Below are 144,179 nucleotides of genomic sequence, written 5' to 3' on the forward strand. Positions count from 1 at the left end.
AACAGTGAGATATTCTATTTCAAGTATTTTAAATGTAATCTATATACCTGGCCTAAACAAAATTTAATTTATTTTAAAATTATATACACAAACTAAGTATTTTGGTTTAAAGAAGATACTTTTAAAACAGCTCTCACAGGTCTCAAAAAGTTTAGAAAGCATTAGTTATATTTGTATTCTTACCTGCACATCTTCATTTGTGTACTTCTAATCTCAGAATCTGCCACCCCATTATGCAATATTATCTTGACGGCACAGAGTTTCTGTAAATCTGGAAGTGTGATGAAGAACAGAGACTGCGGCCTAGAATCATTCATATTTTCTTGTTGGCTAAATGCCTCAGCAATCAGGCCTTTTAAATCAAACAAACAGGAATAAAAAGGTAATAAACTATACCAATGCAAGAGAATTATTTGATAGTGTATTGAAATCTGTATAATCTATAGAATAAAAGCATAATATGCTAATTAGACCAGATAGCTGAATAGCAAAATGACTGTCTATACGAAGCCAGGGCTGCAAAGGCCTAGCCCCTTGCATGAATTTCGTGCATTAGGTCTCTAGTAAGATAATAAAAACAAATAAAAAAATTTTAGCAGTTAAATGTCACTGACATTTTACCTTTAATATTCTCTAATGATAATCTAGAATTGTTTGGTATATGTTTGTTGTTTTTAAATACATATTAATTTCAAAGAGGAAGGAAGAGAGAAACATCAAATACTTCTAAGATTGAGAGGTCAGAAATAAGACACTTGGGATGTCATCCATTTTTCTCTTATTCACAAAACTTTTCTTCTCCCCATTGTTTATGAAAGAATAATGAAAAAGAATCATTAATTGGCTGCCTCCTACATGCCCCCTACTAGAGATTGAGCCTAAAACCCAGGTATGTTCCCTGATTGGGAATAGAACCCTAATCTCCTGGTTCATATGTTGATGCTCAGCCACTGAGTCATATCCACTAGGCTGGTTCATGTTTTAAGATATAATTCATCAAATAATACAATTCACTCACTTAAAAGTGTACAATTCAATGTTTTTTACTCTATTCACTTGTTATGCAACTATCACAGTTTAGAACATATTTGTCATCCCAGAAAGATAATTCAGAATTTCAAACCTACAATTTTTACCACAAATAGAATAATTTAAATATAAATAATAAAAAAATACTGTTTATTATATGCCTATTCTGCTCTAGGTACTGGATACATTCCCACCATATTGCCTTTATTTTAAAAATTCTCAATTCCTGGCTATTCTTAACTTTCATTTTGATCTTTCCTATGAAAATAATAATTTAAAAAATCAAAATATATAGCAAAGTTTCCTGTTGTTTTAGATTATCTCTGTAATGTACTTCAAAGAATATATTTTCATTATTTTATATGAGAAACATGTTTACTGAATGTCTAAATTATCTAGTTTCCTTTTCCATTAATTATCTGGCTGTAAATGTCTATTTTGGACACATTTCACAGTTCATAATTCACAGAGTTTACCTTTGAAGTCTATCTTATGTGTTAAAGAAAAACTGAAATTTAAGTTCAACTCTAATGTGCACAAATACATCAGGGGGGAAAAACTGATATTGTAGTACTTCAAACTTTTTTGACATCAACATATTTTCTCTCTTTAATAAGAACAGTGACACATACAGACTGGGAATCTGAAAGTGTGACTAACCTTAAGTCCAGTCTCCATCACCAATACCTGTATGGTGGCATTTGAGCAAGACTTCAGGTTGTTTTTCTTCATTTAAAAACCAGTGTGTTTAAAGTTTTCATCATTAGAAATTATTTGGTTCTTTAAAAAGTGAAAGTACTTAGATCCCTTAACAAATTCATACAAGGTGTTCATGACCAATGATTTCTGATATTGAAAATAAAAAAAAAATTATGCCCTTCTGCTTTTCTCTCTTCTATGTAAATGCTTATTGTTGTGAAAAGTTAATACAACATGAAGTACAAATGACTGTTAGCAAACACAACCTACTTCATAATTTTGCCTGAATGTTTTAGTAAAGGCATCAATAATGAACGAGGTACAGCAGAGATCACAGAACTGATTATGACTTGGGTCCAGAGGTACAGAATTGTGTATTTTAAAGAAAATGAGTCACATCGTTGTGGGTGAAAATCTGCAATGTCGCTTTCATTTCTAAAACACATTTCCCACTGTAATTACGTACTTTCTATTCATTTCCCAATAAATACTTTGTAGCAGAGTTAGTAGGGAATTCCTTTGGGGGATCCTCTCCTTGTCAATCCTCAAGGACTGATCAGAAAACTGTATGTAAACAACTCTGATCTGTTCAGAAATAGGCCACAATTTATTTATTTTTTTCATTTAGTATCACCTTAACATTTTCCTGGATGGTATTAAGCACTTGGTGAGGCTCAAAACCTGGGCCGTAGCCTGATAAACACGTGGATGAAACGTTGACGCCCGGCTCCGGGAACAGCTGCTCACCAAGTTCTACCCGAGAACTTAGAACCCAGACAGAACCTAACTTTTTGCAGTCACAGAACTTAAGTCTAAGCAACTTCCGTTCCCCTGGCGCCTGGAGCCTCATTTACTTCCGCTTCCTCGGGGGAAAACAGGGACAGGAAATCCCTCAGGCTAGTTTCTTTCTGCTCTGCACCTCACGTTTTCACCTAACAGAAAAGGAGTTGGGCGGGAACATCTCCAAGGTCTTTTTCAGCTTAAGAAGACTGTTTACAGGGTGACTCTGTGAATTACTAATAAATACGAAGCCCTGAAGGTTGGAACCTGAGGGCCTGCGGGAAGACATGTTTCTCCTGCCCCTCAGTTACACCTGGCGTTTCCACACCGTTTCCACACCTCACACGGCGGGCGTCCTGCCCCTTGGCCGCACCCCTTCCCTACTGGACTGCTCCCTAACAGCAGTCCACCAAGCCCGCCAAAAGCTTCCGAAAAGTAAAAGCAATGCCCTCCAAGATGACGCCTGCTGAGGCTGAGGCGTGGGCCTTGGCGGGGAAGAAGCCGCGGGGTGTGCGGCAGGACCTACAATGGCCTCCCGTGCTCCTTCTCCATCTCCCTCGGCAACTGTCCCCCGTCTGTCCCTGCCTCTGTGGGGCCACCGTCTGTCCTCACCTCTGAGGGGCCACCGCGTGCAGTGCGCCTGCTGCCTCTCAGCGCTCTGGGCTCCACTCCCAGCATGCCCTGCGCACCAACATTCCAGAAAGCCCGCAATCCCAGCATGCCCTGAGCACCGCCACGCCAGACTGCCCCGAAATCCCAGCATTCCCATCGCTCCAGGCAAGCCCCGCCCACCACGTGCTCGTGGCCTGCTCTGTATTCACCACACCCTGAACGCTTCCACAGTCACCCACGCGCCCTTGCTGTCCTCGCCAACACCTGCCAGGCTGCCCAGTGGTTCCCTGGGAGAAGAGCTGGGGTCGGCGCCAGTGGGTCTGCCCAGGAGGCCGTTGCCGTCCTCGTCCTCGAGGGAGAGGAGAGCTGCAGCCTTGCAGTAGGGCCACTGGGAGCCGCAGGCACGAAGCCCCACGCTGACCACGCTGGAGGGAGTGCGGCCTTGGATACACAAGTCCACGCTTCGCGTCTCCCTGAAGGACCTGCGGCGGCTGAACTTTCCATGACCAGGACATGCTGCGGCGCAGAGTAAAGGGGAAACCTGGGGCAAGTGCGGCACAGATATTTACCAAGTGCCTCCTGTGTCCCGAGAACTCTTCTAGGAGTTAGTGATGGAGCATTAAGCCAGCAGCATTCCCTGCCCTCATGGGGCTAACATTGTATTCGGGGGTCGGGGGACAAATAAGATAAATAAGCAAAATATCAACATGGTAGGACGGTGCTGATGGGAGAGGGAGCTGGGGAGTGTTGGCAGAGGCCGTTACAGAAGTCAAAAGGCCTCATGGACAAGGTGGCATGTAAGACGTGAAAGAGGGGGGAGGGGAAGACCATGCAGGTATCAGGGAAAAATATTGCAAGAGAGGTATAGCAAGGACAAAAGCCCAAGGGAGTCGGCTGCAGTAGAGCTGGAAAGAGAAGTAGTGACTTGATGAGGCCAGAAAAGTTAAAACCGACAAACAGTATCAGGCCTGGTAAGACTCGTTACATTGGCTGCTGTGCTGAGCACAGACTGAAGGGTACAGGACAGGAAGGAGAGCAGTTAGGAGGTAGTAGCATTTATCCAGGAGGGAGATGATGTGGTTTGATCAGGATATTGGCATGGAGGTGGTGAGATGGCACGGGATAAAAAGATACTTTGAAGTTACATCTAATAGGCCTTGGATATGGTTTAATGTGGGGTCTGAGAGAGAGGAGTCAAGCATGACTCCAAGGTATTTGTACTAAGGACTTGAAAGAATGGGGTTGCCATTAAGAGGAGGATTGGGGGCGCGGTGTGTGTGTGTGTGTGTGTGTGTGTGTGTGTGTAGAAGACAAGTAACAGGAGTGTGTAGCAGGCCTACTGGGTTGTTTGGCTGTTTGGACCCTACATGACTATAAATACAGTACCTATAATAAGTGTTGTTATATTTTATGGCATTGCCTGCTTCAGTTTTTGGTCTCAAGATACCTTGTTCAGGTGGCCATTACACCTCTGCCCCACGAAGAACCTGTTGGAAGTTATTGTAAGCAGGTAGGCAGGTAAGCATGAAAAGCAGGTCTGGGGTAGTGGAGGTGGGGATAAACAGGAAAGCACTGGTTAGAGAGGTGTTTAGGAGGAAAAACCTATAGGATTTGGTGATGGATTGTTCTCAAGTTTCCAATTTGGGTGACACCATCAACATAATTTTATAGAACTGACTGGAACCTGAACCCTTTATAAAGTTAAATATGATATCTGGAATTTTTCTTATCTACACCATTTTACTCTTGTTCTCTTGTGCTAGAGACAAGATATTTTTAAAAATATAGTATGGCAACAGTGTCCTACAATCAAACATTTCCTTTCCCTTAATTACCTGCGCCTACTTAAAAATGAATATAGAAGGAAAATGTGCCTAAGGAAGCATTTACAATAAGATTTCCTGCATATAATTAACTTACTATCTGATGTTAACTGAGGGAAATTGCCTTACTTCAGCAATGAATTTAAGACATTTGTATTGGCTTTGTGATCAGATAATATCCATTGCTCTCTGCTCCTCATTTCTGCCTCTGATCAGAGATTCTCAACTGACGTCTGGTGTGTTATAAATATATATGAGTAAAAGCAACTTCAAGTCATACATGATCAATTTTAAAATGAATAAAATTTTAATAATTGAGAACATTTTGGGAATTATTATTAATAGAAGGGGCATTGTTTAGAAATCAACCAAGCTATATATACTAGAGATATATAGAGTGTCACCAAAAATGTACACTCTAACAGTTGATGGATCAATTTAAAAAATAAAATGTATATTAATAAATATTGCCTTTATAATTTAAAGTGTGTGCATACATTTTTGGGATACCTTATAGATATTTGGAGGAGGATAGAATAACCTGTGGTATCATGAGTTTTAAAATACATGGATATAATGCAAATTATCCATGTAGACATTTGAATTAGAATCCATCTTTGTAGAAGTACCCAATTGTTGAGAGAAGCAGCTATTGTAATTATACAATAACAAATGTAACTATTTACCTAAGTGGGCAGGAAAGAGCTGCTTATGTAAGTCTTGTGCACAAGTTGCAGAAGGAATTGGAAAATAAATTTTAAAATCTAATAATGTTTGCTTATTTTTGTCTTACAGTGAAAGAGAAGGCTGAGTGCTTTCTACAGTATATTTTTACCTGAAGAATTTTAGGAGTAGAACTGGTTTTCTAAATGTTTATAAAAATTCATTTGCTGGAGGGGAAGTCAGGAGTCTTTAAGTACTTGTGTTCCTTTACCGGGTGTGTTTGTTTCTAAATTTGCCTAGGTTTACTTCACCTTGGAGCACCTGCCAGGTAGAATGTTTCCTCATGCTTGCATTTTAGAATAAGGAAATTTTGTTGAATGATAATAATAACACTAGTCAATTCTGTTTTTTGCTTTCTGTGCCAGCCCTATGCATGTTATAAGCAGTGTGCTATGCATGTTATAAGCAGTGGTTTAGAACAATTAGCCATCTGGCTAACGGTTATGCATCTGATAAATCACACCTGATAAGATCCAGGTCACTGACACCAATGTTTTGTTTTTCATCACTGCTAGAGTTATTTGAAAGTGGGACTGAAATCCGAAACAGCCTTGACATTGGATTTAGAGGTAGCCATCCACTCAAGAGATGCATTGCTCTGTCTTGGGGAGATTTAGTAGTCCTGACAACTGTTAAGGAAATAGTATAATTTTTGTTTACTATTTTAAAAACATATAGGAAATTTTAACATTAAATGCAAACATTAGAAAAAAGACTCAAATCAATAAACTTCCACCTCAAGAAACTAGAAAAAAAAGCAATAAATAAACGCAAGGCAAGCAGGAAGATATAATAAAGACAAAAATCAATGACACTAAAAAAAAAAAAAAAAAAAAAAGAAAAAAAATCAAAGAGCAGAAAAGCTGGCTCTTTGGAAAGATCAGTAAAATTGACAAATCTCTAGCATGGATGACAACAAAAAATGGAATACTAATATCAGGCTATCACACAGACCCTTCAGACATCAATGGATAGTAAGGGACTATCATGAATAACTATATATACATAGATTTAACAATTTAGATGAAATGAACCAGTTCCTCAAAAAGCACAAACTACCACATATCACTCAGAATGAAACATAAAATTTGAATAGCTCCATAACTATTAATGGGCATTAAACTCATAGTTTAAGACCTCCTAAAAAAGAAATCTGGCCCATATGGTCTCACTGGATACTTTTATCAAACTTTTAAAGAATAACAATTGTACATAGTCTCTTCCAGAAAAATAGAAAAGGGAATACTTCTCAACTCATTTTATGAAGCAGTATTACTCTGGTATCCAAACCAGACAAATGTAATGCATAAACAGAAATCTGCACACTATCTCATAAATATAGATGCTAAAACTCAACATATAACTCATCCTATATAATAAAAAGCTAATATGCAAATCAACCAAAAGGTGGAACTCAGTGCGGGAGCTGCCCCTTGGTGGTCAGTGCACTCTCACAGGGGAGCACCACTCACTCAGAAGCTGGGCTCATGGCTGGCGAGCACAGCGGTGGTGGTGGGAGCCTCTCCACCTCTGTGGGTGTTAAGGATGTCTGACTGCCAGCTTAGGCAAGCTATCAGTTGGACGTCCCCCAAGTACTCCTGGACTTCTAGAGGGCTCAGGCCAGGCTGAGGACCCCCCCCCCCCACACACACACACACACAGTGCACAGATTTCATGCACCTGGGTCTCTAGTTAATAAATAAAATTATTATATACCATAAACAAGGGAGGTTTATTTCTGAGATGCAGGGTCAGTTCAGTATTTGAAAAGCAATGTATTCTATTTTATAAAATGGCTAAAAAACGGCTTGAGATACTTGGGAAAATATTTTCTTCTTGATGGCCATGCATTCCGTTAGGGGCAGGGAAAAGTGGGGACTGACATTCACCCAGGACCTAAAAATGGAAAAGCTGTGTTCAGCCCCAGGCAGGATGAACTACACGTGCACCCTGTTGTACAGTTCTTTTGGAATTTACTATTTCTGAAAAGGGCCTTAATATCAGATGGCTTTTTAATATGATGGAATTCTTCTGCTTTGTTTTTCTCAATCATTTGTAAATCTTCAGATGTACCTCCCAAAAGGCTGCTGGGAGGTATTCTCCCAGACTATTCCAAGTGCTATCCATCATTTAGGACTCACCTTAGCAATATACTATTGAGACAAGACAAAGATGCCAATACCAGAACTCGCCTAGCCAGTGGTCAACAACGGAGAAGTACTTAGAGAATACAAAAATAATCAGGACATTTTTAAAGTAAGTAAAATATATATATATAAAATTGATTTCAGAGAGAGTAAAGGAGAAACATTGATGGCTGCCACCTGCACACCCCCTACTGGAGATCCAGCCTGACCGGGATTGGAACCTTGAGCTCCTGTTCAAAGTCTGAGCTCAACCACTGAGCCACCTGGGCGGGGCCAGTATGTCTTTGCTTTGCTTTTTATGAACAGTTCCCCTGGGTTTGTTTTTCCTGTGAGAACTGGACAATTTGAAGGTGGAGTGAGCAAAGGGGTTGGTCAAGCGAAATTAGAGTGAGTTTGTTCCGGGCAGTACCCTTGTTTCACCCAGGTTAATGACCGCACCGTGTGTTCTAACGTCCACTAGGCTCGTTTATCTCTCACGTAACGCTAACAAATTACCCAATGAGACTCGCAGTGGAGAGACTGTTAGAAATTAACGTGCCGGTCTGGCCCATCTGACTTGATTGGGAAACAGCGGCGATTTTGACGTGCGGTTGCTGCCCCGCACCGAATGGACTCTGCGCTGGCCCCTATGGACCACCCCGCCGGGCCCGCCTCTCCCACGCACATGAACCTTCCTGTCACCCGGGTCACCCCCAGGCCCCTGAGCTTCCCTCCCCCCCCCCCCTTCTGCGCAGGCGCAAGGAAAGCTCCGCATCGCCCAACCCTGCGCGCAATAGGGCACCTTCAGCCAATCAACACCCGCTGTGGGCGGGGTGCGCCGGGGCTGGGGGTGGGTGTCAGTCGAGGGTGGGCCCCTTGAGAGACACGGATTCTGACCAATCACCGGAGGCCATCAGCCGGCCGCCCTCTCGGAGGTGCCGCTCGCCCGCCCCAGGCGCCCTCGGGGACCCGGGGGAATGTCCCGGCACTGCTGGCTTGTAGAGACGCGCTTCGCTCCGCCCGGAGTGGCTCCCGTCTGCAGGCCCTGAAGCTCGCCGTCTTCCGAAATGGCCGAGCCGTCGGACAAGGCCGTCAAATACTACACCCTGGAGGAGATCCAGAAGCACAACCACAGCAAGAGCACCTGGCTGATCCTGCACCACAAGGTGTACGATGTGACCAAATTTTTGGAGGAGGTGAGTTGGTGGAACGCGCGGCGGACCGGGGGTTTGGAGGTTCCCTGCTGGGACCCGCGGTTCGCAGCGCGGCGGGGCTGCGGTACGAGGGTGTGCGTGTGCCCCTGAGCCTGCCCGACCCAGTTCTGCACACGCGGCTGCACGCCTCTGAGTACACACCTGTCTCTGTGCACACAGGGTCCGCCCCCGCTTCTGCGCCCTCTGAGCTTGCGTGCGGGTGGGTGTATGCACTCTTGGAAGCGCCCACTTGGGTGCGGCCGGAGGCGCCTAGGCCCGCGCAGTGGCGGGGGGAGCCCTGGCGGGGCAGGCGTTGCCTTGGGAGCCCGTGCGCGGGCGGGTAGGACCGCGGCACCACCCAGCACTTAGTGGGAAACAAAGTCGCGGCTGGATCGGTTTCTGTGGCAGACGGCGCAGCTATGCGGGAGGATGTTGAAAGATCCCTGTTTTTCCTGAGTTTACATAAACGGGATCTTCGAATGAACGGGGTGGTCCACTTCTGGTAGTCCCCGAGTGGATTCCTAAAAGAAACAGGTTGGATGCTCCCGCCCGTGAGCTCTGGGGTTCCCTCCAGAGGGGACTCTGAGGTCCGGGGTGGGTGGGCTGGACCTCAGGGTCCGGTGATTGTGAACTCGCCTGATGAGGACTTTGCTACGAGGTACAGAGCTGGACTTTGGGACTTGTGTGTGGCTGGCTTTGGAGAAGGAAGGAAGAGGGACAGAGCAGTATAAACGCTGCCAGTGGGACTTGACCCTAAAGCAACTTCGGACAATTGTAAAACAACTCCGCTTACGTAAAGGAAAACATTCTTTTGTTAAGATTCTTTGTGTTACGTTATCATTTTTTGCAATAAATTCTTAGGGGCTTTTCTTTGCTATCTTTGGAAGTATTTTATCATTGTGGGGGAGTCTAAGTCATAAATCTTAACAGTTAATTTCCTTCATCCCGCAGACAATAAAAAAGAACGTTTAGTGATGGGAATTCTTTACATAGTATGAGGGAATAACTGAGATGGAGGCCTGGGCATAGCTGGGTTACAGTTTACATAAAGGGACTTGTTTTGCAGAGAATTTTAAAAAACTGTTTAAAAAAAGATTGGAGTTGATGTTTATCAGTAAGATATTTTTACCACGAACTTGTCAATTGGTGGAGTGCCAGAAGATAAACTAGTGTCCCATTTTTAGTTAGGAGTGGTTTGTTGTTGGAGTCACATCTAATTTTTCCTGCCCCTTATGCTGAACTACCTAGTTTGCCATTAGAACTAGAGTTTCTTGAGCACCAGGCATAATTGACACTAAATGTCTACTTGGAATTGCTTCTCCTCTTTCTATGGTATAAGTAATTCTGTAGTTTTAAGATCCAGTGTGTGCTTTCTTCATTCCTGTCTATTAAAAAGGATAGCATCTATAAAAGATTAGTTGGCTGTTTTATGTTATGAAGCATTTATTATTTCTTTCTTTTTCTGTGGGTTCTGACCTGCACATTATGTTGTACAGGAGCCTCCCTCGCCTACCCCCACCAGATGTCAATCAGTAGCACCCCTCCCCCAGTTGTGCCAACCAAAAATGTTCCCAGTTATTGACAAATGTCCCCTTGGGGAGAAAAATCATTCCTAGTTTGGAAGGAGTTCCTGCTCTGAAATGTGTTTTGCGTAACTTTTTGCGTACATTTCTCAGAAGGAGATAATAAGAGAAGATTATTAAACTTTACTCCAAACCATTTACTGTTACATTTCATTGTTTTGGGGCAGGAAGAGGGAATTATATAATGTTGTGTGTTTTTGTGGTTTTTTTTTTTTTTAAGTAAAACTGGAGTAACTCCCAAGTAAAATTTGGGGAAATTAGTTTTTATCACTAATATTTGGTAATGAATACTTATAGTGAGATAACAAGAAACTGCTGTTTATAGTGATTTAAATAAATCCCAGTTCACAGCAGTCCCTATACACTGTACTTTTCTCGATTGGTACTGGTACCCTGCCCCCTGTAGTAGCATCCCTGAGACTTGATTTTCGGTCCCACTGTTCTTTTTGGGACCTTCCTTCTGATCAGTCAACGTGATATTTGCTGAGTGAGCTCTTTTAGCCTTCATGTCTGTCAGGTCACGGAGCCCCAGAGGAAGCAGGAATACGGAAAACCATGTTGTGGACAGGAACAATGACATAGCTGTATTCAGCCATTGGCAGTATCCCTGGGAACCTCACACATGGGCTCTAGTAAATAGGGTCTCAAGTCAGTGGACTGGAGTGGAAAGGGCCTGATCAGCTCACAGCGGGGCTGGATTTAGGTAGAAGAGGGAGGTAGCTGTTCCTTCGGAAGTAGACCTACTAGTAGGAGCGCAGCACGCTAGCCTGTTGTAGCTGGAATCCCCAGCACTAGTTTTCCCAGGACATCCAATTCCACTTTTGGGGGAATGTCTTCCATTTGCCATCTTTACTCTTTGTTGTTACTCTCTGTGACATCTCTGCTTAAGGCAGGGTCCTAGTCTTTGGCTTCCCATCCCAGCTGGACCATCCTGGGATCCCTGCCCTTGGCTTCCTGCATCTTAAACACACACCTTCTCCTTCACAGGATTGAGGATGCTCTGACAGGGGTTCTTTCTTCTTCTTCAGTCCTCTTGTCCCATTACTTTATGAGGCCATTGATGAGTATCTCATTCCTACTTTTGAAACAAAGAAGCCCAGAAGATGTCTTTCCTCATTCCCCTTCCCCTTTCTTCTATCATTTAAAAGCTCCAGAAATTCACGAAGACTTTGCATCCTATCAAAAGAATATTCTGTTTTCACTAACTTACCTAAATAGGCAAGGTTTATTGGGGGTGGGTGGGTGGGTGGGAAAGGCTTCCTACCTCTACAGTGAACTTTTAATTATGGACAAGATCCTTAGCCTATGAATTCACCCATTCATGTGGACAGCATGGTTTCCATGGCATCCTTCAGAATCCCATAGATTATATGCATGTCTATGTTTATGTTGAGAAAATGCATAGCTGATGGGTGGAAGAAGGGCCTGGTCTGCTGCCTATACTCTCTGCACCTCAGATGCCTTACTTAAAGTAAAATGGGAAGGTGAAAATAGTGCCAACTTTATGGGGTGATTATAAGAATTCAACAAAATAATGCTGGTAAACGCATAACACGGTCACAGGCACACGATCCGTGCAGTAATGCAGACTGCTACATCAGCCGGGTCAGGGTGGGGGGTGCTGGCTTGCTTTCTGCAGCATCGGATGTAGCTGAGTGCTAATATGAGATTTTAAGGAAAGGTGTATATCTGGCAGGTGCTATTGAAACAGGAGAGTGCTATTAAAAAACTATATTCTCCCAGCTAAGAACATAGGTGAAGTTTCTTAGTTGCACAACAGGCTCTGTCTCCTGAAACAATGGCCTTAGAAGCTGTTTTCATGTTCGAAAGGACGGTGGACACCCGAGAGGGCTCAGTGTTAGTGGCCAGCTAAGTAGCAGCAGGTGTTGAGTTACTATCGAATACCAGCCTGCAAGATTATAAACTCAGTTGCCTAAGTATTTGAACTAGTTTTTTTTTTTTTAATCTTTCAATTCTAATTTTTTAATTTACACTGATGAAGTTGGGTCAGTTCATATGAGTATAGTATGAGTAAGGTTGATGAGTATAGAACATTGAAGGGATGTTATTGAAATGAAAATGTAGGCACTTGCAGCCAGGAAAAAAAAAAAAGGATGGCTTACTTTTCTCTTTCTGTGATTTGGGCGGCAGCATTGACTTAGCTTTTGAAAGAGCTGTGAAGGGAGAGAAGGCATTGCGTAATCGATGACAGCCAGGAGACATTTAATTTGTGAAATAGGCATCTTCCTGAAAAATATTATGAGCACAATGCTGTTGTGTCCAGGTGCCCCTCCTTTACATGATGCAGATGGAAATTGGTTTCTCTAGACCAGTGTTTCCTATACAATTTTACCTATATGTTCCCCAAAATTCTAGTTTAGCACTTCTTAGTTGGGATTCAGGAATCTGTAGTTTAACAACTCTACCAGGTGATTCTCATCATGAGAGAAGTTTGGGAAACACTGCTCTAGGCCATTTCTGGGGTCCCTGGGGTTATGATGCTTTCCATCTGTGTCTTGGCTGATCCTTAGCATCATCTGCCTCATAAGGCTCCTGGCTCCAGACTCTCTTTTGCTTTCATCATTTTAGGCAGTGACTTTACAGCAGCTTTTGTGGTAAGGACTTACTTTTTGTTACTGTCCATTGAACATGGATGCCTACTTTGCAGACACCAGTGGTTCTGAGCCTGGGGGACCTCGGTGCTCCTGGGATCCAAGAAGAGACTGTGGGTGCCTGAAACTCAGTGTCCTTAATTTTGAAAACCCATTTATCTTTACCCTTGATAGGGCTGTGGTATACAGGGCTAAAATCCGAAATGCCTTTGCTTTTCTCAAGGACGTTTGATAATATTCTAAATCTCATACTACTAAAAAGCTGCGGTTGCCAATTATTTAACCTACCCTGTTTCCCCGAAAATAAGGCAGTGTCTTATATTAATTTTTTCTCCCAAAGTTGCGCTAGGTCTTATTTTCAGGGGATGTCTTATCTTTCCATGCGCTAGGTCTTATTTTCGGAGGATGTCTTATTTTCGGGGAAACACGGCATGTAGTTTGGTAAATAAAACTAGAAGTTATGAAATCTGTAGAAAGAGAATATAAAGAGACTCTGGTTTTCAGTGGCTCAGGCACCACGGGTGAACAGTGGCAGTCTCACAGGCCATGGGAAATGTAAGCCTATGGGCAGGGCTACTTTTGTAGGTTTTACATATTTTTTTTTTTCTTTTGGTAATTTTTTGCTACTTCTGAGAAGAGGTTTTTGTTTTGTTGTTCTTGTTGCCTTTATATTGTTTCAAAGCAAACACTCAAGATTGCCAACTTTTGTTTTTATATATCTTTAAGGAAATACTAAATTAAAGGGAGCACAGTGCAGGCCATTGTGGGTGGATAACTCAAGGAGTAAATAATGCTCATTTCTCCTTTAGAATAACAGCTATCTGTTATTCTAAAAGTTCTCCAAACCACAGAAGATAACCAATAAGTACCTTTTACATTTTTAAAATTTAATTTATTGAGGTGACATTAGTTAATAAAATTTTACAGATTTCACGTATACAATTCTATAATACATCATCTGTATAATGTAGTATGTTCACCACCGCAAGTCAAGTCTCCTTCCATCACCATTTATCTCCCCTAGACCTTCTGCTACCTCCCTCCACCTCCCCTTTCCCTATGATAAAATCACCATACTATTTTTTGTGTCTGTGAGTTGTGTTTTGATGTTTGTTTGTTTTTTTTGCTTAATCCTTTCCCCTTTTCCACTTAAGCTCCCAATCCTCTCCCCTCTGACAGCTATCCCTCTGTTCTCTGTATCTAATGGAGTTGAACAGCCTCTGTCCCACTAGTCAGTTGTGGGACAGTGTTGGACGGGGTGCAGAAAGCTGGATCTAAATCTTAGATCTATTGTTGAGGTGATTGGAGCAAGTCAGATAAATTCTCTAAATCATGTTCTTCTTCCTTAAGCAGGGAGCATTCTGCCACCTGAATCTACCTTAGACTTGTGAACACTGGCAGGAATAATATATGTGAAAACACTTGGGAAAGTTTGGAAATCTTTTACTTATAAGTTAACCTTTACTTATAAATTAAGTGTTTATAATTTTGTCCCCGAGGTACCCCACATCAGTCACACCAGTGACCACAAGGCCCACGAGGTAGCCAGCTCTGTCCTCCCAGGTTCAGTTCTCTGAAAGTGAGTTGAGTTGAACCTGAGAGGCTTGGTTGATTTCCCACTTCTTCTCCTGAATTATTGTCAGAAGGGGAAATGCCTGGAAACATTTTTTCTAGCCCCTTTAACATGTAAATTCTCTTAAAAGTAAAACTACAGTGAGTAATGCCTTGTTTATGCTAACACTAGAGGCCCAGTGCACGAAATTCGTGCAGAGGGGAAGGGGGATCCCTCAGCTTGGCCTGCGCCCTCTCACTGTCTGGCAGTTAGACATCCTTAGCACTGCTGAGGAGGTGGGAGAGGCTCCCACCACCAGCTCTGCACTTGCCAGCTGTGAGCCCACTGACCACCAGGGGGTAGCTCCTGTGTTGAGCACCTGCCCCCTGATGGTCAGTGAGCATCATACAATAGCAACTGGTCACTTGCCATTTGGTCGATTTGCATAGTTGCCTTTTATTATATAGGATGAGCCACAGTTGTCAGCAGCAGTTCATGTCCAGGTGCTCAGAACTGTGGCCAGAGGTAGCAGACTCAAGGGGGGATTTAAACGACAGCAGCTCAGAGGTGTTCTCCACTTCTTTGAATTTTTTTTCTTGGAAACATCCCGTTAAGTGTATTTATTAACTGGCTCCCTGTGTCTTTTATCAAGTTCCACGTGGGACAGGAAAGTGAGTTGAAGACGTGGGTGGGAGAAGTCAGGCCAAGTCAGTAGTATTTGACCCATGCAGGCTTGTGGTAAGTGACCTTTGGTTAGGGAGAGCTGACGTCTCATGGACAATGGCAAAAAGTCATGTCCTTCCATGCCCAGAATTGTGTTCTGGTCTGCCCATGAGGACGGCATGTCCAGAGCAGTGACATTGAACCAGCATTGATGGTGGGGAGGGAGGCAGGCGGCGTTTACCTCCCCTAGGGCCCACGTCAGCGGTTTTCTGTGTCTGGCTCGCAGGGCGGGCAGCCTCTGTCTCTTCTCTTCAGTGACGGCCTGCATGTGCCTGTTTCTACCTGCGACTTCCCACGCCTGCTGTTTTCTCAGTGGCAGAGCTGAACAAAAACGGGCCAGGACACAAAATATATCCAGCCTGCTCCTCCGCCTCCCACCTTCTGCAGAAAGTATTATCATCACTGACATTCACACTCCCTCCCTAGTAGAAATCCCTGGTGGGCTAATATTACTTGTGATAGCAATGACACTCACTGAGCATTGATGGCCATCCCGTGTGTGCTAGATGGTGTGCTAAAATGCATAAAACCGCCGGGACCGGTTTGGCTCAGTGGATAGAGCGTCGGCTTGCGGACTGAAAGGTCCCGGATTCGATTCCCGTCAAGGGCATGTACCTTGGTTGCGGGCGCATCCCCAGTAGGGGGTGTGCAAGAGGCAGCTGATCGATGATTCTCTCTGATCGATGTTTCTAACTCTCTATCCCTCTCTCTTCCTCTCTGTGAAAAATCAATAAAATATATTTAATAAAATAAAATGCATAAAACCCCCTTTGCATTTGTACTGTTAATTCTGAAAATAAGTCTCTTGGGTGGGTAGTGGTGGTGCTGGTGCCTTTTTTAGGTAAGAAAAACATGGTTTAGGAGTCTCCATTAATTGCTCAAATGACACAGCAGGTGAGGATTGAAAGCCAGGTTTTCAATCCAGGTCGTGGGACTCCCCAGTCCGAGTTCCTCTGCTGACTCTGTGACACAGGCGTGAGACCGCAGGCGTTTTTGAGATTACTAGCAAAACTGTAAAAGAAAAAGCCACCCTACCTGTACATAGATGCCATCATTTGCTTTAAGATTTTTCTCCCCGTACCCAGAGTTGTCTGTAGGAACCAGAAAGAAAGCAAAGGGAAGCTGTGAATAGAAAGATGTGAACTTGAAGAGAACCCTTAGAAGGTAAAGAGGGCTAACAGTGCCTTTCTTCCCATCTGCTGTCATTTCCCGGGTTTCCTTCTAAAAGGTGAAGGAAATAGCCACCGCCGCTCTTCACAGGGGGGTCTAGAAGGAAAGAAAGACCTGGAGGTCTTCAAGGCCTCCGTTCCGTTCCTAACACAGGGCATCTGGGTGGTGCTGGGAGTCAGTGTTGTGCTATTTCAGAGAGAGCTTGTTTGCATGTGTGCTGGGCGTGTGTGAGGAGGGCCCATGCTTTCAGGAGCCTGTTACATGGCACAGGCTGCTCTGAGTGGAGGTCTGATGAGGCCCCTGCTCTTCTGATGAAGTCCGTCCGTCTGTGGGCTCAGCTAGTGCTGGCCTGCCCCTGCCCACCTCTTCACTGTATTGTGGGTCCTTGTCCTCTGTGGGGGTCGGTCTCTCCCTCTCTCTCTCTCTCTCTCTCTCTCTCTCTCTCTCTCTCTCTCTCTCTCCTGCCCCATTCTATTTCAGTATTGCCCCCAAGCCCTGCAGAGAAAGTCTGTCCTCTGAGCTTCCTCACCATGCCCTCTATCTTCGAGTCCCTGCCATACATGTCAAGGACTTCTCTCCCATGTCAGAGCATGTGTCCTGACAGAGCCTTCATGATCCCACCGCTTCCATCATGCTGATGGTTGCTCAAGTTTTCATGTTGAGTGACATGTTATTATGACATTAAAGAATGTAATTTCTGGAAGAAAATCAAAACAGCTTTATCTTGTGGAAACAGTTTATCATTTCTCTACTTAGATCCTTCCCTCTGCCTGCTGTATATTCCCTTGGTCACCCCTCCTTCAGGCTACAGCTTAGTGTCGCTTCCCAGAAAGGGGAATTTTCTGTTACATCATCGTCCTATTTCACTTCTCTTCTAGCACTTTAGGCGATGTTTGCATGTTTCTTGTTTGCTGGCTGCCATTCTCCACCAGACAGCAGCCTCAAACTTCCTCCTCACTGCCCTGTGTCCTGGCACATAGTAGCTGCTCAGTAAACATCTCTTCAGCTGGGAGGGGACAGTCTGGTGGAGGAACACAAAGCAACCTGTCCTCTGTTACCATCTTATTTCCTTTTTCCTCCCTGTTTCCTACACAACTGGCACATGCTTATGTTATTATGACGTGACCTTTTCTAAAAATAACCAAGAATTTTGCTTCTCTTTTTCAAGGAGAATTGTAATAGTATTCTGCAGAACTGCCAGATCTCCAGCTCACAGCTGCATTATCTCTCTGTCCTCATCCTAGTGGCCTCTAAAGATGACCCCCTGTAGAAAATGTCATTGTCCTTATGATACCTATTTCTGTGGACTCTCTTCCTTTGGTTCTGTGCCTCAGTAGAATCAGGCCAGTTGATTTAATCCACAGAAAAGCACTTGGAGATGAAGGTGGGTGGGGGTGGGACGAAGAGGATGTTGCTGGATGTAGCCTTCAGCATTTCGGGTCAGGAACTGTATCAGGTCTGTGCAGGTTCTTTGTGTCAGTATCAGGCAGGGGTGGGGAAGAAAGGGAACTCTATATTACTCAAATGGCTATTATAGACTAGGCATCCTACTAATTATATCACCTACCCTTCTGTGCAGTTTAGGAGGAGAGAGTTCTAGATGCTGGGGAAATGGACACTTAGAAGGATCAGTAACTTCCTGGGTCAATCTTTGAAGACATGGCAGAGCTGCACCTTGAGTTCCTGGTCCAATCCCTTCCAGCCTGCGCTTTTTCCATAGCATGGGGCCGGCTGGACACAGAAGCAATGCCTACCGGAGAACAACCCATCACTCCTCCTAGAGCAAGACATGGGATCCGGGGAGTGTAGGAAGGTGGGAGCCCATGAGGGGTCAGGCAGGTGTCACAAAGGGGAAAATGCTTGCCATGAGGTTGGGCCAATATGTGACTAAGTAGGGGTTTCATGTAGCTTTAGATAAGTGATGTGAAAGTGTGATTTATAAAGTAGTTGGGAGGTGATATGTACTTTATTCTCCTTTCTAATTACCTCTCCCTAATCCAATAACAACAAATGAAACAAACAAATTGTTGTCCACTGAAAAATAATACTGACTAGGTATTTTGTCATCAAAAAGGGTTTATTTGGGAAAAAGAAAGGGTTGCAACCCAGAGCACACATCTGGCCTGCGTGCCAGGCGGGAGAAGGAGGTTAAGGGAGGGGAGGTTAGGACCCCAGAGCTTCACTGTAAACATTGTTCTGCCTGTAGGGTTCCTGTGATTGGTGGGGTATGAGAACTTCTTAAGCCGAGCTCCTCCCTCAGACCCTCCACACTCAATGTGTTTGCTTCAAGTTCCAAATGGTCTTCATCATGCATTTTTCCCTGTGAAGTGGGTTATGCACAGCACCTGCAGTTTTCCAGGGTGCCACTGTGTTACTGCTTCTGGGTCTTTGCAATGTCCTTTCCTTTGTTAAAATGTCCTCACCTGCTCACCTAGTGAACAACTGAATCTTTCCCACCTGAGCCTCTCCCTGACCCCCTCTCAGCCTCCTGCTCCAGGGCGAGTGGATCCCTTCACCTACTGTGAAGTGAGACAGGGTGCTGATATCCCCAGCTTGGTCCTGAGCTTTGATGATTCAGTTCGAGGGGCATGCACAGCCCCAGGCAGCGCCATGCAGAGGTGCCCCTCTATGGACAGAGTCCATGTGGGAGCCACGAGCAAAAGTCTGGAGAACCCAGCCAGCTTCGAGGCCTTCATTCTTTGCCTCCTTGGAAAAACAGCATCTGGAAATGATAGAAAACATTCGGTTAGGCTACTTATTTTGTTCCTAATCTTTTTAAATCGTTCACTTTCCACACTCCTTTGAGTTGTTCTCATCTTTGGCTTCATTATTGCAGATAATCTCTGCGCACACATTGTTCTGCCTAGTCATTGTTTACCGCACCTGTTTTGGCAGGGCTAAGTGTTTGGATTGAAAGGTACTCCAGAGTTGGTGGACTTTAGGCTATATAACAGTACAACTAAGTGGAAAGGTTTTTTTTTTTTTTTTTTTTTTTTTTTTTTTATTGGTTTTATATATAAAACAGTACAGCTAATTGGAAAGGTTTGTTTTTGCTTAGTTTAAGCAAGCTCTGGGAGTGGAAGGATGGACTTAAATTACATGATGACACCGAGTGGACTTCAGCACACCCTTCTGCATTTTTCAGAGATAACCTGGTAGTCATCTGCATTAGGGGAGAGGAGAGGGGAGGGGAGGAGAAGAAAGACACCTTTGAATCTTAGTGATAAGGCTCAGGAAGGCAGCACAAAGTTTCTTGGGGTCTGTAAGAAGTGAGACAGATTTCCCTCTAAATTTCCAAAAGGGAAATGTATGAAGAAACTTTATTTCTAAGGCATCCTATCTAAAGTCACTTTGTTCAGAAGCATAAAAATGGTCATTTAGTACGCATGTTCCAAAAAGAAGGGGGGGGGGGGGGAGGCTGAACGAGGCCAGAAACTGGGTTCTGGGCCTGTTTCCTTCATGAACTGTCAGCTTGACTCTGGGGTTATTTTCTCTGGGTCCCTCTTTCTCCATCTGTGAGTTTAAGAATGTTGAGTCTTGAGGTTCTTTTAAACTCTGAACCTCTGGGATTTTAGCCTTCGCCTGCCTCAGGCCTGCCCCTTTGAGCGAGATCTCCAGCTGAGTGTCATGCTTTTGTGCCCTCCCACAGAGGAGGTGGAGGCTGTTGAACTTTCCTGAAGGCGGAGGGGGTGGGGATGCAGAGGCCCTGTGCTGCCCCCACTGGTCAGATGTCTGTCTGCACTTGGAGTCTGTTCCAGCAGCGATCCTGTGATGTTTGTTGAGTCACACTGCTGTTCTGAACTCCTTATTGTCCGCCCTTTCCCACGGACTCTCACAGCCCTTCCTCATTTGGTTCATTCTAATCATCCAGCTGTGTTAGTCAGGGTCCTCCAGAGAAACAGAAGACAGGACACACACACGATCCAGAGAGTGTAAGGGATTTATTATGAGGAAGGTCAAGAAGTCCCAAGTAGTGCTATCTGCAAGCTGGAGACTCTGGAGAGCCACTCCGTTCAAGTCTCCAGGCTGAGAGCCAGGGGATCCAATGGGACAAATCCCAGTTCAAGGGCAGAAGAAGGTGAGATGACATATCCCAGCCCTATCAACAAGGCAGGAAAAGAGGGACAGATTCTCCCTTTCTCCACCTTGCCTTTTGTTCTATTCAAGCTCTCCTGGATTTGAGCAAGCCCACCTAAAGGGGAGGTCACTTTGTTTACTAAGTCCTCCGATGCAAATGCTAATCTCACCCAGAAATAACCTCCCCCACACACCCGGAAATAACTTTGAGCATCCCCTGGACAGTCAAGCTGGCTCACAAAAAGAGCCCTGGCACAGCTTCACGATTTTTCTTTATTCAGATGTTCCTCTTCACTCACCTAGCTCATGAGCACATTTCAGCCCTTCAGCCTCATCCCTGCTCAGGTTCCTCTTGAGATTTCTCATCTGTATCTATTCTGTTCGTCCAATTTCTAACCTAAAGGGGCCCAGACTATTTTTAAAGATATCTATGAAGATAACCCAATTATTAAATATTGGATATGTTAAGATAGGCCCCTTAATATTTCTCCAGTTAAGATAGATATAGTGACAGTAAAGCAACAAGCAGACTGTCAAATTACAGCGGGGAGATTAGGGAGATCTGGGGGAGATAAGAGATCAACCGAAGGACTTATATACATGCATATAAGTACAACCAATGGACACAAAACTCTGGGGAGGGAGGGCATGTATGGGAGGGGGGGCAATGGTATATATACAAAGATAATAATTTAATAAAATTAAAAAAATATTTCTCCAGTTGCTTAATGTATGTGAAGATCATTGTCCTAATTTGTTTTTTCAAGTTTCTCAACACTTGGGAATATGTTTATTTGCATCTTTTAGGTGCTTCAGGACTTTAGTGTTTGGCACATGGTATTTGACAAATGATGGATTAGATTTAAGCTCTGAAGAACCACAAACAACTGTGCTTAAACAAGATAGAAGTTTGTTCACCTGTCGTGAGGAACAAGCTTTCCAGGTGTCATGTGCCAGCTGTGCAACATCAAGTCCTCAGGGCCACACTTCTAGCCCACTTCCCGACCATTTCTGGGGTCTGGCTCTCATCCCAAGATCAGAGGCAGCCTCTGCATTCCAGACAGCAGAATGAAAAAAAGGGGTGAAGAGAAATGATAAAGGGGGCACACCACTCTAGAAGGGAAGTCTTCTAGAAGGTTCTCCAGACTCTTATACCTATGTTCCATTAGCTAGGATTTAATCACATGGCATACCCAACTGCAAGGGAGTCTGGGGGAAAAAAATCTCTATTCTAGTAGTAAGTAGCTATTTCTCAGCTATAAGTTTAACTGTTTGGGGAGGGAGAAGCAGACGGAGCAAAGAGCAGCCTTGCCCCCGCTGATGTGGTTTTGCACCTGGGTACCCCCTGGGCTATGCAGATGTTGAAGCTCTTTGTGAGAAATTCAGGAGAACTTCTGTTTGCCTGCAGAAATCCACCACTGTAAATTTTTGAGTAGGCACATGAAGTGGTCAGAATGGTATTTGAGGACGAATATTCTAGCACATGTAGAAGGTGGTTAAAAACTGTGAGGGTTGAAGAAAGGAAGACCTGTCTCATCCATGGCTGGAGCTGTGAACTTGAGGGGTAGTGCCCTCCTCCCCCACCCTCGGCTCTATTTATAAGCACCAAGGCTTTCTTACTATATAAACAAGATCTTCCAACCCTTGGCTTTGAAATTTTAACACTTGTTGTTTTTTTTTCAAAGACACTAAAATTCGAGATTCTAGGAATTAAGATCAAAGAGTAAGTAAAAATAGTATTCTGTATCAAACCTAAGATTACCTCACTGTTGGGGCAGAAAACTAACTTTCTTCCACTTCAAGGTCCTTCTGACTGCTCTAATAATCAAATTCACATGAGACATTAGCAGAAAGAAGGCAGATTCAAGCTTAATTATGATAAGAGACCCCTGGAGCAATAACTCGTCAAAATGATGGAAGCCAGCACCTTAAATACCACTTTCAGCTGAAGATAGAGAAGGTGTTGGAGGTGGAGAGTCAGTTATGGGAAATGACAAGGAAGAGCACAATAGACAAGAGTAAGATTATTATGTAGATGTAAGACCTGCCTTCTGCACTGACTGTGAACAGCAGGCCTGGTGTACTGTGAGGGAGACACCCTTACAGATGGAGGCTTCCCTTAAAAGTGTAAAAATTGTTTCATAGCTGTAACTTCTACTTGCTTTTCAGAGCTTCTCCCACATCTGTTGCTTACAATTAACCAGTGTAAAATGATCAATATCCCAAAAAGGCATATTTTAGGGTGGTAAACTTTGCTTACCTCTTTTGTATTAAAGGGGAACATGACTAGCAAAGGTGATAGCAAAATTATAATTTAAACTCATCTTTATATTTTGAGTAGCGAATCTAAGGAACTGTAAAATGGCTGTAGAAAAAAACAGTCGGGATATGAAGAGTGGACCAGGAAAGTGTTTTCACTCAGTAATTAGTTTCTGAATTAATGTAGTTGCAGACTGTGTATTTGAGTGTGGAATGACTGATTTTATTCACATTTTCTGTCTCCTTAAGATTATTGCCTATATATCAAGAATTTGTTGAAATCATCTGCTCAGGAGTAGTATCTAAGTTTATTTTATCTTGCCAGTTTTCATAGATCATTTTTAGTGTATACCTTTAAATATGAAATAGAATTTTCTTGCAATTTAATAAATCTTGGATATGGTGAATCTCTAGCAATGCAGTTATTACTTTACTTATTTATTTTTTGGCCTCATTCGAAACAGGATTTGAGGCACCACTCACAGTGTGTTGACTCTATAAATCTTTGCCTCTTCATACAGAAGTAATGTAACCTAAGACCATGATCCATCAATTGTGCTTTCTCTGTATCTGAACCTGATCTGATTGTGCTGGTTTGCTCTGGTGAAGCATCTGCTGCTATTTTAGTCTGATAGTCTTTTTTTTTCTTTTTTTTTCTGTACATGAAAAATTGGACTCTTATTTTTATTTGAAAAATGTTGCATGTTGCATGTGTTATTTCTCTCTCTATTAGTTATACCGAAGTAGGTTAGGAGATGGGGAGCTGGCAACAGCCCTTTGGGGTCTGGCCTTCCTCACTTGAACAGTTCAGGTGTGACCTCAATAGGTCTGGCTCAGTGGATAGAGCGTCAGCCTGCGGACTGAAAGGTACCAGGTTTGATTCCGGTCAAGGGCATGTACCTTGGTTGCGGGCACATCCCCAGTAGGGGGTGTGCAAGAGGCAGCTGATCGATGATTCTCTCTCATCGATGTTTCTAACTCTCTATCCCTCTCTCTTCCTCTCTTTAAAAAATCAAAACATATTTTTTTAAAAAATAGGACATGGGAGGATTGTCCATTGGGTTTGGTTCATGTTTTTTTTGTAATGACTTTTAGGGTATAAACCATTGAGTTCCGTAGTGTTAAATGTAGGGCACCATCTTCTCAGTGAGATTCTTGGAACTTTGGTTATGAATAAAGCTTATCATATGGTCTCTGAGGCGAGGCTGTGAGTGTGGGGCCAACACAGATAACCTTGTTCTCTCTCCCGCAGGAAGCGGGAGAGCACCACCTGCACTCAATATTTATCCTATTAAAGCAAATTCTTACCACTGCAATATATTTTGAAAGAGGAAGGGTAGATGGGATCATGGCTCTGTTCACTTCACAGGTGAAGAGGGACATGTTGGCCATTAGTTTTAAATAAGTGGACTTTGCACAGCAGGTAACTCAACAGTGTTTACCTGGAAATACTTTGGCGCTGCTAATTAAATATGAAAGGAGAAGCTGAGCTTGTTCTGTTCATTAGCATTGTCCAAAGGACTGTCAGTATTGCTTCATCATTATAGGTATTTGGTGCCCAGTGAAAAAAATTTACCAAGTTTATAATATGTTCTTCCTTTTTGGCTTCTTAGTTTTGTGTGTGTTTTTGTTTTTAGAAAACAGGGGATACACCTTTTAGATCATTGAGCCCCGCACAGGCTCAGCAAGTGCCATTAATTGGAATGACCAATCGAGAGGGAAGGGGTGACCTGCCCTCCCATCTGTCAGGCATTGGGCATATTGAGACTACAGTGAAGTGCTCAGGCCTTCCTTTGTTGCCTGTCCTCCCACTGGAAGGACCTATCCTTTTCTTGGCTTTATTAATACTCATTTACTACTTTTTGTTTTCTGCCTTATTTGCATTTTTCTCATTTTTGTATGTGTCTGGCAGACACGTAACTTCTATACATTCTTAAATTCACAAGCACAGTAACAACTATATATCTCACATTACGTAAAGTGTAACTGAAAAAGATTTTAAGAGACTACTTCAGAACTTTAGTGATTGTAAAAGGACTAAAACCATGAAATTATTAATTTATGTTAAATTAATATAAATAAATAAACTGAAACCAACTGCATCACGAAAGGCTTTATTGCACTGTCATTATGCAGACAAGAACTTCTTCTTCTGACCCTTTAACACCCCATGGTTGGCAAAATCATAATACTGGTGAGACTCGATCCTGAGACCTGCCACACAGAAGAGTCATCTGGTCCTTGGCCAGCTTCAGCTTTGATGTTGGCCACTCCTTCTTGGATAAGTCAGTTGACAAACTTGACAAGGGGTGTTGTGGTGCTTCCTGTCTGTCCCTCACCATCCACCTCCTCACCTCCCACTGCCTCCAGCCTGCCTGAGGCTCTCATCACCCTCTGCCACCCACCTCTAGGTAAGCTCACTGCAGCCTCCCAAATCCTCTCCTGCTCTGATAGCTGCTGTCCACGCTGAAGACAGGGTTTTAGTTTTTAAATGACACCTGATTTTGTCACCTCCCCTTCTTAGAGCTTCTCAATGACTTCTCGTTGCCTGAAGGATAAAGATGAGAATTTCTGAAGAGGCCTGAGCTGTGTGTGCCCGCCCTGCACTCTCCACCTGCCCTTTCTCCTTTGGTCCTGGACTCACCTGCTCCCTCCTCTCTGGGAAGTTCAGACACATGGTCCTGCCCCTCACTCAGCCTCTTGGTGGCTGTACACCAAGTATGTCAAACTTGTGGCTTGTGGGCCACAGCCTCATTTATTTGGCCTATGTTAACCTTTGAGTTTGACATGCTTCTTAGAGCACTGGTTTTCACTTGAGTTGTAATCCTGGAGAGTTTCTTCTAAGCGATTGTTTCTTCTAAGCGATTGTCAGGAGCCCTGACATGGGCTCAAGGTGAAGCCTGGCATATTTGTTCTGTAGTACATGGCAATGTGTGGTGTGTGTTAAGTACATAATAATGCAAATGGCACATTATTTTCCCAAGTTCACATAGGGGGAGTAATCACTAGGCATATTGTCTCTGTATCATGTATCATCATCTGTTTTTTGTCTAACAAAGCTGTGTGCATAAGGTCACAATCACCATTTTCTTTTTTAAACTATTCACACATATGCATATATATTTCTCTGGATGGCAAGATTATGGGTGATTTAGGTGATTTTTATTTTCTTTTTGTGCTTTACGATTTTTCTATAATGTAGATGGATAACTTTTATAAATAGTAGAGGGGAAAAAAGTAAATTTGTTTAGCACTAGATATGTTTATATAATACAAAAGGGAGAGAAACAGGTTTCAAAACAGAATAATTGTCAACATTTCTAAAGTGTTATTTGCATTTACGTCTTCCATTATTGGGAGGAATTAAAACAGGACTGCAGTCAGTTGTGCAAGAGAGAATTGTTTTCTTTGGCTATTGGATACTTAGCTCAAGGGCAGGTGAATTTGATCTGAGGAAATAATGAAACTCAATTTAAGAAAGTTTTTACCCCTGAAAAAGTATTTAGGATGATATAACCAAGTACTTTCTTTTTATTTGGCTGAGAACTCCTTCCCTTGCCTTCACCCATATCCATGACTGGGCCCATGTGTCAGTCTCCCCTTCCTGCATCATGACCATCCTTGGGTCTTACCAATTAAAGCAGCTAAGAGCACTGAAATGCTTTGATTACACAACTGGCTCTTTCCAACCCTTCCCTGTGTGAACTCCTTCCTCTTTGCTTCTGCTTCCTATCAGTGACATGTCCCTATGGCAGCATCTTGAGCAAGTCACTGTGATACCTGCTTGCTTCACTTTTCCTTTTGACCAAAAGGTAAGTTCTGCAAGAGGCAGTGGACTCACTTACCTGCCCATCATGCTGTCCCCTCTCTGTACTTGGCAGGTATATAGTGTACTTTTCAGAGATGAATTACATCTAAGGTAATGGTGTAGGTTCACACTTAGACCTACAAGGTCAAAGAGACGGGACTCAAGAAAAATAGATTAAAGACTGAGAAGAGCAATTTTGAGAGCTTTAGGGAAAAGAGGACATTTGCCAAAGGATTGAAAATATCTGCCTAATGCTGTTATTGCCATTTGAATAACCTGGAGAAATGAACACCATTGGAGAAGGGTTCTACCATACTTTCAACAATGCATTTAAATACAAAGGAGTATATTGTTTTCATCCACATTATGGATGAGTTATACTCACGTGTTGTCATCTGTGACTTCTGGAATAACCTATTTATTTAACCAAATAAACTGGCCATTTCCTTGATCTCATTTGCTTGGAAAAATATTTACTTATTTTTATGTCTTTCTTTTGAACAGCATCCTGGTGGGGAAGAAGTCTTACGGGAACAAGCCGGAGGCGATGCTACTGAGAACTTTGAGGATGTTGGGCACTCGACAGATGCTAGAGAATTATCCAAAACGTACATCATCGGGGAGCTGCATCCAGTATGTGCTTTTTGAGGGCCTTTACTTCTTTCTCCTTAAGGCTATGGTTGACATTACCCAAATCTGTAGACTTGCAGATGTATTTATTTATTTATTTCATGTTTTTAAATTAAGGTATTATATGTGTACATATCTAACCATGGCCCCCCCCAGACTTGCAGATTTAAAAAGGAGTAAAGTAGAACAATTCCTCCTGATTTTACAACACCATTTTTGTCAGAAACAAATTGCCTAGAAGTTTCTTTGCATTTCCCTGGTTGTGTTTTCCATTGACATTTAGACTCAGAATCCTCTAACCCTGAGGCCATGCCCTAGGGACAGGGATCAAACTTAATGTTTAGCAGCCTAGATAGATGAACCTGAAAGGGTAATTACTGAACAGTAACATTTTTTTAGAAATCGAAGTAAAATGAGCACTTTGGAAATGGCACATTTGTAGTTCGTTTCCATTCTGTAATGTGTCTTGTGTTTTATTGCAGGATGACCGACCAAAGATAACCAAGCCCCCGGTAAGTGTTACCATCTTGATATCTCGGTGGCCATAGTTATTGCCACTGTGTCTCATCCCTGAAAACTGGAGGGCAAAGGTCTCTTACTGACCTGACTGAGGCCAGCACAGGCGTGTTTCTAGGTTAAATGAATAATCTGTTGGGTTGGCTCAACAGACTTTTGTATTTGTATAGACCAGTCATTATGTTTCATTAGGAGAGGCGTGTATTCTCATCATAAACTCTCAATACCCAAGAGAATTTTCCCATCATGATTATCAGTGGATACCTTTGGATGAGCTAGCTCCTTTTGATAACTCACACTGTGCCTTTGGAGTGAAAGATTTGACTCAGCCTTATTTTCAGAGAACTTAAAATCTGATTGAGCTGAGGTCTTAATGCTTAAACCTTTGAGGACACTTCCCAGGTCTTCATCTCCACATCTCTGGGGCATAGTAGATGATAAATTCAATATCATTTAAATGAAAATGATAACTTTTGGTGCATTTTTTCCTTAGGAAATGAAAATAATTCTAGTGATACTAATTTTGTCCAGGCTCTATAGCCCTTCTCTCTGAGGTGGTCATCTCACTTGTACATGAAGATAAATCCAGAGTCAGAATTGTGACAACCGCCAAAGCCCCTGAAAGAACAAGTGGGAAAAATAGTCCTGGGCCTGTAACTAAAGGACTCTGGGGGAAGTTTGCTTGAAACAAATGACAGAAAGTACACTTTTTTGGTTCATGTTCTTGGTTTTATTAGAGAGAGCACAACAGCAAGACTGCACAGGGCTCGTGTTAGGATCTGGTGAACTCATTTACCAGCTGCTACTGACAAGACATTGTCTAAATTTAATCCACAAGAGAATCAAGCGGTTAATCCAGCAGAGCATAGAGGGCCACATTTACCTTGGTACCCCAGATAATACAGTGAAAGTCTGTGTGATACCAGTTTTCATTTATATTCTCTCCTTTCCCTATTCAAGGAAGGCTTAAGTTCAATGTTTTTATCTTTGGGAAGATAAAAAATGGACTTCAGACTTTGACTAGCTTCTGTAACAATTGCTTAGAATCCTTGCTGTTGGTTAATATGGCTTTAGCACCTTATGAAGTTTTTGCTTTTTTTCCAAAGCTTGTCAGGGAAAAAGTATAGTAATTTATCCTGTTAGGTGCTTTGTGTTGAGTAATCTTGGTGTGAATTATTTGGCTATAATCAAACAAGGATTTGCTAAGGCTCAGTATGTGAGCTTAGATCTAATGCAGGTCCAAACATTTCCTGGACCAGAATGCCTACGAGCAGATAGCACCAATTAGGACTAAGGTCTCCCATTGTCACTGCTTTACTTTTGAAAGACAGACTCTTTTCTCCTGTCTGCTTTTAGAACAGACGTGGCCTTGCTTACATTAGAACAGAACAAGAGGACTATGGTACAAGAACGGGCTCTTTTTCTTAGAGGCCGAAAGCAAATTTAGTGAGAGGAAATATGGGACCACTGTTCCAGACTTCCCTTTCATGTGGTCTGGTTTGCTAGAAGAAGAGAGTGTCCTCAGATGGTTCTTTTTTTGTGAGTCTCTGTATAACCATCCATCTACAATACCTCCAGACTGATAAATGTATTCTGTGGTCTGAATTTTTGAAATGTTGCCTGCTGAACATATCTAGTTGAGTTGTAAAATAAGATGAACCAAAGATTATTGGCTTGATTCTGCCCAAAGGAAAGTATAATGTTAAATTGCCAAAAATAAGGTCTTTGCAGACTAGAAATGATGCATTTTAAATGAATAAAACTGTATCCAATTTGCTTACATGGAGGATATGAGTTGCAGTGCCTTTTCTTGGTTGTAGTTTTCAAAGTATTGCTGTATGTATGATTTTATTTGGTTCTCAGACACCCCTGAGAAGATGAAGATTCAGGATGCAGGGAAGGTGACACTCGGACCTTGTCCCAAGTTTGATCTTGCTCAAGGTCGCACTGCAGCACCAGGGCCAGCACCCATTTTAGGTTTGACAGTTGCAGACTTTTAAAGCTTATGTAGGCTCTCGACTTTGCATGAAAACCATTAGTCTGACAATAGTATTTTTAGGAAAGAGTTCCAATTAAGGAATGGCCTAAGTTAGAACCTATAAATTAGATGACTTTGATTTGCAAAAGCTTGATGGCCTTTGCATATCTTTATATAGAGCTTATTATGTACTGTGTTTAGAAGTTGCTGGGAGGTAGCTTGTTAACTTGCTTGACATTGAATCCCTCAAGGTCACAGAGTGAACAGGTGGCAGAGCCTGTAACAAAAACCATGGTCTTTTCTCCCTGTTTGTGGTTGACTTATTGGTTAGTTACATACCAAAGCCCAGCTTAGCCCCTTGAGAGCATTGGGCAGGAAAGACCGTTTCCTTTTTCATCAATGGGCTAATTGGTAATTCAAACTTGCTTTATTCTCAAGCATCCTGGGGGTAAGAGCCTAACAGTTCACAACCAATCAAAAATCACATATGATCTCTTAAAGGTCAGCTCTGTACAATTTCACTGTTGCTGCTGGTGGTAAGGAAGTTCCAGTGGTGTTTGAGTATCAGTGCTCAGGCCGAGTGGGCGGAGGGAGGCCAGGCCAGCTGTGTCCACAGAGTTGCCAGCATGTTTGGTCAAGTGCATGTGCATGTGCTCCGTGTAACAAAGTAATGGATGCGTGTTTGCCTGCTGTTTACTATTTCAGGCCTAACTTCCTGGTGTGACAATAATATTTTTGCCTTCAATGAACTGTTGTGTTTCAGAGTTGATTATGTCTTCTAATAGCCAACTAATATTTTTGCATATTCCACTTCTAAGAATCTTTGTTAACTTTATGATATATAAAATTTGAAAAATCACCTTGCAGTAGTTTGTGAATATTCGTTGTAGTCTCCAGGATTGAACAATGCTCAAAAAGATAAAAAAAAAATGTAAAGTTTTCTTTTTTTAATGATTTATTCCTCCCTCTCCCCTTCCCGTGTCAGGAATCTTAACGGCCATGTTCCCAGGTTGGTGGGTCTCTGAACTGCTTTGCTTGCTCATCCCTAACAGGTGTCCGCCCTTCGGCGGCAGCTTCAACGCGCCTGCTGTGTGGAGCTTCGCCTCAATGCAGACCTCACACCGCTGCTTGCGTTGCTAACGGTTTTTTGTTCTGCGCTTTGAGACCCTGCAGAGATGAAATGCTGCTGCCGCCTTATTTATGGCTCCCTTCCTCTGCGGTTCTAATGCTTTTGCTGGTGTGGATTTCAAAAGAATGCTTTTAAACACATTTGCAAGCCTGGAAAAGTTTCTGAGTCACAAGGCCTTAGTCATTCAGCTGTTTGGGGAAGTGTGCATTTTCCAGAGCCATCTCAGTGCACTTTCCCTGACAAGAACTCTCGGAAGCTGCTGGGAGTTAGACTGGCTGGAACCTGTCTACCAGCACACAGGGCGTCCTGTTCTGAAGGTTCTGGGGTGACAGTTTGAGGTCAGTCCCCAAGGCCTCCACAATCTTTCTAGAATTGTCTTGTCAGAGCTAAAGAAAGGTTGCCCAGTGTATTACAATTTAAATGGTTTTTAATTTTTTCTTTTCTTTTTGGTTGACACGTCCTTTTAATATAATTTTGGGACACTTTTACTTCATATAAGATTTGAATAAAAGAAATGTATTTATTGAACATTTCATTCATGATTTTGAAGAATTAAACTTTCTTCCTAAAGGTAATAATGGGGTTGTGTGTGTGTAATCATAGCTGTTGTCCTTTTTTATGTTAAACTATTCAGATATCTGTTGTGTACAGGATCTTTTTGTAGCCTTAGTTTTTAACATTTTCTTTCAAATTCTCTAGGTTATGTTATAATAAGTAATTTAAATTTAGATCATTCTTAAAATTCTTTAGAAAAAAAATGTTGAAATTAGGCATTTTAGTGAAATGATGTAATTTCCCCTTTCAATATCTTTTTGAAGAATGCAGTAGATGAATGCGATCTTATTATAAAACAGGTTTTTCAGTCCGTTGTTCCCCTTAACTTATTTTACTTTTTCTCTTGTGTTTCAGGAAACGCTCATTACTACGGTTGACTCAAATTCTAGGTATGTGTTAGTTTCCTTTTAAAATTATTGTGATCAGCCAAAACTGGTTTGGCTCGGTGGGACAGAGCATCAGCCTTCAGACTGAAAGGTCCCAGGTTTGATTTCGGTCAAGGGTCCGTACCTTGGTTGCGGGCACATCCCCAGGAGGCTGCTGATTGATGTTTCTCTCTCATTGATGTTTCTAACTCTCTATCTCTCTCCCTTTCTCTCTGTTAAAAAAAATCAATAAAATATATATTAAAAAAATAAAATTATTGTGATCAGAAAGCTCCTAGAATCAGAGTTGGACTAGAGACCCATCCCTGACTTCAGGGCCTCTCTGATGCTTGGGCTCTCATGGAGCCCCCCTCAGTGGACATCCAGGGGTCACCTCCACTCAGCACCCAGACTGCTCGGGGCATTCTCTTCTAAACTGCTCACAGCTCAGGTCACAAATCTCGCCCTCCAGCTGCACCTTCCTGAAGGGACAGAAGGAGCAAACCAGTCTCCTTTCCCCACAGGGCAGTTCAAGGGCTGCACAACCTTTTAATCTCCAGGCAATCATTGTATCTCCTTCCTCATTTGATATGTGGTCAGTTCCTTAAACTGCAGTGATTCTATCTGTCTAAGCATGACTCATTTTCCCGTGGCCCTGAAATTGAACCCTGTCATCCAGGTGTGGCCCGAATCTGTGGACTAGATTTCTTCATCTTAGTCCAGGATCATGGGAACATTTTTGGCAGGCCTGTTGTATTGACTTGTATAATTTCCACCATATAAATATATATTTTGGACCCTAGCCCCAAACCACAGATTTATGCCAATTTTATTTCATCCTGTGAAAGTTAATTGCCTGGGCTGTTGGTGTTCTGGTCCCTTCCTTGCCTCTGGGCTGTACCCTACCTTGCTCTTCACTGCATTGTTCCTTCCAAAAGGGAAACTGAAACCCAACAGATACGAAAATAACACTTGTGATCTTCTGCAATTGAAATCTTTATACTGACTTGGTCTTTGAATGGGTTGATGTGTGCAGAGGATTGAAGGGTGGAAAATGTATGGCAAAAAAATGGATGTATACATAGGTGTTGTCTGGCTTTATTCAGGTTCTAAAACCTATGTGTTAATTTCTGTTTCCTAAGAAATGATATGTTCACATCTAAATTAAAGACCTCCCTAGCTCTGCTCCTGATTTGATCTGTAGGTCCAAAATCCTCTGCCTCAGGACTGATCACTAGGTCAATTAGTCATTTTTGTGAACTTCCAACTGTGGGCCACATGTGGTTTCTTAAATATAAATATTTTATTGATTTTGTACAGAGAGGAAGGGAGAGAGATAGAGAGTTAGAAACATCGATGAGAGAGAGTCATCGATCAGCTGCTTCTTGCACACGCCCTACTGGGGATATGCCCTCAACCAAGGTACATGCCCTTGACCGGAATCGAACCCAGGACCCTTCAGTCCCCAAGCCGACGCTCTATCCATTGAGCCAAACCGGTCTCGGGCACATGTGGTTTCTTAACACGCTAAGTCTACTACATGCGTGTAAAGATTAAATTTTTCCAAACAGAATACAAGCAGTAGAGCTGTGGTACTGGTCAATCTTAATCACCCTATGGTTCAAAGTCCTTACCTTTCCTTCCAAGCTCAGGGTGCCAGATTTGCCCTTGGCCATAGTGCTTGCACAAGGCTCTCCCAAAAGGGGAACCTTGTCCTTCTGGTTCTCAACCTAATGTGTTTTAAGTACTTAATGAATGTCTGAAACTAGAATACAGTCTGTAAGGACTCTTTCCTTTGTGAGCTTGTGACTTGTAGTAACCCAGAGTTGATGTCCTTTAGGTAAGTCACCAGTCCTAAATTGTAACATCTTTTGGGGGGAGTAATTCATAGCTGTTTCTATACGTTTATAGAAGGAGATATAAGTGGAGCTGGGGGATAGGAGAGGAGGTCATTAGTTTTCTTATAAAGCTAGAACTATAGTGGAACTGGCCCGAATGCCAGTTCACATCACTTTTAGCAACTCAGAGTGGTCTTTCATGGAGAGGTGAGAGACGATTTCCATGGTAACTGGAAGGTGCAGAGACTGTGCCACCTGCATCAAACACCATGAAGCATCACTGCTGTTCCTTTCCAGCTGGTGGACCAACTGGGTGATCCCAGCCATCTCTGCACTGGTCGTGGCCCTGATGTACCACCTCTACATGGCGGAAGACTAAACACCTCCACAGAAGCCGATGGAAGAAAAGGCTGCCTTGGATCAGGAAGAAAGAAGCCAGTGTTAGCTGCTTCGATGAACAGAAACCTTCACCTGAAAAGTAATTTTAATACACCTGTTTTCCTCTCCTCCTACGTTAGAAACAAGCCAAGCCAAAAGAACTGTTTTGTTCTGTCTACCCTTGAACTTTCAAATTGTGCCTTCTTCCTCTTCAACATCTTTTCAATGTCCCACGACTACGTGATTTACTCACTGTAGGCATGATCTTTCAAAAATGCACCTGGCTTTTCAAATATACCACCCTGTGTGCCTGTCGATGTGGGATGTAATTGTCTTTAATATTTCAAATCTCTGATTGTCTAGTGGAGTCATTTAATGTATTAATTAAATGAAGGTTGTATGACGTGAAGGTTTGTATGATGTGAGGAAGGAAATATCTAGTTGAAAACTTGGTATTGCATGTTTCTCATTTAATTTCTCAAGGAAATTAAGAAAGGCCCTGGATATGATAGCCTAAGGATTTCTAAAAATTATTCTACCTGAAATAGATTATCAAAAGAGAAAGTGGAGACTTCTTCTCTGTTTTGATTAAAAAATACCAGCAACAAGAAACAAACTTGAGACCCATGAGAGGATGTTACAGCTGTCCCTTCTCTCAGCTCCAAAAGATCAGTCCAAAGTTTTCGGTTATATAGGTTTTCAAGGCAAAAACTGTTTATGTATTCTTGTAAGGAAATACTGATTTTCTAGTCCATAAACACACACATTTGAAAGAGATTGTGGGACATCTAGAATCTGATGTCTAAAGGCATTGAGCTGTTGGGGAGGAGCCTTGGGGGATCTAGCAGGGCTCCAAGGACTGAGTGGCTCATCTTTGATTATTTTCTCTGCCCCATGCCTTTTGTCTTTCTAAGTGGAAGCTGGGGGATGAATCTGTAGACACTCAGTACTCCAGTTAGCTGTGACTATGCAAGTTTACATGGGCATGCTAGCTGACTACAGAGGTGGGGGTTCTTCAGAAACCACTGACACATTGAAAGGAATTTTTTTTTTTACTACAGAGCATAAATTTTTATAACCATTGACATGTATGACCCTTTGCCTCTTCTGTCACTGAAAGTTAAAGTTGGAGCAAATCTGGGAGGTGGGGAAGGATGCTGTATCATGTGGGAATCCTTTACTCAGATTTCAATAAATGCATGCCTGGAACAAAATCACGCCTCCTGTGATGGCCTTGTGGTGCTGACATTGCCTCTGAGTTCTGGGACATCATTGACATCAGAGTCCGTGGACTCTGGTCCACACGTGCTGCCTTGGCTTAATCATAGGTAGCTAAGGAGTGAACTAGAATGACTGTAGGACCTGCATTCCTCTTTTTGACACTCATACAGCTAGGATTCCCATGTCCGGTTCCTTGTTTTTTCTTATAGGAGCAGAGAGAGGTTGGTTAACAGCTCAAGATGTGTTTTTCAGAATCATCATTGTGGGTATGTCTGCAAAAGGAGTAGTAAAACTAAAGGGATTAAAACAAGAAATGTGTGCTCATCACCAGGGCTTTCTGTAATCTCAGAACACACTCCTAAGGAACTGTTGCTAATGGAGACCACACAGCATCGCCATTGGGGAGAGGAAAGCTGGTGCGAGGCATAAAAACCTTTTCTTGAGTATGTTCAAATTTTAAAGTTATGCCAGGTGAGGTATTTCTTCTTTCACACACACACACACACACACACACACACACACATATATATATATATATATATATATATATATATATGAAATACATATATATACACATATATATGTATGTATATGTATATGTATATATATATTTTTTAAGTTTAGTTATGACTTTGCTTTAGTTCTCTAAAGGATATACTCAAGAACTTCATTAATACTAGAGTCATAATGGTAATTTTATTGTTCATCTTGTATTATTACTGTGTTAATGAAAATTTAGGTGAATACAATTTCACGTAATTATGGTTTATAGAGTTATGTGTTTATATGTAATATTACTGCCGTTTTTCTTTTGAGCACTTCCTGGATGCCAGACACTGCCCTGAGAAATTGACATGAATCACATCCTTTGTCTTTGTAATTTCTGCCAAATCTTGTTTTGCAATAGCACAGCTAGGATTGCAACCTAAGTCTGTGAGACTCCAAATACATTTCCTTTGACTACAAGACTTGTTGCAGGTTTACATGCATATTGAAAGACTTCTACCAGGGTGGCTCCATGCTATGCACTATGAAGGATGCACAGGAATTGGATGCTAGGAGCTTCTATCTCGTCACGGAGATAAACGTATGCACAAACCACTGTGACAGGAGGTGTACCAAGAGACTATAGAGCAAGTTCTAGGATGCTGCAACCCTAGAGGTATTCCATTGTGTAAATGTATTTTGCTTTTTTATTCACTCATACTGATGGGCACTTGCGCTCTTGGGCTGTTTCCAGATCTTGGCTATTGTACCTAATGCTACAGTGAACATAAGGCCGAATATTATTTTGAATCAATTTTTCAGGTTTCTTAGAATATAGAAGTGGAATTGCTGGGTCATAAGGCAGTTCCATGTTTAATTTTTTGAGGATTAAACTGCATACTGCTTTCCACAGTGGCTGCATTCTGCATTCCCACCAACAGTGCACAAGAGTTCCCCTTTTTCCACACCCTCACCAGCACCTGCTGTTTGTTAACTTATTAATGATAGCCATTCTGACAGGTGTGAGGTGATACCTTATCATGGTTTTAATTTGCATCTCTGATGATTTGTATCAAGCAAAGTTTGGTTGGAAATACTAGGTCTATGAAGCCTTTCATCGAGATACTTCTCTAAGGTAGGGCTCTATGCTTACTCTTCTGATGTGTATCTGTGGTGAGGGTATTTGGGCCTGTTGTGAGTTCAGATATAACATGTAATCGGTAGTGGAGGTAATAAATTAAATTTAATGATATCTCTTCACTATCTTGAAAAATGCCTCCCTTTGGAGAAATGGTCTGGGAAGACTACTGTCAGACAGGTCATAGTATGAATTTCTTTCTTTTTGAGTGTGTATGATATGGGTCCACATGAAATCCAAATAAAAGGTTTTAATCTTACTGGTAGGTATATATTTCTGTTATAGAGAAGTATGATAGGGTGACAAAGACTTTGAGCCATAACTATCTTTTCTTTGGATAACATTCTGGAGAAAAAAAAGTGGAAACATGAGGTCAAGGAGAAAGAGGGACTTTGTGAAATTTCTGTTGGTGAAGGACGTGTGGCAGAGCCTATTTTACCAGAAGAAGAATGATGATGGCAAATTGCTCTGAGATTTAAATTGTACTGAGCACATTTAAGTGATGTTTCAGCTTTCTTTTAAAATGGCAATATTTAAAATATACCAACATTATGCCCTTTACAGATATTTAAATTCATGATGAAGAATTATAAAGGACAAGTGAACATTTTGTTTTAGTTCTCTTAAGGTATAATCTACACAGGTGTGTGAAGATTGTGGTCTGCTACCCTGTTTCCCCGAAAATAAGACAGTGTCTTATATTAATTTTTCTCCCAAAGTTGCGCTAGGTCTTATTTTCAGGGGATGTCTTATTTTCGGGAAAACACAGTATGTGCTCGTCCACTGTTCTGCCACAATAGGAATTCAAAACATGATTTTAAAATAGGGATGGTATATGTTGAGCAATGTTCATGCTGCATGCTTAATTTTATTTATTTATCCTCACCTGAGGATATTTTTTCCATTAATTTTTAGAGAGAGGGGAATAGAGGGAAGGAGAGAGGGGGAGAGAGAAATATCTATGTGAGAGAGAGATATCAATTGGTTGCATTGATATGTCCCCCACCAGGGCTGGGGATAGAACCTGCAACGCAGGTACATGCCCTTGATCAGGAATCAAACCCTCAACCCTTTGGTGCTAGTGCTCATGCTCTAACAACTGAGCACACTGGCCAGGACTGCTTGTGAAATTTTAACATCAGGCTGCCTAATTTTTCTTATTTCTTTCAAAATATTCAATTGGATTGTGTCAGTAACAGGTATTGCTTTAGTTCTCTAAACTAAATAGCCTGGTTCAAAGAAAGCATTTGAGGACTTGAATTGAAACTACATTGTGAGTTGTATTGAATTTTCCATGGCTTACAAGTCTTTAAAACCCTTCCCCTGAACTGGGGACTGCTTCATTGGAAACACTACATCTAACAATATTGTTTTTAGGTGAAGGTAAGTGGGCATCTCTGAGGGTCTACAATGGAAACCACCCACTCTTTCAGGAAGGCATCTGCCCTACTAAATCCAGGTCAAGATCCAGGAGAGGAAGTCTTGGCCTAAGAATTCAGGTGGAAACCAGTTGCCTGATTTGGAGTATGTTCCTATCCTCCCCCCACTTCCCCACCCCTTAACCCAAATCTTACTTTCCAAGTTCATCATTTGTGAGCAGTGCTGCTCTTTCCCTCAATAGGAGGAGCCTCACCCATGTCAGAGGGTCCCACTCTGACCCCTGCCTGTGCCCCTCCCTGTGGGACCAGGCACTTTCCAAGCTACTCTTGTTGCCCTGACCTCAGGGTACCTGCACTATGGACCCAGCCTGCGCATAGACCTGTGTGAGTCTCTTCTCCCAGTCCATCCTCCCAAGGACCAACCAGGATTTTGCCCACATCTTGGCCTGAAGGGTAGCCAAGGGGTTATGGTTTCCAGGGAGCTTGGACAACTCAAGTTAACAGTCTGGGAGGCCACAGGTGGTGGTGTCCTGCATGTGCTGGGGCTCCTTGGCAATGTGGGTATAGTGGCATCCGAAAGGAAGGTTGGATGAACTGGTTCTCCAGGCACCACTTCGCCACAGAACTGAGAGGAATCTGAAAATCCCAAATTCAAGCCTAGCCTTTAAGGCATTTATCAAGATAGGAGGAGATACATTTTCCTGGGCAGACTTGTTAGCAGACTTATAGCATTAAATTCTCAGACCTGCTGTGTACGCTCCTCCATCCGTCCCTGCCCAGCAGATGTGAGGGGCTAGAGGCTCTCAGGGTTACCATGGAGACCAAAGTGACTGGCAGACCTGCCCCCTCTGCCTGGCCACATGCATGAATGTTTGTACTCTCCCAACTGGGTTTCTTAGACCCGAGCTTCTCTAAAGCAGGACAAGGTCTGTGGTGTCTCAAATTTAAACAAAACGAATTGTAATTGTGTTATTTACAGTTTATAGCCATGTCATGTCCGGGTATAGGAGTCTGAGGCTGGGCCACCCAGTCTTCAAACTCCCATGTCTGCTCTTCTCTGACTATGTGTGTGTCTTCTCTCTGTCACCTTATCTGGAGGCGCCACTGGGTTTGGCTCCCTATCAGGGTGGGGAGCTCTGGTCCTTGGGATAGTAGAGTCGCCCTTGAGAAATGAGGTTGACTCCTGGCTATCAGCATCAGCTTTTCTGTGGGTGAAGAGGGATGGATGGTCCCTGCCCTTGGCCTGGTCTCTGCTCTCTGTGTCTCTGGGAGGGGGACCATGTGAGTGAAAACGAATGACATCCATGGGGCTGGACTTCCGTATGTCCAGCTGTTCAGAGGCAGGGGCAGACTGTGGGAGGAGCAGCAGGACAGGAGGATGTTTTATGTCAATCTCAGAAACTATGGAAAAGGGCACAGGTGTTTCCATGGCAATGGGGGTGGTGGTGAGAGAGTGCTATCAGAAGATATACTTGGCGGTCAACCAACAAATTGAGTGTCTGAAAGAGATCACGAAATCCTTATGTCAATTCTGAAACATAAATCACAGTCTTATTTCTTTTGGGTTGTCCAATGTGAAAATTACTTGTCAAGAGGGAAAGCAAGTCCCAAGTTACAGGCGGGACACTCTCTCAGGGGAAGTGTCCTAGAAAATGGAGAAATATGGTGCTGCCCTGCTTCCCTCTGCTCTTGTCTCAGGCCTGGGTGTCTTCCTGATCCCCTCTTCTTACTGAGGCTGATGACAAAGACCCACTGAGTCAGGAAAGTCAGTGTGAACCATAGGACTTCTGAGGCAAAAGGCAGTTATGTTAAGGGGAAAGACCTTCCTGATGCCACAGGCGGTTTGGTTCCTGGCAGCTGCTGGTATTTGGTATCCCGAGAACCAGGCTGAAGCTGTCTCAGGGGTTGGCCTAGAAACCATTATACATCCAGGGTGGGGCTGTGGGGCTCTCTGGTATCCCCTTTAAAGAAGCAACTGAAACCAGTTGGCTGTGTCTGTGCCTTAGGTGCCCCAGAAAACCAAGGCAGAACGCACAAAGGCAGGCATTTCACCTCCAGTCCGAGTCATTTTTGGTAAGAAAGTTTGCTGGTGTGTTTTAATATCCTTGGAGCCATGAGGGAACTCTGGAAATAACATTGCTTAAAGCCTTGTCCAATTCCTGGGACATAGCAGGTGCTGGCTGACTGAATAACTGAATAAACGAATCAATGACCCAAGTCCCTTAGCTGCTTTCCCACCTCCCATCATCATCCCATTATTTTTTACTAAAACACCACTTTTCACACGAGCCACCAAGTCCACGGCAGTGCCCCAGGGGCTCAGCAAACTGCTGCTCAGCCTTTAAGGACAGTGAGTTTGAACAGCTGCAGGCAGGAGGCTGACTCTGACTTCCTTATGTGGGAGCCCACGTGCCTTTAGACTCCAGTGCTTTTTCAGCCCGGTGGTGGGAGGCTGACAAAGATGTTATCTGACAGAGCTCTGGTAGTCTCTGTGTGACAGATGCTGTTGGCTGGTGAAGCCCTGTGGAGGCTCTGTGAGTGCCTCCATCTGGGAGCCCGGCCAGAAGAGCGAGGGCCAGGGAGGGCACGGGGTTATCAGTAGCAAACAGATGGAGGGCAGGGCGGGCAGCGTGCCGAAAGGTCAGGGAAGTTCTGTGAGTTTGATTAATTTCTGCTAAATTATTCTTTATCTCTGCCAAGCCGCAGTATCTTGTGACTTCAGCAAATATGCCTCAGACCTAGGTCTGGAGACTCTTAACAAGCTGCTAATTTTACGTGGCAGTAAGCCCTGTACCTAAAAGCCTTCCCTTTGAACTAAAACCCGTTGATTGGGGGGGGGGGGGTGGGGTGGGGGGGTGCTCCAAGTGACACTTTCCTCCTGGGAAAATAGTGTTTATTTCAGCATTCTAGACTCGCTACAAAGGCCTAGTGATCACTAGAGACAGTGTCTCTCTCTTATTGTGAGCTCCATCACCAATTTACCTGAGGGATGTGCAGAATTTCTGGAAGATACGATTTAGAGCAACTCAGTGTTTCTGGTTGAAATTTCCATGTTACAGAAAGCAATGCTTGTTGGGAAATCATGGAGCAGATTTAATTTTCACAATCATTGCTATGGAGCCGTATGCCCTTTCTTGGGTGGTTTCCTGTATTTTTCAAGTTTATGTGGATCCCAAAACTTTTGTTTCCCTCCCTGTGAAGGTCTCCTCACGGAGGTAAGTTCTAGTCAAGCGTCTCTTCACCTGTGTGGCCCGGTTTCCAGGACTCTCCTTCCGGACACAGGGGAGTCCTTCACCAGCAAGCCCTGCGGAGTCTCGCAGTCGGAAGATGGGAGTGTGATGCGTGACCTCTTTATAAAAGCTCATTCCAAATGCTCACAGAACTTCCCTCCTTTCCTTTATGATTTCAGGCAGCTGTCTCCTCTCCCTATTTCAGATGTTTGGATGATCAGAGTCCGGGAAAGTCATCAATTTATTTTCACTTATTTTAAGTCATTCAAGTGTTCATTTGTCAAGAGCTTTTCTCTGAGTGCGGACCCACTGGTTGCATCACTAAGGCGCCATTTTAAATTTCCCTTACTTCAAAGTAGAATGAGAAACTGAGAGAAGCTTCTGGCATCCCTAGAGTTTCAGAATTTCCTACCTGGTCTGTTCCCACCCACTTAACAGCTCCTTTAGTAGAGCTTTTAAAAGCATCCAACTTAGCCTTTGCCATCTGTATGGGAACATCTTTTGCACAAACATTTTTTTCAAGTTGTGTCATACTTAATAAAATAGTGTAATTGCAAATATAGATGTCGGTAAACTAAGCAGCCTGGGAACCAGTACAAGTGATAACCATACCCTCACCAAGTTGGAGTAGGGCTGTGGGCACTCAAAGAGGCAGAGTCTTGGTGGCCGTGGGCCTTGGGTCTTGTGTGTGTCAGAGGACAGGAGACAGGCGAGTCACTGGTGACATGATTAGGCAGAGCTGGGTTGACAAAATGCCTAGTAGAGATGGTTCTGCTGAAGCTAAACTATTGTTTCATTCTTGCTCATCTCAAGCTCAACTTGTGCATTTCCATTTGCAGTTTGTGTGGGCGTCTTATAAACAGGTGTCATTGTATGAGAGAGTCACCTGCCCCTCAGGGAGAGAAACCCAAAAGAAAGACCTTTCTGGTCACTTCTGGCCCAGCTGAAGTGGGACCCAGATCAGCCAGTGGAGGTGAGTTACCGCTCAGAAATCCCTCTTCCTGTGGGGACATCCATAGCTCTGGGGGGTGTAAAGATGGAAACCTGTGGGGAGTGGTTGCCCCTGACATGGATGGTCCCTCATCCTACCATCAGCATGAGAGGAATGTGTGCCTTCACACACGTGTTGAGAATAGATGAAGAGGATGCAAGCTCACACAGGTATTTGAATTTTTCCCCTTTAAGTGACTATTTGGGAATAGCCAGAAGGGATTTGGGTGAGGCCAGGTAAGCCAGCAATACCTGTGTTTCAGGCTGAAAGAAGGCTTTCCAGATTAGGCTATGAATGGTTTATACTGTTGGTTTTTCCTGCTCATCTTGCTCCATAAGCTGCAGAGTAAACGTGAAGCCGTAGCTACTTAGAATAACCCATCAACTTTCACCACCTACCAATTATGTGCTTCTTTGGGGGAAAAGAAATCGTAAATCAGTTTGCATATGTGCCATTCCTATGCCAAAGATGCCCATTTCCTTGTTTTTTCCCAACTGCTCTCCTATCCTGGCAGAGGTGCTACAATACAGGGGCAGGAGCCAGCAGGGCCTCGTGAATGTTTACCCATCTTCTACCCTGGCCTTGCTGGGATGAGAGCTTGTCCCCAGCAGGAACAACTGCTTCATAAGCCAAAGAAAGCAAAACCTGGGCTTTGCATAGTCCCATGAAGGTCAGCAGAGGCCTCTCGTGCTTCTTGGTTTCCCCATCATCAAACAGTAATTTGGCCTGGCTGTCATAGCTCAGTGGTTGAGCATTGACCTATGAACCAGGAGATTACAGTTCAATTCCAATTGGGGTACATGTCTGGTTTGCAGGCTCGATCCCCAGTAAGAGGTGTGCAGGAGGCAGCCGATCACTGATTCTGTCTCATCATTGATGTTTCTATCTCTCTCTCCCTCTGAAATCAATAAAAATGTATTTTTTTAAAAAACCCAAAAAATAAACAAAACCCAGTAACTTGGACATGACATTATGGTGAAACCTGATGCTGACCAAAGTTCCGAGCTAAACCTTTCAAATCAAAGTGCTCGCTCTCAGGGCGGGGAGATGAAATGATGCTGTTTATTAGTAAAACGTGGTCACCTTTCTGTCACTCCTACTGACCGATTTGCCTGTTTTTAAACTCTGTCTCTAGGAAAAGTCACAAGCTCCTTATGAGCCCAAACTTACACAGGACACCTTAATTTTTTATACGTACCCAGTTAGGTAATCACTCTCATTGCCAGGGCCAGAGTTCAAATGGCCCTAAAGTCCATGTGCATTCATTCTAAAGGGCTGCACAATGAAGAATTACTTACGGTTTTAATATAGTGAGAGTCAGGTGTGGAGAAACTCTTAGCGTTTGCTTTTCTGATGTGGGCTTTGCTGCCTCACGGCTGTGTGGGGTTTGATATTCAGATGAGAAAGTTACGCTCATTGGCACGGCTTACCCTTAGAGCAGTGGTCGGCAAACTCATTAGTCAACAGAATGGCAAACCGCGGCTCGAAAGCTGCATGTGGCTCTCGAGCCGCAGTTTGCCGACCACTGCCTTAAAGACTAAAGGCCTGAGCCATCACCTGGCCTCACTCTTTTTTTTTTTTTAATTTTTTTTTTATTGTTTGAAGGATTACAAATAGTAGTACATATGTCTCCTTCTTTTCCCCCCTTGACCTTCCCAACTTCCCCTACTCTCCCTCCATATGCCTTTACCTCCCCCAATCCCCCCCCCATGTCTTGTATCCATTGGTTATGCTTACATGCATACGTACAAGTCCTCTGGTTGATCTCTTACAGCCCCCCACCCCCATCCTCCCTTGCCTTCCTGCTATAGTTGGACAGTCTGTTCAATGGTTCTTTATCTCTATAACTATTTTTCCCCATTTTTTTTTTCCTTTGAAAAATCTTGCAGCTGCAGACCAGAAATAATCAATTAAAAACCTCTCACCTGCTTGGCACTTCCCATGCAGGTGACTTAGCATCTAGCTGGGAGCAGAGCTTTGCCCAAAGGTGCTGTCAGGCTAGGCCTGCCCCAGGCACCTTGTCTGTGGCTGGTATTCTCCTCAACCACTGAGGTCACTAGAAGTCAACTGAACTCAGATTTCCAGTCTCGAATGGGAAGAGCGGTATTTGAAATGGATGCAGTGTTGTGTATTTTTGCCTAAAGCTCTGTATTGAGTTTGTGACTGAAATGATTAAAAGTGACAGCTCCTGTCAGCTAGTGCTCACTTACCCATGAACATCCCTTCTCAAGCCAGCAATGGAGTGGGCCTTCTGTTAACTTAAAAAAAGAACCTCATCCTGGCTGGGGGGCACAATTGTTTGGAGTGTCGTCCCATACACCAGAAAGGTCGAGGGTTTGATTGCTAGTAGGTGTGCATTTAGGAGATAGCCGACCAATATTTCTCTCTCACATTAATGTTTCTCTCTTCCTCTCTAAAAAAATAAAAAATAAAAAATAAAAAATAAAAATCATAACCACAGGTAAGGATTAAAAAAAGAATCTCATCAAAACTTCCTTTTTCTGCAAAATGTTGACCATGTGATTTTCAGGCACAGAATTGAGTCAGGACATTACAGAGAAAAGGTAGGAGTGAGTATGGCAGCTGGCTCAGGAGTGCAAGAGGACTGCGCCAGCTCCAGGGACGAGGGACTTCCTGTTTCTGGTAGCCTCATTTCTCAGTAGGTGTTTTGCTTTTTCCTCTCCTCTTTGCATTGCGTGGTACAGATGCTGGCAGAAGCTAGCTTCTTGGACTTGGCTACCTACTGGCTGGAGCCTTCTGCAGCTGCTATTCCCCTTTAGGAGGGCTCGAGGGTACCTGAGTTCCCAAGCCTCATTGGGGCAGGAGATACTGTCTGTACCCCACCTGTGTCCTTGCAGCCTGCTATTGATCTAATTTGGGTCAGTTCTGGTGGGAGCTCTTGGATTGCTGCATCTCTGCCTGACAGCGTTCTCTTGACTCTGCCTGGGATTGTGGCTGACCTTCCAATGGGTAGGGAGGTCATATACTACTAAATAAATCACTCTTATTAACATATTAAGTTAAAAATAAGATATCAAAGGGCATTTTAACATACTTAAGACAATTTCTGAGTTAAAAGCAAGAAATACATTAGCACTCCAATAGCATAGATATAATGTTATATAATAATAGCAAACTATCTGTTAATATTCTTCCAACAGGTATTTTAAGCATCCTACTTGTCAGCTTTTAGTTTATTAGAAATCTATACTAAGGACTATTGATCTAATTTTGTTACTGATTAACATATACTGCCTGCTTGGTGAAATAGATCAGCAAAACATGTCACTGTCATGTCATCTTACAACTAGAGAACTGTCACGCTCTAGAATGTGCAATGATTACTCATTACATTTGATCATTTATGCTTCTTTTTACTGAGAAAATATTTATCAACTATGACCATGCATTGGAGACAGTTTTTACTCGGAACACAGACCTGCATGCACCCCGTGCAGCCGGAGGCACAAGCATAAAGGAACCCTAACCCTAACCCTAACCCTAACCCAAACCCTAACCCTAACCCTAATCCAGAGGTGGGCCCAGCACAGTCCAGGAGAGCCCAGAGTGAGAGGCAGACCAGAGATAAACTAAATGTACTTGACACATAGAATCTGAAATATAACATGCTTTCCCTACCCAAAAAGAGCTGGGGTTGTCCAAAGCCTGGCCTCCAATCAAACAAAATTTTCATTCGGAGTCCGGCATGTTGCAATTCCAATAGACATTTCAAACCATCTTGCAACACAGGCTGGATGGCTCTGCGGGACTGACTGCCCTCAGGGGACACTGGGAGGCCTGTGCTATTGCCTCACTGTCATCTCCCAAACCATCCATCAGTGAGAACACGCCTGAAGCCTTTGGCATGCATCGTGGGATGAAACAGAAAGGGTGTTTGATTAGGAGCTGAGAAAAGTGGGCTTTTAAATTGGATTTGGCCTGTACATGACTGTGACCTTGGTCAAATAAGTGGTACAACTTCTTTGGGTCCAAGTTTCTCCAATCATGGGTTAGTGGAACAGTGATGGGCATATTTTGTTGCACAAGAGGCAGTTTGAGGAAAGCATGGTCGCCATAGATTCTGACCATGTTAACCAATACTGGGTGAGGAGATGGGGGCACCGAGGGAAGAGGAAGCTTGGCGTGTGCAAGGTGGGGACAAGTTGATGAAGCTGCAGGCTCTGGAATGCTGGTCTATCCTGGACGCAGTGTTCCCAGAATTACAGTAAGTCCTGCAAAGTAACCCAGAGCTGTGTACTTCAGGGTGGCAGCTATACCTTCGACAGGTAAAGGGTCCAGAATGGGTGGTCCTGCTGCCTGTAAGGCCAGCTGTCTTGGGTTGAACAATAGCTGTGTGTCTTGCTGAGGCACAAAAAGTTCTAGGGGAAAGGTCGTTGGGTACACGTGTGCACCTAATGAACATTCTCCTGCCCTGAATGCTCACTTCTGGAATAATAAAAAAATGGTATATTTTAAAAGTGATTTTCAAATTAGTAATAAGTAAAATCTTAAAGTATGAGTATTTGGGAGGGAGTTTTTTTTTTCACTTTAAAATATTTTTTAATTTGATTTTAATTTTTTAAAACGTTTCTTTTTTTATTGATTTGAAAGAGTGTGAAGAAGGTAGAGGGGGAGAGAGAGAAAAAGAGAAACATTGATGAGAGAGAAATATTAATTAGCTGCCTCCTGCATGCTTCCTACTGGGAATGGAGCCCGAAACCTGGGCATGTGCCCTGACCAGAAATTGGAACAGCCACTTTTCTGTGCATGGATTGACACTAAACCAATTGAGCCACACTGGCCAGGACAAAAAAGATTTTTAATTGTGGTAAAATACACAACAAAATTTGCCATCTTAACCAATTATAAGTGTATAGTTCAGTGCATTATTGTGCAAGCAATCTTCAGAATTTTTTTCACAAACTCTATACCCATTAAACAACTCTTTTTCCCTTTTCCCCAGTGCCTGGCTGCCACCATTTTACTTTGTTTCTGTAAAGTACGGCTGTATTGAGCTGAGCGGCATGTCCATTATGTAATTTGGTTTTAACATGCAAACACGTAGCCAAAAGACTCAAATAGCTCCCAAGGCTGTAAAAAGTGAGTTTTGTCATTCTTAGCCTCCAGTCCTTCTGTTAGGTTCTGGTATTTTTCCAAAGTTATTCTGTGCATTTGTGAATGTATTTCGTATATTGCCCTAAACACACACATACACATATCACATTTAAAAAATAATAAATTTATTGGGGTGACATTGTTTAATAAGATTATGTGAGCTTCAAGTATACTATTATGTTTTACATCCTCTGTATATTGCACTGCACGCGCCACTTTTTAATATAAGTTTTTAAAAATAATAATTTATTGATTTTTAGAAAAAGAGGGAGAAGAGAGAAACATCAATGGGAGAGCACAAACCTACAGGCCATCTTACATTAAGATGTTCGAAATATTTTGTTAATCCTCACCTGAGGGTATTTTTCTATTGATTTTTAGAGAATGGAAAAGAGGGGGTGAGATACAAAGAAAGAAAGAAAGATTGATGTGAGAGAGAGACCTCGATTGGTTGCCTCCTGTATGCACCCTGACAAGGGCCAGGAATTGAGCCTGTAACCAGATTTTGCCATTGACTAGAATTGAACCCAGGAGGACCCTTCAGTCCGAATACTGATCCACCAATATTGACTAGGACAAAGTTGTTTTTTAATAGGCAAGTATTCACCTAGTATTTTTGTGCTTTGGGATTTTCTTTGGCTGTTAGATTTTTCACCCACCTTAGGATGAAATACTATTTTGCACATAAGAGGTGAGTTAGGAAGCCCACTTTGCTTTGGTCTGGGTGGTGGCTGTACAGTTGTCTCAGCACCACTGACTGATAGTGACCTTTCCTTTCCGTTAGGAATCCCACCTCTATTATATCCTGAATTCTTGAATGTACAGGGGTCTGGTTCTTGATGTTTGGATTCTGTTACTTTGGTCTGTCTCTTCATGTACCAGTATCAAACTATTTTAAATACTCTAGTTTCATAATATGTTTTAATGTCTGGGAAGGCTAGTTCTTGCTTCAGTTAGTAGGTTCTTTTTTCAGAATTTTCCTGGTTATTCTTGGATATTTATTTTTCCAAATGAACTTTAGAGTAGCTTGTATCATCTCTCTTTTTTTTTTTTTTTTTTACATTATTTTCTTTTTTTAAATAGTTAAACAAATGATCACCTTTATTCTGATTTTCAGATTCCAGAGAATTTAGGTAAATTGTAGTTTGGTTTATCTACAATAGGAAGTTTTAGCCATCTATCTACCAAGGAATTTAGGGCTTTTCTTTCTTTTTCTTTCCCTCCCTCCCTCTCTTCCTCCCTCCCTCCCTCCTTCCTTCCTTCTCTCCCTTCCATCCTGCACTGAGTCTCAACCCCTCTAGTTCTGATGCTTTGGAGCTGGAGGAGTTCCTTAGTAGCACAGACCCAGGGTTAAGAGGAAGCTGCCTTTGCCTTCCTTTCTGCAATGCCTGAGACTGAAGGAGGAGGATGTGCTTTATCCTACTGGGAATCCATCCTGCTGGACCAGAGCAGAGGCACAGAGATAAGGCTTTTTAAGCTGTAACTGGAACATGAGATAGTTATAAAACTTTAAATATGGGTAGGTTCTGAATGATATTGAGCAATTACTGTTAATTTTCTTAGTTGTAATAGTGACATTGCTATGTAAAGGTTAAACATGCATATTTATAAGTGAAATTATATGACCTCTGAAGTTTTCTTTCGAATAATCACTCAAAATTTTTATAATTGTTGAATTGGTAAGTAAACATAGGAGCTTATACTATTTTCTATGTTTTTGAATATATTTGAAAATTCCATAATAAAAAATTTAAACCGGAATAAAAGAAAGATCTGGTTGATCAGTTTCCTTTACAAAATGAGAGATGGCAACTCTTTAAATCAGGAGTTGTAATACTCTATCTGCCTTTGAATGCAATATTTGCGATTTCATTCTCTGGGAATTATAAAGTGTGTGTTGATGGCAGCAGCTAATGAGCAAAGTTTGCCTTGGACCTCTTGCAGCCTTGGAAGTCCCCAGGCCGCTGCTCTGCCCCAGATTGCAGCTAGGGTTGAATGACATCTTGAAATCCTTGATTTGTCTTGAAAATGATATGAAAGGGTTGCAAAAGAGGCTTGATATGTGCTTACCTTTGTCCAGTTCTGAATCCACTAGTGAGCTGGGTGTTGTCTTGGGGATCAGGGTACACATGAGGGGGAAGAGCTAGCCTGCTGACCCATCCAACTCTACTCAGAGCCAGTCCATGGTCCCCAACATTGAGGTTTATTGTGGCCAGTACATCACATGAGGATTGATGAACATCTTATTTGTTTGTTTGTTTGTTTGTTTAAGTATTACATATATCTCTTTTTCCCCCGATTGACCGCCCCCACTACTATTCCCTCCCCCAGGATAAGCCCCCTCCTCCCCAGTGTTCATGTCCATTGGTTATGCTAATATGCATGCATACAAGTCCTTTGGTTGATCTCTTACCCTCCTCTCTGCCCCTCCCCACCCCGCCTTCTCTCTGAACAATGAAGTGCCTCTAGTCTGTGAGATACATTCACTTCCTGATGTGGAAAAGTGGTTTCTGAGTATTTCATTTCCTCACATTCTCTACTCCAGGGGCAAGGCCACTTTTGCCCCCACCCACATGCCATAGCAGTAACTTATCCAGGCTGTCCCACCACCTGGTGGCCAGTTTAGGAAACAGCTCCAGGCAGCTGCCTCCCCTGGAAGCCCAGTTCATTGGACTGCACCATCTTTCTGCTGCTGGAATACAAATACTCCTTCTTCCATCCCTTCCTTCCCTATCCTAGCAGGAAAACTTTTCCCTTGCCCTAGAATTTCATCCCTTGTTTCTTTGAAGGTCAAAAGTATCATGGTTGTGAGCTATTAGAGTTTTGATGGTAAGTTGGTGGCACATATTCTTTGCTGGAATTTTAGCATTTTTAGACTGATGATACCTAAATAATGAGCCATACTTTTAAAAAATATATATTTTTATTGATTTCAGAGAGGAAGGAAGAGGGAGAAAGATAGAAACATCAATGATGAGAGAGAGAGTCATTGATTGGCTGCCTCCTGCGTGACCCCACTGGGGATCGAGCCCACAACCCGGGCATGTGCCCTTGACTGGAATAGAACCTGGGATCCTTCAGTCCGCAGACTGATGCTCTATTCACTGAGCCAAACCAGGTAGGGCATGAGCCATAATTTAAGGCACAGTCCTTGAAGGTATAGCTGTTTTATCTGCAATTGTATATGCCCTATTTTTTTTAAAACATTTTTATTGAGATATATTTCATACACCAATACATGCTCTATTTTGAGAGTGGAAATATTCTAAATCTGGAATTCTGGCCTAGATTGAAATAATAAGACCATGGGCATGCAAATCTAAAAATAGAATTTTCTTTGTACATCATCTCCCACAGTTAGCATTATGTCTTGTTATTTCAATATATACTGGTACTTGCATTTTCCAAAGTAATTGTGTTACACAGTAAGCACAAGCTCCAATTAAACATTTTGTAATAGTTCTTTTACTTTGACTTATATCTCTCCAAGGAAGATCTTTAATTCTGAGTGCATGCAGCATAATAAAAGTCTTTCATCTCACTGATCAGTGTTTATGAGGAACTGGTGGAAAAAAATTAAATGTGTGTATTTATTTTCTTAAGCTGCCTTTGCTCCCAGCACTGAGTTGAACTGAGCAGGATAAACAGAAACAATTTCTCTGTCCACTGTTTACTGCACAAAACACTGATGGGCCTTGCACTTCCTGGGATTTTTAATTTCTACTATTAGCATGACATGGTTATATGTATCATGGGCTTAGAAATAATATTCCCATGTTATTATACTTTTCCTGGTATAGTTTTCCTGGTTGAACACCATTTCTCCTTCTTCCATACTGATTATTTTTTTGGTTGACAATACTCAGGATCCTAAAACATTTGCTCTTTAGAAGAGAAAAATGAAATGTCGCATAACCTGACCTGTGCTACTTTAGTTCTGGCATCCATGTGAACACAAAAAGCTACTGTGCTGCCTCCCCCTCTCCCCCAATCACGGCTGCCTTTATGCTGCTGATTTTTCTAGAGGGGATTCCTGGGTGCTCAGTCATAGCTCATGACAGGCAAAATTCCTCCTAATCTCATAGATCTGAGATAAAGTGAGCTACTCACGCCTGCCCAAGCAGGTACAGGAGCTTTTAATTTCCAGGAAGTTCAAAAGTGCTCTTTAAATCCGAAGATCATGACCAATTACTTCTTAGTAAATTTTGACTGAAAAATAACATGTCAACGAGCTCAAAGTCTGCCCCTTTGAACCTCACGTAGAGTTTCTTATACTCAAGTGACATTATTCACATTAGGAAATTTGGAAATATTTTTTTTAATGTAAAAACTCCTCTCCTTTCTTTAACTTAATTTCCAAAGATTTAATTGTTTTCCTCCTGTTATTATTGTATTACTATAAGTTTCTATTCAGAATAAATGAGGCATGATATTTTTGGTTAATGATCAACTTATTTCATGAGATAACTAAAACTGTCCCAAATGGTCAGTTAATTTCAAATTATTATAATAATTTATAATAGTTACTTGAAGCCCTGTGCACAAAATTTGTGCACTCGGGGGGGGGTTGTTCCTCAGCCCAGCCTGCACCTTCATCGGGCCTAACCCAGCAGTTGGACATCCCTCTCAATATCCGGGACTGCTGGCTTCCAACTACTCAACTACTAGTCTGCCTGCCTGCCTGATCACCCCTTAACCACTCCCCTGCCAGCCTGATGCCTAACTGCTCCCCTGCTGCCCGATTGCCCCTAACTGCCTGCCTTTGCAGGCCCAGTTGCCCCCAACTGTCCTCTCCTACTGGCCCAGTCACATCTAACTGCCCTCCCCTGTCGGCCTGTTGGCCCCTAACTGCCCTCCCCTGCCGGCCTGATCACCCACAACTACCCTCCCCTACTGGCCACCTTGTGGTGGCCATCATTGACCACGTGGGGTGAGGGTCAATTTGCATATTACTGCTTTTATTATATAGGGTTATTACAAATTTATTATTGCGGAAAACAGAAGGTAAACAATATTTGCCATAATTGGATCTCCAAAATTAAATATCAGAATAATACATGTTTAACATAAAAAAGTTAATAGAACATACCCAAGCCTGGATGGTTTAGCACATGTGTCAAACACAAGGCCCGCGGGCCAAATCCGTCCCACCAGGCCTTGCAATGTGGCCCGCACCGCACTGTCATCACTGCACTCCGCTGCGTTTCCATCACAATGACAGTTTATGACTGTTCAGTAAACCATTCGGCCCGCGATTTAGGCTGGATTTTAGATTTTGGCCCCTTCTCTGATTGAGTTCGACACCCCTAGTTTAGAGAGTGATGGGAACCAGGTTATATGTCTCTTTAATTCAGGGGGAACGGTGAGTGTTAATGATCTCAATTATTCTGATGAAGACTCTATGGACTTAAAAGGCTAACTCACCCAGTGACTTAGTCAGTTTAGAAGGCCCCCTAAGCGGGACAGGTCTTTCTGATCACAAGGTCCTCAGTACTTAATACCTGAAATGTGCCTTCAATACCTGTTGAGAATCATGTTTCTCAATAGCAGTCTCAGCATTGAGACTCTGGAATAAAAACATAGAGGAAACTGAATTACGTATGTTCTAACCTCAGTAAACTGTCATAAAAAATATAAGCACTCCTAAATCGTTTGCTTATCATTTGGACATTGAATAAAAAATGATTCTCAAACAGGATTCTATTTGGGTCATCACTTATCAGGCAAGACTCAAAGCTCTTCAGAAAGAATTTGTGATAAAGAGTCCCTGACCATTTTATCCTTAACTGGGGTCCGAATTTTCAGTACTTAAGACGTGTGACTTCACTGATAGGCCTCTGGGGAGGTGAGCAGACCTTGCTGAGTGTCTCCCGCCACCTGCACCCTGTGATGCATGTCTAATCTACAGGTTGCTTGGTGACAGCTATCACCCCTCCTCTATAACCCCACCCCACCTGCCACTTCTTTGGGGGATGGGTCTTTGTGGCGTGGGTGGAATTGTTGGGCTCTCTCCAAGAACACAGTTGTGGAGTGTGGAGGATGGTTATCTCCCAGGACTTCCTGGAGGAGGAGCCAGGCCCTGAGGCCAGAGCGGCCAGCTGGCTCCAGGCAGTGAAGGGGGCCAGCTGCTGAGAGCAAAAAGTTCAGAGAGGAGATTCCTGCTGGTGTCAAGGCCCAGCCCCAGATGTCCTTGCAGCCAGCTACAGCTGTGACTTTCCTAGTATCTGGCTCTTTGATTCCAGAGGCTGTTAAATTTCTTTTATGCCTAAACTTGCTTGAGCTGGTTTCTGATACTTGAAGCAACAAAAACCTGACTTATACAAATTAATTTATTAGATACAATGTCAGTTTATTCCCAAATAGCATACAGACGTACACATCTGCTGTGGTTGACCCGAGAAACAACTCAGAGGAGAAGGCGTGCAGGTGTCAAGGAGAAGGGAGCTGGGTGCTCTGAGGGGGTATCTTCTAATAACTGTGGTACTCACACTGCCATTGAAGCCAGAGATGGAAGGGAACTTGGAGATTCCCTGGCCTTTGTCTCATCTTATAGACCTATCATGGAAGCCTGTGAGGGGACTGGCCACTGGCCACACAGGTCCTCTGCCATCACTAATGAGGACAATCAGCTCAGCAGCTCCTTTCTGCTCATCATCAAACTTCCCACACCAAGGTAGCTGGGATTTGGGTCAATGGAAACCTCCAGTCACTATTATAGCTCAGACCAAGAATCTGTCCCATGGGACAAGATGTCGAGAGGGGCAGGCCAATGCTGTGTGTCATTTGGCTGCTTGTTTTAAGTCAGATTCATCAATGCCCAGGAGCTCTCACCTTTGAGTTCTCAGATAACAAGCCCTTCCTGGATTTATTGGCATTCCCAGACCTTGGGGAAGAGGAAAGAAAAGAGACCATATCTAACACTTAATCAGCCTTCACTTACATAATCTCATTTAATCCTCATAAGCAGCCAGTGAACAAGGTCTTTTACTGTATGAGTTTCTTGGGTTGCAGAACAAAATACCCGGACTGGGCAGCTTAAAGTGATAGAGCTTTATTTGCTCACAGTTCTGGAGGCCAGAAGTCCAAGAGCAAGGTGTTGGCAGGACCACCTTCAGGGGGAGGGTTTCCAAGCTTTGCCTCCATCTCTCCTGTTGTCTCTGTGACTTTTCTCCTCTTATAAGGGGAAGGTCATTGGATTTAAGGCCCACCTGAATCCAGTAAGACCTACCTTAATTCACATAGCAAGGCTCTTATTTCTAAACTAGAGGCCCGATGCAATAAAATTCATGCACTGGAGGGGTTTGTGTGTGTGTGTGTGGGGGGGGGGGTCCCTCAGCCCGGCCTGCCCCCTCTCACAGTCTGGGAGCCCTCAGGGGCGGGAGGTGACCCGGCAATCGGGAAGGTGACACCCCATCACACCTGCAGCTGCCATTGCCAGCTATGTAAACCTCAGCCAGCCCTGGATACCTAAGCCCATCCAAGGTTTGCCTGGTTACCTGGACAGCTGCCACCTTAGGCTTGCCTGTGCCTCAGGCCACCCCTGGGTGGCGGGGACTGAGGGAACTGGGGGATTCCAGGGGCAGTCTTGTGGAGCAGCCAGATTTGCCTAAGGGAAGGCCCAGTCATGCCTTGCACCTGCACCCCAGCAGGGGACTGGGTGCTGCCATCTTGTGGCTGTGGGAGCTGCCATCTTTGAGGGCGAGGCAGTCAATTAGCATGTTCCCTCCTTGGCTGTGGGCGCCACCATCTTTTGCGATGGCATGAGGTCAATTAGCATATTCCCTCTTTATTAGATAGGATAAGGCCACATCTAACCCCCACCAATTACCATCATTTTTCAGGTGAGTGAGCTAAAGTTGAGAGCAGTGAAGTCACTTCTTAGGTTTTAGTTTGTAAGAGGTGCAGAGCCAGGATTCAAAGCTGCTTCTGTTCAGGGTAGAGCCAGGGCCCCTCTTGCTGGCCAGGGGGGAAAAAAAAATCCCTTTTGCACCTGCAGCATGTGCCTAAATGTTCCTATAACCCACCCAGGTAGTATCATAGCAATTTGCTCTAAAAAAGGTGCTGATACCAAGTGTCAACGCAAGTCAGTGGAAGCAGCCTCGCCAGGGTGCTAGGATACCCAGGTGCCGGCTGCCCTGTAGAGACCAAGGTCAAGATGCTGCAGCCTCTTCTAGGGACTTAACTGTACCAAAATGGAGAAGGAATAGACGTGAAATTCAAAACTAAAGGAAAAAAATATCCCAGGAACAAAAGTCCCATCTTTAGAGGAATAAGGATACTAGTTTTAACCTGGGAATATAAAATAAAAAATTGCCATTTAATCTTTTGGGCTGCTAGTTCCATGACCAAGTGATTGTCAGGTGGCCCTTTATTGAGGTGCCTGCCAATTGTCAGACTGTCACATCTCAGCCATCATAAACTTGTCAACCGTTGGCCAGCAGAACTGAGCTTTCTTGAGGACAATTTCTCTGCTTGACAGACGGGTTAATGATGTAAATACGGTTTAAAAGATGTCTCTAAACACCGAAGTGACAAATGGAACATACTTAATGCCCAGAAGAATAATTTAGCATTGGTATGCCATTTACTGGTCATTCATATGAATTCATCAGCTCACATCCCCTAAGAATGGAAGCATGGCTTAATTTTAGTTATTAGATGTAACTGATTGTAACCTTATTTGACTTGTACTTGACCTCTATTCTTTTCAGACTTTTGACTAGTTCCTATTAGTTTGTTTCTTAGCCCCTCACATTCAGGATCTTTCAAACCAAGCCATCCTTTGGCAACTTGTCCCTTGTCCTTCAGGTTCAAAACCTCGCCGACATTTTCAAATCAACTTTTACCTCCAGCATCCAGGTCATTCATAAACCAAGTCCTATTGATTTTACTTTCCAGCATGTCTGGTCTTGGTTGCAGATCTCTGCTCTATGGCTCTAGCTCAGCCTCTGCTGACCCAGCATCTCACCTGGACCTTTGCCACTGTGTCCTACCCAGTGTTCTGCCCGATCTCACCTGAAGGATAGCACGCTCCTCCCCTTTGCACAGCCTGGTGCCAACTACAGAAAGTGTCAAAGGGGACCAAAATGAAAATACGTGTATCTCCCCTTTGAGGAGCTCATAGTTTTAGCTCATCCATTACAGTGTGGCCAGAGAAACCTCCCTACAGCATCTTCCTGTCCTCATACCCCCCCTAACGTAGGCCCTCCAGCTCCCATCACAGCACCTGTAATTGTATCTGCAGGCCCTGGTGGGAATGTGTGGTCTCAGAAAGTCTGGGATATGCCATTGGAGCCCACTGTGACTTCCCTTATGGCTTTTTCCTTCCTGGCAGGGTCTGTTGGCCAAATGTCACCTGTATCTTCAACATAGAAGCCACTTCTTGCCAGGCAGTCGCTCCGCTGTGGCTGGGTCAGCTTTCCCAGAGAAGCCACCTGAGCCACCTCCTATTCTCTGTGGTCTCTGTGCACCACGGCTGTGTTGGTTCAGTTGTGTTCATTGAGGGGGCTGAAGGTGTTTCTGTGTCTGTGCCACTTCTGTTACCCTGTTTCCCCGAAAACAAGACAGTGTCTTATATTAATTTTTGTTCCCAAAGATGCGCTAGGTCTTATTTTCAGGGGATGTCTTATTTTTCTGTGAAGAAGAATACGGTACACATTTATTGTTAAATGAAAATAAAGGAAATTACCTGTATACAGTACGGTAGTACGGTAGTTGTCAACACAAACCAAACTGTGAATCCTACAGTATCAAGAATTTACTCATTTATTCAATGACAATCATGTCATCATCTTCTGGAACATCATCATAACAATCCAGTTCCTGACTTTCCTGGTGAATTTCTTGTGACTCCATTTCTTTCAGAATCAGTGGACCAAATCTCTCATGTTTAGCCTAGGGGGGCCTTATTTTTGGGGGATGCCTTATATTTCACTCAGAAGGAAACCTGTAAGTAGGTCTTATTTTCGGAGGAAACACGGTATTTGAGCACTAAAGCTGCTCTGCTCAAATGTTTGGGGGACCCAGGATTCTAGGAACCCATGGTTTAGGGGTCAGCACTTAGGGCCCTTCTGGGGTGCCCACATTCACTGTTTCTTCTCTCCATCTGGTCATCCTCTTCTGCTCTGAGTTTCATCAACAGCCCTATTCTAACCAGGGGCCCTTCCTGCCTGGAAGCTTAGTAGCCTTCAAGAGTCTGAACACTTTGGGTGGGTGTATCTGCCCTCCCACCCTACTTCCCCAGCATTCCTTAGCATGCTGCTTGCTGTCACCCTTCTGGGCCTGGCTGGCTCTTCTCTCCCTCTGCCAGTGACTTCCTGATTGCTCGGGTCAGGAGTTGGAGTGGTGGGGCAGCCCCATTGGGCCTGGTGCCTCAGCCTGTGGCTGCTGAAAACAAGTAGTTGGTTGTCCTGTATCTGTTTTCCAAGTTGGACTCTATATCCAGTTGACTTGTACCTCCAGTTTACAGCGCTGGGAGCTAGTGGGGAGGGGCTGAACCAAGGCCTCCAGGAGTCCCTTGATTGCTCTCTGATATGAGCTGCCTGAGCCAGAGGGAAGTGGGGCAAAGGGTGGTGTTCAGACCTTTGCACCTGCAGGAATTTCAGGGCCCATGCTTTGCCCTTGTTGGTTGGAGGACTGGCTCCTTCAGCTCCTGTGTGTAAAATAGGAGAGGACATATCCCACTTCACCCAGTGGGACAATGGCAGCCACACCTGCTCACACTGCACTGGCTGGTCATTGTAAGGGGGAGGGCAGGGATAGTCCCCAACCAGGCTTCTAGAGAAAATGGCTTTTGTTTTTACCTTTTCTAAAGTTGAAAATACCTTTTAAAAGCTTATAAAAAGTTAAGTTTCTAGACATCATAATGGTGCTTAGTACGTCACTTTAGGTTTACTGATGACATCTCACCAGCCCTACCTTTTCCTGTGCAGAGGCCTATTCTGACCCTCACCCTCCAATCCTATATAATAAAAAGGCAATATGCAAATAGACCAAATGGCAGAACAACCAATGAAAGCATACTAAGCTAATAATATGCTAAGGCTGCTCAACTGCTTGCTATGGCATGCAGAACATGGCAGGCCTCAGCAGCAGGCAGCAGAGTGCAGAACATGGTGGGTGTGGGTTGCTGCAGGATGGTGGAGCAGGTGGGTGGGGGGCTCCAGACCAAGGAGAGGTGCCAGTGGCTGTCAAAAGGGTGAGCCCCTGGTGGTTACTAAAAATTCTTTGCTCCCTTGTGCCAGTCCTGCCTGGTGCTCACACCTGCTGCTGGCACCAGCCCCGATTGCCCCTCAGGGCTCCTCCATCTCCCCTGCTCCTGAGGGGTAATTGGGGAAGTAGCCCTTACTTGTTCCCGATACTGGCACCAGCCCCAATCGCTCCATGCTGTCAGTGGGTGCAAGCAGGGCCGGTGCCATCAGCACGAGCAGGGCTGTGGGCAGACAGAGAACCAGGGGCCAATGGGAGGGGCTGAGTGGGGCCATGGAGGATGGGCTGAGCAGCTAGGGACCTTACTATGCATGAATTTTGTGCACTGGGCCTCTAGTATTGTGTAATTATTTATCCCACCAATTAATCTATATTTGAGGATAAGGATGGAGTCTTTCTCCATTTTGTGGCCTCACTGGCTAGCACAGACTGTTACAATGTATAAATATTTATTGAACACAGGGAGGCTATGTAAATAACTTAGTTTTAATTGCACTTAACAGGGATCTTGTAATTTAAAGGATAACATATAATATGGGTACTAAAGAAACAGATATATTTAATAAAAGCTATCCTAAAGAAACAGTTGTCTTAAAAGAATTCCTCTATAGAGCAATTAATTACCAATTTAGGAAATTCCATGACTCTGACATTCATTAAAATGGGTGTCAGTGGCCCCCTAGTGGCCTCGAGGGATTAAAACATTAGTTTTAAGTTAGAAACACCAAAATTCTCTCAAGATGGCTTGAGAACCATCCTCTGCTGAGCAGAGCGAAGGGTTTGGAGAGGGACAGAAAAATGGCAAAAGACACTTGTTTACGGCAGCAAAAACCAAGACCCCCAAACCTTAGGTGCTGTGAAAACAGAATCCAGAGCTCACTCTTCTGACTTATTACTCTGCACGTTTCAGAGAATTATAAACAGTTTTGGGGGCCATTTCTGAACTATGGAATCATTTTATTGCTTTAAGCAGCTTGTCAGTCTAGCTATGGGACTGTGGTTTGCACCCCTCAGATTCGAGTAAAGACAATGTGCTCTACCTTCTCAGCACCCTGGGGGAGGGTGCCCAAAATAGTAATTGAGATAAATAGAATAGTTAAGAAATTTTTATTTTATTTATTTATTTATTTATTTATTTATTTATTTATTTATTTAAACATTCCAAGATAAAAATTTGTTAAGTAATAGTCCCTGTAAAATGACAGAATAATATAAAATATGTATACCTTTAGATTCGATTATAATATCAACATATAAAGAATAATATATAAGATTTTAAAATCAGGCACATGACTTGTTGCAAGCAGTGTTTTGAGCATTGAAAATAATTAATAAACTCTCAATATGTGAAAATCAAATACCCAGAGTATCACTGGCAGACGCCCCCACAGGGGATCACGATGCTTGGCTTGTCAGCGTCCAAGACATTTTTAAATAAAAATTAATACTATGATAAACAAAACACTAGATAGGATCAGTAGTACTGATTTTTCTTTTCACCTCAGTCTCCACTGTGGCTTGGCAAGGAAGTTTTCTCTTCTCCCCAATTGAGTTTTGTTAGGAAAACGTGTGTTAGAGCCCACTGTCTAGGTAGCTGAAATCCCTGGGTTTCAAGCCAGATACCGTGACATCACCAGGTGCCAACAGTTGGCAAAGTTCATCACTTACCTCATGTGACTCCTTTTAGCGGAGACTCATTCCTGGCTGGGTCTTACCCAGGAAGGCAGAGATTCAAAGTGTGAGAGGGACTTGCTCACCCATTGTTGTTGGCTTTGAAGGTGGAGAAAGGGACCAAGAACTCAGGAATGGCAGTGGCCCCTAGAAGCTGAGAACGGCCCCACATAGGGCCCTTGGTTCTACAACTGCAAAGAACTGAATTTGCCTAAAACTCAATGACCAAGAAAACAGATCCTCTCCGAGAGCCTGAAGAAAAGATCAGAGCCCTGCTAACTCTGATTTTAGCTGAGTGAGACCCACATTGGACCAATTACAGAACTGAGCAATAATACATTTGGGTTGTTTTAAGCCATTAAGTGTGTGGCCATTTGTTACAGCAGCCATAGAAAATGAATAGTTTCCAGATGGCAGAAGCTGGGGAGGTGATTGGAACCATATCTGTGGCTTGTCAACATCTACAGGTGCTGGTAGTTAATACGAGATGACAATAAATTGGTGAGAGGGCACCAATACTGTCTGCCACAAAATGGAAACACAAATGCACACACATGCACATGTAAAATGAGAGGAGCCTGACCACAGCAGATACATTCTTCAGTTTTGGAGACCAACTGAGTATGATTTCAAAATTCATCATTGGATCAGAATGAATGAATTTACTGTCCAAACCCCACGACATGTCATGAGGGCTATCTCAGGAGCAGATGGAAAATGGGTTGTTTTATGGAAGTTGTACATTATTGCTAACCGGACCAACTCTCAAATAGTCACCCATGAAAAACATCACCCATGAGTGATGCTAAATCATGTTGTTTTTATTCTTTCTGTCTTTAGCTGGGGAGTTAGATCTATTTTCTTGCCAATGATTTCTTTGTTAAGGAGAGAGAGCATATGTCAGACTTAACTCTGACAAAAGGGACCCCTGATTGGGGATGAAGAAGGAACAAAAGCCTTGGAGAAAAATGACGGAATCACTTTCTATTTCATATAAATGACATAAGGGGATACTGCATATAGTCAATTTCAGAAAAGATTTTGAAGATGGGAGTAAGCCTGTGGACAGATGCCAGAATCAGAATAGGAAATTGCAGTTTATTAAAGCAGCTCTTTTAAGAACAGAAACTTTAACATGAGTTATTAAACTATAGAAGGAAAGAAAACAGAGCTATCTAAAATACTGCATTATTACATTTTCCAATGGTTATACAGAACCTGAGTACAGATATTTTTTCTTTTGAAAAATAGTTTTGATTATAAAAGTAACCTAATAAGCTAGTATTTTAAAGGGGCATGGTATGGTATACTACAAAATGGGAGGTACATAAAGATGAATTTTTAGGAAAAATCTGTCCTAAACCTTAAAAATAGGGTTAGGAGGTAGGCTAAATGCCAGACAGCTGAGACCAGGTTTCTGGGACACTATGGTTTGAGCAGGTCCTATGAAAAGGTGGAGGACTGCAAGCAGACCTCTCAGCCTGTTAAATGTTGCCATGTCAGTCAAGGATAAGGGTACTGAATGGGACATTCTATTGGAAAGAAGAAGAAAAAATGGGTGAGACAAAGACCACGTTAGGAATTCACACAGCCAATTCAAATATGTTACGTCAGGGAGATAAGATGTCTGTTGTGATACTTTCTCTAGTTTGTAAATGTTTGAGATTGTTCACAATTAAAATTTAAAAATATTTAAAACAAGCGGTTAAACTGAAGTATGAGCTAAACTAAGCAGGGAGATGGTCTAAATGCTGGTGATTGCTTACCTGGGGGCCCATCTATCCCAAATATCCTACAAGTTCAAGTACCCATCAGAAATTTCTGCATAGTTCTGAGGGTGAAGGAAAAAGCATTTTATGGGGATGCCACAAAACTGAAGCTAATATAGATAAGGACATTTTTAGACATGTCCCAGCACCTAGCGAACTTTATACAGATATGTGATATGCTCTTGTTAAGGTCACTATTTTCCAAATACCCTGTAACTATGTCAGATAAAACAGGTGTCAATATTCAAACAGTCTTCCACACAGACTTAAGTGACTCACTTCCCTGCTGCTTCCAGCAGTGATGTCTTGGTGCAAGTTCTAAAGGGCTGGGGCACTTCATGGGGACTTGCTATGGTCCAGGCATTTGTATCTGCTACCTTTCAGTCATCCTCACAAGCCAGCCAGTGAGGCTGAAGGAGGCTAAGGTACCTGCACAAGCCCACACAGCTGGTGAGAACAGAGGCAAGTCCTTTAGACTTTAGGGCAGTCACTTTCCCAATATGTACAATGGCCCTGATTCTCATACAATGTGCACAATCTTCCTATGACCACTTTGAAGAGAATTTGGTTCCTACAGTTTTCAAGTATTTTCAGATATTTATCTCATCAGATACCAAAGTATATGGAAGGTAGCTGGTTATGACATGTTAATTTTTATTCCATAGATTTTATATAGCTACTAGAGGCCTGGAGCATGAAATCTGTGCACAGGAGGGGGGAGTGTACCTCAGCCCAGCCTTCATCCTCTTCAATCTGGAATCCTCCAGGGATGTCCGACTGCCCGTTTAGGCCCAATTCTGGTAGGATCATGTCTAAACCGGCAGTTGGTCATCCCTCTCATAATCCAGGACTGCTGGCTCCCAACTGTTCACCTGCCTGCCTTCCTGATTGCCCCTAACTGCTTCTGCCTGCCAGCCTGATCACCCCCTAACCACTCCCTTGACAGCCTGATTGATGCATAACTGCTGTCCCCTGCAGGCCTGGCCACCCCAACCTGTCATCCCCTGCAGGCTTGGTCACCTCTAAGTGCCCTCCCCTGCAGGCCTGGTCACCCCTAACTGCCCTCCCCTGCAGGCTGGGTCCCCCCCAACTGCTCTCCACTACATGCCTAGGTCCCCCCCATCTGCCCTTCCCTGCATTCTGGTCACCCCCAATTTCCCTCCTCTGTTGGCCTGATCCCTCCCAACTGCCCTCCCCAGCTGGCCATCTTGTGTCCACATGGGGGCAGCCATCTTGTGTGTGGGAGTGATGGTCAGTCTGCATATTATTTTATTGGCTAGGTTAGAGGCCTGGTGCACAGGTGGGGGCCAGCTGGTTTGCCCTGAAGGATGTCCCAGATCAGGGTAGGGGGTCCCTTGGGGCATGGGGTGGCCTGAGTGAGGAGCCTGTGGAGGTTTGCAGGCTGGGTTTTATTTATCCTATACAATTGGTGACAGCCATTTCTGTTGAGATTTATGCATCTCCTATAATTGAAACTTTGTAGCCTTGAGTGGAGGCCTAGGCTGGCAAGGGGAGGCAGAAAGCTTGGCTTCCTCCATTGCCTGGGAAAGACAAGCCTTCCTCCTTCTCTCTGTGGCTACAGCCATCTTGGTTGCGTTTACTTGCATATTTGCTCCTGATTGGCTGATAGACCTGGCTTATGGGTGTAGCGGAGTGATGGTTAATTGCATACTACTCTTTTATTAGGTAGGATATTACATAAAAAAGCACAAAACAATGAACTCTATTTTCTTATTTACATGATGCCCAGATCACCTAAAATATGCACTATTTCAAGATTTTTATTCTACAGGAAAATTTGATTCAGTTATTCTAAATGCAACAACTACCCAGTTCCATTCACTTTTATGAACTGTACTCTTTCCTGACTATTCAAAACTGACTCTGGGAGAGCTGTGCAGAGCAGAGTTGACAGTCTGCACCATGCAACACCCATGAGGAAATGGCCTGGGTGCTGAGCCTTTCATCTCAGGATCGGTTATCTTCAAGGACAATAGTTCTTCTAGGATAAGCTTCAAGGTCTACAAATATATATCGGAATTCATATTCACCACTTTCTGGGTTCTGGAAAAAAAAAAAAAAGATTTCAAGGTGGCATTTTTCCTTCCAGTGCATTCCACAACTGCGCACTTAGACCAAGTCTCCCCCACTCCTCACCTCCTTCACTTCCGCATGCACTGTCCCCTGCTTCCCAGGCTCGGAACCCTGGATGTAGAACTTCACTCGCACGTGTTTCAGCCCATCCTTTACATATTCAATAAAACTGTCAAGAAAAGGAAAGAACAAACACCTAAATCCCTTTCATTGAAAAACAATCCCAAGCCTTCCAAATGCAAGCCACGTGCAGTACCTGACGTGCTGCCTTCGACCACGTCTTGTCAGCTCCCCATATCCTTTAATAGGCTCACCAAAGACACTTATTACCTGCAGAATACAACATTTTATTATTTTATTTAATTTTTTTTTTAAAGTTTCTTAGGAAAATATTTCAGTAAGCCTAGGACCCTTTCAAAATGACAACTCCAATAATGAAAAAAGAAAAGCTATCATGAAAAAAATCACCCCATAACTAACTAAAATATTCCCTGTGCAGAGACTGATCCAGGTAACTTTATGGTGCTGCTTGCAGCTTTAGAATTGCATTGGTGAAGTGAAGCTACTCCCACTCTTCACAAAAAGAAGCACCACCAGTGCTCATATATTTAAATGCCTGAACATTTGCAGTGAAACTTATCTAATGGGGTCTAATACTAAAGGCTATGGGACAAAATTTTTTTTTAAGTCATTAAGCCCAGTGGGAAAAAAACCTCATGTTTAAATATTTAACGAACATAAACATTTAATAACAACCTATTTAAAACAAACCAGATCTATAGGTGTGAATCAATTACTAATGGCAATGAAATGGAAATATAATTTTTATTGAATTTAAAATGCAAACACTTTCGAACCTTAAAAAAATGGTATCAAACTAAAACAAATGTTGCCTCAAGTCTATAAAATTTGTGTTATTTTGTGTTGGGCATCTTCAGCATCACATTTTTCTTTCAAAAGTAAAGAAATAAAGCGTAAGATGAGAAGTAAACTTAAGAACTGTGGAGCTGAGACGAATGGCACAACTGTTCAAACAACATAATACTAGTAAACACATCAGTACCAAACATGAGAGCTTTCTAGTCTTTAACCAGGTACAGTGCTGACAACATTGACTATTGGAATTTAATTATCTGTAGAGCCCTTGGAGGCAGCAAATTAAGTTATGACTTCATACTATCCTCCTCTGTTTATTCTCTGTATTTTGTTTTGTTCAAAAGGCTGAAGATCTAGGAAAGGCTGAGTTTGTGAATGACATCTCTTTAGAGATGCATCCTAACATTTAATTATGCGACTCCTATTTATTTTCATCTCTTTGTCAGTTTCCCCTTCTGCAAATGGGATAATAGCAGAACTCGACACAATGGTTTATGTACGATTTAATAAGGACAATGCACTGAAATGCTAAGCACAGTCCTTGGCTCCTACTATGCTCTCCATAAGAATTACATATTTACCATGAAGTTTCATAATAACAGTCTTATAAAAAGGAATGATGTGAAAGACACTTAAGAACTGTGTAGCTGTTTTAGGCTCTGGTATATTCTAAGCATTTATTATCTATGATAACTAGTGAAATGACTTTGTCTTATATAATTAAGATGAAAACACTATCAGTAGATGTTTGGGTGCAAGTATAGAATAAAGAGCTAAAAGCATAAACAACTCAAACATTATTATTATATAAATTTCACTGGTCTTAGAACCAGTATGTGAATTCTGCCTACTCTCTCTTCCTATTATCAGAGTTTGTGTAACTCTACCTTGAGGACTCACCTCGGGATGTGATCTGCACTTTTCTAAGGCTTTCCCATATATCTTATTAGGACTGGATGAAGAAAAAAGTTCTTTAAATATCACATAAAACAGGCCACCTGAAAGTCACAGAAAAAGAAGATCAAGCAAAGTCAGGGCGATACAATTAGTAAGTGAAATAGATATTCGGCTTTTATACTTGCTGTGTTTTCAACCTGTAATGCTGATTCCAATAATCACCACTATTAAATAGGTAAAATCTCTTCCAGCTTCTTTAACTGTAAAGAGAAAAAAAGCACTGAGTCACACATGTGCCAGACACAAGCAGGAACCTTCAGTATTTCTAGGTGAGGTGTGGACTTAGGACCTATGAATGGGTTTGTGTTCTAAAGCAGCTGTTCTCAAATATCCCTGTGAATCAGAATCAATCAAAAAACATCTGAGAGGGGGATGGTAGAGATGGTGCTATTCTTAGAGACTGAAATGTACAAGGGTGGTGGTCCCCATCATATTCCCATGTCATTCACCAGTCTTCCTCTTACAGAATCCACAGATACTAGAGGATGACATGGCCCAGAGAACACATTATTTTCCACCTCTATTGACAAGGAGCAACAGACAGTAATAGTGGATATGTATTGTCTTGCCCAGGATGTTACCTTTCCCAATGTGTGATAATATAGTTTACGACCTGGACATTCTGGGCCTGGGATGTCTAATACAGCAGCAACATGCCACACAGGGCTATTTTATTTAAAAATTGAGTTCCTCACACTAGCAACATTTCAAGTGCTCAACAGCAACAGGTGGCTAGTGGCCACCATACTGGGGCAGCCCACATACAGAACATTTCCATCACTGAACAACTTTTAATTGAATAACCATGCTCCAGACTGAGCATAGAAAAAAAAATGGAAGCTCATAAAATCCTTGTGAATGGTTGTCCTAAAGAGCATTGGCCTGGCTATTAGAAAACCGAGATTAGGAAAAATCTGTAGTTAATATTCAGTTGTGTGAAACTGGGAAAGTGTGCCTCCTACATTACAATACTAACATTGGGAAGATTGAATGTCAGAGTCAAATGGATGAAATAGCACCTGGACAATCTCTCTCCACACAGAACTAAAAGTTGAGAAAATTTTTGTAGACATAATTCAACAAAGTTATATCAAAGTCAACTTTCAAATTTGAGTTCAAATCTATGGAGAATATTGCATACGCTTATATTCTCTGATGCTAAACTATGTTTAGCGGTTCTACGTTTTATTTTGTGTGAGCTGTCTTTCCAGATTTTGCATTGAACTTCTACAAAATGGTACGGGCAACTGTTGTCATGTTTGTTGAAAGTCTGGTCCTCACTGGAGATTTCTCTTTACCTTTCTGTGCTGCTGAGATGGCGGTTTCCCCTCTCTGACTGTGCACAGATACTTGCTTGTTGCTGTCCTCCTTGGCCCTCTGGAGGCCCTGTCCCTGTGTCCAGATGGTCCTCGGGGTGACTCCAAGAATACATCCAGATGGCACCATTTTCTGCTCGTGCAGCCCCCATCTCAAACTGGCCTCAGTCTTCAAGCAAGCTTTGTTAAGTACAAAGTATGGCAAATACGAGCGCTTCCCCGAGGACCTGTGCAGCTTCTCCGTATACTGTACAGCTCGTAGAAAAGAACAAATCATGTTCACAGCAACCCGCTCCGTTTAGGGAAGATGACAACTTCCACTAGCAAAGAGCTTCACTGGCCCCTCCACGCCCAGCCTGATGCGTGCTCAAGTGCACACATTCACGCCGGTAAGGCAGCACTGCGTGCACGACAAAAACGTTAGCTCCAGCAGCGTTAAGACGAAAGGTCTCCCGAAAGAAATTTGCTGTCCACCTTCCCTTCTCTTTGGTCCTCTTTTTTTTACTTGAATAAATGTGCTCCGCTTACCTTCTAGGCTGACATTCACACTCTGCCCGCCATGCCTTTGCAAAGTAGCCTGGGAAACCACTAGGAATCCTGGGAATAGTAGTTTGAGAACGTCACTCCTCGCGGAGTTGCTGCGGCGGAGACTACATCTCCCACAGTGCACGGTGGTCAGAAGCAGGCGGTACTCTCGCCGTCTCCCAGTCGACCTTGCGCGGATGGCCCTACGCTGCTCTTACCGTAATCTGTTTTGGCAGGATTCGCGCCGTAGTTGTGAGCAAAGTAGTTCTAGAACGCACCAAAGTCAAGTTAACATTTGCAAACTGTGTGTCCCTCGATTCTCTATAGAGGACTGCGTAAACTGAAAATTCCTCGGGTCTGATGGTGGCTTTCCCCTCCCTTATGGGCAAATTATGGATAGCCTCTGAATTTCAATTCTTCTCTCCCTCTACCCCCACCCCTCCGCCTGCCCCAAATTAGACAGAAGTAGCGCGAACTACCCTAGAGCTGAAAAGTGGGGAGGAACGAGGCCGCCACAGTTGCGACACGGGTGTTAAAAAAAACTCCGAGCGCTAAGAAGTTTCTAGAAGCCCCCAGGGGGCGGGTGGAAAGACGCGTCTGCCTGTGCGCCTCGGGGGAGCGTGCCGGAGGTGGGTGGGCGTGGGTAAGCGCGAGCGGCGCCGAACCTTCGCGACTTCGCGCCGCCCACGCTTTACCGCCAGGTCGCCATGGCGACCGGACGCGCCCGGCTCCTGCACCAGCACTGGCTGGGAGTGCAGGCGCTGCGCCTGCCTCTCCGCGGCCTTGGCGCCATCCCGGGGAGCATCCCAGGGTTCAGGTGATGGTCCCCTCCCTTCCTGCCGTCCCTTCCCATTTCTGTTCTCCGGCCCCTCTCTGGCGCGTCGCGGGCGGCTCCTGTTAAGGAACGGTCTGGAAAGACGGCGGGAGGAAGTGTCTTCCACTTGGAAGCGTGGGGTCACCTCAGGTCATGGTATGAGTCGAGGAGCCCCAAGAAACCTCCCCTCCCTTTCCGTTAAGTCGGTTAGTGGGCACTGCGGGCGTAGGAAGCCCCTCAGCCCCTGAGCAGCGGCTCGCGGCGCGTGAGCTCCACCTGCCCCGACACAGGTGCCCGCCTCCAGGTCCTGGAAGGGCACTGCTCCGCAGCGCGCCCCCAGAGTCCTTCCTCATTCGGAGACCAGGAGTCACCTTTCGTCTTTTTATGACTTTATAACTTAGAGAAGTAGAAACGTTATGATTTTCTGTACTGACCACGATTCCTGGATACTCGAGGACACAGGACCCCTAAGCAGATCCCCCGCGTGGAGTGCGCCCTCCAGTGCAACGCTTTCTTGCATTTCCAACACTTTCTGCTAGGCCAAGTCTGAGTCTCTAAGCAGGATGTCTTCAAGAGGTCACCCCGTAGGGTTCAGATCCAAACGGTCTCCTGCTGGTGTTCCTGCTGGGGCCTCTGGTGGTCTCTCCTTCTGACGTCTAACGACTCGTCCCCTCCATTTCTCTTGGGGAGCCAAGGGAGTGGGGGGGGGGGGGTCCTATTCCACACCGAGAAAAGGCAACTTTGAGGAGTGAGATGGGGAAGGGGCAGGGAGAAGAAGGCTGCAACTGCTTTACTGATCTTAACGCCCAGGGGAAATGGCCCTTTTCCCAATGCGAATGAGCCAGCCAGTATGTGAGAAGTATCAACCTGCTATCATGGTACTTTACTATTCATTTCATCCTGAGCGTTCCTAGCTCTGTACCCATCATCCCGGTTAGTTTACCAGGTGTAGGGATAATGCTGAGGACAGTTTGCATTCTTGAGAATTACCTTTTTACTTTGAAGTCTTCTTGATTTACAGATGTAAAAAGTTGCGCATGTTATGTCTTCTAATACACCAGATGTATCTTACCCTTAAGCATTAAAAAGGGGTTGTTACTTACCGGTTCCACTACTTGTCAGTTTTGTTTTCCTGATTCTCCAGGTCTAGGTCCCATGTCCACCCTAGGGTTCCAGCACCTCACTTTCTCCGGTTTCTGAAGCAGGGACCTACCTGCCCCTCAGTGTTATGGCAATAGTTGGTTCTACAGAGTGAATATCTGTAATGGTAGATACACCGCAACTCTTGAGACAAATGCTTGCAAAAATTCTTGGAAGTAGGAGAGAAAGGCTGGGATTTAAATAGGGAGCTTAAACTTTATTTTTTTTATTTACTTATTTTTTCAAATATATTTTATTGATTTTTCACTGAGAGGAAGAGAGAGGGATAGAGAGTTAGAAACATCGATGAGAGAGAATCATCCATCAGCTGCCTCTTGCACACTCCCTTCTGGGGATGTGCCCACAACCAAGGTACATGCCCTTGACCAGAATCGAACCTGGGACCTTTCAATCCGCAGGCTGTCGCTCTATCCACTGAGCCAAACCGGTTTTGGCGGGAGCTTGAACTTTTTTTTTTTATTATTATTATTTTTTTTAATTAAATTATCTGTGTACATATTTTAACATTGCGCCCCCTCCCGTACATACCCTCCCTCCCCAGAGTTTTGTGTCCATTGGCTGTACTTATATGCATGTATACAAGTCCTTCGGTTGATCTCTTATCTCCCCCAGATCTCCCTACTCTCCCTGCTGTAATTTTATAGTCTGCTTATTGCTTTACTGTCTTTATATCTGACTTTTGGTTTGTCAGTTTATAATGTTCTTTAATATCCATAAATGAGTGAGGACATGTGGTATTTCTCTTTCATTGACTGGCTTATTTCACTCAGCATGATGTTCTCTAGTTCTATCCAGGTTGCTGCAAATGATGAGAATTCCTTTTTTTTGATGGCAGCATAATATTCCATTGTGTAGATGTACCATAGTTTTTTGATCCAATCATCTGCTGACGGGCACCTAGGCTGTTTCCAGATTCTAGCTATTGTAGATTGTGCTGCTATGAACATAGGGATGCATATATCCTTTCTGATTGGTGTTTCTAGTTTCTTGGGATATATTCCTAGGAGTGGGATTACTGGGTCAAATGGGAGTTCCATTTTCAGTTTTTTGAGGAAACTCCACACTGTTCTCCACAGTGGTTGCACCAGTCTGCATTCCCACCAGCAGTGCACGAGGGTTCCTTTTTCTCTACAACCTCGCCAACACTTGTCGTTTGTTGATTTGTTGATGTTGGCCATTCTGACAGGTGTGAGATGGTACCGCATTGTTGTTTTGATTTGCATCTCTCGGATAATTAGTGACTTTGAGCATGTTTTCATGTGCCTTTTGGCCTTCCTTCTGTCTTCTTTTGAAAATATTCTATTTAGGTCCATTGCCCATTTTTTAATTGGATCATTCATCTTCCCTTTATTTAGTTGTATAAGCTGTTTGTAGAGGGAGCTTGAACTTTAAATCATTTTGCTACTATTACTTAGTCTTCTCCCCTCCCCCACGATATTTTATTTATTTAAAATAGTTGTTTTAATTGATGAGTATGTTGACTAATTTAACTTATAGGACCTTGAATTTCCCTAGTTTGACTTAATGAAATTATAATTTCTAGAGGTTGTAAATAATCTGAAGTTCACTTTAGGGGGAAAAAAAGAAGATAGTTTTTATATGTAGTGCTCTGGCCTCTGGTTTGTATCCCAAACAAGTCACTGTGATTGCCTAGTTAATGCCTTAGTTTTCTGATTTGTGAAATGAGAGACTTATGAGATCTGTTTTAATTGTGGGAAAACATCAATAAATAGGCTGTACTTTCAAGTGAATAGGTGCCAGTGCGTAGGTGAACACATGGAGTGTCTTCCTTACATGTAAAATAAATGCAGCAATTGGGGGAAGTGTTAAATAATTTAATTGATAAATAGTGTAATCGATTTTTATCACAAGACACACACACATATGTTATCTACTTTAATACAACATTTGAATTAATTTTTAAAGACCAAATAAGACACTTCAAAGAAGTTTTGAGCTGTCTGTAAGTTATGCCTCTAGATATTGGGGACCAGGTACCCAGGATGCTGTGAAAGGTTTTGAGAACCACTGCTCCAGCCTGAAGGATTGTGCTATGAGACTGATTCCATAACTTCTTGTGTGTGTGTGTGTCTCAATGTTGAAATCAAAACAACAAAACCCCCCCAATTTATTACACACTCAATATATTAAGTAATGTTAGAAAGTACATTAAGTTCTGTTCTTTCAATCCTCCAGCCCCCATTTAAAAGCAACCATCACCAAAAAGCTTTGTAACCTTGTAATCCTGTGAATCAGATCTATTGCTGGTTAACACCTGTTGTCTTCCCTTCCAGACCTCTTTTCTTGGTGTGTTCACCTTTTCTCTTAAGAGAGAAATAAAAAATAAGAATACATATAATTTATACTTATAGCATGCATTTTCAGTTGATACATTCTTAAGCACACAGTTATTGAATGCCTTCTGCATGCTGGTCATGTTGTGGGTGCTGAAGAATCAGCAGTGAATAAAACTCACACAGATCACCTTGCCAATATGCAGCTCATCTTCCAGGGATAGGAAACAAGGAGATAAATAAAATGTATAGTGTTGGATGGTGATATGTGCTAAGGAGAAGAGTAGGGAAGAGGCATAAAGTATTTATGTGAGTGTATGAGTATATGTAAGTACATATATGTGTGTGCGTGAGTGTATATGAGCGTGTGTAGTGTGTATGTGTGTGTGGTGTGTGTGAGTGTGTATGAGTATGAGTGTGTGTAGTGTGTAGGGCATGGATTGGAGTTTTAGAGCTTGGCTGAAGTTCTCAGTGAGACTCCTGAAGGAGGTGAGGGAGTGAGAGGACACTTGGAAGGACATCATGAACTTGTTTCTGTCTCATAGGCTTTCACCTGTGTTGGAAACGTACCCTTTCACTGACTGAGCATTGTTCCTTGTATGGAGGCCATGCAGTTTAACCAACCCCTTTCTTTTTCCCCAGCAGACAACTTTGAGATGGACATTCCTGAGTGAAGTGATAGGGCACATTGTTTTGCCTTAGGCTATATTTCTAGAAATGAAATTCCTGTCTTAAAAAATGTGTGTCTTTAATGATCTTAACAGACACTTCCAGGCTTGGCTTTCCTCACTGTGTGCACCAGTTTCTTCTCCAGGCCCTGAGTGAGCACACCTACTCATCTGCCACAGCCAGTCATCATCATTTATTTGTTTTTGCTAATTTGCTAGGTTGAAATGGATCAATACATCATATTAATTTACTTTTCTCCAGTCCTTTGTTAAGGCAGCCTTAGGAAACTAATCCTATCTAACAAAGAGGGCATATACAAATTGACTGTCATGCCATCAAAAAGCTGGCGGCTCCCGGCCCCTTAGACCCCGTCAGAGTACCCCAGTCCTTTCAGCCACACTGGGCGTGTGTGTGAGACAGGAGCTTCGTGTGGCTGGTCCCACCTTCAGCGCCCCAGCTGCCCAGGACTGGCCTGAAGCATAGGCAGGCCTTGGATGTCAGTTGCCCAGCTGCCCAGGGCCGCCCGAGGCTCAGGTAACTAGGGCTGGCCAAGGTTTGTGCTGCTGGCAGTGGCAGCAGCAGAGGTGTGATGAGGGCATTGCCTTCCCCTGATTGCCAGTTCACCTCCTGTCCCTGAGGGCTCCCAGACTATGAGAGGGGGCAGGCTGGGCTGAAGGACCCACCCTCCAGGGCATGAATTTTCATGCACCAGGCCTCTAATAGAGTTAGAAAATTGTATTTTACCTCTCACTACTGGGTTAGAGCCAGGGCAGTGGATTTGAAACTTCTCTGTTGTGGAAATCTTTGCTTAAACAAAACTTTCAGCAGAAGTACAAAAATATAAGGCACTTTTAATTCTCTGATTAAAAGTGGAGCGGCATAGCTAAACTTTCCAGTTTAGCATCTCCCTGCCTTCTGTCCCTCTGCTTCCTGTGCTGCAGAGCACAGATGAAGAACCACTGCATCAACCTAATTGCTTCCTGTTTCCCCTCCGCACACTGGTTAGAGTCATGGGACAAAGGCACATGGAGTGCCTTTTGCTGGAGCTGGAATGGAGAGGCAGAGTAGTCAGCATTTTTCCCCTTGGTGAATTTGTTACCCTCTGGGATTTGGAAAGGACTCTGGCAGGCATTCTACCTCTCTTGAATTGGATGCCAGCATGCAGATGATAGCTAATGTTTACTGAGGACTTGCTAGGTGCTGCTCAGAAGCACACAGGCAAGGCCAGGTGATCTGTGTGCTTGCTGACGTGTACATCTCGTGTGTTGTCTTTGCATTCAGCATCAGGCTATGCCGAGTCCCTGGGTGGTGCCCTCCCCGTGCTTCCTAAGTGCTGTTTGTGCTGGGGGTTGAGGCCTTACCCTGTTCACACCTGTCCCTGTGGATTCCATTCAGCTTCCACAGACATTGTTGACCTTCTTTCAAGTTCTTGTGATTCCTCATTTCCTCCCCCAGTTATTGCCCATGTCTTCTTTGAACAGTCCAAATATATCCAGGCAACCTGCTTGGTGGAAAGAACTGATGTTGGTTAAGCTGTTGGTCAGCTGGTGAACAAAGTACAGACTCAGAGTATGATGCGGATGAACTGAGCATATGGTTAAGTACGCTCCAGGCCTCCGTCCTTTCCTAATGAGCAGGCTGGACTGAGGGTGAGTCAGTAGCTGGTGTGCATGTGGTAAAGCAAACACTTCCAAATCTTTCCAAGAGAAACAGCCTATCACAGGGAGCGGCCTCTGCCAGCTGCTGCCTAGAAACAGGAGGCCCTGGGCTCAGAGGCTTTCTGGGCTTTTCAGATCCCTGCCCAGCTGCCACTGAGTACCACTGTTTTTGAGGACTAATTTTTAAAAAAACAAAAACAAAAAAACAACACATTTTGGGAACTTCTGAAAAGGACTAATTGCATAAAATATTGTCCCCTGCTTAATCATATCTTAAAAGCCATAGATGGTAAAGTTCACTATTATTTTACATACCACTAAATAATAAAAAAATAGACAATGAAAGTATATTCCATGGCATGTGAGGGGTTAAAGAGTGAAAACATTCATGGGTGAGTGTGTGGTGCTTCTGCGGCTGTGACTGCCGAAGCTGGAGAGGGAACCGGTCCTTGCCCCTCACAGGCCAGCGGAGCTGCGGCTCCTGTTGGTGTTGGCGGGTCTGGGGCACAAATCTAATGTTCTTTTCTTTATCAGGTTCTGTTGTTATATTATTGAAATTGGACAGCTAGTATGTTTTATCTCCTTCCTTATTTCCACTGAGTACATTTTACAGAACCTCTTTGCCGCTGGCAGCCTGTAAGGGGAGTGAGTGTGAGATGTTAGTTTTAGGACCCATTAGACTAAGTCTAGTTTTCAAGCTCCTGACTCAGGACTCAGGTTATCTTCAAGGCTGACCCCCCACTTCCCCTGTGCCTTTCTTTGCAGAGATGAAGTTTCACCGTCTGTAATCTTTGGAGTTTAGGAATCCGTTAAACTGCTGTTGTGGGGAATGGGCAGTTCACTTTGCATTTCAGTGATTTGAATTTTCCATGTTTACTTTCAGGAAGGGGCCAGGTGTCCAGTCTGCTGCAGCCAGTGCCCCTCGGAGGCAGCATGCCCCGTGCGAGAGGCACCGCAGGAAGGCCTCCCCCCACTGCCCTGTGCTTCTGGACAGGTGAGGGGGTGTCGTCTGCCACTTTTTTGGGAGGCTGTTGGGATGGAGTTATTAGAGCAAGTTATAAGCTGCACACACCAAGCTGTTATTCTGAGCTCTCTAACAATAGAATTGTGTAGGAAGAATCTATAACCCGGAGAGTTTGATATGAGTCAGCAGCCTGTCTCCACCACCATTATTAGACTAGTTTTATGAAGCTAAACTTCTAAAAATGATAAGTTGATTTAATTTTCCTTTAAAAAATATTTTTGGAACTTCTGAAAAGGAAGCCTTTTCTTTAAAATTATTCACGTTCCAAATGATACAGACCCTTGAAAAAGAAGAAGATTAAAGTGTCATTCTCTAACTCATGGTTGGGGAATGTTTGGCCTGAGGACCGTGTAAGACCCATGAAATCATTTGATCTGGCCCTGCATTAGGAGTGAGTTAATTGAATGTTTGACCAAATATAGCAGGGTAATTTTTAAGTTGATAATTTTGTGTGTCTTGCAAATGATGTTATAAATATCCAGCCTTGGCCAGTTTGGCTCAGTGGATAGAGCATCAGCCTGTGGACCAAAGGGTCCCAGGTTCAATTTCGGTCAAGGGCAAATGCTGTGTCTTAGGCTCGATCCCCACCAGGGGGAATGCAGGAGGCGGCCAATCCATGATTCTTTCTCATCGATGATGTTTCTCTTTTCCTCCTTCTTCCTTCTTTGAAATCAATAAAAATGTATTAAAAAACAAATAAATATCCAAATGTGCCTTGGCAGAGAAAAGGTTTTGTACCCCTGCTCTAAATGTTCAGGAAGTCTCTGAATTTTTAGATTTCAGGATTTTGGGAACCCACAGCAGGATTCTGTACTGTGGCCTCAGCAATGGTATCTATGGAACATTTTTTTTTTTTTTTAAATTGCACTTTGAAATTGATGCTGCGATGCCTGTGGATTCATGCTGTTCTGAGATTTATGGAGTGCTAGCTATATGCTAAGTGTACTGTGGAGCCCCGAAGGCTTGGAATTATCACAGACATTTTACAGTGGAGGGAATGAAGTTCACATAGTCTACAAATGGCAAAATTCAGATTAAAACCTAAGGTGCCTGATTTCAAGTTTTGTTGTTAGTACTATTTTCATAACTAGCTCAGCTAACAGGGCACATACTTTTAGTGTGTTTTTAAAAAGAAATGAAAAGCCAAAAAGTAAAAAGCATTAAGGATATAAATTCTAGCTCTAAACCCTACACTCTGGGAATAGAATCTGTTCATACTACATCTGATGTAGTAATAGAGCAGATTCATTCAGTTACTCCTCTTTTCTTTCTGAGGATCTACCTCATTCTTTCTCAGTGTTATCAAATTTTTAGGGGGGATTGTTTTCCTATAAAATGTTTGGAAAGCTGGATTTCATCATAACTTAAATGTTTAAAATAATTAAAATCATAATTAGAGACTTTGGGCAAGCCCTTTAAAACTTTCCAGATGGTTTTTCTTTTTAAAAATATATTTATTGATTTTTTACAGAGAGGAAGGGGGAGAGATAGAAAGCTAGAAACGTCGATGAGAGAGAAACATCGACCAGCCATCTCTTGCACACTCCCCACTGGGGATGTGCCTGCAACCAACATACATGCCCCTGACTGGAATTGAACCCGGGACCTTTCAGTCCGCAGACCGACGCTCTACCACTGAGCCAAATCGGTTTTGGCTCCAGATGGTTTTGTTCCCTCCAATTCTTTATCCCAAGACACCTCCTGCCCATCTTCCAGTACAATCTTCTGTAGCTTCCTTCTGTTGCTCCCTTTGCTGAAGGTCACGGCCAGTGCTTTCTAGGCACTTATAGGGGTTTGTAGAACCCTAAGGTCGTAGAAACACAGGGGATATTGAGGATGCATCTCAGTGTTATATTTATAGGGCACATAAATAAAAAAGAAAAAGACACTTGAGAAAACCTTAGGGGGTTTGGTGTTTCCGTGAAGCTCAGAGCAAGCAGTTGCAAGCTGAGGATCCACAGAGAAGGGGGATGCTCTGAGCAGCAGAGCTCAGTGGGAGATGCATTGATATTTCCTATTCCATGTACAGTTTTTGTTTTGTTTTATTTATTTATGAGAGGCCTGGTGCACAAAATTTGTGCACTTGGTGGGGGAAGGGGTGGTGTCCCTCAGCCCAGCCTGTGCTCTCCCACAGTCTGGGAGTCCCATGATCCATTGCCCCACAGAGGGAGGCCTTGCCTACCTGCCAAAACACTCTGGTTGGTGACCTGGGCCTCCCTCTAGTGAGATTAATCACATCGCACCTGCCTTGGCTGGCCTGGTGCCAGTGGGTGTCTGGATGGTCATTCTCCTGTTCAGCCATTCAGTCGATTTGCATATTATGCTTTTATTATAATAGATTTTTTTTTGAGGAGTAGGAATTCTGTATTTTTCTTATTGATAGCTGAGCATCTATTCTGTCTCTTCTTTTATTTTCATTTATCTCTCCATGTAGTAATACTTTCATTGGGGAGGTAGTGAAATCCTGCTGTGTGACCCAGTGTCGGAATGTGATGGAAAGGCTGGGGAAATTAGCTCTTTGCACCTGGGGTCTTGGTGTTGGTGTCTGTCATAAGAATTGTACCAACCAGAGCATTTCCATGGAGAACATAACTGAAGGTGAGGAAGCTTGTGGCTTTATGTGCAGGATGGGTGTGTTACCGCCTTCTCTGTGGAGGTGAACAGCCAGTAGTTTTCCAGGTACCACACCCACCTCTCTGATCTCCTACCTCTCAGCTTGCCTTCAGAAATCTTGCTGAAGATTCTGTCCTACCTGGATGCCACGACCCTGCTGTCCACAGGATGTGTGAACAGGCGCTTTTATCACCTGGCCAATGACAAGTAAGGAGAAAGCCAACCCTCTCTGTTGTGTTTTGATGGAAGTCCTGAGAACTAGTAAGGTCGTTTTAACTAGTTCTTTAAAATTTAAAAATATTAATTTCAAGAGTATTTTTAGGCATACTATTTTATATGATTTACGTACTTGTATGAAACTTTCAAAGCTTTGCACTTCTGTGCTTAAAGAAAGGACTATTCTTTGCATGAACTGAAAAAGCTCAATCTTAGTATTGGTGGCAGGTGGCATTTGGTGTGCTGGCCAGGAGCACCTGCTGTGTCCTGAGAAGAACAGAGACTTCCCTCTTGGCTACCGGCCTTTTCATCTCTTTCTACACTAAATAGAATGTAGAGACATAAGCCAGTAAATAATTAAATTTATTGATGTGGATGTCTCCTTTAACATTAAAAAAGAGATTTTAACCTCTGTCCCAGTCTCCCTTAAGAGCAGTTTACTTCTCTTCCCTGAAGCAGTGCACTGGCTGGGAGAGAGGCGCCTGGCCCGGCTTTGGCCCTGGGTGACAGAGCTGCTTCTGTGTCTTCTCGTGGCCTCCAGTGGGGTTGGAGGACCACAGACTTTGGGTCACAGCTAAGTTTAAATTTCAGCGTTGCAGTTAATCAGCTTTCTGTATTTGGATCAGTTATTCCATTTCTTTGAGTGCCTTTGTGGGGTTATTGAAGAGGCCATGAAGTGGGGGGCTGAGAGTGTGACCTCGGTGGAAGCTCCGTGGATTCAGCCCTGATTCCACACTGACTCCTGTTCACAGACCTGGGCCAGATCCCTGCTTGTCTAGGCCTCAGTTGCACTGTCTGTTTAATGGGGACAGTAGTAGCAACTGTCCCGTGGATTTGTTGTAAGGATTAAATGAATTTATGTATAGAGTGCTGAAACTGTTTACACACAGTACTCTGCAATGGTAACTGTCACTGTTAGTTGTTAGTACTCTTCATTTTTCTCTGTGCAAGTGGCACATATTCACTGCTGAAAAATTAAGACTTAGAAAACAAAAAGAACATGCAGGACAGTTGGTGTTGATATTTCTCTCTGTGTGTCTGTATGTATATACTTATCTCCTTTCTGTATATACTTCTTGCCATTTTTCCCTAACAATCTCCTACTCAGTTATTTGAATAGGAAGGCCATGGTGTGGATGATCCTAATTTCATGCACTCAGCTCATTTTAACCTGTCCCTGGGAAACAAGATTTGCCTTTTATAAGTGTTTCTAGGGTTAGTGAATCTAGAACACTCATCACTTATCTCAGACTGCAGTTCACCTCGGCACATGCAGAACTCTTAAGTGTTCAGCTGGGCACATTGCTGGAATTAGACAAGTTAAAAATTATTGTGCATTTTCAAATGAATATATTACAAGGACAGTTAGTGGCAGTGTCTTTTAGCCTGTTAACTTCTTCCCTCTTTCCCCTCAGTTTTATTTGGATCAGAATCTATTCAACTGCCTTTTCACCTAAAAGATGTAACTGGAGAATTGATCCAGTAGAGAAGACAGTAGCATCTATGAACTCATTGTCAGTTGAGGACAAAGAAGCTGGATATTGGAAGAAGGAATATATTGCAAAACGGATAGCCTCTGTGAAAGCAGCTCTAGCTCAGGTCCTCAAACTTGTCAACCCCTACACGGGCCTTCCTGCCAAAACCAAGGAGGCCCTCAGGTACGCATGCTTCTCCCGCACCAGGCACTGCGCTTTCATGAGCACTGCTGACCTTGAAGAAGAACGATGGTGTAAGCTCAGACGATTGTGTGCCTGGGACATATGAGCACTTTATATTTTGAGAACCTGTTTCTTGATATTTGTGTGTGTTTATGTGCATGTATAAAATATATAGTATTTTCCTACTCCGTGCAAGTGGTCTCCAGTTTTTATGAAGAGCAGAAATAACCCAGTACTATGCTCTGGTAAAGCAAGGGAATCTGAGGTATTTCTCCTGGGTAGGATTTTTATTTATTTATTTTATTACTTATCTATGTATTACCAGTACTGAGAACACAGATGTTCCTTAGGTGAAGAGAAAATGTTTAAAGGGAGAACTATTAGGGCACATTCTGAGAACTTTGATGTTGGTGTTATGGAAGCTTTAGAGATGATAAGTGAAATAGACTAACATTTTTTTTTTCAATGAGGCCAACATTATTAGCTTGCTTTTATTTTTCCAGAATATCCGGTCTTGGTTGGGTAATCATATTGAAAGAAAAAAGTGGGAAAGAACATGTCATGGAGCATGCTGACCTTTTCATAAACCACTCCTCTGTCATGGTTGTGTGGTACAGCAAAAATTGGCCCTGTCTGGCCACACTATCAACCTTAGACTTATGCGGTGTGACGCCAGTCTTGATGGACTGGCACAAACCCCCCATCAAAAATGGGTAAGTACTAATTCAGCAGAACTTTTGGGTGAGAACATCTTATATGGAAACTAGAGGCCCGGTGCACAAAATTTGTGCACAAGTGGGGGGAGTCCCCTTAGCCCAGCCTGCATTCTCTCCAAGCTGGTACCACTTGGGGGATGTCCGACTTCCATTTTAGGCCCAATCCCATAGATCAGACCTAAACAGGAAGTCAGACATCCCTCTTATAATCTGGGACCACTGGCTCCTAACTGCTCACCTGCCTGCCTGCCTGATCACTCCTAACCTCCTTTGCCTTCTGGCCTGATCACCCCTTACTGTCCCCCTGCTGGCCTGGTCACCTCCAACTGCCCCCTTGCTGGCCTGGTTGTTCCTTGCTGCCTCTCCACCAGCTGGATCACCCCCAACTGCCCCCCCCCCCACTGGCCTGGTCGCCCCTTACTGACAACCCCTGCCGGCCTGGTTGCCCCCAACTGCCCCTCCTTACCAGCCTGGGTCACCCCAAAATCTTCCCTCCCCCTCTCCCCCCCGCTGGCTTGGTCACTCCTTACTGTCCCCCCACCCCCCGCTGGCCTGGTAACCCCCAACTGCCCCCCTCTGCCAGCCTTGTCATTCCTAACTGTCCCCCCTGCCAGTCTGGTTGCCCTTCACTGCCTCCCCCACCAAACTGGCCTGGTTGCCCCCACCTGCTCCTCCTGCCAGTCTGGCCACCCTTTACTGGTTCCCCCTGCCTGTTTGGTCACCCCATGCAGCCTGCTGTTCAGTTGTTTGGTTGTCCCTCACTAACCCTCCTGCCGACCTTGTCTGCCCATGCAGCCTACTGTTTGGTCTTCTGTCCAGTTGTTTCAATCCTGACAGCCCCTAGCTTTTTATATATTAGGATACTAATTGGCATCACTTTGTAATTTAAAAACACCACCAGTATATTTTAATTTGATTATGTCCTAAGACTTCTCTTTCATCCTGGGTCACTATAGGATAGGAAAAGAATAGGATTATCACAGTGTGATTAGGTCTAAATTTATGTTCCTCTTCTCTTGGTTATCTAAAACAGTTAGGGAATGACATTGTAGTTAACAAAATTTCCTGGATGATGGAACATGCACTGAGAGTCCACTTGATTGTGGGTGTGTGCTGGGTGTGAGAGTGCTGGGTAAAGGGTTCTTCCTTTTCTCACCTCCTTGATTCTTCAGCTTCTGCTGGCTCCAAAGAGTAGCCTGCCGGAGCCAGGGGGAGGGAAAGGAAAACATGGGTGGGGCAGATATTTGGGTGTGGTCATTTTGTTTTTGATTTATAATATTGTTTGTGTCACTTGCTCCTCAACATGCCACTTATTAGCAATATGCACATTATTAACGTGCTCTTCCAAATTAGTTTTAGGTACACTAATAACAGACCATGGACATGAGAGCTCACTTCTCTCTTTCCTTTCTTTGACATGCATTGCAAAGACCTCGATGGCCTTCTCTAGTTGCAAAGTATAGTCTGAGTAACTTAACCGACTCCACCTTGGTTGGCTGTGACAGATTTGTTAGGATCTTCCATCTCAACCCAGGCCTCCTGGTGGGGCTGTGGAAGGTAAGACTTGGGCAGCCTCATGGGTTGTGACATCCCTCCCTCTCAACCCCATGTCCATTCGCATGGGTGGGACATCAATTGTGCAATCCTTTCAGACTTCTCATTCCGTTTTACTATCTTACTAGCTTCATTTTATAGCAAATGGTCCTCGATTCTGTGGAGGGTCCTTTCTGTTCTCTCACAGACAATGGAACACCTTTACTGTCATGGGATGTCCTGTCCTTTCCAGGTAATCCACGTACCTTTCTCTTTTTCTGTGTCCTTTTCTTGTCAGTCTCTGTCTGCATTTTCCTGGGAGTCACTCCCATGTGTTCCTGACCCAGTGGATGTGGCAGTGAGTGCATCTGCCCTCCAGGGAAAGGTGTAGGCTCTTTCCTCCCACCAGGTGAAGTTTCTTCATTCACCAATCAGGCCAAAAGCCAGCTTCCTCCTTGGGGCTTGTTTTCATTTCCATGAGAAGCATCTGTGCGATGTTCTCCTGTTTACTATGAGTTCCCCGGTGGCTTTGGCCCATGGATATTTTAAGGTAGCAGTTCCTAAATTTTAATTCAGAGAACTCAGTGTGTGTCCATGTAGGAAGATTCACTGGGACCGGCCTCTAGTGTCTCTCTCTGCTACTTTCTCTTTCCAACCTGCCTGGCTTCAGAGTCTCTCCCTCCCCGATTTGGTTGAGGCACCTGGGTGCAGAGCTGCAGTTTCCCTGACTGGAATCCACCTATCTCTTTGGGCCTGTGGAGTTATGGGATTCTGGTTGATCCAATTGGCCTCTGCCTGGCCACTGGGTCACCTTCACCAGGCAGTGACATCTGTGAGTTTGGGGAGGAATGGGTGTCAGTTCCTTGTACTGTCCCATTTTCTGGGTCCCTAACCTGATGGACAAGTGAAGAGCTGGAATCTAACCGTTCCCACTAGGTTTGTCCAGCTAAGCAGGTACTCGAGAGAGGAAGGCCATGCCATGAACGTTAGGTATTTGTAGAATTGATCTTGTGTTTGTGCAGCTCTTTCAGGAATCGTCTTTATTTTTGCAAAGAGCTTGAGACAACCTGGAACTAACAAGTCCTGTTTCCACAGTTACCATGTATAGTACAGTATTTTGCTATTTCACAAATATAAGAATGAGCCTCCTTTTACTGTACACTCAGTGTGTCTGGTTGAGTCATGGTCCTGCTGTCCATGTGACACATTCCTCTTTACTAGATGGTAGCACTAACAGAGCTTCAGCCCAAGGCCAGCTTACAGTTAAAGGTCTACCTTTGTCTGCAAGGTGATTGTGCTGCGAACTTCACCACGACCTTGGGAAAGATTAAAACATTTCAGCTGAAAAGTGTATTTTACTAATTAATGTTTCAGAGAGCAGAAGAACTGGCTTTCGTCATGGCTAATCTGCACTTCCATCACCTCGTGGAGAAGAGCACATTGGGCTCGGCCACCCTGTACGTATCCGTCCATTGTGCATTTAGTTTTTGTAAAGTCAACACAAACAATTACAAGTTGATACCATCTTAATATTCTGAGAATAGCTACAAAGATATTCTGTTCTTAATCAGCAGACATAAACCCACAGGCATAATTACTGAGCTGTTACTGAGATAATTGGATTATTCATGAGTGCACATTTGCTTTATCTGTTCTGGGTTAAGGATTCTGTGCCTTGTAGAACATTATTTATAGGGCAAGTACCTACACTGCTGAAAGACGCAGTATGTCCTGATGCCTCACACTGTGCACTAACGTGAGCTCTCAAACCTTGGGAGGCTTGCAGACCCATGGTTGCTGGCTAAGTCCGGCCTGCAGGTGTTTGCTTGGTCTCTGCAATGCAGGCCTTTCAATGAATGTGAGGGTGTTCAAGTAAGGAACATGCTTTCCATTTCGCTACAGATGTCTCACTTCTAAATATTCCCTGAAAAGCTTCTGAGTGCTTTTGTTTCCTGTGTATTACTGTTTCTCATATTGAAGAAAACTGCTCATTGTGGCTCTGGGTCTTCTGACCAAGTCCCTAACTTGTGGGGCTGTTGTAGGTATAGTTGTAGGTGCGCAGGTGCTTTAACACAGGGCAGTGAGCACAGTGCTGAGCCACTGAGGAGCAGAGTTGTTGCCATGGGTGGTCTGTGGATCCCTATGGAGCTCATCTCTGCCTTTGTGTGTGTGTGTGTGTGTGTGTGTGTGTGTGTGTGTTAATCCTCACCCAAGGATATGTTCCCATTGATTTTTAGAGAATGGACAGGAAGGGGAGAGACACAGAGAAAAAATTAATGAGAGAGATACATCAGAGTGGCTGCCTCCTGCCCAGGACCCTTCAGTCCGTGGGCCGATGCTCTATCCATTGACCCAAACAGGGCTCTGCCTGCCTTTATAGAAGTTGGTAGGCGGAGCAGGGGGCATGGAGTTCCTGGTGTTGGAGGTTATTGGGGTTCCTGCAGGGAATTGATAGGGCTAGTGCTTTGAATGTATGCTAGTTTTTTTAAAGAGTATTTTTAATCAAGCACTTTCTCTCTGGTATTGACAAATTCATGTGTGTTTTGTTTTGCTTTTTAGCCCCTATGAGCTGCCTCCTCACACCCCCATTTTGGATGACAGTTCTGAGTATGGGCTGCATGGCTACCAGCTTCACGTGGACTTGCACAGCAGCGGGACCTTCTACCTGTGCAGCACATTTCGAAATCTCTTTACCAAACAAGGTGACATCGATTTCTGTTTGAAATGGAAAGGTTGGGGAGTACATGGGACCCAGTTTTGTATCTGAGTTACCTCATACCTGGCCACTTTGTCCTCTCAGACCCCTGTGTCACCTGAGGATTGGTGAATGGCCCAGGCAGATCCGATCCCTTTAGCTCCTGCTCTATCACCACCTTCCTTTTCCTCTCCCTCCTGAACATCCTCCACTTATCTTCTCTGCTGGTAGTTTCCTTATCGTTTGCCTCACCGTATTCCCTCTTTTAACTTCCATGAGACTTATTTTATGGCTCAGAATACAGACTATGTTGGCACACACTCCACTTGTCCTGAGGGAGAATGTATGTTCTGGTTGGGTGGGATGTCATCAGTGTCAGGATCAGGAAAAGGTGGTCGAGAGTGCTGAAGTCTACTGCATCCTTGTTGATTTTCTGCCTGCTGGTCTTGCAGTCATGGAGAAAGGAATATTGAAACCTCCAACTATAATTGTGATTTGTGTATTTCTCATTGATGCTCTCTCCATTCTGGCTACTTCTAGTCTGAAGCTCTGTTATTTCATTCATAGGCATTGAAGACTGTTATGTCCTCTTGACTAATGGGCCTTTTTATCATTTATGAGGCAACCTTCTTTATTCCGGGTGATGGTTTTGTTTTGAAATCTATTTCACCTGATAAACACAAGCATTCCAGCTTAATTTTGACTAATGCTAGGGTGATATGTTTTCCCTCCTTAAACCCATTTATATCTATGCATTTGGTCACTGTGCTTCTTCAGTCCCTTATGATATATGGCAGTTCATCCCCCTTTTCATGCCATTTATTTGTTGAAATGGAATCTATTGTTTGTCTATACAATTTCTGCATTTTGGATGGTTGCTTCTAGTATTAACACGTTTCTCTGGTAAGATTTAGGTTTTTTCTTTTTTCTTTTTTGGCAAGAATCCTTCCTAGGTGATGCGCTGTACTTTATATTGAATTTATCAGAAGGATGTAGTATCTGCTTTTCTAAACATTAATTATATTAAGAACAATCAGGGACTCAGAGAATTTTCAGACTAGTCTTTTTATTATGGTTTACCAAGTAATGGGAACCTATATTCACTTACTTATATTAGTGATTTTAAAATGATGATTCCCTAGTTGTAGTGTTCTTTCTATATCTATTAGCTAGGATTCTTCTGTAAAGAAGAATTTTCTCTTATCAACCACTTAGTTAACCTGAAATACGTTAGTATAGGAAAGGCAGGGGACATGCTTGATTCTTTCTCCTCATTAATTTACAGAATAGTGAGTTAATGTCCCAGCAGTCTTCAAGTATGACTTGTAAGTGTTTTTGGGAGGAATTGTTAAAAAAAATGTCATTTATGTATTTTAGTCTACTTGCAGTCATTATTCTTTTAATTATTACTGTGCTCTGCTCGTGTGTGTGTGTATGTGTGTGTGTGTGTTTTAAACATGGCTCCAGTCATCCTTGGCAGCTTGATTGCATTCTAATATGACAAGATTGCTCAGGCTCATCTCATCTGTTTCCTGCCCAGTCTGGAATGAGTAGGTGCATTGGTTCCTTTTAGTCATCCTACACTGTGGTATTTAGAGATCATAGTATGGATCCTAGAGCTGCATGGTACTCTGGGGTTTTCATCCCCGTTAGGGTTTTCAATAGGCAGAGCTAAGAAGTTTGCAGATTTTATAATGTGAAGAAATAAGTTATACATTTATTTAAATTAAATATCTTAGAAGCTTTTAATGAACTTCTTAGATTATATATTTGCATATTTTTTCTTAGGCTGAAAGTCTGTTATAAAGATCACAATATATAATAATTTCAAAAGAACAAAACTGATATAGCTAATAACGAGCCTATTGAATACTCTCTAAATTAAGGATTTCCTTGTGGTCCTTCATGTGCTTAAGATATATTATGCTAGAGATATAAAATTAAGTCACTTAAAGTAATCTTTCTCTGCATTGGCATGCTACCACTTTGATATGCAATTAGTGATTTTTTCCAGTTAATTTTTTTATTTTTCAAGATTGTTTTGCTATTTTTCTACATAAAAAAAACCCAAAAACTATCACATTTACATGGTTCCAAAGTTGAAAGTCTAAAACAAGGTGGTTTAGTGAGGTTTATGGGTACCTTGCCCCTTGGCCCCTATTCTTTCCCTCCCTCCAGAGGTGACCCTTTATAGTAGTTTTTTGGCTTATTCTTTAAGTGTTTCTCTTTGAATACATAATGCTGTACATAAATGCATCCATATTTCTCCAAGTTTTAAAAGACATGGAGCATGTTACTCCCTTTTAAGTTCCTTGCTTCCCCCCAATTGATAATATATTCTATAGTTTATTCTTCAGCACGAGGGAGAGATCTTTCTTATGCTCTTCTTAAACAGGTACATTGAGAATAAAATGAAACGGCTGTGTAGGGCTGTGTTGATTGTTTCTCTCGGTGGTCCCCAGTCATTGCTGTTAAACATAGTGGTATAGGGACTGGCCTTGTTCACACTTCACTTCATAGTCTGCCAGCTTGCCTTGGGAAGCCTTTCTTAGAAACTGGATGCTAGGTCAAAGGGTGAATGCACATATATTCTTGAGAGACACTCGCAAATCCCCCTTGATAAGGTTGCACCATTTTGTATTCCCAACTTAATGGGGATATTATGTTAATAAAATGTTTTATTCCTAAGTATGTTTGTTCTAGGTTTTTAAAATATATTCTTACAAGTTAAGGTGTTTCTATTTCTAGATTAGTTTTTTTAAAAAAAAATCAAAAGAAATATTTCTTTTGATTTCTAGAGAGAGAGGAAGGGGAGGGAGAGAAAAACATCAATTGCCTCACCAGGGATCAAGCCCTCAATCTCGGGCAGGTGCCCTGACTGGATAATTGAACTGTCAATCTTTCTATTAATGCTGATAAACCTCTGAGAATGTTAGATGTTGTTATGACACACAGGGTGCTAAGCGAAATGAAGGACAATGGAAACCGAGATGGGGATAATTCACCTTTGTATGCTTTCTTCACAATAAAAACACATTTTCACCCTAAGACGACTTTACAGGAGATTGAAGTGTTTTCTTGGCACGTGGTTCTATGGTCAGGCGCCAGCAGAGGGCGCTGTTGTCATCAGAGTCACTTCCATGGTTAGAAAAGTACAACTAGAGTGACTTCGGCAGTCTTTTGTAGCTCCATGTGATATATTTAGCAAACCCTGGGTCTGCCAGCGCAGTTGGGCACGGCAGTACTTTGCCCCTGTTTTTAAAGAACACTTTCTTTCTGTCAAGGAGAAACAGTTTAGCATCATACTTCTGGAACTGAGTTGGCACTGTCTGTTGTTTGTCACCAGTGAGCTGTGAGAAACCTGGCTGACTCCAAGGTGGCTGTCTGCAGGGAATGGCAGGAAATCATTCGTTAACAACCAGCTATCGAATGCAGGGACTGTGCCCAGCTCAGGGGGACAGATGTGTGTCAGACACAACCTGCTTGCCCTCCACAAGGCGGGGGCAAGGGAGCCTGCTGAGCCAGGCACATGGGGAGGGTGGTGGCTCTGAGGATTCCTGGACAGTTCTGAGGGAAGTGGGGAACTGCGTTGATATGACCCAGTGGGAGACATTCAGAGGCAAGCATCCCTGTGCCCGGTGCTGTCCTCATCTGCCTGAGCCTGTAGCTGAGGCTCTTGCCTTAGACTCCAACTTTGGACTGGTGTGTTTAGTTCCCCGGCTGGGGACCACCTGCATGCACACGGGTGTGTGTGTGTGTGTGTGTGTGTGTTTTCCTCATTTCTTAACAGATCTCCTGACCACCTGACAGTGTCCCCCTCAGCCAGCCACTGTGTCCAGGAACAGGCTTTTCCACCTCTGGTGGTGGATAAAAAGGCTCTCTGTCCTTTCTTCTCTCCCCTAAGATTCATTTGACTGTTTGTCCTTGCAACCTTTGCTTAGTCCTCCCCCAAGACCTAGGGTGTTTTCTCTTTGTACTTCTATGTATTCTGCCACCTGACCAGTCATGGCTGCATGAAGAGTCTTTGTAGAAGGATCTCAATAATCTCTCTTCAAGGAGAACTTATGTTCCCAAACCAGTGCATTTTGCTAACTGCTCTTTGTGTGTTGCCACTAAAATGAGGCTGAAAGGAAGTTTAGGTGAATAAATATTTGCTACCTGCATTCAATTAATGAAAGGCAAGAGGGAGGGGAGGAGAAGTAGACAGGAAATGTTGAAGGAGGAATTTATAAATGAAAACGAAGGGAAGCTTGCAAATACACCTGGTGGGGTTGTCTGTTTACATTTTGTTTTCTGTGCTTTTGGAAATGTGGATGAACTGTTGGCATTGGGTCCCCAAGACCAGCTCCTGGCTCAGGATACAGTTGTGTCATTGGCTACAATTTATTACAGAAGTAGGGCACTGAGCAAAATCAGTGAGGGAGAAGGTGCAAGGGGTGATGTCAAAGGAAACTGGGTGAGCCCTCTTCCCGAGGATTCACACAGGATCTGCTTATTTCCCTGGAATGAGATGTGAGAACACATGTGACATGTTAGTCACCTGAGATGCTTGTTGGAGACTCAGCCTGGCCCAGGGCTTTTAAATTAAAAAAAAAAAAAATTCAGAGAGGAAGAGAGAGGGAGAGAGAGAGAGATAGAAATATCAATGATGAGAAAGAATCATCAATTGGCTGACTCCTGCATGCCTCTCACTGGAGATTGAGCCCACAACCCTGGGCATGTGCACTGAATGGGAGTTGAACTGTGACCTCCTGGTTCATAAATCGATGCTTGACCACTGAACCACACTGGCCAGGCCTGGCCCAGGGTTTTTACAGGGGTTTGGTCACATAGGTACCCTCTGCCTGGCACTACCAAATTTCCAGATTCCTGGAAGGAAAGAGACATTAATCATAAACCACATTGTGGTACAAACCAGTAGGTGTAATGAGCCACACTTGCCACTTAGGAATGGATCCAAGTTCCTAAGGATCCACACCAGCAAGGGCCACCCTGGCAAGCAGGTCTTTCTAAGGACAGGCAATTTGGGCCTGCTGTGCGAACTTTATAAGGTCCATGAACACACGGATGAGGGAATGGCACAGCCAGTGAAAGAGCAGGCAAGAAGCTGTCCAGTGTCTTTGAAGTGCAAATAGAGCTTGTAAAAGGGTGTGATCAGCAATGCCAAGTGCGAAGGAATGTTTTTTTTATTTTTTTTATTTTTATTTTTTATTTTCTTTAATCTTTGTGTCAAGCTGATGATTACCAATTCTCAGAACTGAAGGAAAAATATGTTGCACAATACAGTGTGCTTATTTTTGTCATCAGGACCAAGAGGGAGTGATGCCAAGAAGCCAAGGAAACAGAGTTTTAAGTAATAAAGTGAGCTGCTTCTGTCTTTTGACTTTTTATCTGCATTGCTATAAAAATGCATTTAACAGCTAATGTCTTACTATGTGGTTTGAATTTCTGAATATATATGAATTATAAAGAAGCAAATAAAAATCACCCAAGGGCAACTGTTTATGTTTTTGGTCCATTTTCAGATATTTACTTGTGGACCACATTGTGTAAACAACCCACTTCTTCCTCTCACAATTGCCTTGTGAGCAGTTTCCCATGTCACCTAATAGTCCTTGAAAATTTGATTTTGAAAAGTTGTATGACATTCCATTGTTTGGTTTTATCGTGATTGATTGACCTGTTATCCTAATGTTGGGCGTTTAGGTCCCCATTTTTCGTGATTATAGTGCTATATCATGAGCATTACTTTGAAAAATCTTTGATGATTTGAGAGGTGAAAAGGACATCTGGTTTAAATTTGCATGTTTTGAATATTAGGTTGACTATTTAAAAAAATGATTGACCACAGCAGAGGTTTATGGGCTCCCATTAGCCAGCTGTTTAGGGGGTATCTTTGTAGGATCCAGCTTCAGTACTGCCTTTCATGGATATGTGGCCCTGGCCCTCAGTGTCCTTGCCTGCAGAAAGTGCTAACATCAGGACCTCACTTACAAGGTTCCTGGTGGATGAGGGTGATGTAGTAAGGGTTGCTTCCAGGATGCTTCGCATGTGTTGCTGCTGTTGTCCTGATTTCTACATTCCTTTCCTTTAAAAAATATTTTTATTGATTTCAGAGAGAAAGAGGACGAGAGAGATAGAAACATCTAAAATAATAAAAGTGTAATATACTAATTAGACCAGACAGCTGAATGACCTTCCTGACAACATTCCAGCCATCCTTCTGATAAAGCCGTGGCAGCGGAGGCTGAGGTAGAGGTGGTTAGGGGTGATTAGGTAGGCAGGCAAGCAGTTAGGGACAATCAGGCAGGCAGAGTGGTTAGGGGAAATTAGGCAGTCGGGCAAGCAGTTAGGGGTGATCATTCAGGCAGGTGAGTATTTAGGGGTGATCAGGCAGGCAGGCAGGCAGAGTGGTTACAGCCATCAGGCAGGCAGCAGAGTGGTTAGGGGTGACCAGACAGGCAAGCAGTTAGGGGCAATCAGGCAGACAGGCAGAGTGGTTAGGGGCAATCAGGCAGGCAGGTGAGCAGTTAGGGGTGATCTGGGAGGCAGGCAGAGTGATTAGGCATGACCAGTCAGGCAAGTGAGCCATTAGGAGCCAGCAGTCCTGGATTGAGAGAAGGTGCAGACTGGGCTAAGGGACCCTCTCCCCCCCACTCCCATGTACTGGGCTTCCTGAATGCCCCCTATTGGGGATTGAGCCTAAAACCTGGGCATGTGACCTGACTGGGAATTGAACCTTGACTTCCTGGTTCATAAATTGATACTCAACCACTGGATTACGTTTCTTTCTTTTCTTTTCTAACCACCCCCCCTTTTCTCTTCTTTTCTCCCATGTTTCTTCAATTTTGTTTCAATTTATTGGGGTGACATTGGTTAATAAAATTATATAGGTTTCAGGTGTACAATTCTATAATACATTATCTGTATGTTATATTGTATGATCACCACCCCAATTCCAGTTTCATTCCATCATTATTTATCCCCTTCTATACCTTCTTCTACTTTCCCCTTCCCCCTTCCTCTCTAGTAATACCTATTCTTCTATATCTATGAGTTGTTGTTTTCATAATACCTTCACCTTCTTAATCCAGCCCTGAAATCTCCTCTCCTCTGACAGTTGTCAGTCTGTTTTCTGTATCTAGGAGTCTGTTTCTATTTTGTTTGTTAGTTTATTTTATTTATTAGATTCCACATACAAGTGAAATCTTATGGTATTTATCTTTCTTTGATTGGCTTATTTCACTTAATACTCCCCAGGTCTATCCATGCAAAGGGTGATATTTCCTTTTTTATATCTGAGTAGTATTCCATTGTGTAAATGTACCACAGCTTTTCAATCTACTCATCTCCTAATGGACACTCAGGCGGTTTCCAGATCTTGGCTATTGAAAATAACACTGTGATATATGGATGTTCATATATTCTTTCAAATTAGTGATACTTCCAACCTGTTCTTCTTTCTCAAGATTGCTTTGGCTATTTGGAGTTATGATTCCATATAAATTTTTGGAATATTTGTTCTAGTTCTGTGAAATATATCATTGATATCTTGCTAGGAAATGCACTGAATCATAGATTGCTTTGGGTAGCCTGGACATTTTAATGATGTTAATTTTTGCTACCCATGAACATGGTATATGTTTTTACTTATTTGTTTCTTCCTCCATTTCTTTCTTCAGTATCTTATAACTTTCTGAGTGTAGGTCTTTACCTCCTTGGTTTATTCTTGAGTATTTTCTTTTTTACATTTCTTTTCTACCTGAATTTTTGTATGATAAATTCCATTGTTTTAAATGTTTACAGGATTTATGTGAGTTGTGTTCTTTGCAAGTATTTTCCTCATTTTTTTTGTTGCCTTTTGATTTGGTTTGTATTATTTTGGATCTCTCAAAGGTATTTTGAATTGTATGTAAACCTATGCTTTCTTTGATTAACATAAAAATGTTGTCCAGCCTATAGGTTTACATGCCTGCCCCTTTTAGGTCTCCCTTTCTGTGGTGGAGGACCAGGGCCCCTTCTGCATGTGTCCTCCCTGCTTCCCCTCCACCCCCTGCTGCATGGCAAGATGTTTTAAGCTTTACTTGTGTGTTTTATTATGAAAATATATGATCCCTCCCAAACATAAGATTTCATATTAATGAGCTTTTATCAAAGACTTCTTAGTTATTTACATCCATTTATTCTTTTAGATGTATTTAATAATTACTTGGGCAGATTAAAAAATACCTCATTTGCATTTTGATCAGATCTGTATTAAGTGTGTACATTAATTTGGAAGGAATTGATCTATTTTTATTTAGGGTTTTGGACTATCCATTTAAGTTAGGAGAAATGTTCCTTATGTAGGTCCTGCACCTTTCTCTGCACATTGATACTTCCTTTTTGTGTTGCTCCTGTGATTAAATTCTTTTAGATGTTTCTATTAGTTGTTTGTTAAATTTGTTCTATATCCTGTAGAGTTTTTGCAATATGTTTCTCATTAAAATACTGATTAAATATTCAGTGCTTACTCTTTAAGGCATAACAGGAAACGCTGAGGGGATAAAAGAAGTTATGGGTCCTAGAAACTTCTTTTTTCCTACCAAAAACATGGAGTTATTCCACTCTTTAGCACCAGAACCTGATAAGCCCATAAAATCTCCCTTTAAGGTTTGTTTAAGATATTTTTTGCATATTTTGTGCTATCTCATTTTTATTTTTTCCCAAAATAGATGACTATTTTTTGTTCCCTTTATTCCTTGATACTAATTACTTTCTGTGTTTCTAGGTCAGCTTATGTTCCCTAAGCACTTATCATAACAGGAAGGCATTAGAAGTAGTACAGTCCTATCTGGTAGTGATTACCTAGAAAAATTAGAACAGATAATTCCTTAGAGCATCTTCATCAATGATTGTTAGTACATTTCCCCTGCTTTGTAAATTTGGTGACATAAAATATCAGCATTACATATCACCACTCACAGAATGGAGAGCCCAACTACCCATGCATTCTGTCAGAACTCCTCAGGGAGGGCATGATTTGCGGGGCCCTGTGTGACATGCAGCTGTGGACTCCTTGTCAGGAAGTCCAACATTAGGAATCCAATATGGCAACAGCAGAGGTAGAGGCTGGGGGCCTTTGCAGCTCACAGGCTGGGCCCTGAGCTGGCTCTACTGCGAGCCAGGACGTGTGTGGAGGAACCTCGTGCCTCTGGAAACCATCAGGGGAGCCCCTTTCATCTCCCTGCATTTCTGGACTTGGATTTCTGCTTCAAAGTTGGCCTCAAAGTTTTTTTTTTATTATTATTTTTTAAAATATATTTTATTGATTTTTCACAGAGAGGAAGAGAGAGGGATAGAGAGTTAGAAACATCGATGAAAGAGAATCATTGATCAGCTGCCTCTTGCACACCCCCTACTGGGGATGTGCCCGCAACCAAGGTACATGCCCTTGCCCGGAATCGAACCCGAGACCTTTCAGTCTGCAGGCTGACGCTCTAGCCACTGAGCCAAACCGGTCTCGGCTGGCCTCAAAGTTTTATTTGCTCTTTCTTTTTGGGGATTTGAGTGCTTTTAATCATTTAAAAGGAAGGGTGGAAGTTTTTATTTTGTTTTCAAAGAGGTTGAAATAAGATTTGTTGCTTTTTCAAAGATGTTTATTAAGGTGATTGTGGAAATAGAATCTCTTACTTAAAACAAGTAGTTTGAGGAAGATAAGTCTAATAAGGAACATAAATATGGGTCTTCTCATCTTTGCCCCATTGTGAATTATTTGGTAGGATTCTAGATCCCCAGCACATTGAGCTGAGAGCTGCTTCTCAAATCACAAATGTCTTATCCTCCATGATTCCCGTGCCTCACTTCTACTGAACTGTTAGGGTTTCTTCTCATTGTTCCAGGACTTTGACCTCTTCTTGGCTTCACTTTCCAGGGTACACAGTCTGGGCTATCCTGTCAGTGTCTCATCCTTTGTAGCTTCACAGAATCCCTTTCCTGACGTCCTGGGCTTCCCTCCATGGATAACTACAACACTGCTCACCTTGACATTGATTTTCTAACTTCTTAAGTGAGTAGCAGTTCCTTAGGAAAGATTACAAATGTATGTCCATTGGGACTGCCATTACCAAGAGTAGCGTTCCCACTGTCTCCAGCCTCACTTCATCTCCTTGGCTTTGGTCAGGTCACAAACTCAGCCCTGACTCAGCCCTGTGGCCAGATGAGCAGGATGCTTTATTCTGAGCCCAGCTTCTAGCTTTCCTCTGAAACATGAGGCTGACCTGGACTTGTTTCTTAGGAACATTGGAAGAGAAGCAGAAACAGCTAACCATATACTTTCCCCTTAAATGTCTTTGGAAGGCTAGTCTAGAAAAAAAGTAATTTATACTCAAATGGACTGGACTGATAGAAAATTGATCCAAAGGCATGCCAGGGAAATAAAACTGAAAATACTACTCTAAGCCTTTACATACATTAGAAAAAGCTATTTTCAAACACTATTGAGTTAATGAACAGTGAATTTTAAAAGTCTCAGTACATAATTTGTTCTTTGTAAAATCAAGTTAATTGTCACCATATCAGGAACAATATGATTGACAAATGTGGCCTGTTAGGACCCTACTTTATATGAAAGAAGTAGAGACGTGTGGCTCAAAAGTTTATAGGAGATTTATTGATGCCATCACATCCACCAGGCCTGAGCTGGGGAGGGAAATTTCCTAAATACCGTATTTTCCAGTGTATAAGACGACCCCCTAATTTTACAGTTAAAACATAGGTTTAGGCGTATATTCACTGTATAAGACTACCTCCCCACTTCCGAGGCAACACCAGTTCTTTTTTTAATAGACCGCCTCTCTGCCTCTGGCCAATCTGAGCAGGCTTTTTACTAGAACACAGTGTAGCTTCGGGTACAGAACACGGGTACAGAACATGTACCCGTGTTGGCCAGAGGCAGAGATTGGCCAGAGGCAGAGAGGCGGTCTATTAAAAAAAGAACTGGTGTTGCCTCGGAAGTGGGGGGTAGTCTTATACAGCGAATATAGGCCTAAACCTATGTTTTAACTGTAAAATTAGGAGGTCGTCTTATACACTGGAAAATACAGTAATTATAGATCTTACTTTTTCCATCTCTAATTCATTTGACACTTGTAACTTATATAGCAACCAAAAAAGGGAGTGAGAGTTCTGATCCTTCTTATGTTCAGAGACCTCGCTTTTGATATTCCACTATCTATGTTTATAAATAGCTACTTAAATTTCATGTGGATCAGGGGTTTGGAAAATAACAGGTATCTGAAAACAATTAGCTGAGAAAGAGAGAGAAGACATGGACATGCCTTGAGGAGATTTATGTTAGAGACCTAACAGGGAACGGGGACACTAAAGATTTCCTGCCCTTGAGAGTTAGTGCCAACTCTGTGTGATCATTAGACTCTAATGATTATACTGTCTTGTTATTCATTGTTCCTCTGTAGCATCAGGTTTCTGCTGCTTTAAATTGTCAATACTCTGTGGCAAATATTTTTGAGTTTATAAGGTTTCCTGATAAATCTTTACCCGGAGAGTTTATATGAATGTCTGTTTCATTTCTTTGTGTATATTTATCTGAGGTGGTGGGCTAGGGTCCATCTCATTCAGTTTTTACCTCATCAGGTTTCTCTGCTTAGTTAACCTGTGTTCTGATTTTTATACTTATATAAATGAATCACACAGGGTGTGCTCTTGTTTCTGGGTACTTTCAGTACGTTCCTTTGCATCTAGATTCTTCCTTTCAGCAAAATGCCTCTGAATTTTGTCTGTGCTGTTGCAAGTATTGTTAGCCATTCCTAGCTACTGATGAATAGTAATCCACTGATTGTGCAACAGTTTGCTGGCCCCCTTGCCCCTCCTTCCCTCCTCACTGGCCTGCTCACCCCTACCTGCCCCCCTGCTGGCCTGCTCATTCCAAGTTGCCCCCTCCCCTGCTGGTCCTGATCACCTCCAACTGACCCCCATTGATGGCCTGCTCACTCCCAGCTGGCCTCCCTGCTGGTCTGCTTACCCTCAACAGCCCCTGCTGTCCCATCCTGGGCTGATCACTCCCCAGTGACCCAAGGTCCCAGGCCCTCCATTTTTATTTTTATTTTTTTCAGCACCCTCTTGAGTGGAGGCCAGGGCCAGCTGGAAGCAAGTATCTAGGATTTATTTATCTTCTATAATTGAAACATGGTAGCCTTGAGCAGAAGCCAGAGATGGGTGGGAAGCTTGGCTTCCTCCATTGCCAGGGGAAACCCAAACCTCCTGTTTGCTCTGGCTCTGTGGCCATTGCCATTTTTGTTGGGATTTATTTATCTTATGTAATTGAAACTTTGTAGCCTTGAGCAGAAGCCAGATCTGGCCAGAGGTGGGCGGGAAGCTTGGCTTCCTCCATTGCCAGGGCATTCCACGCCTCCTGCTTGCTCCAGCTCCATGGCTGGCCACCATCTTGGTTGGGTTAATTTGCATACTCACTACTGCCTGGTTGGTGGGCATGGCTTGGTGTAGCGGGGTGATGGTTAATTTGCATGTTTCTCTTTTATTAGTGTAGATTCCAGACATTTTTGTAATAGGCAAGAAAATTTTATGATAAGAATGCCACTTTTTTTTAATGTGTAAGAAAATTTTATGTATAAGAAATGGCCAAGTTTTTTTTTTTTTTTTTTTTAGAATGATTGCACTATCTTACACTCCTCTCATCAAATGTTTTGGTTGCTCTATATCCTGACCAACATTTGATGTTATTAGTCTTTTAAATTGTAGTTGCTCTCTTGTGTGGTGGTAATAGTAGCTCATGGTGGTTTTGATTTGCATTTTCTGATGGCCAGTAATGCTAAGTACTTTTTAATGGGCTTATTAGTCATTTGCATATCTTCTTTTTGAAGTATCTCTTAAATCTTTTGCCTTTATAAAAATGAGTTGTTTTTTCTTTATTCCTGAATTATAGGAGTTCTTTATGTATTCTGGATACCAGTACTTTTTCTGATACATGTTTTTTAAATACTTTCTCCCAATCAATGGTTTGCTTATTCATTTTGTTAATATCTTTTAGTGATATAAATTTCTTATTTTGATGAAATCTCATTGATCCATTTTTTTATTTTGTGGATGTTGCTTTCTTTTTCTATCTTAAAACTTTTCATATTCCAGGTTATGGAGATATTCTTTCTTTCCTTCTGGCTGTATTTTGGTTCTAGCTTTTATATTCAGAGCTATGATCCATCCTAATTAATTTTTGAGTAACAGATGAGGTATGGGTTAAGGTTCATTTTATTTTCTCAGAAGGATAGCAAGTTGTTTTTTTATGAAAAGACTTTCTTTTCTCATTGGATTATTTTGATGTTTTTGTCAGAAATCAATTGCTTATAAAGTATTAGGTCTATTTCTGAAATCATCTCTTCTATTCTGTTGATCTGTTTGTGTGTCTTTATAGCAACACCATACTATCCTGATTGCTGTAGCTCTATAGTTAATCTTGAAGTCAATTTTTTATTTTCAAGGTTGTGTGGCTATTTTAGGTCCTTAACCTTTCCCTCTCCCATTGACCTCCCCCCAGCCTCCCCTACTCCTTGTCACATGCCCTCATCCCACCCCCGTCCCAGTGTCTTGTGTCCATTGGTGTGCTTATATGCATGCATACAACTCCTTTGGTTGATCTCTTTCCCCTTCTCCCCAACACTCCCCTGCCTTCCTGCTATAATTTGACAGTCTGTTCGGTGCTTTACTGCCTCTGTATCTATCTTTTGGTTTCTAAGGTTATAATGTTCTTTATTTTCCATAAATGAGTAAGATCATGTAGTATTTTTCTTTCATTGCCTTGATTATTTCACTTAATATAATGCTATCCAGGTCCATCCATGCTGCTGTAAATAGTAGAAATTCCTTATTTTTTATAGCAGCATAGTATTCCATTGTGTAGATGTACCATAGTTTTCTAATCCACTCATCTATTAATGGGCATTTGGGCTGTTTCCAAATCTTAGCTATGTTGAATCGTGCTGCTGTGAACATAGGGGTGCATATATTCTTTCTGATTGGTGTTTCTAGTTTCTTGGGATATATTCCTAGAAGTGAGATTACTGGGTCAAATGGGAGTTCCATTTTTAGATTTTTGAGGAAACTCCATACTGTTCTCCACAGTGGCTGCACCAGCCTGCATTCCCACAGCAGTACACAAGGGTTCCTTTTTCTTTGCATCCTCACCAGCACTTGTCATTTGTTTTTTTGTTTTTTTTAAAATAAATCTGTATTGTTCATATTATTACAAAAGTTCCTCAGTTTTCCCCCTCCACCAGGTTCCCACCCCACCCTCTGCCCTTTCCCCACCCCCCATTGTCCTCATCCATAGGTGCAAAGTTTATGTTCAGTCTCTTCCTATACCCACTTCTCCCCCTTTCCCCAAGAATCGTCAGTCCACTCCCCTTCTATACCTCTGATTCTATTATATTCACCAGTTAATATTGTTCATAAGATTTTTTTTTAATTCCCTTGGTTTTTAGATTCACGTGTTGATAGTTACATATTTGTTGTTCATAGTTTTTATCTTTATTTACTTTCTCTTCTAAAAGAACCCCCTTCAGCAATTCATATAATTCTGGTTTGGCTGTGATGAACTCCTTTAGCTTTTTTTTTTTTATTAGTGAAGCTCTTTATCTGGCCTTCAATTCTGAGTGATAGTTTTGCTGGGTAGATTATTTTTGGCTGTAGGTTCTTGCTATTCATTAACTTGAATATTTCTTGCCATTCTCGTCTGGCCTGCATGGTTTCTGTTAAGAAATCAGCTGACAATCATATGGGTGCTCCTTTATAGGTAACTACCTGCTTTGCTCTTGCTGCTTTTAATATTCTCTCTTTGTCTTTTGCTCTTGGAATTTTAATTATGATGTGTCTTGGTGTGGTCTTCTTTGGCTTCCTTTTGTTTGGAGTTCTGTGCACTTCCTGGACTTGTAAGTCTAATTCTTTCACCAGGTGGGGGAAGTTTTCTGTCACTATTTCTTTCAGTATGTTTTTGATACTTGCTGTCTCTCATCTTCTGGGACCCCCATAATTCTGATATTGGTTCGCTTGAAGTTATCCCAGAGGTTTCTTAAGTCATCTTCAACTTTCTGGATTCTCTTGACTTCTTGCTTCTGTGGAGGAGTATCTTCTGGCTCTTTATGTTCTAAATCTTTGACTTGATTCTTGCGATCTTCCATTTTGTTTTTAGGACTCTGTATAATATTTTTTATTTCAGACAATGTATTCTTTATTTCTTGTTGATCCTTTATTAGTTCTTGTTGATCCCTTATTAGTTCTTGTTGATCCCTTATTAGTTCTTGTTGATCCCTTATTAGTTCTTGTTGATCCCTTTTCATCTCCTCATAGGTCTTATCAACCTTTTCTAGGAAATTCTTAAAAAACCTTATAAGCGTGGTTTTGAACTCTATATCCAGTCTCTTCTTTTCCTCCATTTCTTTTGTTTGTGATCTAATTCCTTGTCTTGGCATTTTCACAGTTTCCCTGAGTTGGTAGGGTGGCTCTGTGTGCTAAGGTGTCCTATATGGTTCAGTGAGTCAGCCTCCCAGTTACCTGAGGTGGACAGTCTTGGTGTAGCCCTTTGATGAGTGGGCAGTCTTCTTGTTAAGCCTTGCTTGTTGTTGGTATCACTGGGAAGCGTTGATCTCCAAGCCAATTGGCTATGAGGATTCATTTGTTGATTTTTTGATTGGGTATCTTTTTTTTTTTTTTTAATTGATTTTAGAGAGAGAAAGAAAGAGAGAAACATTGATTTATTGTTCCACTTATTTATATATTCATTGGTTGCTTGTATGTACCCTGACTGAGGATCAAACCTGCAACCTTAGCACATTGAGGTAACATTTTAACCAGCTGAGAGCTACCCTGCCAGGGATGATAGGTAGATATTTTAACAATAGTGACCTTATATCCCTGAACATGGTACATCTCTACTTTCTGCTTGGCAGTAGACTGGCCTTTAGATGGAATATTATTGTTGAGATAATCATGTCAGGTACTTAGCACACTTAACCTATATAACAATCTCTATTGTAATGACAGTATTTATTATTAATTTTATTGATCTGAACAAAGTTTTATAAAGTACTTTCCATTTGTATTTTAATTTATAATAACTCAGCTTGGAGCTTGACCATGGCTGAATAGTCAGTGAATGGCTGGATAGAGTTTGGAATGAGGTCATTGTGACTCCCAAGGTGATGTTGGATCATGCATGTCACTGAAAGCCACTTTGGTCAGGCTGGAATGACATTTCCCTGCATTTGGTGTGGTCTGATTGATTGCCTAAAGTTAGGATTTATTCTGAATGGTTTCAGGAACACAGGAATTCAATGAGGGCATGTTAGTCACAGTGAAGGGACCTAGGTCACTCACAACCTAGAGATAAGGTAGCTTAGGAAGGGGCAAGAGTGACTGTAGGACTTACAGATGGAGAAATTACCAGACATTTTGGGGAGTTATAAATTTTCCCCCTGCATATTTTTATGGTAATTTGTAGATTTTTCTCTCCTGGCAATAATACAAGAGCACATCTTCATGAGAATTTAATCCACTTTGTAAACACTCAGCTAGTATGAAACTAATCAGTGATTGTTTCCCCTTTTTGTATATATTTTAATCTATTATAACATAGGCTCTAGACACAGAGCAAGTTTGCATTGTATCTTTACCAGTTATCAGCAGTATGACCTTGGATAAGGTACTGTTACCCTCTCTCTGCAATGTTTTCTCACCTGTCAATTCAGAAAACTATAATACCTATTTAATAGCGTTATTTTAAGGTGTTCTTTTAAAGTAGTCTTTTATGTTACTATAGGTGAAGTGCTTGCACACCTGGTGTGCAAGTACTCAAAATTATTATATGCTTTATATATACACACATTCATACACACCTTCATTGCAAAGAGAGAGATGCCAGAGAAGTGAGGGGGTGGGGAGCAGGGGAATATAGATGCATACATAAAGTGAACACCTCTGCTCATGATCTAAATAAGTCAGAGTCCTTACACATGCTACCAACACTTGTGTGAGACCAGAGGCCCTGCCCCTCTGCTGACTAGCTCAAAGCAGATTGTTTAAATGTAGGACTAGCTTTACCTCTTTTCTCTAATGGACACAGCAGTCACAGAGGATTGAAGGAAAGTGTGTTGACCTTTAAGATACTATGGATATTACAGTTGTATCTGGGAAGGGGAGGGTGTCTGGTGATGATAAAGTAACAGCAGTCCTTGCCTCCTCCACAGACTTCAAGTTCATTAGCTCCGACATTGCCATTGAGATGTTATTGGCTGTTATACATTGGGGTCCATTTTCAGCAGTGTCCTGAGGATGAGCCACATGGAAAATGAAGTCCTGTTTCTGTCCGGCACGTCCGGCTGCGCCAGCTGGAGGCCTCTCGCTTCTGCGCACGGCCGTGCAGGAACACAGAGCAGGGCAGAGCCACATCTGGTCCTTTTGGATTGTCATTACTGCGCCTCCGCTGAGGCCACTCTTCGTAGAGTTCCTGCCTGCTGCACTGAGCCCTGTGGTGACAGCAGACTTGTCTGGGAGGGCAGTGTCATTTGGCTCTCACTACACACCTTGGGCAGGGGGAGCGAGGCTGCGTGGTTCCTGCTAATTATTTGCAGCCTCTTCCTTGGAACAAAAGCAGGTTAGGCCATAGCAGCCTGCTGCCCTGGCTAACACCCCCCTCCCCCAGGGCCCCAACACCTACCTCACACGGGTCTGTCTTTCAGAGCACCTTGTGTCACAGAAGAGGCAGCGTGCAGAGTGTGGTCCGCATCTTTGGGCTATCACTGCATGAGAACACTATAGAATTGCTAGAATAGGGCTTTGGCTCTTAAGGTAACCCAAGCTTTGGTTTTATTTTATCCTGTGACATCACCAGCTAAGGGTCAAAGAACATGTACTCTTCCTTCTGCTTTGCCCCATGATTCACATGTTACCTCTGTCCAGGTGTCTGTCTCTGCAGAAGTCATTCATCCAGGGAAGGTGCTGATATGCGTGCCGGGTGTGTTTCAGACTGTGAGGAAATGGGTGGGTACCTGGAGCTCAGCTGGCTGCAGACTCTCTGACCACAAGTGCCTTGGAAATCAGAACATGCATGTGCCTGGCTTGTGACGGGCCCTTGGTGGCCAGGTTGCTCTTAGATGGATTTGAGTTGGTCAGCGGAGGGACAGAACCTCTGGTCTCATTCACGCTATTGGTAGCACGTATAAGCATTTTAACTTACTTAAAGCATGATTAGAAGTGTTCACTTTATGTGTGCATCCATATTCACCTGATCCACAACCCCTCACTTCTCAGTCATCTCTCTCTGCTCCCAACACTTATCATTCTGTCTGGGCCATGTCTAGGCTCTCCTTCCTTAGACCGCACCGTCCTCATTTTCCATTTCCCTTGCTGTTAGCTTCATCTGCCTCATTAGCAGTCTCTCCATCAGCGATGGGTTGGGTATCCAGGTTCACCTTAGTCCTCTCCCTGCTTTTTCAGAGCACCCACACATTTTTCTGTGTCTGGGACGCAGGTGCACTGCCCTGGCTTTCAGCCAGACACTTGGGTTAGCAATGCCAGTGCTTTCTCCACCAGGGGCTCCAGTTCTTAGCTGCGAGGCGACCTTCATGCAGCAGCAACCCTGCAGAGTCCCGACTTCTTGTCCTGCATCAGTATACAGTAACTCAAAACACATTAAATTTTTTTCAGGATATATTGAAAATGGATATGTGAAGCTCATTGTGATACATTTTCAAAATAGCACAGAGCATCTGCCTCTGATTGGCAAAGTGGGCCTTTCCTGGAGAACTGATGTCTTTGATGGCTGCATAAAGGTAAGAGGCTGCTTTCTTTCCTTAAAGTGCCCTGGTCTCCGTATAAGGAAAAGGTCTGTTGATGTATATGTATGATATTGCTTTTAAAGTCCTAGCCTTATTGTTCCGGTAGCCAAAGGTGTGTGCATGTCCTTTAGCCACTGCCAGTCGGTTGTGCCTTCTTCAGTGTTCCCTGAGAGAGGTGGAGGAGGCCTGCTGCGCCATGCTGGTTGCAGCCTATGCCCCTCAAAGCCCTTCGGTCCATTTGTTCTGTGGAGAAGGAGTGGAGCTGCAGGTTGGACCAGGCCACTAACATTGACTCAAAGCATTTTAACTACTCATCTGCCAATTCAAAATTTATTGCAGTTATGACATCCAGGACACAGCTATTTCCTTGAACAAATATTGATGGGAGAGTTGATTTATTGGTTGAGAGTTGGTAGAGAAGGGGGAAGAGGAGGAGGAGGGAGTGGAAGAGCAGGAGCAGGGATGTTCTAACATATGTTCATTTCCTTCTGTGGTTCTTATGCCCATGGCTGCCCCTGGTTTGTGCTACTCTTCATCTTTATTTTGTGGGAATGAATAGAATGTTCATATTTAATGGGATGGATCTCTTATGAATGCAGAAGTCCTCCAGTAACAAAGTTTTATTCTGTCATACGCGTGAACACCTCATTGGAACTATCAGTGATGATGACTGAGACCAAGAGCAGTATTATTATCAATGAACATTAAAGGGATTAATTATCATTAAATACAGTTGACCCTTGAACAATGCAGAAGTTAGGGTGCCAAGTCCCTAGTGCAGTTGAAAATCCACATATAACTTTTGACTCTCTAAAACTTACTACTCATAGCCTACTGTTGTCCGGAAGTCTTACCAAAAACATATACAGTGGATTAACACATTTTGTAAAAAATGGATTTAGATGGGTCCATTGTACTTCTGGCACCAGTGCCAGGGTGGCATGTCCCTGTCCTGGGTGAGGTAAGGCTCCCTGCTGTGCAGAACGAACTGGCACAGACCAGGGGCACTGGACAGGTTGGCAGTTCCTGCAGGGATAACACTGTGGTAAAGAGCTTGGGCTTTGGTTCACGTGTCTGTGGGAAGTTACTGAAGGTTTCATGTGCCCCCTGTGTGATAGGCCGGTGTGTAGTCCATGGAGGAATTGGAGAATACTTGGCTTGAGAAGGCCAGGGCTTCACATATAGTTAGCTCACAGGTCTTTAACTGGCAGCTGGGTGGCAAAAGCAGAGACTAAGTAATCTGCTGAAGGGCATTGGTTTTTGGGCCCTTGACCTTTATTCCTCGTTTCCTTCTCTCTGCCTTGCCCAGATGTCTCCCCAGAGCTCACAATTCTAACTACATTTCTGTTCTGTGGGTTCAGCTGAGGAATTAAGAAAATTGAGAGCCCACCAGACCAGCAGTTCAGTTGTAAAGGGTGAAGGTAAAGACAGGCTTGGTGGCTTCCAGAACCAGCCACCACCTGTATTACCTGGGAGTTGCCATGGCCACACATGATCCCCTCCCCAATCAGCCATGCTGATGGTTGCTTATTCCAGCTACAGCAACGAGATCAGACAGAGACATCTTCCAGCTCTCAGTATTGGCTCTGGTTCCAGGTCTCAGCTTAGTGAGGCTGCAGTGTGGACAGCCCTTATTCTTGTCAGTGAGCTGTGGTTCCTGTCATGCCAGAAGCAGAGAGGTCAATGATGTGGTCTGTAGTTCATTAATAACATTAGTAGATAGAGAATAGACTTTCACCTGTCAGAGGGGAAGGGAGTTGGGGAACTGGGTAAAAAAGGTGAAGGAATTAAGCAAAAATCCTCCCAAACTGATAGACACAGATAAAAGTATGGTGATTACCAGAGGGCAAGTTGGGGGAGGTAGAAGAGGGTAAAGGAGGGGGAGAAGTAATGATGGAAGGTGACTTGACTTTGGGTAGTGAACATACAATATAGTATACAGATGTTGTATTATAGAATTGTATCCCTGAAGCCTGTATAATTTTATTAACCAGTGTCACCCCAACAAATCCAATAAAGAGACAACAAAATAACATTAATAATTATCAGTATCTCCAGTTCTGTCTCCTGCCCCTGAGTTGAATCCTTATTCAGTGATGCCCTTTAGATCCAGTATGTCTGAACCAGGCACATTTCTTCTCCCCAAATCCTCCTCATGTTCAGATGCCAACTTCTGCTCAGTTTGTCTTATATTTCTTTCATCTCTTCTTTCCTGTGAGTTACTGGACTGCTCACTGAGGGCTGTTATCACCAATGGCCTACTACCACCAGTGTCCACATCCTGGTTCTCCTGCTCCTCACTTACTGCTCTCATTCCTTTACCAGACCTGCCTTGATTATACCAGTGATGTGAGCAGGTGCAGTGGTGGACAGACCCACCTTGACCTCATGACTCTATCTGTGAGGCCAGCTGTGCCCCATAGCTTCCAGTCCTACACATGTGTCCCTTTCCATCATGTTCTTTGTGTGTGCTGTGCCCTCTTCCTGTGATTTTGTTCTTTTCCATTCTCCCTCTTCTTTCACTTGACTCTTGTATGCTTCACTTACACTTTCATACATTTATCAATTAGACCTGACAGCCAGTTGGAATCAGCCGTTTTGTCCTCACATGTATAAATATTTGTGCTTTTTTTTTTTTCCCCCTGTAGAGTTGTTCTGTAATGGATGTAACTCTCTTGGATGAATATGGGAAACCCTTTTGGTGTTTCAGCTCCCCAGTGTGCATGCGATCTTCTGCCAACCCCTCTGATGGTTCTTATTTCGTGGGACCGACATACTGTATTGATTATGAGGACTCGACAGGAACAATGCATGTGGAGCTGGTATGGATCGAGGAGACAGAAGAATACTTCATTGTCAGCATGGTCCTCTACCTCAGCATAGCGAAAATAAACCACTGGTTTGGAACACAATACTAAATATTAGCATTAGGTGGGAAATTGTTGATATAGTTTATTTTGGACTAACCAGATTTATTTTTGGTATTGAAAGTAAAAATAAAACAGTAATCCATTTGATGCCTTCTTATTTCACATTTGAAATTATGATTCATAGGTCTTTTTAAAGTTAATGTTTAAAGGATTTAAGTTAAATTTTTATAGATTGAAAATAGCACATTTTGATGAAAAAGTCATCTAAAATAAAGAAAAAAGATATTTAGTTCTATTCTGTCCTTATCCTATCTAATAACAGTAATCTGCAAATTGACCATACCTCCACTATACACAAGCCATGCTCACAAGCCAGTCGGGAGCGAATATGAAAATAAACCCAACAAAGATGGCTGTGGCCACAGAGCGTAGGAGGGAGGCTTGGGTTTCCCTGGCAATGGAGGAAGCCAAACTTTCCACCTGTCAGTGAGGGCTTAGGCCTCCACTCAAAAATGGCAGCAGTCACGGAGCTAGAGAGAGCAGGAGGCTAGGGTTGCCCCTGGCAATGGAGGAGGCCAAGTTTCTTTAGCCCTGGCCAGCCTAGGCTTCTATCCCACGCTACAAAGTTTCAATTATAGAACATAAATAAATCCCAGTAGAAATGGCTGCCACCATGGAGTAAGCAGAAGGCTTGGCTCCACTCCAGGCTACAAAGTTTCAATTGTAGAAGATAAATAAATTCCAGATACCAAGGCCTCCGCTTGGGTCTCTGGGAGGTGTGGCCGGCCTGGAAACCACCACAGGCCCCTCACTCAGGCCACCCCATGGGAACCCCCACCCTGGTCCAGGACACCCTTCAGGGTAAACCAGCTGGCACCCACCCATGCACCAGGCCTCTATCCTATCTAATAAAAGAGTAATATGCAGCCGAAGCCAGTTTGGCTCAGTGGTAGAGCATCGGTCTGCAGACTGAAAGGTCCGAGGTTCGATTCTGGTCAAGGGCATGTACATTGGTTGCGGGCACATCCCCAGTAGGGGATGTGCAAGAGGCAGCTGGTCGATCTTTCTCATCGACATTTCTAGCTCTCTATCTTTCTCTCCCTTCCTCTCTGTAAAAAAAAAAATCAATAAAATATATTTTAAAAAAAGTAATATGCGGATTGACCATCACACCAACACACAAGATGGCTGCCCTCATGTGGTCAAAAATCCTGCCCCCATGTGGACACAAGATGGCCTCAACAAGATGGCCTGCAGGAGAGGGCAGTTGGGGGGAACTAGGCCTATAAGGGAGAGCAGTTGGGGGGGACCAGACCTGCAGGGGAGGGCAATTAGGGGGGACCAGGCCTGCAGGGGAGGGCAGTAGGGGCAAACAGGTTGGCAGGGGAGCAGTTAGACATCAATCAGGCTGGCATGGGAGTGGTTGGGGGGTGATCAGACTGACAGGCAGAAGCAGTTAGGGGCAATCAGGAGGGCAGACAGGTGAGCAGTTGGGAAGCCAGCAGTCCTGGATTGTAAGAGGGCAGTCAGACATTCCTCGAGGGATCCCAGACTGGAGAAGGGTGCAGGTTGGCCTGAGGGACATCCCTTCCCCCATGCATGAATTTTGTGCACTGGGCCTCTAGTAATTTAATAAAAACAAGTAATTCTATTTAAGCATGTGAGTGTGTGTGTGTGTGTGTGTGTGTGTGTGTGGTATATTGTATGTTGTATGGATATATTTTTTCTTTATTGGTTAGAGCCCCAGATGATAAAACATATTTAAGTGGGAATTCCATGGTATTCATTACAATTAGAAAGTGCTATACTTATAGCATTCAACAGTCATAATAGTATTTTACTAAAACAATGTAAATCAGACAGATAACCTACTTTACAGGGAAATAAATACCTGAAATGCTATCACTTTTTAAAAAAATATATATTTTATTGACTTTTCTTACAGAGAGGAAGGGAGAGGGATAGAGAGCTACAAACTTTGATGAGAGAGAAACATCGACCAGCTGCCTCTTGCACAACCCCTACTGGGGATGTGCCCACAACCAATGTGCATGCCCTTGACCGGAATTGAACCTGGGACCTTTCAGACCGCAGACCGACCTACCACTGAGCCAAACCGGTTTCGGCATGAAGTGCTAACACTTTAGAGTCAAGTGGCACAGATGCAGTCAGTGGGGACAGAGTTGGATGCATGAATCTGTGAACACATCCTCTGCAGAGATGTTTTAAGAGAGTTGATGGATGCTTGGGTTCATATAGAGGTAACATATATATTATATGTAAGCAGATGGTTTTTAGGTATTTGGCTAAAAATTTGTTTTAGGTTATACTGATTTTTAAAAAAATTGTATTTTGTATCCAACTTAAAGTTATTCACAAAAGTGAGTTTTAAAATGCTGTGTTGCTCCTGCTGGGTCAGGCATGCTTACATTCCTCTCCTGTCTACTTCTCATCCTTCTAATACTGAATGATCAGTTTTCCTTTTGGAGGTGTGTAGGATAGGGAAATAGAATAACGAGCTGGAAGACAGCACTAGGAGATTCCTGTTGCAGATACTGTTCCCTTCCCTCCCCCCACCTCCCTGACCTCCCATGGTGTCACCACAGAGCAAGCATGGAGCACCTGCCCCATCTGGTGAGAGTGGGGAGGTAGAGAGGCAGTGTGGCTGGAGTGGTAAGCTGAGACAAGATCTGGGAGGCAGTTGGCAGAAACCATGTTTCACATGCAGGATTGAAGTGGAAGACAACCTTGAAATAATGTGGTGACTTTTTGGCCTCACTGGGTTACCTGGTGGTGGGGCCAGATGTCCTGGCAGTACTGGGAGCAAGGAGGAGCGCCGTTCTCTACACCCCCACTCTGGCAGTATTTGGAGAGAATGAGAAGCCTAGTGCCTCTGTGATGGTGAAACATGGTGTTATGGGCTGGACTTACTGATAACATATCCACATGGAATGGAGCGTGTGCTTAGCATCTGTCCTCCCACCAACCTGTGAGTGTTATCTCCAGAATCTAACAGGACACCAGGCTCATAACCCACGCACAATAGCTATTAATATTTGTTGAGTTGGTGGAAACTACTATATGGAATATAGAGCTGGGGTGGGAAGATGAAGGAAAGTTCTGAATGAACCTCGAAGGAAGTGTATTGGGCAGAGTGGGGAGGGGAGTTAGGCAGAGGAAGGACATCCGCAGTCATGGTGTTTGTCTCTCTCAGCAGAGCACTGTGCACTCCAAATATCACCAAATGATTCAGGTCTGAGACTGTGTTAACCTTTTTAATGCCGCGTCTTCTCAATTTGCCTCCATATTTCCAAATAATATCCTGTGGCTATTTCCTGACTCACCAATTCTAGGAATGTATTGACTTGAAGTAGAAAAACTCTATACCAGCCAGGGAGTAAGTATAGCTTATGTGTGTGTGCCCATTTGTGTGTGTGTTTCATAGAAAATGCACCAGGGAGAAGAGAAACATAAATCTTATGAGAGAAGAGAATATGATAAAATGGGAATATTGTCTAATATCCTCACCAAATATTTTATTTACCTACATGGTGTTGATCTATAAATCTCACTCTTATTCTTACTTTTTTCCCCTCCACTTTTTTTGGTCATCTATTCACACTGCTGAATATATTCCTAATTTGTTGCTTTTAACTAGAATGTCATGGTCCACAGCATACATTTCCCCTCTGTATTTCTTAATCATTCTACTGGTTATAGACAGCACATTAATGATCTCTGGCTACATAAATAAATCCCCCACAAGCTTGTGCCTTCACACAGCTATTTTACTGCTCCTGATTTTGTGGCACAGCCATTGGGGAAGCGAACATATCTGGTGTGACCAAGGTCACTGGCTGGATGACCCGAGACAGTCTCACCACTATCCTGGACCACCTCCAGGCTGCAAGTCCCAGCATCTAACAGGATGCCAAACCCTGAAGCTATCAGTGTTGGGGATTCTATTGTCAGGAAGTATTGTCATTGTGTAGAAGAACCACAAGAGCCAAAAACTTGAACTTTTCTGTAAAAAGAAAACTTCAAAATTAATTTACATTTGTTGTTGAAATGGCTCATAATTACACCCAGCACCCACTTTTAGCAATCGTCATCAAAATGGTCACTCTTGGTAAAAAGAAATTATCCTCACTTTCAGAACTTCTGTGGTAACTGCTTGTCACTAATTTTCACAAGGAGTGATGTATGTATCTGCATAAGACTTATTATAAACACAGTATCTGCAGTTGAAGTATAAAAAATATGAGAAAGTTTGGGCTGCCTCATTTTTACTTGCTGGGCCATTTGTTTATTCACTAGATTCATCCATTCAGCAAACATTTATTGAAAGTGTTTTGTATTGGAATACAGGAAAAACACAGTTGAATAAAACAATTTGTTCTCCCAAGGAAATAATAATCCAGATGGAAGGTGTGACATGTTCCTAAAAAATGATCATGCAAGGCAGTGCCAGAGAAAAGCCATAAGGGAGTTTTGGACGACGCACTTCTAAGAGTTGGCATAGCAGACATTTTCTTCTAGATGGGAAGGGTGGAACTGATGGTTATTAAGCAGATAACATGCATCAAAGACCCATTATCCATGTCATCTGGGTTTTAAAGGTGGACTCTGTGCTGATGGGTGGGTACAAAGGTCAGAGGAAGAAAGAAGGAACAGCTTGGGGAGTAGAGTGAGCAGAATCATGGCTTGAGGTGAGAGGTAGGATGTCCATGAACCAGAAAGTGGGCAGGCATATCCAGAGAGTAACAAGAAGGGAAGATGTAGATAGATTCAGACCACATTCCAGAGGGCCTTGGATGCCAATACATTGCACATAGGAAAAGCAAACACAGATTTTTAAGCCCATGAATGATCTCATCATGATTCTGCTTTAGGAAAGTTAACTTGAATGAATGCAGTGTTTGCTTAAGCTTCTTCCTGAAGTGGGAAAAATGGAAAATGAACTAAGAAAATACTGTATAAATGCAGAAATGGAGGGATCTCCTACTGGGGAGGTTGGTACAATTTCCTGTAGTCTCTGTTCCTGGGATAACTCCAGGCTGCTTTCTCCCTGTTTATATCACTAGTGACCATCTTGTTTACATGTTTACTTGTTTAAAGTGCCTCCTCCCATTGGAATAGGGCAGTAGTCAGCAAACTGCGGCTCTCAAGCCACATGCGGCTCTTTGGCCCCTTGAGTGTGGCTCTTCCACAAAATACCATGTGCGGGCACGCATGGACAGTGCGATTGAAACTTTGTGGCCCATGTGCAGAAGTCAGTTTTCAGCCTGGGTGAGTCTATTTTGAAGAAGTGGCATTAGAACTCTCAAGGGGCCAAAGAGCCATATGTGGCTCTTGAACTGCAGTTTGCCAACCACTGGAATAGGGGATCAGAGGCCTCGGCTGCATCATTTATCCTCAGTGCCAGAACAAGGCTGCATACACATGCATCTGTTAATTATATTTTGAATGAATCAAGATTAATAGAAAACAGAAGTTAGAAATACTTGAGTCCTAGTTTGATTTGATTTTTTTCCCAGTAGAAATGGATTTTGGGACTGATATGGAGAACTACCTAATCTCTGTATAGATTTATATACTTTCAAAGTGCCTTCACATTTTTTATTTATACCCCCTTACAGCCACAAAAGCCAGTCTGAAAGGTGGTTTGAATTTATCTGATGTTTATTGAGCACTTACTCTGGCCAGATGTGGTGCTTACAAAGACACATTTGAAACAATTCCTACACCTCTCATAGTCTGATGTAGACAACCCATATCCACAGAGAATAATGTCTGTAGTAGGGTTTCCCGGAGAAACAGAACCAATAGCATGTGCATATATAGATTTATGATAAGGAATTGGCTCACATGATTATGGAGGCTGAGATATCCCAAAATCTGAGATTGGCAAGTGGGATGTGGTGCTGGTCCAGATCCAATAGGCTCAAGACCCAGGAAAGGCTCATGTTTCAGTTTGAGTTTGAAGGCAGGAAAGGCATGTCCAACTAGAAGGCAGTTAGGTACGTGTGTGTGTGTGTGTGTGTGTGTGTGTGTGTGTGTGTGTGTTATTCTTTTCAGACCTTTAACTGATTGGACGAGGCCCACCTCTTGGGCAGGGCAATCTGCTTTACTGAATGCTTTGAGTCAAATGTCCATCTCACCCAGAAACACCCTCCCAGACACACCCAGAATCCTATCAGACCAAGTGCCTTTGCACTCCGTGGCCCAGATGAGTTGACACATGAAAGTAGGTATTGATATGTCTGTTTTTACTGTAGAGATGCAACAGAGTTCTATTCAACCAACTCCATCTTGGGCAATTAGAGAAGGCTTTGTGAAGGAGGTCACATAGAAACAATTGATCCATACTACTATCATCTCTATTACTTTAAAGGAGAAAACAGATACTTGGGGATTAAGTAATTTCCCATCTTACACAGACAGGAAGTGATAAAGCCAAGAGCTGAGCCCACATCTTCTGGTTTCAAATTTTATACTTTTGCATTATCCAGATTAAGCAATTCTAAGAAAGAATTTTATTTTAAGATCTTGAAAAAACATCCAATTTTTAAAAACGAATGTGATTCAGGCCTTAGTTCAGTTTCACCTAAGCTGCCTTGTGAGGTCATTTAGAGTCAGGAGAGGGGAGGCCTCCCTTTGCTGTCCCTCGGCCTGTCAGCACTGTATCCATGGTGGAAAGAGCAATGGTGGTGGCCTTTGGCTTTGGCACCTGGGTTTCACAGTTCTCTTGGCTTTGAGGTAAATGAGGATCTATGGCACATGTGTCAAACACAAGGCCCGCGGGCCAAATCCGTCCCGCCAGGCCTTGCAATGTGGCCTGCACCGCACTGTCATCACTGCACTCCGCTGCGTTTCCATCACAATGACAGTTTATGACTGTTCAGTAAACCATTCGGCCCGCGATTTAGGCTGGATTTTAGATTTTGGCCCCTTCTCTGATTGAGTTCGACACCCCTAATCTATGGTAATGACATAACCCTCTCATAGCTCATGATAGAAGGAAGGTGTTGGGCAATGTCCTGTTGCTGAACTCTGTTGCTAACAAGCTCATTTCTTAGTGTACCTGCTTTATGTCTGCTTTGTAGACTGGTTTACCCACAGGCTTTTTAGCTCTTGCCCCCTCATAACATGGGCAAGCAATTGGACTCTGGGCGTGAGGTGTGTCATCACCTCTTATATGTGCTGATGTAGTAAATACCCAGCATAAGTTAATCTAGGTGAATTTTTATTTTATTTATTCATTTTTTTAAACTTTTAATGGAAACTTAATGGTAAAACCAATCCTATAGGCCCACCGTAGGTCTAGTGCCCTCCCTTCTGGCACAATACTGGCTGTCTCCTAGAGCCACCCCCAACACAGAATGGGGGTCGAATTCTGAAGAAGCCATGGGCAAAGCAGACATCTCAGCGGTATTTCCTAGAAAAGTCCTATTTCTGACTTTCACCTGGACTTCCAGTTCGCTTATCTGGCTGGTGACTGTCCAGGCACTGATGTGCTCTACTCGGGGACTCAGCAATTGTGATTCTTCTCCCGATCTACTCGCAGAGTCTGCGAGGAACCACACACCTGCAGGATATGAAGTGCATCCTGCTCCAGTGGTGCTGAATCGTAGAAGGAAAAGTACAGAACTCCACTCTGTCTGCAGTCAAATCACTTTCAAGGCTGTTCTTGCTGTGGATTTTCAATAGCCATCTGAAAGGAATGTTCATCATCTTAATAACGTGAATTAATCATAAGCCCAGCCTGGTGGACAATATTGCAATCAAAGCAACAGACTGAAATGTTCCAGACGGAATGAGAACAGAGGAACATAGCTTAACTCAGACATATTGCAGCTGCATCCAACAAACCTCCAATCAAAAGAGACTTACAAGCCATATCTAAAACTCTTTGGCTGTTGAAAGTGCTTTTTGTTACTTAAAGGGATGTCAGCAGTGTAATTTCAAACTCAAACAAGGCAGAGAATTACAGTAATTATGGACATTGTGTGACCAGAACATTTCCATCCAAATGATACAGTTGAAGTTGTATCTTTTTGAACCAATTGAATTTTATCTCCCACATCAGTTTTTGAAGAATGTGATTGTTATTAATAAGCCATTAACAGGATGTCATTTCCTTCTCGGATACCGACGATAATAACTTGATTTCTCCATAAAAGTGAGTCATCAGAACACTTAGAAATTGTATCAGAAGCTAGATTCAGTGTGTGTTTTCTCCCATTTCTGACACACTTGATTCTTTTGAAAATGTGCCTACTCCTTTTTTTAAACAATTTGTTTTAAATTATACAGGAGCCAGAAACTGCCCCTTTGTTCTCTATAAAAACTTTAGAGCTTGCCGCTTGGAATGACTGCAGCGTTAGAAACCTGTGTTCTCTTTATTATTAACGCAGCATAGAGCTTAATGGAGAGTGGGAACCATCATCGATTGTGTGCAGGTGTCTTTGAATCATTGATCGTCTCTCTTTATCTCCACAATATCCCCAGAGAGTAGGTACTGCTGTTCCCACGTCTACATAGGGCACACTGATAACAACAGAGGTCTGTGACACTCAGGTTACCCGCACCAAAGGCCAGCATCTGTCTTCTGGAACATTCCTCTCCCTCTGGAGCAACTAAAGATTCATTTAGGTTAATATTCACTCCCACGCTGTCAACACAGAGCACGCTCCGCTAGGCTGTGGCCAGAGGAGAGCGCTCTGCTCTGCCCTTAGGGTCCACTCCTAGGAAGACTCATCTGCAAGGTCCTCTCCAAGCTTTAAGATAGCTGCTACACATTCGGGGCTTGTGGAGCTATTTGGGGACGTTTCCCAGCAATACGAGGATCAGCACCTGAATTACGATATAATCACACAGGGAGAGTGCGTGGCCATGAAAATCACATGACGCCTCAGCAAAGCAGTAGGATGCTTTTACACAGGGACCAAACCCGTGCCAGGAGTCAAGGTGATGCTCTTGCATCACCAGGCGTCTTGGCCTTTCTGTGGCTGAGGGAGACCCTCTGTCCCTGAGGGTTAACTAATGAAGTGTCTGAAAACATAGTTCATGGGTGAAAAGCCAGGAAAGGAAGCTGCCACGAGGATCTGCAGCCAGCGATCGAAGAGTGAGTGGTGGGTTGATGAGGAAAGACTATGGCTGCCTTTCTGATGTGTCATTTAGGCGGTGGTGCTGTGGGAACTCCAGGAGCAATGTCTGTTGGGTGGTTTGATGTATGGGTCTGGAGCAGCGAGAATTTGGGACTAAAGATACATTTAGCATTAGCTGATGACACTAGTTTATAGTGCTACCCAGGGAGACAGCATTTTTGTGACTTGGGCAAGTTTCTTAACCTCTTTAACTTTCATTTTCTTCATTTGTCAACTGAGGCGAATGGTACCCACAGGCTATTGTGATGATTAAACATCTGTAAAGACTGATGTCTGCAATGAGCTTAGCCTGATAACTAGCACATAGCACATACATAACAAATAGTAGCCAACGGGAAATAGTTAATGGGATACAAGAAAAGAAATAGAAACGTAGGAGGAAAGTGAAAGAAAACTTAGTTGCTTTTCTTCTTAATGTGCAAATACAACTTAATTCTAAAGTTATATTAGTGATATTCTTCTAAGTAATAACTGTGAGTTGAATTGAAGTACTTAAATCTTTTAAAACATTTTCTTATGCTCTGTTTATTATATTTCAGATGAGGTAAAATGGAAGAAATCGTTTTGATGGAGTTGTAATGAAAAAAAATTTGTATCTCATTTCACATGAATGAGGTATGCTCAAATCTGCTCTTGATTTGATAGTATTGCTTATTTTAGTGCAAAGAGTAAGTTTTCACTTATAACATCTGTTAAGGGCTAGGCATATTTTATTTAATTAAAAATTAACTTGTGTAGAAGAGGAATTTGAGAATTAGTTCTTGTTCTAAAAGTTTATAGTATAAAATAGTTGTTTTAGGAGTTTTATCAGGTTGAAATGTATTTTTCCAATTAATGGTTTGCCCAGGAAATGACTTATAGTTTCCTATAAACATAGGTCACAAGTATAAGTGGCAGGTACAAATGTTCTGGACATGTCATCATCCATCCCTGTGATTTTAAATCAATGGATCGTGTGGTACTTCTGTCGGGAAAAATTGATTGAGACTCTTGAGGCCTCACTATAATATTATTCCTGTCACCCATGCATTAAAAATATTCTTTCCATGCAGTTTTCCCAGTAGCACTGTCTGTTTAACCTTGACAGTCAGATGACATTGTGTATGACATTATCACATGGCAGAGGCAGCAGAGTCTGGTGACCATGGACCTCTCAAACTCCGGAGAAAGGTCGAACCCTGTAATAATGGGAGGCAAATTAAAACAACAATAAGAAACTATAATATTTTCATCTACCAAAATGGAAAAGAATAAGAAACAAAAATATGTGGTATTGTTAGATCATGGCAAAGGGATAAGCATCTTCTTTCATAGCTGGTATGGAATTGGGACAATTTTTGATCAAGGCAATTTGATCAGAACCATAACAAAATATTTAACCCTTGGGTATTCTAATTACATATTCAAAATTCATGCAAAGAATATTGAGAAATATTCTCAGACAGATTTGTGTACAAGAATGATCACTATGGATATAGTAGTGATGATGTGGAAGTAAACTTCCCAGCAATAAGAGGATCAGTATATGAGTTATGAATAACCATACAGGAAGAGCGTATGGCCATGGAAAGTCACATGACGCCTCCTGCTGGTGTTACTCTTTGGTTAGAGCACATGTGCCAAACACAAGGCCCGCGGGTCAAATCCGTCCCGCCAGGCCTTGCAATGTGGCCCGCACCGCGCTGTCATCACTGCACTCCGCTGCGTTTCCATCACAATGACAGTTTATGACTGTTCAGTAAACCATTCGGCCCGCGATTTAGGCTGGATTTTAGATTTTGGCCCCTTCTCTGATTGAGTTCGACATCCCTAGGTTAGAGCATTGGAACAGAAGGGTCACGGGTTTGATTCTAGGTCAAGAGCACATATGTGGGTTGCAGATTTGATATCCTGCCCCAGGCAGGGTACACATGGGAAGCAACCAATCTCTCGCATCTCTTTCCCTTTCCTCCCTTCCACTCTCTCTAAAAGAAAATCAATGGAAAATTATCCTTGGTTGAGAATTACCAAAAATTTACATGACAGGAGTATGATTAGTTGATGATAATGAAAAGAGTTTTTCAGTGTCCAAAGCAGAGTACAAAGTAGTTATGAATATGGACACAAACATGCATACAGGAAATGTGTGAGGATGAAGCCTTAGTTATCTATCTCTTGCAAACAACAACTATTCATTATTTCTCATGATTCTGTTGCTTGACTGGGTTTAGCTGGTGGTCAGCCGTGGATTCTCTACTCTTAGATTTATTTGCTCAAACAGAAAACATTTCTTTAGTAACGTAATATTTCTTGCCTAGAGTGAAATTCTTCAATTTGTATTATAAGTGCTATTTATTAAAATTTGTGTAGACCTGTCCAGAGAATCAAGGTTTTCTCCCACAGACATTAACTGTGTAGTGTTGGGTTGCTCAGTAAATAGTGTGAATTGGACAGCTGGTCCCATGGGATGTTTCTTCTTCTACTGCTACATAGCTGTGTGGTTTTCTTCTCTATTCTTTTTTGTTAATCCTCACCTGAGGATATTTTTTTCCTTTGCTGCTGCTGCTTCTTCTTCTTCTTCTTCTTCTTCTTCTTCTTCTTCTTTTTTTTTTTTTTTTTTGAGAGAGAGAGAGAGAGAGAGAGTGGAACAGAGGTAAGGAGGGTAGGGGGAGAGAGAGAAACATCAATGTGAGAGAGATACATTGATTGGTTATTTCCTGCACTTGCCCTGACCAAAGCCAGGGATCCAATCTGTAACCCAGGTACATTCCCTTGACCAGGAATCAAACTTGCAACCCTTTGGTGTGCCAGCTGATGCTCTAACCACTGATAACACTGGCCAGAGCACTATTTTATTTCCTTTGTTTTTGAAATATTTAAGATGAAAGAGAGGTCTAGTGTGATTTCTAAAACACTGATTCTATAAGTTTAAGTTTATATCAAGAAGACTAGATGAAGAGTGTAAAACTGTATCTTCTGATCAAGAATTGGAATCTAGTGCTGACCAAGGGAATTGGAATCATCTATTGAATGGGGCAGCAAAGGGACATCGATGCTTGGTTCTGTGTTAAATATCACCACTGACCTGCAGATTGACATCTGGTAAATTAAGGCCTGTATGTGTGCTTCAGTTCCTTTTTTTCAAGAGGTTGCTATGAGATGACTATCTCCAAAGAATAACATTCTCCAAAACACAATGAGATTTCTAATGGCCATATGATATTTTACCGTTAATGAAGAATCTCTAGGAAAATAATTAAAATTTATAGCCATAGACATGAATGAACACTCACGACACTGACCTAAAAATACACCAGAGAGTACTTGTCCACAAAATCTCCAATTCAGGCCTGTGTCATGTAATTGTGATTACAACTCCAAACATAATTTTCCATGAACATAAACATTTTGGGGAGTCATTGGGATTGAACAATATTGGAAAGGTTGCTAATAGGCTCTCTTATTTGTAACTCTTATTTTTTCATAAACTGACAACTTTTGAGATCAAGATATTAGCATCAAGCCATATTGCATAATTTTCACAAGTCCAAAAATCAATAACTAAAAGATAAATAATGGTGATGATAAAAAAAGATAATATTAAATATAAGTAAATCCATCCATCCATCTATCCACCGTCCATCTAATGTGATACAATTTGATACCTGGAGGATTGGTAAAAATGAAAAAAATTTGATGATATTAAATTTTGGCAAGTTTGAGGAGCAGAGGGAACTCTTTATATACTGGCAGTTTCTATATAGATTGGTACATCCATTTCCCAAACAGTCTGCATAATTGGCACACTTAGTTTTTGATCTAGCAATTCTAGTCCTGGGCATTCTAGAGAAACTCTTGTACCTATACACTAGGAGGCATGAATTTTTATGTTTACAGCAGCATCTTTCAACACTTTGGAAACAATCCACCAGCAAACTGCACAGATAAATTTTGGTATGTTCAGACAGCAGTGAAAATGAACTACAGACCCACATATCAACATGAAGGGATCTCATAAAGTTATTGTGCTTGTTTGCTAAGTTTGCTCTAACAAAGTAGTATAGACTGGGATGCTCAGACAATAGGAACTTATTGTCTCAGTTCTGGAGGCCAGAAGTCAAAAATCAAGGTTCTGATGAGGTTGGTTCCTCTGAAGAGTTCTGAGGGAAGGATGTGTTCCAAGCTTCTCTCCTTGGCTTGTAGATGACCGCCTCTCCCTGTATAACTGCACTTAGTTTTTCCACTGTCTGTGTCTGGGTCCATTTTTTTTTTTTTATAAGGACACTACTGATATTGAATTAGGGCCCACCCTAATGGCCTAACTTTAACTTGATTCTCTCTGTGAAGACCCTCTCTCCAAATAAAGTCACATTCTAAAGTCCTGGGTATTAGGGGTTCAATAGAGGAATAATGAGAGGACACATCCAAATTATAACATTTATTTTATAATCAGCCTATCAATATTTATTTGTATTTATTTAATCAAAATATGTTTGTATCTCAGTCTACCACACTTAAGGATGTCCATGGCTTTCAAAAGGTTCTCAAGAAGGTCTATGACAAAAAAGTTAAGAAACAATTGCAGATTCAAAGTAGAACTTCTACCACTATTATTACTACTCTTACAATGGTATTATTATTATTGCTATTACTACCACTGTTATTACTACTCTTACAATAGTACTATTATTGCTATTACTACCACTGTTACTACTATTACTACTACCATTATTACTACTGTTACTATTATTACTAGTACTGTTACCACTATTACTACTACTGTTACTGTTACTAGTATTACTATTGTTACTATGGTTACTACCACTATTACTGTTATTACTAATACCACTTTTATTACCTGTACTACTGTTATTACTACCACCATCACTACCACTACAATTACTACTACCAGTAGAACCAGGATGAGTTGTTAAATGCTAGGCACACTGAATTAGGGCCCACCCTAATAAGAAAAGTATGCAGAATCTTTTTTTGTTGGGCATTTAAAAAATGAAATGCTTTTATTTGAGATGGTTTATGTATATTACTGTAAGGAATTACTCTGTTTTTCACAGTTTTACTGAGATATAATTGACAGACATTACTGTATGTAAGGCATATTGAATAATGGTTTGATGTATACATATTGTGAAAGTATTAACACAATAGGTTGAGGTAAAATCCATTTTCTCATATAGACAGAACAAAAAGTGAAGGAAGAAAAAAAGTAAAGAAAAACTCCTGTTGATGAGAACTCTTAGGATTCACTTCTTAACTTTCCTTCGTATCACACAGCAGTATATGTTAGCTATAGTCATGTTGCACATTACATCCTTAGTACTTATTTATTTTATAACTGGAAGTTGTACCTTTTGACCACCTGACTCCAATCCCCCCTTCTCATAATCTTGTTTTCTGGTAGCCACAGCCATCATTTTTTGGTAGTCTTTAGGAGTTTCTATTTATAAAACCATGTCATCTGCAAATAGAGACAATTAATACTTTTTTCTTTCAAATTCTGATACTTTTTTTTCTTGCCTGTTTGCTCTGGCTAGGATTTCCAAGACCATGTTGAATAGGAGTGGATATCTCTGTCTTATTTCTGATCTTAGAGAAAAAGCTTTCATCCTTTCATTTTTGGGTATGATGTTAGCTGTGGACTTGTCATATATGGCCTTAATATGCTGAGATACATTTCTTCTATGCTTACCTTATTAAGTTTTTATCACGAGTGAATGTTAAATTTTGTCAAATGCTTTTCTTCTGATAAGATATGCTTTCCTTAGTATGTCTTTTGGACACAGGATCAAGGGTGTTTAGGAAATGAGGAAAATCTCATGGTCCATACACTTCCCATTAAGTCCTCCCACGCAGGGCTCTCTCTCTCTCTCTGTGGTGCCGTACTTTGCAGATTTAATGAGTAGTAAACCCAGGGGTTAATAACATTGTTAAGTACTTGATGGTCTTTTGGGGGCTGAAAGTCTTTGCTACAACAGACAGGTAGGAACCTACTTGGTCTAGGCATCTACTTACTTGTTAGCAATACTAAGATGAGGATTCTTCACATTGGACTTTAATAAAAGGACACAAGTTTTGTTGAGAATTATTAAATTCATATTCTAAAGTATGAACTATCTAATTTTACTATGTATTAAATATATAAACATCATTAGAGATTTCCATGTGGTTATGATATAAATAGAATGTCACTGCCCTAATTATCATAAGTTAGGCCTAAAGCAAATATGTGGAGTGGGGGTGGGTCACTGGATGTAAAGCCTTGGAAGGTGGGGTGTGGAGGTCCTGTGGTGCTAGAAAGGAGAAAGCAATGGATATCCCAGGACATGTCACGTGTGGTATCATGCGTGAGTGCATGCATGTCACATGTCATATTTGGACATGCCAACATGAGCTGCACTTAGCATTTACACATTGTTCTAATTTATAACACAGAGACCTTTGAGGAATGCTAGTCTCTTTAGTTCATATGTATCAGATAGATATGAATATGATTTCAATCATATTTATTGAGAAGCCATATTTGGAACTGAATATAAAATGCTATCTACATCAGTAGCATCATGGGACTGAATCCTGGCGGGAGGGCTTGTGAAGAACAGCAAGGCTTGGAATCAGGAGCTGACAGGCAGTGGCAACATGTCCACTAGTCACCCTTATCTCTTGGTTTCAGGACCCATCCTAATCCTGCTCCATCCATGGCTGGGCTATCAGGACACAAGGCTCTCTGGTTCCCTTATCACATTACTGCCTGCGCATGGGGGGTGGCATTAGCCCACAGAAAAGTTGCAATGAGGAGCAATCAAGAGAGGTTGAGGATGTTGTACCCACTTTTCCAGTTTGCTGCATTAAAAATTCATCTCTGAGCTTTATTTACGCAGATGGCTCTTTAAATTCTCGTTCAATGCATGGGAAGGTTCTAGTGTGCGAAATCATGTGCATTCTCTTGCAGTAGAGTTAAAAAATAAAGGTCACATGAGGCAAGAAAGCTCTTTCTCAGCTGTGGAGGAGAAGAAAAATCTAAGAATTATTGTTGACCAAAATGAAAGTATTATATTCTTTTTTTTTTAGTCTGAAGGAGAAAACGGAATGTTTTAAACCTGTGCAGTACTGCAAAATCACTGTATTTTAAAATAGATCACACTATGATTTAATCATTGTTAATCTAGACTAGAATAAATTTGAGGCTCCCTGATACTGAGTCTGTTTAGCCGAGGATTTATTTACTGCTTTTATCCTTAGAGAGGGTGAAGTCTGAATAATTAATTACCTCTACACTCGAGCTCTCTGCCTCCACACTTGTTTTATTTCCATATAATTGGGCTTAAAGGAAATATAAAGACATTAGCCAGATTTTCTACATGGTATGGAAGGATGTTTCACTCACAGAGCACAGGAAGAGTATGAGATCTTGAAATTCACCATGAATTTTGGCAGATTCCATGTTTGTACTACTGGTCAAAAACTAATCGACCAGCTGGCTTACAGATTTAAAAAATGTTCAAACTATTGGAGGCTTTGGTTAAATTCCTTTACGAGGCAGGGTAAGGAGCTTCATGTCAGCAGGGGTGATGATCCACTGGGTGCGCCTCTGCTGGGAATGCTTACTAGTATACTGGCAGGAGGAATATTTTCACTGGGGGTGCAGAGTGCCAGGAAGCCACATGCCCATGCCTGCGTCCTCACGTTACATTACTTGAGAATCTTTTCTTAGTATATGCATCTGAGTGGTAGGTTGCTTTGCCATGACTAGTTTTAACATCTTTGTGTGGATTAGTTGCCAAATCCTTTCTTTTTTTAAAAATTTTATTTTGTTTTGGTAAGAACATGACATGATTGTTGAATTTGGGGATAATATTGTTGAGTAGATCTTTGTAACTTCATCTTTTTCCTTAATTGAGACTTTATACCCATCGATTTGTACCTCCCAAGTTCTCCCTCTCCCTGCCCCTGTTCTGCTTTTTGTTTCAATGAATTTGACTATTTCAGATGCCATATGAACCACCATATGATCCAGCAATCTTACTTCTGGGTACTTATCCAAAAGAATTGGAATCAGGATCTTGAAGAGATATTGGTGCACCATGTCCATTGCATCACTAGTCATAATAGCAGTGGGACCAGATCCTCTCTGAGGTCACATCTGGAGGGCAGGTTTAGGTGAGGCAGGAGGGTAGAGATAGGCCCAGAATAAGACACACTGTATTTGTACTTAGGAAGACTGCCAGTATACATGGGGTTGGGGGGGGAGGGGAGGGTGTCATTATTAACATTATCCTGCAACCATAGGCACAAACCAGGTCTCCCTGCTCCATCATTTGGCAGGGTGAGGGTGACATTGTTTGGCGTTTCACTCTTCCACCCTCATAGTTCTGCCAGACCTTTGGGGACTGGAGGTGAGAAATGGATGGACCCTCACATAGAATTCCCCTTTATGATGTCCATGAGGTGATCTTCTCAGGTGGCTGCTCAGGTCCTGGAACAAACAGCACCTGATGGAGGTGGACCCTGAAGAGTCTGTCTCCACTCCTGTGACACACTGAGTATCTCTTGCTTTACTAAGCTAGTTGTCAGGTGATGTGGTCTCATTCTTTATATGCTTGTCTTCACTGTCCATCTCTCTCCACTGGTACACAGCAGGACCTGTGTGTCTAGTTTGTTCCTGAGTCTTCTGTGCCCAGCCAGTGCTGACCCCATGGACACCAAATAGATATTGTCTGAAAAATTCATCACCCACTCAGTTGAGTCCCAGAGTGTCCCAGAGTGAGGCGGGTAGGGGAGAGGGCACTGTTTGATTTGTGTGACTAGACAGGACCTGGATTCAGGGCTCTGACCTTGGCCTTAAGTATGGCAATAGTTTCCCATGCAAAGGCAGCCCTAGGAGGACTGGCTCCCCTCCACCCGCTCCCTGTGGGCTCTGCAGAGGCCGCAGCGCATGGCGATTCCTCTTTCATCCTAGAAAAATGATGCCTCTTTTGGTCTATTTCTTTTAATGGAAACTCCTTAATAGCCCCAAAACAAATGCTTGTTTTGTGAGCAACCAGCTCCCTGGGCCCTCTCTCTGGGAAATAAAACTGAGTGATTGTGAGAGGGAACTGTGTTCCTCATGAGCCCTGTGGTGTGATGGGACCCTGTGGAAGGAAGGTCACAGACTTAGGATTGGAAGGCTCGTGGAGATGAAGTCATTAGACTCCTGCTCTGAACAAAACATCCGCGAGGAAAGGAGAACATGACATGAGGCAATTTGGCAGTGACTCTTTTATGATTAGGACAATGGATTGCTCACAGCCTTTTGCTTCTTTATAAGAGTGTATATGGAAAGAGATTCTTGAAAAGTGTTCATACTTGCTGTATATGGTGCACCCTACTGGCCAAAACCTTCGGTGCAGACTTTCCCAGGAGAGGTACCTCCAGGAGTTCAGCTGCCATGAAAGGCAACCTTAGGGGCCTGCTTCCTAATGTGCTTCCCTGGAGCACCGAGACCCTGTGCAGGTAAAAGTTAATGCTGGTGGCTTCTGCACAGTGTGTCAACCTTGTCAGCACATGCGGCCCAACTGCCACTCTGATTTATCACCTGAGCACAACTTCATAAAGAGTTTCTTTAAGGCAAGTGGGAACCCTTTTGGGCCAGCATTTGTTGTTGAAGTTGCTGATACCATTGGACTCCAGGCAGCATGGTTGGTGGCTGTGCAGTTACCTCCCTGCCCCCCTTCTCCCCCCCCCCCCCCCCCCCCCCCATGGACAAAAGCAGTTGTTCCAGTTGTGTGGACCTGCATAGAGCTTCCTGGAGGTGGTGGGAGGTAGAGCTTGCATATTTATGAGGCTCATTGATGGATTCTTTTACATGTATTCTCAAGTGACAACTCCAGCTACCTACTGAGACAGAGATCTATTTAAGGGGACACCTTATTTTGGGAAATGTTAAATTTTTTTCCTAAAAGGGTAAGAGAATTTATCAGTTTTTTTGTGTGTGTGGTTCCTAGAGAACTTTGTCAATTTAATGATGGCTTGACAGGAAAGTTTCATGGATGACTGTGAAGTGTCATTGGATTTGGAACTGGAAGGGATGTTGGAATCATCTATTCAAACTGCTTTATTTTATAGATAAACACTAAAAGTTCCATGGTCCCCACAGAGTGTGCTGGGCAGATCGAGAGGTGAACACAAGGTTTTCTGACCCGTGGGTTTTCTCACACCTTCATTCCCAGATCTTAGACGATTCTCCCGGAAGTCCTGCTCCCTCCTTCATTCTTTTAATGTTGGTTAAATCTGGATAGTGGATCCTTAAAATGGGTTTGAGGATTTCTAGGGACTCCAGGAATTTGCTTGAGATATACATGAAGGTCCTTGTATTGTGTGGGATATTCATAAATGTCAATGCAAACTTTTCAGGAATAAGGGTCTATCACATTCATTCTATTCCCTCAAAAGAACCTGTGACCTAAAAAAAGATAAGGTTCTTCAAAGAAGGGAGAGCTGGGTGAGCTCTGGCTTTGCATTCACTTCTTCAGGTGTGGTTCTGGACCTGCCAGTCTCCTGGGTGAGCACCAACATGGAAAGGGCTAGAAAAGCTGGAGGAAGGGGTGCATGGGACAAACGACTTGATGCTTTCAATCATTGAACACATAAGTGGCTTGCAGTCCATCCTGGTTCTGAGCTTCCCTAGCTGCCACTCAGAGTGTGACAGTGATCAGGAACAAAAGCACATAGTGGCTTCTTGTATTGGCCCCCAAAAAGGATGGTGTAAGCCGGACCCTGTCCTGGAGGCCTCACAGAACATATATACAAGGTCATGGTTGCCGAATGACTTATACTTAGAAGATGTTAGATATCTTCCCAGCCACCACGTTTGCAGTTCATTTTAGATACTCTGGCCTGATTTCACATGGAGGGATCAGAGATATGTAGCTCTTGGCATCAGTTTCTTTACCATTTCAAAATTCTTTAAAAACTTTTTCTATCTTACTGACTCCAGGATTTAAATATAAATTGGTGTCTTTCCTTTTAAAATCTTCATGTGCATGTTGGGGTCTATAAAGGGCCATATGAAATGCAAAACTTTTCTGTTCATAGAAGCTATAGAGTCATTTCAATCAATCAGTTGACAAACATTTACTGAGAACCTACAATATTATGTACTGGGTCATGATGGTGAAGCAGACACATTTTCTGTCCCCACATTTACCCTCTCAGTGTGTCTGGGTGCACCTTCTCCTCTGACCTCTGGGCATGGGGTGCTGAGGATAGAAACTTGCTACCACCCAGCTTCCAAATCCACACTACTCCCACCAATCTTCCACCCTTCAGCTAGCGTAGTCCCAAAATTACAGTGGCCATCATCATTTAATTCTCATGGAAGCTCTTTGAGTTAGATTCCACTACCATCCCCATTTTACAGATGAAGAAACTGAGGCTTTTAAGAGGTGGTGGAGCTTGGATTTGAACCCGGTTCAGTCTGATGCCAATATATGGGTGCTTAGCCACAGTGTCAGATTGCCACATGCTGTACCATCCCCAGAGTACTGCCATCTTCAGCCTGGACTGCTTTCTTGACCCTTGATTTTTCAGTTGCCTTGTATGTCTTTAATTCAATGATTACAAGTATCTTAAATTCAACTTCTCTCAAATTTGTAATCCTGGCCTTCTCAAACTTGCTCTTGTTATATTCTTGGGTTCTGGGCCCACATATCAGAGAGTTTTCTTTGCATCCTCCCTGTCAATAAATGTTTACAATGAAGATAACTTTTGAGTGAAATCATCTCTCCTTCATGAGTGACTGTATGTCAATGTGGTCCCAGGCCCACATACATTCAGTATTTGCATGTTGAACAAACCCTATGATTACACACCTAGTTGTATGTAGCTGTACCCTCCTACAAGGTACAGAGAGCATAAGGATAAAATGAGGCTGGAAGAGATGGGTGGGGTTTGATTGGGAAGGTCCTTGGATATGCAACTGCAACCTTCCACCACTCACTCCACCTGTCCACTCCTTCTTCTCTTTCAGGTCTCAGCTATTACTTCTTTTCTTTGGAGTAAAAGAGTTTTCAATGGGGAACTTCTCTCACCCCCCTTGGAAGCTCTTCTACTACCCTCCTACCCATGAGTCTCTCCTGTGTGTTCCCTTTGCACTCTATGCTTCCCCGATCTTGGTGTTTGTCACTTGCAAGTGAGCTCTGAGCAGGTTCAGCATAGTGGGAACAGGAGTGAACTAAAGCAGTAAGTGGCCCAAAACCGGTTTGGCTCAGTGGTAGAGTGTCAGTCTGTGGACTGAAAGGTCCTAGGTTCGATTCTGGTCAAGGGCATGTACATTGGTTGCGGGCACATCCCCGGTAGGGGGTGTGCAAGAGACAGCTGGTCGATGTTTCTCTCTCATAGACGTTTCTAGCTTTCTATCTCTCTCCCTTGTTCTCTGTAAAAAATCAATAAAATATATTAAAAAAAATAAAGCAGAAAGTGGGAGAAAGAACTAGGAGTACACTCGGGATCATATTTGAAGAATTTGGCAGGAAAGAGGGAGGGGCCATATGCCAACTCCAGAATTGTTACGTAGGCATGCCTCATACTTCCTGAGTGCTTTGCTGGTCTAGTTTCGGTTGGTTTACGTACCTGAGATCATTAAAAATAAAAATGCTGAGCTTTTAAGAATTCATATTATTCAATTTTTTCTCCAAATTCACTACCTTGGTGATATTTTGTGATGTTATGTTTCCTTGGAGGTTCCCTGCTGGCTATGTTTGACAACAGGATGTGAAAAGAGCCTAATCTAATTGCTCGTTAGTCCTCTTTGTTAGGCAATTGTGTCATATTGTGTGCAAAGAGGTAAAGGGTAGTATATGACAGGGGTCGGCAAACTCTGAATTGGTCAGTTCCTTAGAGACTAACAGGAAACAGGTTGGAAGCAAAACAGATCAGCAGTTGTATTTACAAGGTATCTTTGGTGTTGAGTTATTGCAATTCATCTAGCTAGACCAATTTGCCAGCTCTGTTGACTAATGAGTTTGCCTACCTCTGTCATACACTACCCTTTACCTCTTTGCACACAATATGACACAATTGCCTAATCATCACAGCTTCCAACTACACGGTAACATTTAGTCTATCAGTGGTTGGCAAACTCATTAGTCAACAGAGCTGCAAAACTGGCTCCGCAGCTGCAGGTTGCTGACCATTGATCTAGACACTCCAGCACATGTTTACTTTATGGCTAATTGAAAGTAGGGTGCTAAGCGATTACTCATCCAGGAGACTTTGTATAGTTTTAGATCTTTTTAAAATTTTTTAATTGCAGTTTACATTCAATATTATTCTGCACCAGTTTCAGGTGTGCAGCATCTACTTTACAGAGTGGTCCCCCGATATTTCAAGTGCCGACCGGGCCCCATACATAGTTATTATAATATCGATATTATTGAATAATACTACTTGGCCATAAAATGGAAGGAGTCCTTACCATTTTTGACAGCATGGATGGATCTAGAGGGTGTTATACAAAGTGAAATAAGCCAGTCAGAGAATGACAAATATCTTTTGATTTCACTTATATGTGGAATATAAAGAAAACAAACAAACAAACAAACAAACAAAATAGAAATAGACTCAGATACAGAGAACAGACTGAAGGTGCCAGAGGACTGGAGGTTGGGGAGTGGGTGAAAAGATGAAGTAATTAAGAAGTACAAATTGGTAGTTACAGAATAGTCACAGAGATGTAAATTGCAGTTCCAGCTTTAGATTTTGAAAGTGACTCTATATCCTACTTAATGGAGGGATGGCAAGTGTGGCTTTTTCTGTTTCCCCATCTCAGAGTCCCCGGCCCACCCCTGCTCAGCTTCAGCCATTCTGAACCCTCAGCTATTCCCTAAGGACAACAGCTGTGGCACCTCCCTAGCCTGTGCCATGTTCTCCCCTTTCCTGTCACCCCACCCCCAGTTTGCCAAATAAAATTCTGCAAGACAAGCTCCCAGTGGTACTTCTCACCCCAACGGCTGGTTCTTCTTTCCCTGTGCCCACAGTGGGCCTAGAGCAGCCTTGAGTGCTTTTTCTATGATCTCCAGGCTCATTTGCTGTTACTGTTAAATGCTGAAGTCATTAGGACAGAACTCTATCTTCTCTGTTTCTCCACAACTGAGCATGGTTCCTGGCATAGGAACATCTTGTTGCACATGAAGTAAATTAATTATGGTTGACATGTTTGGTTATAATTGAAGATAATTAATAATCTGAGGATAATAGCCACTTTTCAGCATTCAGAATATTTTATCTTACAACAAGCATAATGTACAAAGAATCAGTTGATTTTTCTTCAAAAGTTGACAACACTCATTTGAGTCATTACTATTCAGAAGTGCACTAACTTACTTTTGTTTTTTATTTTATGTTCAATATTGAGAAAACATCTTAATTCTTTCTCTTACAAAAGCATACCTTAGACCATTGACTTCTTGGTCTTGCATGTGAAGGGTCAGGTAACGAGGCCAAATGAGGTAATTGTACTTTGTGACTTGCGTGATGGACTTAAGAATGCTTTTCCAGAAAACCCATTTTTATATGGAAGTAAACTTTGTATATATAACATACCTGGGTGGAATCTTGAAAGCACGAAATGTATTTTATGAGCATATCTACAATAGTCAACTAGCATGAGGCAGACACACTCACTGAATATGGCAACAGGACTTCCAGAATGAAAAATTACAGGTCTACTGGTCTTGCCTGCTTTATTTTTTATTATTGTAGACTATTTATGCAGCTCAAGTCAATAGAACTTTATTGCAGAGGATTTTTAGATGCCTGAAACAAAGACAAGCTCATTTATTTCAGAATTAATGTAGTGAAACTTTATATGATGGCCATGTTATCATAACTATCTTCAGGATGATTGATAAGACACATGGCTTTTTGTGGTGTTTCTCTGGATTTCTATTCAAATACAGTGGAATATTATACCCAGTGTACCTGCCATCTAAAGGAAGGGCAGGGATAGCAGAGAGTGTGCAGTCAGGGAAAGACATTTTCTACTTTATTTTTCAGATAACTTTTCAGCAACCTTGACACATATTGTCTGCAGGATGTTTCATGTTAAGCATGAGGAACTCTTTTTGGTAGTCAGGAATCTTCTTCCTTTTTGTCTCAGAGGAAAATAATCTTCAGGAGATCTTGAGCTGAGGGGCTAGATTGACAAGAAATTTTATGTCAATTTTCAAGATTGAATAGCTCAGAAATATGTAATAGTCTTTAGGTGAGGACACAAACAATTCTGGAGGATGGAAGAGAAAAAGAGAGAGATAATAAAAATCAGAGTTCTTATAAGTTGAACGGTAAAACATGACAGGAAGAAAAATTAACTTATACCAAAGGAAAATTCTGAGTCAAGTATACATACAAAAAAGATATAGCAATTCTCAATACAATTTTAGCATATACAATCCACATTGAAAGAATTATAAACTATCCTAATGCATAGAGCAAAAATATAACTTTAATATGAATATTTGCAAAAGTAATACAATTGAATACCTACTGACATTGAAGTCAAAGGTATACTGCCTGTGTATGAGTGAAAGTGGTTCAGTGCACGTAAAGACAGGTCTGTCAGGGAAAATTGATTATATTGATGCTGTCTCTGCATTCTGAGAAGCTAAATATGGGAGGAAAAACCTTCTAGACATTGAAGTGAACTATCATTGGTGCCTAACTACCGTGAGGCAGAAGGAATATTTAGAATGAATATGGTCACCTTTGTTGCACACTTTGTTGGTTATGTTCTTACTTGCTCTGCACGCAGCCTGGTTGTCTATTTACAACTTTATACAAATGAAAGGGACTAATGTGTATTGTTATTGAGGAGACAAATCCTACTGGCAGTAGATTAACAGCATCATCATTTCATAAGAAGAAATTTTTATAAAGCCACACGGTATATAGTATGTGATCTATACATAATTGATGCATCATATTAATACAGACTCAGCCTCCCCATAAATTTGACATTAATACATTTTCCTACTTACATGACTAGCAGCCAAAAACAAACAAACAAAAAAAAGATGCAGTCCGGAGAATGAGTAAGAAATCCATAAGTACCAAGTAAGGTCACTTATTTGTGAGCTTGTAAATGTTTTCTGTATGTGGTTTTAAAATTTTAAGTCAAGTTGTGGTCAAGCCAGAGATCATTAACCAAACCTACAAAATACAAAAGTGCTGCAGCTATTTTTATTTTTATAAAAAGTATGATTTGTATATAATAAAAACTACAGATTTTTAAGTGTAAGATTGAGAAATTTTGACATCATTCTATCAGCAAATAAGATATTTCCATTGATCCAGAACATTTTCTTGTGTTTCTTTCCAGCCTACTGATACCCCACCCTGAAGCCACCACTGTTGACATTTCTATCACCATAGCTTAGTTTGTCTAATTATAAAGCTCCATCTAAATGGAATCATATAGTACATACAGTATGCATGATTTTGTTTAACAAGTGTGTGTGATTTTGCTAACACTGTGTGTAACACTTGTGTATGACTTTGTTTAACAATGCCGGTGAGATTCACCATGTTGCATGTATCAGTGAAAAAAAATAAGTAAATACATATTAATATATATGTTAATAACCGAATGGAATGCCATTGTTTATGCTCTTACATGTTGATGGACTTTGGCTTGTTACCACTTTGGAGCTATGAAGAATACATCTACTATGAACATTCATATACAAGTCTTTTTGTGGATATATATTTTTTTCTTTTGAGTAGATACCAAGAAGTGGAATTGTTGGACCTATGTGGTAAGTGTATGTTTAACTTTATAAGAAACTGTGAAATAGTTTCCAAAGGAGTTGTCCCATAGTCATCCCTCACCAGAAGTGCATTAGAGCAGGTGACTCCGCATCCTTCCAGCACTGGATGATGTCAGTGTCTCATTCTAATCACTGTAGTGCCTGGCAGTGGTGTCTTGTTGTGATTTTTAATTTGCACTTCCTTGCTGATGAGTGAGACTCTAGTCATATATTGGCCATTCATATATCTTTATTTTTTATACTATATCTGTTCAAGTCTGCTATTTAAAAAGTTGGGTTATTTCTCCTTTTATTATTGTGCTCCTGATATTTTCTGAATATTATAGTACACAAGTCCTTTACCAGTGCTTAATAAGGAAATCCAGTCCATTCAGATCTCCTGATCTCATTGGGAGCCCTGTGGAAGAAAAGCCGGACTCTTCCCAAAGCAGGTGCAAGGTCCAGATAGCTCTGATACTTACTGTTCATCTGCCTGCCTGTGTCTGAGAACTTCAGCTCATGCTCATGGGGTCCAGCCCATTGGTGATCCTCCCTGTCCCCTGGGCTTCAGGCTTCTTAGCCAGAGCTCACAATTGCTTAAGTCAATACTCTGTGTGTGTGTGTGTGTGTGTGTGTGTGTGTGTGTGTGTGAGAGAGAGAGAGAGAGAGAGAGAGAGAGAGAGAGAGAGAGAGAAAGAGAGAGAGAAAGATGTATATATAGGATATATATATGTATATAGGATATATATGTATATATACATATATATATATCCTATATATACATCTTTCTCTCTCTCTTTCTTTCTCTCTCTCTCTCTCTCTCTCTCTCTCTCTCTCTCTCTCTCTCTCACACACACACACACATATATATATATATATTCTACTGATTTTGCTCTCTGGTTGAATCCTGACTCATCCAGCCACTACTGTATTTCCATGATGACATTTCTTTAAATCTTGCTCCAAATGTTATTCCCCTTTCATTTTTCTGTCACCATTCATTTTTACATACTTATGATAATCATTAATAAGTTAATTTATTTTTCACATACACAGTATGTTCAAGAATGAAAGACTATGTTTTATCAACACATCATTTATTCCCATTTCTGGGAACTGTTTAGTTTTTTCCATAGGACTTGGGAGGTGTTTCTTGAAATTGCTGTACATTTTAATGGGGCTAAATATTAAGGGGAAAATAATAGGATTTCTCTTATGATTCAGCACTACACATTCTACTGGGCTTGGCTCTGAGTGTGAAAGCTGACGGTGTGTTTTATTTCTAAGCCTCACTGACTTTTTTCCTCACTGACATTTTATACTGGCCGTGATATCGTTTAGCACTGTGTACTTTTCTCAGAAATCTTCGTAAACAACCAGGAACAAGTTGAACATCGAATGGCACATTTAGTGTGTCCTGACTCAGCAGAAGTGCCTTCGAAGTCTTTTCTGAAAGGCCAGCACTTGGCTGAAATACAAGTTAGTGAATGCTGAAGATAATTCAATGTCAGGCGTAGAGCTGTGTCCTAGGCTTCAGTGAGCAGAAGATTATTGGTGAGAACTCAGCCCCTTGAAGAAGTGTACGTCTCTTGCCAATATCTTAATGTTGCTGTACTTCCAAACTTAGTTCATAAACAAATCCCATAACTGCAGTTTGGCCAGATAGGCCTCAATATCTGGTGGTTTCTGGAGTATATAATGTGGTAATATTAAAATAATTTACATTTGAGAGAGTGTGGGGGGAGGCAGTTGGCCAAGAGTCACAAGTCCCTGTACTTTCCTGCTGAATACGCCGGGCTGCAAGGCTGACTCATCTCCATTTCTGGAGTGAATCACCTGGGAGGCGTAGGCAACCACAGCATCAGGGGCAGGGGACTGGTTTGTCTGCAGTTTGTTGCAATGTTTGCTGTTTGTTCAAAAAGTGCTGAGCCTTGGGTTTCTTTTCTGTTATGCAACCATTCTATGTGCAGGAAATCATCTGGGCCTGCTTTGTCATCCATATGGGACAGGGGGTGCGGGGAGCATGGGTAACCAATGAGAACAGGAAGCTTTGACTTTTGCAGTGAGCACTGAGTTCTTTATCTTTGACCCCGAAGTCTTGTGTCTTCTGCCAGCTTCCCTGAAACAGTGACAGGACAGCTCATTGCTTCTAGGAAGGGTAAAAATCTCAAACCCTCCACATTTTTATGAAGTGACTAGTCTTTGTTCAGAACTACGTTCTGCAGCTTCTCTGTAGCAATCCATGTCAACAACATTACAGACCACAGCAAGTAAGATGTAAAGCACTTACTGTTCCTGGTACTGTGCTGTGACCTTTCATTGTAATATCAGGTGTTTCATCAGGCTAATACAATGGAAAGTTACCCGATGAGAGTTTACTTTTTTCATATGAACGAGAAGTCTAGAGTTGGCAGCTAAAGACTAGTATGGAGACTCCATCATGCCATTGAAGGTCCAGACTCCCAACTTTTTGTGCTGCCAGTCAGCATGTGACTTTGATTTACACCTTTTTCCTTTCACTTCTGATACCTTGGGCCCTCCCTCTTATAATAGATCATGACTTTGCTTCTTAATTCACTAGAAAATTAAAGAACTCTGACAATCATCTCCACAGATTGCCTATTCCACATCTACCCAGGCATACATATGCACTCTGTCCCCTAATCTATCACTATTTATGCTTCTGAAGGTGGGGTCCTCAGACCAGCTGCAGCACCATCACCCAGAAAAGTAAAATCTAGGGCCCCAACCCAGAATGCATGAATAAAAATCTCTGGAAGTGAGGCCAGCATCTGGGTTTCTACATGCCCTTCAGTGATTCTGCCTGTGGGAAGGGTGGAGGACCACCTCTGTAGATGGATTATTCATGCTCTTAGCAAAATCTAGATCCTCTTTGGGGTTCCATCTCTCTCATTTACCCAAAGACATCACTCTAGAAATTCTCTTCTCTCTTCAACATTATCCAAATTTCCTTCTGAAACTGATCATTCCTATTGAAATACAAGCATGATATTCCTCTATTCTTAAATCAATAAACCAGAAAACTTCTCTTGACCCAACTCCCCCACCAACTACTGACTCATTGTGCCCTTCTCTTTGGAACAAAACTTGTAAGAGTGGTCTATCCTCACTGTTGCCAACCCCTCCCCTCTCATTCTCTTATCCCACCCATGACGCTGTCAAAACTTTTCCTGTGGGGAGCAACAGTGACTGCCACATTGCTTAGTGTAGTGGTTGATTCTGAGGCACCATCCTACTTGATGGTAGGAATGTGGGTAGAATTTGACACAACTGTTCACCTCCTTCTTCTGGACATGCTTTACCCATCACACTTGGTTTTTCCACTTCCTCATTGGTTCTTCCTCAGCCTCTTTGCTCTTCTCCTCCCTTGTCTATACTGTCTTCCAACCCAGGTCCTCCGTTTAGACTCACTCCCTTGACGACTGCCTGATTATAGTTTACATGTGGTGACTCCCAAATGTATATCTCTTCCCTGAGTGCCGGTACAATATTGCCCTTCTGATGTCTAATAGATTATTCCTTCCCAACATTTACAAAATTACATTTTTGCTATTTTGTCTCCCAAAAACCTGCTTCTTTAGTTTGCCTTATCTTTGGAGTTTTTTTGGCTATACATTCAGAAGAGTTATTCTTGATGTTCCTCTCACAGTATACATCCAACATCTCAGGAAATTCTATTGACTTTATTTTAAAAATATAATCAGTATCAAGCTACTTTTTAGACACTCCATTGCCACCACAATGGTCCAATCAACCATGATTTCCCCCCCTGAATATTACAAGAGCCCTTTCTTTCCCCTTACTCTTGCCTCCCTATTGTTATTCAAAATGTAGTAGTTAAAATGATCTTTTAGAAACCTAAGTTGGATATGGCACTCCCCTGTTAAAAATTCTCTAATGGCTCTTTATGTCATTAAGAATAAAAGCCAGAGTTATTTTAGTGGTCTGCCACTCTATCAGATATGGTCCTTGCATCCCTGCAACCCATTACCTGTGCCCTTTCCCAGGCATATTTGATGTTCTCTAGGGACACCAGCCTCGTTTCCCCCTCCCCCCAATTGGCCATGACTGGCTCTTCTCCTTGCTTGTGCTCTTCTCCCAAACATTGGCATGTCTCCCTCATTTATTCCAAGTGTTTCACCTAAAATCATCTTCTGAGTGAGGTTCACCTTTATCTCACTATTTTTGCTGCCATCCCTATACCCACTTCCAGTGTTTTTCTTGCTCTTTTTCTCCTTATTTTCCCAGATCTAACATACTATTTAATTTATTTATTCTATTTTATCATTGCTGCCCACGTCTAGAATGTAAGCTCCATGTTGGTCTCTTGTGGTTCCTGCGGCACTGGGAACAGGACCTGGTGCATGGTGACAATAAGCATCAAATATATCCTTTCACAAATTAATGATAATTATCATTAATTATTTCATGACTTTTCATGGTGATTAGATAGCTGTATTTCCTCCAATCTCACATCCACATTCTAGCAGGAAGAGCAAGACATGAAGACTGAGAAAAAGATGAAAGAAGGAGGAGGATGAGGAGGAACTGATAGGAAGAAGAAAGGAGATCCGTCTATTTCAGGAAAAAAATTAGAAATATCTAGCAAGCCACTGACTAGAACTGAGTACGTGAAAGTATGAGCATTTTACTTGAGTGTCTGGTTTCACTGAGCAAAATTGGGACTTTGCCAGTAAGAAAATAGAGAACAAATATTGAGTAGCATCTTAAAAAAATGTTAATATCTCTGTAATCTTCAAAACTACCCTTTAAATAGACATTATTGTTCCACTATTATAGAAATGATAATAGGGGTTAAGTTGCCCAAGGTCACAGAAGTGGTAAGTTGCAGAGCCAAGACTGAACTCTGATCTGTCTAGGTCTATCCTGTTATTACTAACAATCATATACAACTGCTGATGGCCCTAGATTCCTCTTAATTAATTCAATTAACTAATAGTCTCTTTATTTATTTATTTATTTTAAATATATTTTATTGATTTTTTTACAGAGAGTAAGGAAGAGGGATAGAGAGTTAGAAACATCGATGAGAGAGAATCATCGATCAGCTGCCTCTTGCACACCCTCTACTGGGGATGTGCCCACAACCAAGGTACATGCCCTTGACCGGAATTGAACCTGGGACCTTTCAGTTCACAGGCTAACGCTCTATCTACTGAGCGAAACCGGTTTCGGCTATTTATTTATTTATTTATTTATTTATTTATTTATTTATTAATATAGCACCATAGCCTGTATGGTTTAAGCAGCAGGAATTTATTTCTCACTGTTTGAAAAGCTAGAAGTTGAGATGAGGGTGTCAGTGGAGTTGGGCTTTAGTGAGGTCCTCCTTCCTGACTTGTAGATGGTGCCAGGGTGGGTTGGATTGAAGGTGGGAGGGTTGAGGTAGGGTTAGAGAGAAGCTTTCTGCTCTCTTATAAGGGCATTAATCTCATCAAGGGGGCCCAACCACACGACCTCATCAAAGGTCCCATTTCCTAATACCATCATGTTGGGTTTAGGGGCTTCAACATAAGATTTTTTTTTTTTTTTTTTTTTTTTTTTTTGTGGAGGCTGGGGACAGTCAACACATAAATATTAGCATAGTAAAATATTATGCTATACAATGTATAAGGATATATTTGATGCTTATTGTCATTAAGAATTTTTTACTCCAATAGGCATGGTAAGATATAATCACATGAAAAGATGACCAGTGAATTCATTACACAAAAATCCATGTTAGCAGAGTTTAGAGAAGAAGACTATCTATACTGGTGGTTTCAGAGAAGAAGTTTGGTCTGGGCTTTGGAGACAGAGTCCACATAAAAAAACAAGAAGGGGCATTTAGATAGTAAGAAACTGTATCTTGGTAGAAGTGATAATATGTCCTTTCTTAGGACAAACTCTGAGAAATAAGACTGGGAGATTAATTATAATTTTCATGGATCCTGACACAAATGAAGACAGATGGTTTTAATCAGCATCTGTTGGTACATTTACAAGTAAGGAATGTGGATGAATATGAATTTATAGCCATCTCCCCTCATTAATAAATAGAAAAATTTTGATTGGTAAACTCAGGAGTGTGGAGCCTCCTGATGGCAGGGACCATGTACTCTGTAAAATTCTCCTTCTGGAAAGCCTGGCACATTACCTGTTTGCTGGGCAAGCCAAAGCTGAGGGCACCAAACTTTGAACCTGCCATACATACAATGAATTTTTTAGTAGTGGCTCATTTATTTTAAAATTATGTTATGATTATTATCATCATCATTATTATTTTTGCTATTTCTATAATTATGTTTTGTAAAATGGGCAAGCCCAGCAGCTACTGTGGCCATAGTTGATTGGCTCAGGGGTCTGCCAGAGCCAGAAGGACCCATCCATGGGCTGGTCTAACGGCACCCAGGCACTTGCAAATATTTCCCCAAATGATACCTCCAATGAATCCTACTATGTTTCCCTGGAGATATATCAGCAGGGCTGAAATGAAATTTACTTCTCAGTGACATACCATTAGAAGATACTAGAAAATGATTGTGTGAAAAGAAGAGAGTCCAGGAATAGAGTTGTTTGTAAGTGAAAGAATCGACTGGGAGAAACAGAGGTCTGCCTAGAAAAGTTTCCACATGTGAAAAAGAAAATAAGTCAAACTTATAGATTCAGAGGACAATGACTTAGGGAAAGGGAATCTACAGGTTTAAGAGCTCAGAGCCCAAACAGTAAGGGAGGAAGAGATGTCTAAATGCAAGAGTACACAGCAAATCCACAAAGACCTGAATGACCCAAGGATGTTACAGAGCACTTGGATCTCCCTTCTTAGGGAGAACCAACTGCTCTGTAACATCCTTGGGTCATTAGATGCTCAATAACCTGGACCAGAGGGTGTAAGACAGAAGGAGAGACAAAAGGCAGAATGGAGATATACAACAACATTACCAACAGTTGCAGACTCCAGGACTGAGTGACCCACTTTGTAAAGATAAATTCTCTCATTAACCTATTGGAATTGTAGTCATGTCTGGAAAGACCTTCTTAAGTTATTGGCCTATCTTTCTTATTCTTTAGAGTAGGGGTGTCGAACTCAATCAGAGAAGGGGCCAAAATCTAAAATCCAGCCTAAATCGCGGGCCGAATGGTTTACTGAACAGTCATAAACTGTCATTGTGATGGAAACGTAGCGGAGTGCAGTGATGACAGCGCGGTGCGGGCCACATTGCAAGGCCTGGCGGGACGGATTTGGCCCGCGGGCCTTGTGTTTGACACATGTGCTTTAGAGGGTAAATAAGAGAGTTGCCTTCTTTGTCACTGATAGGAGGGGACAAATATGGGAATGGCTTGCCTCTGTCCCCCAAGGTTTGGGCACCTTTCCAATCTACCCCCTTCTTATTTCTGAGCATGGCTTCCACATTCTTGTGCATCAACCTCTTTACTAGATGTGATTGTTTCAGCACAGGCATTGGTGGAATAAGAAGACACCCAACACTTCTGGTCCAGAGGGGCTTTTTACCTTAGTTAAGATCATCTGCATATTCTCTCCCCAACACCACAACCCCTGATTCAGAATTTCACTTAAAATTTCGACTTTGTTTATGCTTTGTTAATCCCATAATTAACTTTTTGGGTAAAATAATGATTATTTTCATTCTGTGAACTTGTTGTGAAATAAGAGACAGCAGGGGCTGATATGACTGTATAAGTTAAATATTGTACAAAAAAAAAAACAAAAACAAACCAAACACACACACACACACAAAAACTACCCTAGTGCTTAGCTTTAGGGCCACAAAGTAGGTAGATGGTAATTACTTGGCTCAACCTGGAGAACTATGAATGATTTACTAAAAAATCTGTAATAACATAATTTATACATGATGAAAATCAAAGAGAACCTCAATTCTGTAATGAATTAACCACTCAGTGATTATTCATGAGTGGTAATTAGACTCCTGAGGTTAAGTTCCTGTGTGTTGTGAAGTCAGTTTATGCTGAGTGATCAGGTGGAAAAAAGAATAATGATGCAGGGTTGGTATTCTATTTACTGTGGTCTCTTTCTGCCACACTGTGAGGTCACTTATGACAGTTCAACACCTTGTCCATCCTGTGCCCTCAACAGATCCTTGATAACTAAGTTAGAGGGTGCTCCGACTTAAAATATAGTGAGATCTGTTGCTTTAAACAGTGGTTCCTCATTCTACCAGACCATTCTCTAATAATTGCTGGTTTCCTCCTATTCCAACATGGGAGAGGGAGCTTTGGCCACCATCGCTCCATCCTCGTCTCAGCCCCTGAGCAAGCAGGTGCTCCTCCACTTCGCTTGTTTTATGCACTTGTTCCATTCTCACCATGAAGTTTAATAGTCTCAATAAACTTTTATCTTGCCTTTTATGTAGTTGCTACAAAACCTCTCAGGCTGTCATTTTAATGATATCCTTTGACACCTTTCCAATTGCTGTCTGCTCTGTGGTGTGGAGATTGGGTGTCTGGATCTGTTCCAAGGGTGGGGGTTCTGCCTCCACACCAGAGGCTGTTGCATCCTGAAGGGTCACTAACTTTGGGAGGGTTTCAGGACTATGGAGATGCCTTTCCTGCCACCATCTCGTGGGGTCCCGTTCTCCGTAGACTCAGAGGCACAAATCTACTTTAGATACAAGTTTCAGGTCATGCTGAACTTGAACTCGTGTAAGGACCATTCAGTTGGTACTTTGCGATCTTCTTTCCTTTCATGTATTTAGACATCTCATGCAAAAGTGCTTTGAATCCCTGCTGGGATTTTACACTCTGTGATGCAGGCTGGGCAGAGGAGGAAAGAGGAGGTGGACTGCAACTTCCACTTAAACACTCATAGTTTCATAGTGCCCAGCGTAGTGATGGGCCCCAGGAACCCGAAAAGAGAGAACAGAAGGTTACAGCTCGGGGCATCCGGCAGTTGCCTCTGGTCATGCCCCAAGGGTCACACACAGGATTTTAGCAGGGAGCTGGACCGGTTCAGGTAATGGCCTTCTGAGGGGATGATAGGTGACAGTGATGGACACTTTTCAATTACCCGGAGCTCTTGATCACACACATCTTGTGACTGGTCTTTGATTATGGAATTACCAATCTTTCTACCTGCAGTTGTTCCAAGTTTAGTCTTTAACTTAAGGGGCTTCTTTCTCCCCCCGCCCCCCCCCCCCCCAACACACAGATTTCAGCAGTAGCATTACTTGTGAGCTAGCTTATGATTCACACAGCTGTGCTTTCCCTTCACTCATGTGCTTTTCTAAGACCACACCGAGTGCTCTGCCAGGCAGGACATTCCCAGTGCCCAGAGATTCCTCCTGGGAGTTGAGGGCAGTGGTCAAACCTGGCCTAGGGCCAGGATAAGTTCTTCAACACACAGAAATCTACTCTAATCATTTCCCATCTTACACACGAGGAAAGTAAAGCTCAAATCAGCTAAGTAACACTTTGTGATTGCTGAAGCTGGGTCTGCAAGCCAGAGAACGTGATTCCAGAGGCTGAGTCTTAATGTGGTTCTTACAACGGTATTGGCTGAAAAGAATCATCTCCATGTGACCAAGTGGCTAATTTAAATTAAAAAACAAACAAACATGTTTTTATTGATTTTTTTAGAGAGAGAGTAAGGGAGAGGAATAGAGAGATAAAACATTGTTGAGAGGGAATCATTGACCAGCTGCCTCCTGCACATCCCCTACTGGGGATTGAGCCCACAACCCTGACATATGCCCTGACCAACAACAAAACTGGTGACTTCTTGGTGCATGGGTCAATGCTAAATCACATCATTTGGACACAAAATTCTTAGTGGCCAGCCTTACATTATAAGTTGCATATTTTGGTTTTGATGTGCTTAAATGAATAATTTTACTTCTATTTATGGCCAACAAAAGAAAGACAGAATAGAAGAGAAAAAAGAAGTCTGTATCTTCATTTGTTCTAAAAATGTAGTGGAGGAGATTTCTTGACAGGAAATCAGTATGAGTATGGACTTCAGGATAGGTGCGGGGAGGAAGCTTTAGAAAACAGATGAATACTTATGAGTTTTTTCCTTTTTGGGGTCAATGGACATGGGTATTTTGAAGGGCAGAATATGAGATGAATGAAGGGCAAGGAAATGGCAGAAAAACAGAAACCATAATATCGATATGTAGAAGGTATTTTTTTTTTCTCTCAAGTGTCTCACTCCAGTACGTTCTCAGGTGGCTAATGGAGGAAACAAACAAATGGATGGCTTTCACCAAAGTAGAGCAAACAGCAGTGACAGAAAGTGGAGCAAACATTGATAATACCTGGGAGTGTTAATTAAATGTGAGTAAGGAAATAATACGCACATTGAGCACTTACTAATACAAATCCTAAGCACATTCTAATACATATAGATAATCCCTCAAGTAAGCAAGAGGTGATATATTTGATTGGAATAACTGACACAAGAAGCCCCTAAAAGAAAAATGGTCCCTGTATAGCAGTTAAACCAAATTGGACACAGTGAAGCTCATTAAGGTGATAAGTGGGGCTTCAGGATTGGCAGGCCTTATACATTACATTGACCTTCAGACAGACTTGAGATCCAAGCTTGAAGCACTAAAGAGTGTGATGAATGTGACAGGAAACCCTTTAATATTTTTCTCTTTATTCGGTAATTTTACACTAAATCTTAGTTCCATTTACAATTCTTTGGTTCTTGGTAACAGTTGTCTAGCACCTCTGTCCAATTTCCTCTCCATTCCCCCACTGGGCCACATCAGTAATTTTCCCCTCTTCTTTTCCATTTTGTGCAGGGAAACAGTCACAACTTGCTTAAAACTTTGGAGCTCTTTCCCATTATTCGTAGATATGGGAAAAGTATCAACATTGCATCGTCTATGTGTATTTCCCCTGTCTTCCTGCTTCTCCCACCAGGGTGGTGGTTGCCCCAATGTCCTGAAGTGTCATCCACAAAGCTGCCTGGCTTTTAGGACGAATGCTAGCTCTGACTCCTGGAGGGAAAGCTCTTCCCTTTCTCACCTCATTTACTCTTCTTAGCTCATGTATCACCTCTTCAGGAAAACCTTCTCTCACCCTCCAGACTAGAGACTTTCACTGTGCTTGAGTCTTTCCTCAGGGTAGACACTTCAATTGTGCATCGATGTCAACACCTTTACTCCACACAAGACCAAAATCTGCAAGGTCAGGGGACCTTCAATTTGCATCTCCAAACTTAGCACATCGTCTGTATGGAGTGTGCTGTAGGGTATGTGTGATTACCTGGTACAGAATATGGTTAGAGTGTTATCACCTGTATGGAGTAAGGTGTAGAGTGTG

The 144,179-nt window shown here is 42.4% G+C and overlaps 4 protein-coding genes and 1 long non-coding RNA gene across 5 annotated transcripts in view; 3 read left to right on the forward strand and 2 right to left on the reverse strand.

The window, feature by feature from the left end:
- The window catches only part of CUNH18orf63 (chromosome unknown C18orf63 homolog), a 19,224-nt gene extending 18,841 nt beyond the window's left edge, over window positions 1–383 (reverse strand). Inside the window, exon 1 of the mRNA XM_036418752.2 lies at window positions 184–383. Coding sequence (XP_036274645.1) covers window positions 184–317 — 134 coding nt within the window. The 5' untranslated portion in view covers window positions 318–383. The remainder of the gene's footprint in view (window positions 1–183) is intronic.
- An 8,355-nt stretch (window positions 384–8,738) lies between these two features.
- On the forward strand, window positions 8,739–35,372 carry LOC118707669 (cytochrome b5). Its single transcript, XM_036418322.2, has 5 exons — window positions 8,739–8,988; window positions 27,274–27,402; window positions 27,882–27,911; window positions 31,932–31,966; window positions 34,078–35,372. The coding sequence occupies exons 1-5, from the start codon at window positions 8,860–8,862 to the stop codon at window positions 34,157–34,159; spliced, it is 405 nt and encodes a 134-aa protein (XP_036274215.1). The 5' UTR covers window positions 8,739–8,859; the 3' UTR covers window positions 34,160–35,372.
- On the forward strand, window positions 19,679–27,259 carry LOC118707670. The gene is made up of 2 exons (XR_006740240.1): window positions 19,679–20,703; window positions 24,382–27,259. It is a non-coding gene; the product is annotated as an uncharacterized LOC118707670 (long non-coding RNA).
- Window positions 35,373–64,081: 28,709 nt separating the features above from the next.
- TIMM21 (translocase of inner mitochondrial membrane 21) lies at window positions 64,082–68,208 on the reverse strand. Its single transcript, XM_036419043.2, has 6 exons — window positions 67,592–68,208; window positions 66,431–66,493; window positions 66,237–66,334; window positions 64,717–64,790; window positions 64,524–64,629; window positions 64,082–64,430 (listed from the first exon to the last, which is right to left on the reverse strand). Exons 1-6 carry the CDS (start codon window positions 67,884–67,886, stop codon window positions 64,335–64,337), a joined length of 732 nt encoding a protein of 243 aa, XP_036274936.1. The 5' UTR covers window positions 67,887–68,208; the 3' UTR covers window positions 64,082–64,334.
- Window positions 68,209–68,790: 582 nt separating this feature from the next.
- On the forward strand, window positions 68,791–107,191 carry FBXO15 (F-box protein 15). The gene is made up of 10 exons (XM_036419314.2): window positions 68,791–68,951; window positions 75,614–75,724; window positions 78,470–78,574; window positions 79,999–80,241; window positions 80,745–80,954; window positions 82,388–82,514; window positions 83,865–83,947; window positions 85,050–85,192; window positions 103,900–104,024; window positions 106,679–107,191. The coding sequence occupies exons 1-10, from the start codon at window positions 68,842–68,844 to the stop codon at window positions 106,946–106,948; spliced, it is 1,527 nt and encodes a 508-aa protein (XP_036275207.1). The 5' UTR covers window positions 68,791–68,841; the 3' UTR covers window positions 106,949–107,191.
- Window positions 107,192–144,179: the final 36,988 nt, after the last annotated feature.

Source organism: Pipistrellus kuhlii, unplaced genomic scaffold (genome assembly GCF_014108245.1).
Source record: "Pipistrellus kuhlii isolate mPipKuh1 unplaced genomic scaffold, mPipKuh1.p scaffold_m20_p_6, whole genome shotgun sequence".
NCBI lineage: Eukaryota > Metazoa > Chordata > Mammalia > Chiroptera > Vespertilionidae > Pipistrellus > Pipistrellus kuhlii.

What these genes read in the sequence shown, in the direction of transcription:
- LOC118707669 (XM_036418322.2), top strand. Translation starts at nt 8,860, where the DNA reads ATGGCCGAGCCGTCGGACAAGGCCGTCAAATACTACACCCTGGAGGAG. An exon ending in TCATCGGGGAGCTGCATCCA is followed by an intron (nt 27,403 to 27,881) that starts GTATGTGCTTTT and finishes GTTTTATTGCAG; the next exon opens with GATGACCGACCAAAGATAAC. An exon ending in ACGGTTGACTCAAATTCTAG is followed by an intron (nt 31,967 to 34,077) that starts GTATGTGTTAGT and finishes GTTCCTTTCCAG; the next exon opens with CTGGTGGACCAACTGGGTGA.
- TIMM21 (XM_036419043.2), bottom strand. Translation starts at nt 67,886, where the DNA reads ATGATTTGTTCTTTTCTACGAGCTGTACAGTATACGGAGAAGCTGCAC. An exon ending in CATCTCAGCAGCACAGAAAG is followed by an intron (nt 66,494 to 67,591) that starts GTAAAGAGAAAT and finishes TTCTCTTTACAG; the next exon opens with TTAAAGAAGCTGGAAGAGAT. An exon ending in GGTCGAAGGCAGCACGTCAG is followed by an intron (nt 64,630 to 64,716) that starts GTACTGCACGTG and finishes TTTTCTTGACAG; the next exon opens with TTTTATTGAATATGTAAAGG.
- FBXO15 (XM_036419314.2), top strand. Translation starts at nt 68,842, where the DNA reads ATGGCGACCGGACGCGCCCGGCTCCTGCACCAGCACTGGCTGGGAGTG. An exon ending in AAAACCAAGGAGGCCCTCAG is followed by an intron (nt 80,242 to 80,744) that starts GTACGCATGCTT and finishes TTATTTTTCCAG; the next exon opens with AATATCCGGTCTTGGTTGGG. An exon ending in AAATCTCTTTACCAAACAAG is followed by an intron (nt 85,193 to 103,899) that starts GTGACATCGATT and finishes AATTTTTTTCAG; the next exon opens with GATATATTGAAAATGGATAT.